The sequence below is a fragment of the Schistocerca gregaria genome, chromosome 4 (assembly GCF_023897955.1).
Source record: "Schistocerca gregaria isolate iqSchGreg1 chromosome 4, iqSchGreg1.2, whole genome shotgun sequence".
NCBI classification, from domain to species: Eukaryota; Metazoa; Arthropoda; class Insecta; order Orthoptera; family Acrididae; genus Schistocerca; species Schistocerca gregaria.
In genome coordinates this window covers 247,417,234-247,561,412 of record NC_064923.1, presented here as the reverse complement: position 1 = coordinate 247,561,412, position 144,179 = coordinate 247,417,234, and the positions used below count along the sequence as shown (strand labels likewise).

Below are 144,179 nucleotides of genomic sequence, written 5' to 3'. Positions count from 1 at the left end.
CCCATCCCTGATACTGAGGCTTGCCCAAACAATCTCACTTACAGCTTCAATTTCCGTCTCAGTGGATTTGAGTTTCTTGCCTTCTGCAACAAATACACCACCTCCATTTCCCATTTGCCTATCTTGTTGATATACAAAGTCTTCCCAAAAATCTCACTGCTGTCAAATTTACTCATACAAGAATTAAGCATGTCATATGTAGACATCATTTTAATTTTTTCTTGGGCCAACATTCTCATCGGAGGATGTCGTCCAGAAATAAATTAATATTCTTCTCTGCTGCTGGACATGAAATGACGAGTAGATGACTAATGATATTGCACCATGCAGGGTGCCATAAAATTTAGTGAACTGGGAATTCTTGTCTGCTGTTATGACATGAAATGATGAGTACATGACTAATAAGACATCCCCACATTGTCAACAATTAATTGATATGAATAATTAGACAAAATCAAACACAAAGGGTACGAAATTAATGGGTTCATGTATAAATGTAAAAGATTACTTATATGATCAATGTCTTCTCAGCCAACTGCAAGGTACCTTTGATACGGCTCTGTATGCTGCAACAGAAATCTCATCAAATATTGGTGCGTGTCTGATTTTCACCTTTCACACTAGAGTCATTATATTTAACATCACACATGATAATAAAATAAAAACATGCATCCATCACATCGCATTACAATTAAGTATATAGAACAACAACAAAATTCAAATGCATGGAAATGGCAATGCGCTTGCGTGAGCTGCATGATAATCCTGTGCTACAGGAAGTATCACGCTGTTGAATGCAGGCGGCTCTTCTCAGCCTTGCGCTGCGTGACGTGACGGCGCATGAAACCCAAGCACACGCGCATGTAACCGCCATTTCACCTCCTCACATTCACACCATGTGTCTCAGAGTCCATTCACACACAAAAAATGAGTGTCCAAGCACAATAAATACGTAATAGTTACTACAACAGAAAATTCATTCATAAAATACAGCATGCTCTTAAGAGACATAGACAACTTTCGATACCACTACTGCCTTACAGTACTTTATTGAGTCACATAAGTTCTCAGACTGTGGGCATTCGCACTCGCCATCATAAATTGTGTAGGCATTCAGTGCCACTACCTGTCGGACTGAGTATGGGCCCTCTTACAAGTGGTACAACTTTGCTATCCTTTTCTTTTCGGCATATGACGGCCTATGCATTCTTATGAGTACTTGGGCCCCGATCTTATAAGTCTTCGTCCTTTTTCCTTGCTCCCTTTCAATATTTTTCGTCGCCATCTCCGTCATGAACTCTCAGGCGTTGGTGGTAGTAGCAGTGAGATAGGATTACTAGAGCAATTCTGATATCACATTTATATTCAAATTAATTAAATTGATCAATTAATCCTCCTTCCTGACAAAGCAAAACCCCACCCCCGACCGTGCCCGCCCCTTGTGTTTTTCTCAGCCCACACATGGGTCCCAGATCCCCCTCCCCATGTACGGTATTGACGAGATTTTCGGATTGTGGCGGGAAATTTGAATTTTGGTGGGAATTTCTTTATCTCAGGACTGTGCTTACATCTCATTCCACCCCCCCCCCCCCCCCCCCACCTGGGAACTGATGGGAAATTAAAATTGGCGGTGTTGGAAAGAGAGAAGTTTAATACCTGTATTACCTGTAAGCAAACAGCTGAGGACAGTATCTATCATTGTTTGATGTTAGAGTTAGCTACAGATGCCTGCTCAAAAACCACCCTACAGCCCAGGTAATCAAAGCCAATACCCGCAACCACAACTGATGGAAAAAATACATCACAATTCTAATTACACTTCAAATTTGTTCATGAAAAAACCAGCACTTGTAATGCGTGGGTCATCATACAACACGGGTACTGGGGAAAATCTTCGTCCCAAAAGACTGCAGAGGGTGCAGTAGTTGAGCGTGCATTCTCCTTGATAAGTGTTCACAAACTGCCGAAATTCAAAGCCCTCTTACCTCCCCTCATCCCTCCCTTTATCCATTCACATGCACAGGGGACACAAGGTTTTTCAAATGGTCAGCTGCACTTTCATGCTTTGCGTCCTACCGCCCTTCTGCCCTCGCTGCAGTCACTAACCGCCTTCAGACGACGCGGCTTCGTCAACACAATAGCACGTTTAGTCAACTAAACAGTAGGAGATAAAAAGATGGCTGCCCCAAGCGCAACTTGCTCGTCTAAAAATAGCGAAACAGCCCCACCCCCACATGTTGCCCCTAATGGTTAGAGGGCACAACTGCAGCGGCGACCACACACATACTAGGCACTCTCCCGACACCGCTAATGCTTGTCATTCTGTGATGGAAAACACTTTTATTTAACGTCAATGTAACTATTTCTTACAATCTGTTAAACGTATTTCTATGAAAGACTGGACCCCTCTAGAACAACAACGAAATTCTGGAGAATTCTCCAGATCGCTTTTTCAAAAGGCTAACTGCTCCACCGAATGCTTCGCTCTTTTTCTGCGGCCCCACTGCCATCCCTGTGCAGCCGGTGGCCTCACCAAGCCTTCCGCCACCCTCTGCGGCCGCATGCAGTGAGTGGCTTGACTTGAGGCAAAGGCCCTTTGTCAACACAAAAGGGAAATTTAGCAGTACCACGCCAGCCCTAGTTGGAGCTCGGCTATGTCTGGCGGCCTCCCACAGTAGACTCACCTCCCCTGCCCCCAGCAGTCCGCCATTTTGCTGTGCACAAAATTGCGTTTAACATCAATGTATTTCTTACAATTGGACATGTATTAAAAAAGATGAACACAACTGCGATGATAATAAATGTCCTCTTTCCACGGAAATAGGCATAGTTCATTTTCTTTTAGCTTTGCCATCAAAATCAGTATAGTTTACTTTCTACTGCAGGATACAATTCGCATCTCATTATTTTGTAACATCCAATGAAGTGCACCACCACTGATCATAAACGATCATCAGAGACATGTCCACTCTGCATAAAACCAAGGGAAAAAACTTTTACTATTTTGCTGGAAAAATTACTAATCTTCGCAGAATATCCTTGTTATCCTGAAACTGCCATAAGAGTAAAGAAAAAACGAGAATTTAAACTCCAAAGAACAAAACATTTATATTAAGCAATTTCTTTCAACTTCATGAACAAATTACAGGACCGGAAAGCGTCTCTCATGCTCAGTGTCTGTGAGTAAACTGCCATGCTCATGTGTATTAGAAACATTTCAGACACATGAAATAATATTAGAGAATATAATCTTTCACACCATTGACTCACGTGCCAGAAAAAACACATTCATTTTACGTTCGACAACAAAAAGCTATAATCCAAGAGAATGCAATGCTACATCATACTAGCATTTACGAAGCAAATCGTGAAAGCCTGTCTCGCCCTGTGTAGGTGGGAGATTGAAATTTCATCAAAAGAAATTTCCGTAGGAAAAAAAAAAAAACTGTCAAGAATCATTCCGTGGTACCCTAGCCGTCTCCTCCACCCACCAGGCGGCATATTAATATTATAGGCTAAGCAATTAAATGGATGTTGAGAATCAGTTTGCCTGGCGTCTATTTTTTTGTTCACCAGTCGGATTCCACTCACCAGGTAGGTCAAATGAGAATCCATGGAACGAAGACGATGTTCTTTTCTAGGAACCGTATTGACAAGCAATAGCTGACAACAGAGGGATTTTAAGTCCTAAGGCTGACGGCTTTGCATTTAAAACACACTGTATTGGTAGAGCGGCACAACTTCTGACCTTTTAGTCGTGTGGAATACAACGCTGTTAATATCACAAAGTAAAAAATATATTTTGAGAAAGTAAAAAATATATTTCGAGCACATGGCATACTTTCTCCCTGCAAGTTCTCTACGATAACCTATGGTGACAAACTGTAAAGTATAAAGCTACCATCTTGCACAACAAAGACAACATCAATTGTTCATAACAAAAACACCACATAGGTTTCTGGAGGTGTATGACACCTGTCGTTTACGAAGTTCAAGCCTGTATTAATTGATGGGAAAAACACCAAACTTCGGGGGGAGGGGGGGGGGGGGGGGGAATTGAGAGGAATGAGTGTGTACATGCATGTTTTCTGCTTGGTGTAGGCAGGTTCTTGTGCATGGAAATGAGTAAGTGATACCAAGAGGAATGCGAAAAAAATCATGTGTGAGCGTCTGGAACCATGCATCAACAGCGAACAGCGATAAGACGGTTGGGATAGAATGTTTAACATGGATGACCGTCAAATGTAGAGTAATAAATTTGTATATATCAGGTCAAGCCCATGTGTGAACCCAAAGTTATCGGCAGCCACCTTATAAATTTTTATAAAGTGTCCTTAGTTATAGAGCATTGTATTACCAGTTGGGGTGACTGCAATACACAAATACAGAATGGATTGCGCGTTTGACTCTGTGCATTTACTTGTTTTAAACTCTAACAAATTGTATTTACAGTGCGCCTCTCTGTGTTCTCCATCAATCATAGTCATGCAGTGTTAGCTAACAAAAACATTACAAACAGTTGCTGTGTAGCTTTTTTATTAGCAACGTTCTACTGTATTCCTATTGAGGTAACAGTGAAACATGGAAGCTGACTACTTGCTTTGATGTTTTCCTGAAAAAAAAAAGAGCGATCTGCCTGTAAACTGACGTGGATCTGCATTCAAGTATTATACAAAGTGGATGGACTGATCATTTGAAAGTGGTAGTAGCGAGTTATGATTTAATGGTAGATTGATGATGCATACTAGGGATGTAGGGAGAGGGGGATGTTGCTGCATGTCATTAATCACGCATTTAACCTTCTTTTTTCGTCGTTCTCTCGGGGCGTATCAGTTGTGCGGTGTAACATGTGAGCAACTAGTATACAATTGCGTGTTCTTTGTGTGTGACTTGACATGCACAGTCATGAGGGGACTTCCAACACATGTGTGATGATGAAACATATCCATCAATGGAAAACCTGTCTCGGTACCCTCGTCTAGATGAACTAAGATGTATGCAATGTATTCCATTTTTCTGTCACATCTTGGACATAAATCAAGTCTTCAGTTTCATATAGGTACAAAGCTCCTGTTACTATACTTTTCATGTTCGTCCTATCCAAAGGGGGACAAGACTTTTTAGCATGTTGTTATATAACATGCGCAAATATTCTCATAGAAATTCAAACACAACTCGAGTGTGTCAACACTATGACCATATACTTATAGAAAACTGTGGAAAAATATGGAAAATGATATAAAATCGGTAAAATTCAAGGAAAACCTGGTATGATCACGAAACATTGATGCGAGATACGTAAAAATTGAGAGAAATAACATGAAATATGTAAAATTGCGAAAACCTAGTAAAATTATGGAAACTGAGAATACATAAAATTAGAGACAAATACCATGGAAAGAGTACTGAGCACAGTCAATGAAATTGCATGTTCTGGAGGAGGAGAGTAGACTGATGTTACATATATACACCTTAATAGTGGAGAGAGGAGGCATTCTAGAGATGTGGCGTCAAGGTGAACGGCAATATTATCCTGCACATGAGCAACACAACCCAAGATCGCGCCATCACTTCTGTGTGTAAGGAGAAGGTTGCCAGCATGTGTCGACAGATGTGAAAATTACCGAACTATCAGTTTAATAAGGCACAGCTGCAAAATACTAAAGCGAATTCTTTACAGATGAGTTTGGATTCCGTAGAAATTTTGGAACACGTGAGGCAATACTGACCTTACAACTTACCGTAGAAGAAAGATTAAGGAAAGGCAAACCTACGTTTCTAGCATTTGTAGACTTAGAGAAAGCTTTTGACAATGTTGATTGGAATACTCTCTTTCAAATTCTGAAGGTGGTAGAGATAAAATACAGGGAGCGAACGGCTATTTACAATTTGTACAGAAACCAGATGGCAGTTATAAGAGTCGAGGGGTCTGAAAGGGAAGCAGTAGTTGGGAAGGGAGTGAGACAGGGTTGTAGCCTATCCCCGATGTTATTCAATCTGTATATTGATCAAGCAATAACAGGGTGTATACGCAGACAAGGAAAAAAAATTCCTGGTTAAAAATTCACTTTCTCCCGGGTGAAAACACGCTTTTTCCATGTTTAGAGACAGTATATTTTCCCTTATCAATCCTTTAAATCATTGTGATTTTATACCGGGTGTAGAATTTCCTGGCACTTTAGAAAACGAAACTCAGGGAAAAAGACACGTCTTGGAAATATCTTTGATGTGCGGCAATATGTACGCTGTGTACTTTCATATTACGAAAGCATACATTGGAATTCCACCAAATACCGCATGTTACTTTCCGAACCATTGTAATCGAGATTGCGATGGGCTTTTGTTAGCCAGTCATAGCTCATGTAACGTGATCTCGCCAGCTGATGACAGCGGATATTCAGAGGATAGGACACGTGATGCAGTCAGCCAACAGCAACATCACTGTTACGTAGCAAGAACACACAAACAGGGAAAGTTAATAGTTTAAATTAATATACGTAGTGTTGCTACAAGAAAAGAAAAGCATTCACATATAATACTGACCTCAAGCTGCAAGTGAAGCAAAGGTTTCGCATATAATGTTGGTCTTTTTTTTGCGCGTGTTACGATTCAACTTACGTAAAAGGATATATACTTTGAAAGTAACGCTTTTCAAAACACTATTCGCAATATTTTCCCGCGACCTGTTAGAAACAGGTTCGTGTCCGCAGTTGCCAGAGAGCGCAGATAACAGGCGACACCGCGCTTGCGCAGCTAACGTGACGTAGGAAGCCCGTACGTGCGTACGTGTAAAACATTAAAAGATCACACATTATGTCATAAAAGAAACAACACGTCAGAGATTACTGCAAGAGCATCGGAATTTCGTGAACCACATTAAAATGTGCAGATTTAAAGTGCATACTTAAAAGTGCACATTCTTTTGTCCAGATTCCCAATGAAGTAGCCCTCGACCTGATATTAAGCTTTCCAGTGTGGTTTTCGGGCTGAAAATTTCCTAGGAGCACCAGTACTGTATTATATCATGTTTGATTCTTTATTATGGCATAATGCCATACGTGCTGCCGGCCGCGGTGGTCTCGCGGTTAAGGCGCTCAGTCCGGAACCGCGTGACTGCTACGGTCGCAGGTTCGAATCCTGCCTCGGGCATGGATGTGTGTGATGTCCTTAGGTTAGTTAGATTTAAGTAGTTCTAAGTTCTAGGGGACTAATGAGCACAGATGTTAAGTCCCATAGTGGTCAGAGCCATTTGAACCATTTGAACCATACGTGCTAGAAAATGAAAACGTGCACTTGATATGTAGTGAACAGTTGAAACTAGCCAGTACTGTGGAATTAAACATTTCGATTTAAATACATTCACTGCCTCTGCGGAAAAGGTTAATAAAAGTCAAATTTCTTTAGCACAGACAAAAATAACTTCACTGTTCCGCAAGGCGATTAATGCTTGACTGTCAGAAAGCCAAAAAAAAGAAAAAAAATCTGTAGCTAATGATATATTTTAGCTTTCCGTTATTACGTGAATGTATTTTAATTCACTTGATAGCTCAAGGCCACAGATTTTTTTGTTTTCATTTGACGTGAGAGTAAACACAGGGGAAACCAAAATCACTAAATGTAAGCACGGGTCACGTGGATACTACCCACTATAGCTCAGACTGCTCTGCGAATCAGCCCCGGATCTACGATACTTGCGAACTGGGTCAATACTAAAAAAAAAAATCGAATTTTCAAAAATATGTTCATCTTGTAGCGCACACCTTTCTGAAAAGTCTTGAACATAAGTGTTCGAGGAAATGTAAGACATATTATTTGGTTTTAAGTATGCCAAAGTGCGGTGCCACGCCATTTCATACAGCATTCTTCTGCCGCACGTCACTATATTTCGCTCTGTGGAACTGAAAAATGTATATCTTGTTATGGATGCCATCAATCTATATTCAGGACAGTGGAAATTGAAATAACCTATGGTGCAAATCATGCTCACAGTCGGCCGGTAAAAAAAAAAAAAAAAAACTCGCTGTTAATAGCAGATGGAATTATTTGTAATCGAGAGAACAAGAACTCTTCATAAATTCTGAACTGTTTATTGCCTATTAGCTAATATCTTGCTGTTTCGTGTGACATAAAATTAAATGTAGGATACATAAAACCAATACAGACAAGAGATAAGCAAGAAATTACACACTTCTTCAATCCTTAGCTCCTAGCATTTTTATTTCTCTCTAATCTTGTTACAGCTTTACATGGAGTGCTTCCTTTTCTGCGAAAGAATCTACGTATTACCTCTTCAAAGTTCGTCAAAAGTTTTGCTACGTGAAAAATTGAAATGTTATCTAATACTGAAAAAGCTGTTAACACAAATAATACCCAAGACTGGTGTGGTTTCTCGATCTGATTACGTCTATTTTGTCACTGTCTGCTAGAAAAACAAAATAGGCCTTTCTAATATGACAGCAATTTTGTAACACACAGCAAATAAACGAGACTGTTTTGGCACAAATGGTCATTTTTATAACACGACAATATAATTCACGAAGAACCAATCCCAAATGCCTATTAGGCCTACTACAAGCAAAAAGCTTTACGTTAGGAAATAGTTTCACATTGAATTCATACGCACTAGTTTCTCAAGCATGAGATCGGAAAAGTATTAAGAAATTTTTAAATAAATTGGAAATCGTCTTATTCCTCCAAAATTTGTGTGATGTGCCCGTTTCCTCTCCTTCCACGTTCTAACAAATAATCTTGTCATCGCCAATTCTGTAGCTATTCCTGCCATTGTCAAAATTTGTTCGCCGATTAACTTCACTAAACCTGCCAGAATCACAGGTTTAGTTATCCGCGATTATTTTCCGGTTAGCCGTTATTACGTGTTCGTACAACACGTTTTCCGCGTTACTTCCAGAATAGAACTTGAGCGGCTGCTAGCCGGGGACTGTACTGCTGGCCCTTACTACTGTAGAGATCTGGCCAGAAATTTTCTGACATAATTTAATTTTCTTGGATACACCGAGAAGCTAATACGTAATCTTTCTCACCTGTTATTCCTGATGGTCGTTTATTTCCACTCTGGTTGTCTGACCCTGTGGATTTCCCTAGTAATTATAACAACGCTGATCATTCGCAAACCCACTCAACAACATAATCAGACAGCGACTGGCATTCATCCGTTAGGCTTTACTCCGCTCAGCTCGTACAGCCCCGTCCCCTTTTGTCTGCGGAAAGTTCATTTCTAGATGCGGCGAGGATTCTCCTGACAGAGACATCACGTACACTATGCATGCATTCAAAAATCAACTAATGATTCATTCAGAAATAAACTTAAAAATGGGTTCAAAGATGTTCAAAAATTAACGATAAGGCGTTTCAAAATCATATGAATAATTGATAGACAAATGTGCGCTGGATGCTAGGCACTTTGTAAAACAAGTTTTTTTCCTCAAGAATATGAATTTGGCGCCCCTATTCCCGGTAGCATCTAGTTGCTTGCTGCGACTGCTTGCAAAGCCAACAGCCACATTCCTGTAGCCAGAAGCGGGAGAATCTACTGCTCGAACGCGACTCAACTGCGCATGCGCATGAGCCCGCTCGTAACTGCTGAAACGAATCTAATGTAAACAGTTGTGACTTCACGCTCATTGGAGGCAATTTGTTGTTACGAAGCATTGCATAGTCTTCCTACAGCCTTTGATACATTCTGCAGTTGGCGGACGCATGCATGAGCACTGGGTGGCGTTGTTGTATATGGCGCATTTCCTTTGCAATTTAAGTTATTTTCGTTTTTTTTTCTCTAGTTTATGTTTTATTGTTGAAGTATTATTCTGCAGTAGCGGGGTGCAGTAGAATCCTTTGTTAGAATATCGGTTCTTACCAGTCAAAATTACAAAAAATTAACTGAAAACTAAAACAATGAAAAATTTCCGGAATTCTAAAAAAGTCCCGGGTTTTTCCCGGTTCTCTCTAGGATGAAAAAATTCCAGGGTTTTTCCCGGATCACCCGGTTGTTCCGGGTCGTATGCACCCTGAATAAAGGAAACAAAAGAAAAGTTCGGAGTTGGAATTAAAATCCATGGAGAAGAAACAAAAACTTTGAGGTTCGCCGATGACACTGTAATTCTGTCAGAGACAGCAAAGGACTTGGAAGAGCAGTTGAATGGAATGGACAGTGTCTTGAAAGGAGGATATAAGATGAACATCAACAAAAACAAAACGAGGATAATGAAATGTAGTCGAATTAAGTCGAGTGATGCTGAGGGAATTAGATTAGGAAATGAGATACTTAAAGTAATAAAGGAGTTTTGCCATTTGGGGAGCAAAATAACTGATGATGGTCGAAGTAGAGAGGATATAAAACGTAGACTGGCAATGGCAAGGAAAGTGTTTCTGAAGAAGAAAAATTTGTTAACATCGAGTATAGATTTAAATATCAGGAAGTCGTTTCTGAAAGTATTTGTGTGGAGTGTAGCCATGTATGGAAGTGAAACGTGGACGATAAATAGTTTAGACAAGAAGAGAATAGAAGCTTTCGAAATGTGGTGCTACAGAAGAATGCTGAAGATTAGATGGGTAGATCACATAACTGATGAGGAAACATTGAATAGAATTGGGGAGAAGAGGAGCTTGTGGCACAACTTGACTAGAAGAAGGGATCGGTTGGTAGGACATGTTCTGAGACAACGAGGGATCACCAATTTAGTATTGGAGGGCAGTGTGGAGGGTAAAAATCGTAGAGGGAGACCAAGAGATGAATACACTAAGCAAATTAAGAAGGATGTAGGCTGCAGTAGGTACTGGGAGATGAAGAAACTTCCACAGGATAGATTAGCATGGAGAGCTGCATCAAACCAGTCTCAGGACTGAAGGCCATAACAACAACAACAACGTCCATTTGGAGCTCCATCATTCATAAACCACACGATTCTTCTTCATAACCATCTGTTATATAATCACAACACTCTCATATCAGCTGTACACCAATAAAGGGTGTTAACCTCTTCGACATACGTGCATCTGGAGAAATGTTGTACATTTGGGTGGGCACTGTGAGTAAGATTAGCCAATGGCCTTGCTGCAGTGGTAACACTGGTTCCCATCAGATCACCGAAGTTAAGCGCTGTCGGGCTGGGCTAGTACTTGGATGGGTGGCCATTCGGTCTGCCGAGCACTGTTGGCAATCGGGGTGCACTCAGCCCTTGTGAGGCAAACTGAGGAGCTACTTGACTGAGAAGTAGCGGCTCCGGTCTCGGAAATTGACCTACGGCTGGGAGAGCGATGTGCTGACTACATGTCCCTCCATATCCCCATCCAATGATGCCTGTGGGCTGAGGATGACACGGCGGCCAGTCAGTACCTTTGGGCCTTCATGGCCTGTGTGGAAGGAGTTAATTAGTTGCGAGTAAGATTAGGGCGGAACACTCTTCGTTGAACAGCAGTTACAGGTTCAGTTCACTCTGTTGCATAGTATGCATATACACTCCTGGAAATTGAAATAAGAACACCGTGAATTCATTGTCCCAGGAAGGGGAAACTTTATTGACACATTCTTGGGGTCAGATACATCACATGATCACACTGACAGAACCACATGCACATAGACACAGGCAACAGAGCATGCACATTGTCGGCACTAGTACAGTGTATATCCACCTTTCGCAGCAATGCAGTCTGCTATTCTCCCATGGAGACGATCGTAGAGATGCTGGATGTAGTCCTGTGGAACGGCTTGCCATGCCATTTCCACCTGGCGCCTCAGTTGGACCAGCGTTCGTGCTGGACGTGCAGACCGCGTGAGACGACGCTTCATCCAATCCCAAACAAGCTCAATGGGGGACAGATCCGGCGATCTTGCTGGCCAGGGTAGTTGACTTACACCTTCTAGAGCACGTTGGGTGGCACGGGATACATGCTGACGTGCATTGTCCTGTTGGAACAGCAAGTTCCCTTGCCGGTCTAGGAATGGTAGAACGATGGGTTCGATGACGGTTTGGATGTACCGTGCACTATTCAGTGTCCCCTCGACGATCACCAGAGGTGTACGGCCAGTGTAGGAGATGGCTCCCCACACCATGATGCCGGGTGTTGGCCCTGTGTGCCTCGGTCATATGCAGTCCTGATTGTGGCGCTCACCTGCACGGCGCCAAACACGCATACGACCATCATTGGCACCAAGGCAGAAACGACTCTAATCGCTGAAGACGACACGTCTCCATTCGTCCCTCCATTCACGCCTGTCGCGACACCACTGGAGGCGGGCTGCACGATGTTGGGGCGTGAGCGGAAGACGGCCTAACGGTGAGCAGGACCGTAGCCCAGCTTCATGGAGACGGTTGCGAATGGTCCTCGCCCCAGGAGAAACAGTGTCCCTAATTTGCTGGGAAGTGGCGGTGCGGTCCCCTACGGCACTGCGTAGGATCCTACGGTCTTGGCGTTCATCCGTGCGTCGCTGCGGTCCGGTCCCAGGTCGACGGGCACGTGCACCTTCCGCCGACCACTGGCGACAACATCGATGTACTGTGGAGACCTCACGCCCCACGTGTTGAGCAATTCGGCGGTACGTCCACCCGGCCTCCCGCATGCCCACTATACGCCCTCGCTCAAAGTCCGTCAACTGCACATACGGTTCACGTCCACGCGGTCGCGGCATGCTACCAGTGTTAAAGACTGCGATGGAGCTCCGTATGCCACGGCAAACTGGCTGACACTGACGGCGGCGGTGCACAAATGCTGCGCAGCTAGCGCCATTCGACGGCCAACACCGCGGTTCCTGGTGTGTCCGCCGTGCCGTGCGTGTGATCATTGCTTGTACAGCCCTCTCGCAGTGTCCGGAGCAAGTATGGTGGGTCTGACACACCGGTGTCAATGTGTTCTTTTTTCCATTTCCAGGAGTGTAGTAGCCTCCTACTTATGGACACCCACAAGTTAAATCAGTGACAGAGTTTCAGGGAGGGTTGGCCGAAGACAGTGCAGGGATATCTCTCAAGCTACAACTTTATCCTAAGAATGCGAGATGCTCTGTGACTGCCAACCGCATAGGGAAAAATGGGCAATGCGTATGCGCAAATAACAGATTATGATGAAAGTACTAAAAATATGTAGATCAATATAGGACTCTGTCTGGTATACTCTGGTACATAAATGTGAGAAAATTAACAATGAATGGACATACTGCAGCTGTGCGGGATGAGTCGAACAGTCTGAGGCGCTGCAGTCATGGACAGTGCAGCTGGTCTCGGCGGAGGTTCGAGTCGTCCCACGGGCATGGGTGTGTGTGTGTTTGTCCTTAGGATAACTAAGGTTAAGTAGTGTGTCAGCTTAGTGACTGATGACCTTAGCAGTTAAGTCCCATAAGATTTCACACCCATTTGAACATTTTGTTGACATATTGCACAGTCATCTATCTACATTCACAATATTCTATAGGGTATTCGTAAAGTAGTGGAGGGGTGGTCTAGTAATGATACAGAAACTGGGAAGCACACTGCCGCCTCATTACTCGGTTTTGAAATTACAGAAAAAATGTATAAAATTTCTAAAATTGATCGCATTATCAACTGTGATTCTTATGACAGTAAATCGACCGCATCTTTTCCAGCTCATACGTACATTGGTACACTGTTGATCAACACAAGATGATTGACTGACATCACTAGTTTAAGATGGAGAGAGTGTCTCAGTGGGAGCAACAACCTCTGCAGGTGGCCTGCACCGAAACAGTGATCGCGTACGTGACTGTGATGAGAATGATCAATTGAAATGGGACATCTGCTGCCATGTAACTGAGAAAGACGGCTTTAAATGTAGGGGTCATCAATCACCCTCAAACAGCTATTTGGAAATGCCCCACAACGCCACAAAACTGTATCAGTTTCCATATGTCTTGACGTCTTCCACATTTTTTTTCTTTTTTTGTCAATAAGAACCATCACCTCTGTGTTTTATTTCAATTACCCTGCACGTATCTTGGAAGTGGCAGCTGCATAATTTATGCCATGTGATGTCCAGCTTCCTGTGAGAAGCAGTGGATCAAGCATGTTAACGTCAGTTTAGCACTTGATGCATACCTTGAAGTCATGGTGGACAAAACAAAATCATGGCTATGTATATAACTGTATTCATGCACTGCTTAGATGTGTTTAGGCAGAAAAAAACCCTGTATCAGACAACAACACAGGAACCTTCTCTTGTAATTGATAGCCTATGGGGTATGGTCCTCCTACAGTACAGGTGATGAAACTTAACACTGGTCTGTGGAAGCAACTGTGATCATGAACCACCTGCTCCAATGAACCAATATCTGTATATTTAATAGGATCGCCACATATGGTCAATGCTGGCCCACAGACAGTATTTGTTTCTGATTTATTGGAAGACAGGCGAGCAGTAACACCTTACTGAGTTCTCTAAAAGATGAGGTTAGCAGAGTTTTTATAGTGCATAGTTTTTCTCTGTTGGGTGGTACAAAATACCAAGGTGGGAGGGAACATTTGAGTGACAGACAAGAATGCACCCTGAGAGACGCAGATCTCCTTCAGACTGTGGTACCTGTACGTAATCTGGAGATGTACCTCAATGCAATATCAATATCCTCGTTCTTCTTCCATGCCCTGTATGATGTGGAGTTTTCCTAATTTTCCCAACAAGAAACACAACAGTAACTGCTTGTAATATCTTTTCTACTGTTTGATGTTGCAGGGGATACCTTCGTTTGGCGCTGGCCTTACACATTGTACACGGTCGGTAGAGCTACAACATGTTCTCCACCGAGTGGTCAAAACGCGCTCCTGTCGCGTTAACTCAGCTCGTCCTGTTTCTTCATGAGCTGCAGAAGGTATCAGATACAGCGCTCTCCGACTTCCGTTCAGGTCTGACTTAAACTGGGATGATCACATGGACAAAGCTGCAGGAAGGGCAGGCTAGAGACTGAGGAGCAAGCGTTTCTTTTTCTTTTTGGCGCGGCGATATGTTTTAACGAAATTTCAGTCTCCCACCTACATAGGGAAAGACAGGCTCTCACGATTTGTTTTGTAAATGTTATTATGATATAGCATCGCATTGGTAAAACGGAACCTGCCATAGTGTACTAAACAGCTTTTTCCTCTTGATTTTTAACTTGTTATTGTCGAACGTAAAATGAATGTGTTTGTTTTCCGAGATGTGAGTCAGTGGTGTGAAAGTTTATATTCTCTAATGATAGCGGTATTTCACATGTCTGTAATATATACAGGGTGGCCGGGCCAGATATATCACGAAATAAGTGTCAAACGAAAAAACTACAGAGAACGAAACTCGTCTAGCTTGAAGGGGCAAACCAAATGGCGCTATGGTTGGCCCACTAGATGGTGCGCCATAGGTCAAACGGATATCAACTGAGTTTTTAAAAAATAGGAACCCCCATTTTTATTACATATTCGTGTAGTATGTAAAGAAATATGAATGTTTTAGTTGAACTACTGTTTTCGCATTGTGATAGAGGGCGCTGTAATAGTCACAAACATATGGCTCACAATTTTAGACGTACAGTTGGTAACAGGTAAATTTCTTAAATTAAAATGCAGAACGTAGGTACATTTGAACATTTTATTTGTCATGTACCTTTGTGAACTTATCATTTCTGAGAACGCGTGATTACCTGTAAATACCACATTAATGCTATAAATATTCAAAATGATGTCAGTCTGCCTCAAGGCATTTATTGCATTAATGTGGTATCTACAGGTAATCACGCTGTAACAGCATGCGTTCTCAGAAATGATAAGCTCACAAAGGTACATATATCATATTGCAGCAACCGAAATAAAATGTTCAAATGTACCTATGTTCTGTATACCTACCTGTTACCAACTATTCATCTAAAATTGTGACCCATATGTTTGTGACTATTGCAGCACCATCTATCACAAAGCGAAAAAAGTGATCCAACTAAAACACTCATATTTCTTTTTGTACTACACTAATATTTAATAAAAAAGGAAGTTCATATTTTTAAAAAAACGTAGTTGATATCCGTTTGACCTATGGCGCACCATCTAGCGGGCCAATCATAGCACCATCTGGTTTTCACCTTCAAGCTAGGCAAGTTTCGTTCTTTGTAGTTTTTTTTTTCCTTTGGCGCTTATTTCGTGAGATATTTGTACTAGTCATGATCACAGGATCACCCTGTATATATATATATACAGGGTGTTACAAAAAGGTACGGCCAAACTTTCAGGAAGCATTCCTCACACACAAATAAAGAAAAGATGTTATGTGGACATGTGTCCGAAAACGCTTATTTTCCATGTTAAAGCTCATTTTAGTTTCATCAGTATGTACTGTACTTCCTCGATTCACCGCCAGTTGGCCCAATTGAAGGAAGGTAATGTTGATTACGGTGCTTGTGTTGACATGCGACTCATTGCTCTACAGTACTAGCATCAAGCACATCAGTACGTAGCATCAACAGATTAGTGTTCATCACGAACGTGGTTTTGCAGTCAGTCCAATGTTTACAAATGCAGAGTTGGCAGATGCCCATTTGATGTATGGATTAGCACGGGACAATAGCCATTGCGCGGTACGTTTGTATCGAGACAGATTAAAAAAAAAAAAAAAAAAAAAAATTGTTCAAATGGCTCTGAGCACTATGGGACTTAACATCTATGGTCATCAGTCCCCTGGAACTTAGAACTACTTAAACCTAACTAACCTAAGGACAGCACACAACACCCAGTCATCACGAGGCAGAGAAAATCCCTGACCCCGCCGGGAATCGAACCCGGGCGCGGGAAGCGAGAACGTTACCGCACGACCACGAGAGAGACAGATTTCCAGAACGAAGGTGTCCCGACAGGAAGACGTTCGAAGCAATTGATCGGCGTCTTAGGGAGCACGGAACATTCCAGCCTATGACTCGCGACTGGGGAAGACCTAGAACGGCGAGGACACCTGCAATGGACGAGGCAATTCTTCGTGCAATTGACGATAACCCTAATGTCAGCGTCAGAGAAGTTGCTGCTGTACAATGTAACGTTGACCACGTCACTGTATGGAGAGTGCTACGGGAGAACCAGTTGTTTCCGTACCATGTACAGCGTGTGCAGGCACTATCAGCAGCTGAGTGTCCTCCACGAGTACACTTCTGCGAATGGTTCATCCAACAATGTGTCAATCCTCATTTCAGTGCAAATGTTCTCTTTACGGGTGAGGCTTCATTCCAACGTGATCAAATTGTAAATTTTCACAATCAGCATGTGTGGGCTGACGAGAATCCGCACGCAATTGTGCAATCACGTCATCAACGCAGATTTTCTGTGAACTTTTGGGTAAGCATTGTTGGTGATGTCTTGAATGGGCCCCATGTTCTTCCACTTACGCTCAATGGAGCACGCTATCATGATTTCATATGGGATACTTTACCTGTGCTGCTAGAACATGTGCCTTTACAAGTATGACACAGCATGTGGTTCATGCACGATGGAGCTCCTGCACATTTCAGTCGAAGTGTTCGTACGCTTCTCAACAACAGATTCGGTGACCGACGGACTGGTAGAGGCGGACCAATTCCATGGCCTCCACGCTCTCCTGACATCAACATTCTTGACTTTCATTTATCGGGGCATTTGAAAGCTCTTGTCCACACAACCCCGGTACCAAATGTAGAGACTCTTCGTGCTCGTATTGTGGACGGCTGTGATACAATACGCCATTCTCCAGGGCTGCATCAGCGCATCAGGGATTCCATGCGACGGAGGGTGGATGCATGTATCCTCGCTAACGGAGGACATTTTGAACATTTCCTGTAACAAAGTGTTTGAAGTCACGCTGGTACGTTCTGTTGCTGTGTGTTTCCATTCCATGATTAATGTGATTTGAAGAGAAGTAATAAAATGAGCTCTAACATGGAAAGTAAGCATTTCCTTTTATAGACACCTTTTATTAACCTGACACTTTCCACATAATTATGAAGTGTCGTATTCATGACCTATGGAACAAGTACTAATCTGATCTAATCTCTATACACGTGAGTTTATTTAGAGACACTAAATGCAAGAGACGCTTTCAGGTTATGTAATTTGTCCATCAAGTTGAAAGGAATTGCTTCATTTGGATGTTTTTTCTTTGGAGTTTAAATTATCGCGTTTTCCTTACTCCAATCACGGTTTCGAGATAAGGAGGACATTCTGTGGTGATTGGTAATTTGTGCAGCAAAATAGTCAATTTTATTTAGGGTGGACACATCTCTGCCGATCATTTGTGATCCGTGGCGGTGTACTTCGTTGGACATCACAAAATAATGAGATGCGAATTGTATCCTGCAATCGAAAGTAATAAACTGTATCGATTTTGCTGATAAAACTAAAAGTAAATGAACTATACCTATTTCTGTGAAAAGAGGACATTTATTATTGTCGCTATTATGTTCCCTGTTCTCCTTTTCTAGTATGTGATCCATTGTAAGAGATGCATTCATGTTCAATTGCAGAACAGCAGACATGGGAGGCAAGTCTACTGTGGGTAGTCGCCCGACATAGCAGTGCTCCGATTACTGTGCTGTTAAACTTCCCTTTTGTGTTGGCGAAGGACTGTCACTTCAAGGTAGGCCGTGTACTGGAAGCAGCTGCTGGGGATGGCGGGTGGCCTGGTGAGGCCAGCGGCCACAGAGGGGTGGCAGTTGGACCACAGAAAAACAGCGAAGCACTCAGCGGAATAGCTAGCCATTTGAAAAAGCGATCTGGAGCGTTCTCTAGAATTTTGTTGTTGTTCTAGAGGGGTCCAGTCTTTCTAAGAAATACATTTAACAGATGTTAAGAAAGAGTTACATTGGTGTTAAATAAAAGTGTTCTCCATCACAGAACGATAGGCCTATTGGAGACATCAGGAGTGTGCTTAGACTGTGGGAGGTCGCCAACGCAGTTGCGCCCCATAACCATTAGGTGCAACGTGTAGGGGTGGGGCTGTGTTGCTATATTTTAGATGAGGAAGGTGCAGTTGGGGCAGCCGTCCTTTTATCTCCTATTATTTAGTTGACTATACATGCTATTGTGTTAGCATAGGAGCATCACTTCAAGGCAGTGAGCGACTGTGGCAAAGGTGGTAGGACAGTAGAGCGCAAAGCACAGAAGAGCGGCTGATCATTTGAAAAAGCCTGTGTCCCCCTCATAAGTGAATGGATTAAGGGAGGGGAGGGATGAGGGAAGGTAAGAAGGCTTTGAATTTCGGCAGTTTGTGAGCACCTATCGAGGAGAATGCACGTTCAACTACTGCACCCTCTGCAGTCTTTTGGGATGAAGATTTTCCCCAGTACATGTGTTGTATTATGACCCATTCATTCAAAGTGCTGGTTTTTTCATGACAATTTCGAAGTGTAGTTAGAACTGTGATGCATTTTTCCATCAGGTGTGGTAGCATGTATTGGCTTCAGTTACCTGGGCTGTAGGGTGGTTTTCGAGCACGCGTCTGTAGCGAACTCTGACAGCAAACAGTGATGGATACTGTCCTCATTTGTATGCTTATAGGTATTATACTTATTAAACAGCGTCTCGTCAGTTGGACATATTTCCCTCCAAAAACAATAAAGGTAGTACCTTACACCCTAGCCTCTTTCTTGCCAGCTTGTAGGTGAAGCGTAGAGTTTGAGTGTGTCTGTCACTTGTTTCGAGTGGTATTGTGAAATTTTTTTCCAGCATAATAACACCAGTTGTATGGTATTGTCAATTTTTGAACTTTGGTTCGATTGTAGGCAGTACTTGTAAAGGCTATGCATATAGTTGTGTAATTAGGCCCAATATTTATGATTAATTATGTAATTAGGACCGCTCTTTACATCAATTTCCCAAACAAAATAAATAAAGTACACTAACCTAACCTTCCTTTCCTGCATCTGGACAATTTCCATGTGTTGGGGGGAGCACGTGGGCTATCCATCCAGAAGGATCATGGTTCGAGTCCTGGAAAGGGTACCACATTTTTAATTTCCAGCCTATTCCAAGCACCTGCAGTGGTAAAATTATTTTGGAGGGGGGGGGGGGGGGGGCGGGCTGCACTTGGGCTTTCTGTTCAAGAAGAGCAGTGTTTGAGTTCCAGAAAGGGCACCGCCAGTTTTAATTTCCTGCTAATTCTCGGGTTGGGCGTGGGGTGTTATGTCAGCACAGCCCATGGACAAAGAAATTCCCACAAAAATTCGAAATTCCGGTCAAATTCGAAATTCCCGGCAATACGGATGGGTGGGGGAGGTTGGGTAGAGGTCTGTGGCCCACGTGCAGGCTGAGAAAAACACATGATGTCATCTGGGGGTGGGGTGGGCGTGGTCGGGCGGATTAATTGATAAAATTTAATTAATTTGCATATCAATTTGATATAAAAATTATGCTCGTAACCCAATCTCCCTACTTCTGCTGTTTTGTCTCTGCGGCTCCCCCCAACGAAGGTTTGATAATCTTGTCAGCCACTGACTTTTCCATTTTCTGCAACTATAGGTCTATTGGTCTGTACACTGTCCTGAATGCACGGCTTCTTTAAAGTACCTCTCTATTTTCGGTAGGTACTGGATCCAGGCATTGTGTCTCTCAGGAAGCAATATTTTAAAGAACATTCCCAGCCGGTGCATGTATCGTTCTGAGGAATTGGATTGAGGGTTACTAATTGAGGAGAATGTCACTTCGATCCCTTCCTTTTCAAATCCTGCCTTCGATTTTGGAGATGTGAAAAATGTAGCATGCTCTGAGAGAATTTTGTTGGGCCTTTCAAATGTGCGTACATAATCTTCCATAAAAAATTTTACACATCTTTTCGTTGTGGTGTGGTTCGTGGCATAAAGCCTGACATGCTTAGTAAATGATCCCACAACAACGAAAATAAATTGCCACCCGATATGTCCTTTCAACATAGGACTGTAGTGATCAACACACAATATGTCATTCGGTGCTTCTGGTGAAGGCATGCATTTCATCTCGCACAATTGCGTTTGGATGTTCCACACGCTGGTACTTGTTGCATTTCCTCTCTATCTCTGCCACCTTCCGTCTGAGAACGGCACGTTCCCGTTCCTTGGCAATTGTCGAATACAGCTTAGTCACTCTGTGGTGACAAGGTGTTAGTGACAGCGCTCGACTAAATCTTCCAAAAATGCTTGAGGAACCACATTTTCCTTCTTCGTACAGTAGAGGAGTACTTCTAATTCGCACATCCTCGCCACCAATGCCGCACATCCGAAAGTCCTTTACTCTCTGGATTTCTGGCTGTTGGTTTTGTGCTGTGGCTAACTCTGTCCTGTATTGTTGGATGCACGCCTGGTCCCATTGTTGTATCTTTGCTATTGCAACCTCATTATTTTCTCCTGCGACATTTTCTTTGCAGTCCTCCCACAAAGGATTTCTCTTACCAGTCGGCAAATTTGTTGTGTTTACACTGACAAGAACCGATTTCCAGATCGAGTTCCTGAATCGCCAGGACCCAACCCATCACTCTGTTACTTGTGTATCTGACAGTTCTTAGGAACGTAAGAGCATGGTATATAAACGAATTTTCCAGCTGAGCAGGTAACACCTCAACTGTTTTGTCGCATTTGCAGCATTTCTAGTTCTGTAGTGAAATACTGTGCCTCTGTGTCCAGTAGCTTCCGGCTGCATGTGGACATAATGCGCACGGTCCATCCTTGTCTTCCTGTTGTAATTCTCCCTCAATGCCTTGTGCACTTGCGACTGTGAAGAGTTGGAAAGGTGCCGAGAAGTCAGGAGGCGCCAAACAAATACTGTCATGCAATACAATCTTAACCTCCTCGAATGCATTTTCCTGCTCCTCTCCCCAGCTCTACTACTTACCCTTTCTCAACAGCGCATTAAGAGGATTCAACATCTGCGAAAAGTTGACAATGTGCCCCATGTAAAATTAAATCAGCTGCAAGAACTGCCTTAATTCTCGCACGCAGGATGGCCGTTTCATGTTCGTGATTTCTATCACTTACACCTTTCTGGGCGGATACCTTCTGGAGAGATCTCGAACCCGAGACATACCATCCTGTTTGTGCACAGTTTCGCTTTGCAGGCCTGAGCGTTACGCCATATCTCTGGAGTACTGCCAGCAGCTGCTTTATATGGCACATGTGTTCTTCATATGTAGCGAACGCGACAGCTATGTCGTCGATGTGGGCAGCCGAAATTTGCCTCATCTCTGGTGTGATTATTATAGGGCCCTAACAATGCCGAACTTGAGTCCTTAAGCCCGAATGCTACTTGGTTGTACACGCACTGTTCCCCTTTGGATAGGGAGGTACTGTATTTTCGGCAGGATGGATACAGCTCAACTTGATTGAAAAAGATGACGACAAGATTTTTTCCCGGCAATTGGCGCAGTATGTCCTTGATATGTTCCAGTCTTGTTCCGTCTGCCTCAATGTGATCATTTAACACACTCGTGTTGAGGCAACAACGCACCGATCCGTGCTTCTTAGGCACAACTGCCAGCAGATTCACATTTTCCGACGTGGCCCGCGATATGACTCTGGCTGCTTCCATCGCCTGTATCGCTTCCCTGGTAGTTTTCCTGTGCTTCCCTTTCCTCGTCGGCAGACGGTCACACGTTACTGTAAACTTGGGGACCGCTCCGTAAAATCTTCCAGGTAGGAACGAGAATGTATCCCTGAATTCCATGATTGTTTTTGCCACGTCCTGTTTCTGCTGTAGGCTCCACCAGGCATCAGCTTGAATCTCTTTCTAGGTTTACCCATCGGGTCAACCTTTGCGTTATTTCCACTCACTTCTGGCTGATCACCTGTAGACAGGGCGCGATCTATCGTGTCCCTTGTTTCTGAGTGAGACGTGATCGATTTATCTCGCCACTTCGACGCGTGAAAACCCTGCAGTCCTCCGAAAACCGTTGTATCTTTGTAGATTTTGCGACCTCGGAGGGAACAACAAAGCCTTCTACTGCTGGCGAATGGGCGTTAGTACTTTTGCGGCTCACTGCGCAGTGCTCCTCTGCCACTCTGCAATCATTTTCGCACTCGCACTTCTCTGTTGCTGTGGAGACTTGATCTTCAGAGGTTCTCATTTTCTCAGCACTCTTGTCGTCACGGGATTTGACAGTGGTCTCTCTCTGTACACCATTAAGTTCCGTTTTTAGCGTGTCATCTATAGTCGCATGGGCGGTTTGGAGAAGTCATGGGATCGAACTCTTTTACGGCCTTCGCCTCTCTATATGAAGCCGGCCGGTGTGGCCGTGATTTCTAGACGCTTCAGTCTGGAACCGCGCGACCGCTACGGTCGCAAGTTCGAATCCTGCCTCGGGCATGGATGTGTGTGATGTCCTTAGGTTAGCTAGGTTTAAGTAGTTTTAAGTTCTAGGGGACTGATGACCTCAGATGTTAAGTCCCATAGTGCTCAGAGCCATTTGAACCATTTCTAAATGAACAGTACATGTGTGAATGCCTCTAACCCACGACCAGTTGCTTCGTGTTCGTCAGATTCTCTTTCATGGGTTGTGTGCGTGGAGTTCGCATGACAACTTGAGGACGATCCATGATCAGTACTCGAGAGCATGTCATTGCCGATTATAAAAGCGAGCGACAACACATAGGTGACTGCTGCATTCACCTGGAAATTACGTCTTCCGTCACTTAGCGTCATCAGGACGTGTTTTTCTACCATCTTCCTTTTCACCCCAAAAGCAGGAATCATTGAGATTCCTTTTAAGGGCATCTTACCTAATTTACTACCGCTTTGTACCAGTTTTTCGTAAAAAGACTTCGAATTTGCTGTCACTTCAGACCCAGAATCCATACATGCTCTCGTCCTAATTCCCTTCCATGGTTATTTCAATGAGAGGACACATATTGTCGGCTTTTTTCGGCAACTCTGGGTCATCACAGTACTAGTTATTGCCAGAACCACACATTACGTATGTGATGGCCCTTCTCTACTCTGGCGTCCCCTGTAATATCTCATTGTGTTTTGTCATTCACTTGTGTGATCTTATGCTCCTCTGCACGAGGAGGGGCCAGAGGTGGTGAATCTTCATTATTCTCATGATCTCTCCCATAAGCGACGCTTGCATGCAATTCAGTGGCATCTGTGGTTTGGTACTTCATTCCCTGCCCTGCTCTCCCTGCTCTGAACCATGCCTTCTGTCTCGCTCTCGTTTACTCCCTCCTTTCCTTCGTCGGTTATTGCACCAATTCTGCCTGTCATTACGCTGCACAAACTCTTGTGGCGGCCTATTTTCTGTCCTAATTGCGTTGGCATGTGCCGTCCTTTGCTTTTCTTGCTCTTCGATGTCGTCCAAGGACCTTAAAACATCGAGGAACAGTTCTCTCAACAGTGTCCTGACGAGAGCACGTTGTATGTGAGCGCGGAAATGTGAGCACATTGCGCTACACTAACTCTCATCTGTCATTTTGTCGTCCAAGTATCCCGCCAGAACAAGAAAGTGAGCAGCGTATGGCCGGTCGCGGTGGCCGAGCGGTTCTAGCCGCTACAGTCTGGAACCGCGCGACCGCTGCGGTCGCAGGTGCGAATCCTGCCTCGGGCATGGATGTGTGTGATGTCCTTAGGTTTGTTAGGTTTAAATAGTTCTAAGTTCTAGCGGACTGATGACCTCAGAAGTTAAGTCCCATAGTACTCAGAGCCATTTGAACCATTTGAGCAGCGTATGTTGCCAAGGACTGGCATGACTGTGACGTATACCCCTGATACATATTCATCTTTGCATTTGCCTGTGCGGCCAGGTTCCAGTACGTTGCCAGACATTAGTGCAAAAAGCCTTGTAACTACTGTTCTCGCAAATTGTTACGACAAACCGGGCAGCCTCCTCCTGGTCGAGCGTCTGCCGTGCAACGGATAAAGCATTACATTCTGCCACTCCTTCCACACGCAGAGACACATCTAAATTCTGTAGGTATGCCTCGGGTAGGTACTGTGCGGTCGCCTGTACTTGGGCAGTGGTATGTTCGCCCCGTCCATCGTGAACGCGGCCTGCAAATTCTATGGCGCGACCCTCGTTACACGGGCATTACCTTGTCGCATTGCAGACACTTGAACTCGCGTTTCTGTTTCCTTGCGTGATTTACTTTCCTCGTCTATTCGCACAGAGATATCAGTCATCTTCGCGTTTACCCGCGTTTCTACGCTGCCAACCTTCGTTTCACACTCTTTTCCCACCTCGTCCACGCTATTGGCGACATCGGTCAGTATCTTTTCTGTTTCGGTCTCCATCTCGCGCCTAATTTCAGAGGTCTGCCGATCAAGCTTCAGACTGAAAAGTTTTAATTCAGTTTCCAGTCTTTCAAACCGTGTTTTATTCTCCTCCCTCATGGCTGTTAAATGTGATGTGTGGTTTTCTAATATAGTGAGAATTCGTTCTAGTGGACTTTGACTTTGCATATCCGCCACTAAAATGCCTCGAGTTTCCTCTCTTGCCCCCGAACTTTCCTTAACTGGCCTGACTGATTCCATGTTTATCAGTCCCCCAGACCTCAGTTGCATAGAAAAACGAATCTGAAACCAAAAAAAAAAAAAAAAAAAAAAAAAAAAAAAAAAAAAAAAAAAAACCCAACAGAACAACCAGACAGACAATTCGATGCTGATAACAACGCTGGTATCAACAAACAGAACTATGAAATCGTGGAACAGAATAATCACAACAACAAACTATACGTTCTAAAACTACATCACAAAATACGGGGAAAGCTGTGGGAACCAAAACTTAATACAATGGCTACCACAATGTTTACTTTATATATTCATTAACACGCCCTCCACAAACAAACACACCAACCAAGCCCCTGATGTCACACACACTAATAACAACGTGAGAATGGAGTCAAGTTGTGCCCCACGTTGGGTGCCATAAAACGTGGTGAACTGTGAATTCTTCTCTGATGTCGGACATGAAATGTCGAGTAGATGGCTAATGAGCTTGCCCCACACTGGGCCCATAAAATATGGTGATCTGGGAATGCTTGTCTGCTGTCAGACATGAAATGATGAGTACATGACAAATGAGATTGCCGCTCGTTGGGAGCCAACAATTAATTGATATCAATGATTCACCGAAATCGAACACAAAAAGCACAAAATTAAGAGGTATATGTATGAATTACAAGATTGCTTATATGATCAAAACATACAAGAAATGTATTATTTCAGTGCCATTAACACAAACCAAAACAAAATTACAAATCTCAGGGCCGATTTGACTGAGCGTGGACGCGCTAAACGATGTCAAAGTTAGCGTAAGGAGGGCTATGCGTGAAGCATTCAGTGAATTCGAAAGTACAATTCTATGTACCGACTTTACAGAAAATCCTAGGAAGTTCTGGTCTTACGTTAAGTCAGTAAGTGGCTCGAAACAGCATATCCAGACACTCCGGGATGATGATGGCATTGAAACAGAGGATGACACGCGTAAAGCTGAAATACTAAACACCTTTTTCCAAAGCTGTTTCACAGAGGAAGACCGCAGTGCAGTTCCTTTCTAAATCCTCGCACAAATGAAAAAATGGCTGACATCGAAATAAGTGTCCAATGAATAGAAAAGCAACTGGAATCACTCAACAGAGGAAAGTCCACTGGACCTGACGGAATACCAATTCGATTCTACACAGAGTACGCGAAATAACTTGCCCCCCTTCTAACAGCCGTGTACCGCAAGTTCTAGAGGAACGGAAGGTTCCAAATGATTGGAAAAGAGCACAGGTAGTCCCTGTCTTCAAGAAGGGTCGTCGAGCAGATGCGCAAAACTATAGACCTATATCTCTGACGTCGATCTGTTGTAGAATTTGAGAACATGTTTTTTGCTCGCGTATCATGTCGTTTCTGGAAATCCAGAATCTACTCTCTAGGAATCAACATGGATTCTGGCAACAGCGATCATGTGAGATCCAACTCGCTTTATTTGTTCATGAGATCCAGAAAATATTAGATACAGTCTCCCAGGTAGATGCCAATTTCCTTGACTTCCGGAGGCGTTCGATACAGTTCCGCACTGTTGCCTGATAAACAAAGTAAGAGCCTACGGAATATGAGACCAGCTGTGTGGCTGGATTGAAGAGTTTTTAGCAAACAGAACACAGCATGTTCTTCTCAATGGAGAGACGTCTAAAGACGTTAAAGTAACCTCTGGCGTGCCACAGGGGAGTGTTGTGAGACCATTGCTGTACACAATACATATAAATGAGCTAGTAGATAGTGTCGGAAGTTCCATGCGGCTTTTCGCGGATGACGCTCTAGTATACAGAGAAGTTGCAGCAGTAGAAAATTGTAGCGAAATGCAGGAAGATCTGCAGCAGACAGGCACTTGGTGCAGGGAGTGGCAACTGACCCTTAACATAGACAAATTTAATGTATTGCGAATACATAGAAAGAAGGATCCTTTATTGTATGATTATATGATAGCGGAACAAATACTGGTAGCAGTTACTTCTGTAAAATACCTGGGAGTATGCGTGCGGAACGATTTGAAGTGAAATGATCATATAAAATTAATTGTTGGTAAGGTGGGTACCAGGTTGAGATTCATTGGGAGAGTCCTTAGAAAATGTGGTCCATCAACAAAGGAGGTGGCTTACAAAACACTCGTTCGACTTTTACTTGAGTATTGCTCATCAGTGTGGGATCCGCACCAGATCGGGTTGACGGAGGAGATAGAGAAGATCCAAAGAAGAGCGGCGCGTTTCGTCACAGGGTTATTTGGTAACCGTGATAGCGTTACGGAAATGTTTAGCAAACTCAAGTGGCAGACTCTGCAAGAGAGGCGCTCTGCATCGCGGTGTAGCTTGCTCGCCAGGTTTCGAGAGGGTGCGTTTCTGGATGAGGCATCGAATATATTGCTTCCCCCTACTTATACCTCCCGAGGAGATCACGAATGTAAAATTAGAGAGATTCGAGGGCGCCCGGAGGCTTTACGGCTGTCGTTCATCCCGCGAACCATATGCGACTGGAACAGAAAAGGGAGGAAATGACTGTGGCACGTAAAGTGCCCTCCGCCACACACCGTTGGGTGGCTTGCGGAGTATAAATGTAGATGTAGATTAAGGGGAAAGAGAGGAGGATGAATCGCCTCACCATTATTCATTACCATTCGTTGTGTGCTGCTGACGGCGGCAGGCGCTGCGTCGGTACTGTGCGTCGTCTCGGAGATGTGCGGCGTGAGTTGACTGCACTCATTAGCAACCGCAGCTTTGCGGCGGGGCCCAGGTACGATCCCCACGTTGACTGCCCTTGTCAGTTACGTGGCCGAAGTTGTGACATTACTGTGTTGGAAGGCAGATGTTAACGGTAAACAAAAGAGAGTTCATGTCCTCTCGTTTCCGCGCCATCTCATCGACTCCTCCGTTTCGCTCCTCATCCATATCTCAGCTCACCTCCTCTCTGAACTTTTATTCCTTTCTGCGTTGTCATTGGGGGGCAAAATTTTCAAAGCAGTCCAATGACAGATCGCCGTTTCATGGCCACACCTCTCCATGCAGGGTGGAAGTTTCCTATCTGGTGTGGGTTGGTGTGTGCCTCGTGAATTGGCATCTTTCTCATAATTTCACCTTCTTATGATTTTTTTCTGCATTCCGACGCTGTTATGAGAGCAGATATACAACACTTCCTTGTAAGCGACCTCTCTCTCTGCGTGAGGCCTGGATAGGCTCATGACTGGGCTTCTGCCGGCCGCTGTGACCGAGTGGTTCTAGGCGCTTCAGTCTGGAACCGCGCGACCGGTATGGTCGCAGGTTCGAATCCTGCCTCGGACATTGATGTGTGTGATGTCCTTAGGTTAGTTAGGTTTAAATAGTTCTAAGTTCTAGGGGACTGATGACCTCAGATGTTAAGTCCCATAGTGCTCAGGGCCATTTGGACCATTTGAAATGGGCTTCTCTAACAAGGGAACCTCCCCATCGCACCCCCCTCAGATTTAGTTATAAGTTGGCACAGTGGATAGGCCTTGAAAAACTGAACACAGATCAATCGAGAAAACGGGAAGAAGTTGTGTGGAACAATGAAAAAAATAAGCAAAATATACAAACTGAGTAGTCCATGAGCAACATAGGCAACATCAAGGATAACGTGAGCTCAGGAGCGCTGTGGTCCTGTGGTTAGCGTAAGCGCCTGCCGAGCGAGAGGTTCCTTCGTTCAAGTCTTCCCTCGAATGAAAAATTTACTTTTTTTATTTTCGCAAAGTTATGATCTGTCCGTTCGTTCATTGACGTCTCTGTTCACTGTAATAAGTTTAGTGTCAGTGTTTTGCGACAGCACCGCAAAACCGCGCGATTAGTAGACGAAAGGACGTGCCTCTCCAATGGGAACCGAAAACATTTGATAGGTCAACCGACTGCTCCACAGGAAAACACGTCTGATATGTTCTATACGACACTGGTGACTGCATTTGCGTCACATGACAGGAATTTGTTGTCGACCCACCAACTTGTACACTTGGCGAATAGGTAAAAAGCTTCTTCTACCTTGCCCGATTTAGGTTTCATTGTGGATGTGATAATCACTCCCAAAAAAGTGATGAAAACGTAAGAGTTTGTCACATAAACTGCAACAAATAACTGCAACAGTTTCACAGTCGCACAGTTTTCCCTGTACTCTGACAAAACATATGTTTTTTAACGTTTTCAAATTTTTCCGTGTGTAGACCGTCAAATCCTGCACATGTCCAAGCAAATCTGAACATGTCCTGGAATTTTGGAGAGCGAAGTTGATTATGTGTGAGTGCCTGAACTTTGATAATTATCTGAAAATAAAAAATTAAACTTTTCACTCAAGGGAAGACTTGAACCAAGGACCTCTCGTTCGGCTGCTGCTCACGCTAACAACGGGGCCACGGCGCTCCGGAGCTCTCATTATCCTTGATGTTGCATATCTTGCTCATGGACTACTCAGTTTGTATATTTTGCTTTTTTTTTTCATAGTTCCACCCAACTTCTTCCTGTTTTCTCGATTGATCTGTGTTCAGTTTTTCAAGGCCTATCCACTGTGCCAACTTATAACTAAATCCGAGGGGGGTGCGATGGGGAGGTTCCCTTGTAAGAGTCGGCTGGCATCCGTGATTTATAAGGAACATCATTACTGTCGAGAAAAACATCGGCTTGAGAATGCTCACCTCTTTCAGAAACCTCCTTGCGCGAATTCTCCGCGCTTTGTGTACGCCTCTGCCTGTAACCGTGGGTTGCTGGAATTGTCGGCACATTCTTGTTTTCTAAGGCAGGTAAAATGACTGCCTCCTGGCCAGAAGAACTCACTTGCTTTCGTGCGTATATTCTTGACATTCCGTCCTAATGGCCGCAGGTGCCCATCAGTTCTCGGCACGCTTCTCATTGTCAGACAAGCCCTTCGCAACGTGTCCCTCCTTTGAGCGAGGCGAGGGCATCCGCCTGGCTACCGACTGTGTGCATCCACAATGGCTACAGTGTCCTATCCTGTCACTGAGTGCAGAGTCCTGTCCCTGAGCATCCAGCTCCCTCCACTTTCTCGGCCACTCTTTGCGAGTTGGCGAAAGTGGCCACAGTCGGAGGTATTACAATATGGCTCCCATCCCCCATTTCCGTCGAAGGTTTTTGGGAGGGTTTCCCTTAGTTGTAAGGCATATGTCGGAACTGGTACGCCTCTTCCATTTATTCCCAATTGGGATCTCCCATCTGCCCCAGTATCAGCTTGTCTGATACTTGTCTGAAGAAACAGTGACTCTCCAATGGACCGGATATCGAACAGCCTTCTCCACTCCTAGGAGTGGATAGAGAGAGAGAGAGAGGGAGGGAGAAACTCCCTTCCTTTCATCTTGTTCCCTGAATAATTGCCGGCCAGAGTGGCCAAGTGGTTCTAGTCTGGAACCACGCAACCGCTACAGTCGCAGGTTCGAATCCTGCCTCGGGCATGGATGTGTGTGATGTCTTTAGGTTAGTTAGGTTTAAGTAGTTCTAAGTTCTAGGGGACTGATGACCTTAGAAGTTAAGTCCCATAGTGCTCAGAGCCATTTGAACCATTTTGAACCTGAATATTTGTCAGTTGGCATATTTCGATTGCTGTCGCAGCTTCAACGATTTCAAGGTGATGGTACATTGCCATTTAGTTGTTTTTTTCTCTTTGATGTTTTTTTTATGATACGTTAAATTTCTCATTTTGATTGAACTAGGCTGCATTAGTTTACCTTTGCTCCTGATTTCCAAAATAGGGCCCTCTACATCTGCACAAAAAATGGTTTAAATGGTTCTAAGCACTATGGGACTTAACATCTGAGGTCATCAGTCACCTAGAACTTAGAACTACTTGAACCTTACTAACCTAAGGACATCACACACATCCATGCCCGAGGCAGGATTCGAACCTGCGTCCATAGCAGTAGTGTGGTTCCGGACTGAAGCACCTAGAACCACTCGGCTACTGCTACATCTTCACATTACAAACTTCTGTAAAGGAAATAACAGGTTATATGTTTCATTATACAATGTAAAGCGTGCTTTTCCCAAGTCGCTCATGAATGGGCTGCAAGAAAAATAACTGTAATTCAGGTTCGAGGGTCGCCTTGATACTTTCAATAGGGTCATATCTAATTTCTTCTTATGTATGACACTCATTCACTCAGGTTTAATGTTTCGTCTGTAATTGGTATTGATTCATGGAGTCCTTACAAGGAAATACACTACAAACAGTGCATTCATATATCTGTGAGTGAAAGTTCAAGAATGAGTCGGCTAGTAAAGTATGAGGTTTAACATGCAATATGGTGTTACAATAGTACCATACTCGAACTTACAATCAGGAGTTTTCAGCCCTAATTCTGCTGCAGCGAACTTCGGGAAAGCCGGCCGATGTGGCCGAGCGGTTCTAGGCGCTTCAGTCTGGAACCGAGCGACCGCTACGTCGCAGGTTCGAATCCTGCCTCGGGCATGGATGTGTGTGATGTCCTTATGTCAGTTAGGTTTAAGTAGTTATACGTTCTAGGGGACTGATGACCTCAGATGTTAAGTCCCATAGTGCTCAGAGCCATTGGAACTTCGGGAAACGGCTCAGACTAAATTCATTTTCTGAAAACGCAGATTCATATCCTGGGCAGGTCATCCAACTTCAGGCTTTCCGATGTTTCCCTAAATCAATTTAAGCGAATCTTAGGTGAGTTATTAAACAATGGCGTGGTCAATTTTTTTTCCCCCAGTATTCTCCATTTCGAACTTACGCGCAATCTGGAGGTAAACTCACGTCAATTCTTAATCCTCGTTGAGCGTAGTGTAACCAGAGAAGAAATTTTGTAATGTATTATTAAACTCGATAAATCATTTCGAACTGTTTGGTAAAATATCGCATATTATACTGTAGGCCTATGATACTGCACCGGTATATGAAAGGCATACCAAACAACGTTAAAGTTTGGTTTTACTGGTGTGCACATGCAGTAGATTGGTAAAACTGTCTGCTAGTAGTTATGCAGTTGAACAATACGTAAATGCTGGGAATACAAAATCATTATGAACAAGCAATCTGTACTCGTGAGCTTTCTGAGCAAAGGAGAAATAAATACTAGCATAGCTTTGCAGGGGACGTCATTGATCTAATCTTGCCTTAACACCCTCAAAGTACCTAAGTCAGTGAAAAATTTTCTCCTAAAAGTGACCAGTCGGCCGCTCTGTAAATGACGGGAAAATACACGCAAATACGTTACTGACAAACGGTGTTCTGAGGGCGGGAGAAATGAATAGGGTCTATATGTACGGCTACAGATGATGCCGTTGATCTTGCCTTACCGATTGCCAAATTATATAGATCAGTGTAAAGTACTTTCCGGTTTCTCTTTCAGACTTCTCAAACAGCTGCCTATTTACTTAAAAGTAAGTCTTTTATCTTTGAAGGTCTTGCAGATTTCTCAGGAATAAGTTTTGCGTACGGAAATTAAGTATAGTGATTTACGCAGAAGTCCTGTTATCTTTTCGACGGAATGGTATTTTAACTGAAATGACGAAGCTGAATGCCACAAGAAACCTCACAGCCCGCCAGGGCTTGCCGCATTTTTTGTTTTTCCTCTCTCTCGCTTCGAGTTGGCGATCACCTTGAAGAAACTTGTTCTCAGTGGGCGTGACCGCTCCGTGTCGAAGAGAAAAACAAGCAAGTATGTTCGTAGCTGCTGCGAGAAATGTGTTTTCACGATCGCCTCCTGTAGTCGCGTGAAAGACCAGAAAAAAAAAAGTAGCAGAACTTCACGAATCAGATGGCTCTCTGCTTTCCATACCATTGTGATTTCAGTGATACGTCCACAGTTGTATCGGTGTCATCGTATGTTTTTGAAGAGTTTATATACTGCGTGACTGCACCCCAGGAGCCCTGTTCCACTGCGCTCGGACAACAATAATTCCGTTGCAGAACCTCGGAGCGTGCTACTCATATGTAGCCCTACTGTCGTCCTGAAGACGATAGAATGACGGTTCTGGCGGCAGCTAAGTCTTTTAAATGCTGTAAGTGCTGATTTTTTGTCCAACAAAAGTAATTTGAACTGGAGCTTCTCTTATATTTCCAGACAGTAGTGAAGTCAGTAGGGATGTCCATAGTTCTCAACGATGATGAAAACAACACTGAATTTTTCCCTGTTTATAATAAGGCATTGAAGACTTAACAAAAACTCCTCAATACGAACTTATGTTTCACTACGCTAGATTCCTCACTCATCGTCGTAGTGCGCCTTTCTTTTTTTTAGGATTAGATCCTAATAATGGTCTGACTATTTTGATGGGTATGCTGCAGTTATTATCACTACACATTTCAGGATTGTCTTTATAACTAAAAATAAACTTTCAGTTTTTAACAAATTTGTTTAGACGATGTCAGTTGATGGCGTGACAGCCGCCTGTTCGAGTTCAGGGTGCCGTGCAGTTTTTAATGACCTTAAGTCGCTGACTTAGTTGTTTAAACCCTAGCAGATTGTCCTGGATCACCCATAACGGGTCTTTGAAATTCCAGGTAACATATACATAATGCAAGCGAATTTCGGATTTCCCAAGAAGTTTGACGAGTCAAAAATACCAGTCCGCACTTCTCTTAAATAACAATTACACAATTGTGATATTATATTATATTTTATTTACATTTTTTTCGGGGCGGGCTTGTAGAAAGTATCCATTCTCATAACCCAAAGACGGGAATACTTTGCTATTACAAGAGACATTGGCGAATCCTTTTTCCAATTAGCCTAACTGTCATTATCATTGTCATTCTGTTACCAGCTTTCTCTTTTGTTGGAAATTACATTTGTTGAAACACACAGTCAACATATACTTTCTTTCCGCAATAGAATGAACTGCCCGATGTTTGAATAGTTTAGGGTGTTCTGTGACACATCTGTACAGTTCATATTAAAACTACACTAGTTTAACTTTTATTCAGGTCCGTTCCTCATTCTCTCATCTGTAAGTCCAAATTAGAGAAATAACTAGAAGCAATCAGTAAAGAATATGTTCAAATGTATTAAAGAAAATAAAAGTCCAGATTCAGTGTTAACTTCGGCTGCTACTCCCACCTGACTGATCTTTGTTTCACAAATAACTTTAGCAGTGAGAAATCCAACAGAAACAAATAATTTGCAACATGAATGCAGGATCCAATATTATACATAATACGGACAAACCAAGTAGCAGCTTTGAGAGATGAAATTGTAAAGGCAGCATATTATCAAATAGACAAAATGACAAGGCTGAGCAGATAGCTTGGATAACACACAAGATGCTGAATTTAATTGATGAAAGAAGAAAATATAAAAATGAAGCAAATAAAGTTATCAAAATAGAATAAAGATGTCTAAAAAATGAGATTGTCAGAAATTTCAAAAATGACTAAGATGTTATGGCCAGAGAGCAAATGCAAGGCTGTATGTAGAATATGAATGACCAGGGGAATGATACATGCCACCTACTGGAAAACTGAAGAGATCTGTATGAATATCAAAAGCTCAGATGCCAAGCCAGTACTAAGCTAAGAAGGGAAATCTGAAAGGTGGAAGGAATATATTGAAGGACTACAAGGTAAATGAACTTTAATACAACCAGAAAAAGAAACAGGTGAATATCAGATGGGAAATTAGGTACTGTGAGTAGAATGTGACAGAGCACTGAAAGACCTAAGCCTAAAAATAAGCAACTTTTATAAGTGGATGTTGCTGCTGGTACTGCACACTTCATTCTGTCAGGAAATAAACCTTGACCCATCCACTGTTACAAAGGTAACTCAATGGTGGCACTACCAACTCAACAAAAGATTTAATACTCTGGCTAAGATACTGTCATACCCAAAATATATGCACCTTGTTAGTGACATAACAATTTTTGTGATCTCTGACAGAATAGTGAATAGTGTTTTATACATCTCATAACATACAATTTCTAATCATATGATTAGTGTACAGGAGACACGAAAAAAAAAAAAAAAAATATAACACAACTTAGGCCTACTTGGTACAAAGAATTTTAACATTAAGATAAACTTTTATTTTTCTTTCCTCCCATTTGTGAAGGACAGCTAAATTTTCACAAAAGACTATATGTAAATTTATCCTGCTCAAATGTTCAGTTCGTCCTTCATGAACTCCTCAACAGTGTAGTAGCAGCATTTGACAAGTATAGCTTTTTTTTCAGTATCTCTAGGTTCATACTCAGAACATTCTTTCCTTTTAGCTTGTTATGAATTTTCATTGCCATATACTGAGAAGACTGCACATATAGGCTTAAGCGATTAGTGGAAAGCATAAAATTGTCTTTGTTTCTCGTGTTATACGTGTGATTGAAACAGATTTTCTCGACTAACTTTATATTGCTGTAAAGAAAGATGATAATATCATAGATGTATAAGGAGGGAACTCTTAATAACTGTTGTTTTTCAAATAGTGGGTGACATGATGTCCTTGGATCGGCAGTACACATGTTCCTTATTATTCTTTTCTGTAACTTTAGTATGCACAATATACTGCTTGAATTTTCCCAAAAAACAATACCATACCTTATAAATGATTGAAAGTAGCTGTGGTATGCAATTTTCCTTGTGTTCATGTCTGTTGCACCAGCTAATATTAGTATAGAAAATGCAAAGCTACATAATTTGTTTAACAGGTAGTCAACATGTTTATTCCAATTTAGATTTTTACTTAGGTTTAACCCTAAAAACTTCACAGAATCCTCTTCTTCTATATCCTGATTATTATGAGTTACTGTAATTTCTTGGGGCTTTGACTGTTTTGCCCTGAATTGGACTATGTGGGTTTTGGGGATGTTCAATCTTAATCCATTCAGTTGCAACCATGTTTCTAATTTGTTCATTGTGTTTATTATGTAGAGGAATGTTTTCTGGCTCCTGGTTTTCAATTAATACAGATGTGTCGTCTGCAAATAAAACCAATGGAACATTTATATTGTTTGGTAAATCAATAACATAGAACAAGAACAAAATAGGTCCTAGAATCGAGCCTTGAGGGACACCTTGGGCTACTGTTTTCAATTTTGAATAGTAATTTGCTGCATTTGATGAGACAAATCACTCTATGTTTCCTATTTGATATGCTTTGGCAAAATTAATCTCTGATAGTGAAGTCTGCAATTCCTATTTGTCTAAGTGAAACTAGTAGATACATCTTTGATGGGCCATTTATTGTCCCTGCGTTTTTAGTTAGTAAGAATTCAGTAAATTTTATAGCCAGTAATTTGAATTTTATATCACCTCAGTTTCACTGCTACTATCTTCTGGGAGTCCAATATTATTTACCTTGCAGAATTTATAAGTTTCATGCCTAATAAAGTTCCAAATTGTTCCCAACTGTTTGCCGCCAACTCGAAGGAAGAGAGAGGAAAAACAAAAAATGAGGCAAGCACTGGATGAAGCGAGAGAGAGGAAAAACAAAAAATTCGCCAAGCACTGGAGGGCTGTGAAGTTTCTTGTGACATTCAGCTTCATCATTTCAGTTAAAGTGCCATTCTGTCTAAAAGAGAACAGGAATATTGCATAAATCACTGAACTTCATTACCATAAGCAAAACTTAGTCATGAGAAATCTGCAATATCCTCAAAGATAAAAGAATTGACAGCTGTTTAAGAAGTCTAAAAGAGAAACCAGAAACTACTTTACACTGACTTACATAATTTGGCAAGATCAATGGCATCACCTACAGTCATACATGTAGACCCTATTCATTTCTCCCCTCAGAACACCATTTGTCAGTAAGGTATTTGCTTGTATTTTCCCATAATTTAAATAGCGGCCAACTGGTCACTTTCAGGAGAAAATTTTTCACTGACTTAGGTATTTTGGTTATGTTAAGGCAAGGTTAGATCAATGACGTCACCTGCAAAGCTATGCTAGGATTTATTTCTCCTTTGCTCAGAAAGCTGATGAGTACAGATTGCTTGTGCATAATAATTTTGTATTCCCAGCATTTACATATTGTTCAACTGCATAACTACTAGCAGACAGTTATATTTTGGGAAATTTGATTATTTTTATGCATAATACACTATTTTTGCCTTTGCAGGGACACAGTGAAGAATTTTTCAATATTGCTCATAGTGCACTTTAAGTCTTTATTAGAGATAGTGCTTTGTATTAAATATAGCTCTCTCTTCTTAGTTCAACGTATATGGATCTCAGATGTTAGACACCCCTTGCCTTGGCTTTAACTGTAATTTTTCCTTACCCATTGTAAAGGAAACCTGGATTGATAATGGTGTAAGAATGTTTTAGGTAAGTATTAAATTTCTCGTCAATTGTGTGCTCCAGATAAACTTCTTCCCATTTTCATCTCGTAAATTCTCAGTAAACAGTGTATCTGAGTCAGCATTTAAATTTCTGTTACATTTTACTTTTACCCTCTTATGAGTACATGAACCTGACTGGTGGGGATGCTTTACAGCTGCCAATTGATCATCATGTTCAGGTAAACAATATATTATTGAGCTCACATTTTTTTCATAACAGGCATTTAAATATAGACAAGTTATCTGTCGCTATTGAATCAAAACTGGACATCAGTAATTCAAGGTGCTCCAGATCAGAACTATCCCAAATAAAATCAGTATTCTAATCCACACATACAGTCACTTTTTCCATTACCCCATCAACTGCTTAATTTGGTCAAAAGCTTTTCGTGCCAAAACCTTGGATGTTTCTATGTCTATTACTGATTACAACACTCAGCAATAAATATAAAAGAATATACAGTAAGTGAGAGACAGAATAACAGTAGAAGAAAAAATTATTGCCAAGTTACATAAATTTAATATTTGATGTAAATGATGACACTTTAGTGTTTTCTTGTAGAATCAACAACTGTTTATGGCATTTGTGTCAAGTAATCACTCATGTTAGAGAAGTAATATATCAACACAAATAATCGATTTTAGAAAACTGGTATACACTACTGGCCATTAAAATTGCTACACCACAAAGACGACAGGAAGAAGATGCTGTGATATGGAAATGATTAGCTTTTCAGAGCACAAGGTTAGCACCGGTGGTGACATCTACAATGTGCTGACATGAGGAAAGTTTCCAACCGATTTCTCATACATACACAGCAGGTGACCGGCATTGCCTGGTGAAACGTTGTTGTGATGCCTTGTGATGCGTACCATCACATTTCCGACTTTGATAAATGTCAGATTATAGCCTATCGCGATTGCAGTTTATCATATTGTGACACTGCTGCTCGCGTTGGTCAAGATCCAATCACTGTTAGCAGAATATGGAATCGGTGGGTAGGGGGGTAATACGAAATGTTGTGCTGGATCCCAATTGCCTCGTATCACTAGCAGTTGAGATGACAAGCATCTTATCTGCATGGCTGTAACGGATTGTGCAGCCATGTCTCGATTCCTGAGTTAACAGATGGGGATGTTTGCAAGACAACAACCATCTGCACGAACAGTTCAATGACATTTGCAGCAGCATGGACTATCAGCTCGGAGACAATGGCTGCGGTTACCGTTGATGCTGCATCACAGACAGGATTGCCTGTGATGGTGTACTCAATGATGAACCTGGGTGCAAGAGTAGCAGAACATCATTTTTTCGGATGAATCCAGGTTCTGTTTACAGCATCATGATGTTACCATCTATGTTTGGCGACATCACGGTGAACGCACATTGGAAGCGTGTATTCGTCATCGCCATACTGGCGTATCACCCGGCGTGATGGTATGGGGTGCCATTGGTTACACATCTCGGTCACCTCTTGTTCGCATTGATGGCACTTCGATCATTGGAAGTTACATTTCAGATGTGTTACGACCCGTGGCTCTAACCTTCATTTAGTCCCTGTGAAACACTACATTTGAGCAGGATAATGCACGACCGCATGTTGCAGGTCCTGTATGGGACTTTCTGGATACAGGAAATCTTCGACTGCTCCCCTGGCCAGCACATTCTCCAGATCGCTCATAAATTGAAAACGTCTGGTCAATGGTGGCCGAGCAACTGGCTCATCACAATACATCAGTCACTACTCTTGATGAACTGTGGTATCGTGATGAAGCTGAATGGGCAGCTGTACCTGTACACACCATCCAAGCTCTGTTTGACTCAATGCCCAGGCGTATCAAGGCTGTTATTACAGCCAGAGGTGGTTGTTCTGGGTACTGATTTCTCAGGATTTATGCATCCAAATTGCATGAAAATGTAATCACATGTCAGATCTAGTATAATATATTTGTCCAATGAATACCCGTTTATCATCTGCATTTTTTCTTGGTGTAGTAATTTTAATGGACAGTAGTGCAATTGGATAAATAAAAAAAAATTTACTCACCAAGCAGCAGCAGGAGAAAACATATAAAAGTTAGGGAAATTTGCAAGCTTGTGACAGAATGGCTGAAGGGAACAAAACTGGGAGTGAAGAAAAGGACTGGCATGGCATTGGAAATGAGAAGAATTTTGGAAAAATTGATTGTAGCCCTAGGTCAGGGGAGACTTACAGGACAGGACAAGAAGAAAAGATTGCTTGTTGCAGACTGCACTGGTGCAGTCTCCAAGAGTCAGTATTTCCATCTCATCCCATTCAGTAAGATGGGATTCTGGGTGACTTTTCTGAAACTCTCTCCATTTCCTAAACCTTTCCAGTCCTTTTCTTTCATTCCTCTTCCTTCCCCCTCAACCTTTCTGTCAGGAAAAGGAGCCACTGGCTCCAAAAGCTTGCACACTTCCTTAATTTATGTATGTGTTGTTCCCTGCCACCACATGATGAGTAGATTTTTTTATCTATCCAATTCCTGTAGAGTCATAGAAGCAGTTTGACATGAGATATTTGAAATCTCTGTCATTCAATACAAATATTTTTCTCAATTGCTTTTATAAAATTGGGGCCTTTGCTGTACAGTCTAATACTTGAGATATCGGTGATCCCATTATGCCCTTTGTAAAAATTCCCAATAAGATCTTAGCACTGCTCACTAGAACTGTATCCTGTTGACAACAGTGTTTCATCACCACGCAGGCTCTGAAGTACTTGTTCACTGCCATTGGTTTCATCACCACACAGGCTCTGAAGCACTTGTTCACTACCATTGGTGTGCATCAGCACATGCAGTGCCTGTTGTCCATGTCATCTTTTTACGTGTTTCAAGAATCCACTTGTGTGGTTGCCTGTACCTGAATATACAATTTATGTAGGTTTTATATTAAAAACAAAGATTCCAAGATTTACCAAGCGGGAAAGCGCCGGTAGGTTAAATACAGTTGTTTGCAACTGTAATATTTTCCCCATCCAGTTTGGTGTCAGATGGACAGTGCTATACATGAAGGCATAAGATTCATTACGAATCTATGTTTTCAATTTACAGAAGTAACAGTAAGGTGGTAGCTATATTTAATTGACTTTTCCCTATAATGTACATTTCTGCTGTAACTTAGACATTTTACTCTCTTGGGTTGATTATCACAGTTTCTTGAAAGCATAGTTTTAACCCTCATGTAGATCGAATTTACCTAGTCTTCGTTTTCCTTTGTGATACTCAATGCACCAGGTCCAGTTTGTTTGAGAATTCTGGACATAATGTCTCTGAGATACAAGTTGAATATTATATGAAAAAAATGCTATGAATAGTGTGTTGGTGTAATTAATTCTGATTCGTTTGGTTTGTACACTGAATATTACTTTGAATGACAAATTCAGATGTAGCTACCCTTGAATTTTACACAATGGAGCAATGGTACTGAAAATATACACAATTTACCAAATATAGCTCAACCTAGTGAACCAAGAAAATTTATCAATTAATAATAATAGTTTTACTTTCATTTAATCATTAAAGGAATAGAAAATATCAAAGTGTATTGTACAATAATTCCTCTTCAGGGGACACCATCTTGTCGGAGGCACCTTACATGCCAGATGGGGAGGGTTGTGAGCTCTGAAGAAGCTGGGGCTATACCAGAAGTAGCATAGCTGCTTGCAGGGTCACGAAAGCTGAATTGGCCCCAGCAGAGGAGCCAGATGAAACGTGTCCCTCACAACATGGTAAGGGGGCCCAAAAGACTAAGTTGTCTGACTGTCTCAAATGAAAACCTGGTTCCCCAAGTTGGGGCTGAGTGCAGGCTCAATACACCTGACTTGTAAAAAGCATATAATCATGAATAATTTAACAAGAAATGCCAGACTGCCCTTATTAAGGAACAGGACTATGGATATACCAATGCTTAAGTTTGGAACATGGAATGTTCATACACTGTTGCAGATAGGAGCTATAAATAATATTGTGGAATAGAAGGTATGGAATGGGTATTGTTGCACTTCAGGAAGTCAGATGGAAGAGGTGAGATTCATAACCATAAATTCTGCCTATATTATTCAGGGAAATAAGAAAGACAACAGGAGCTGGAGTTGGGTTTTTAGTATCCAAGAACATGTGTGGATCTGTTATTGCTTTCACTTCACATAGTGAAAGAATATGTACCCTCCTTACCAAAGGCAAATTTCACAATGTGAACTTTGTGAACATATGTGCACCTACAGATAAATGAGATGAAGATATGGTTTCACTGATAAGTTACATGTGATTTGTTATAGAATAATAGACATGACTCCAAAATAGTCTATGGTGACTACTATGCCAAACTGAATGGAGAACATGCTTTCAGAAGTGTGTCTGGTAAGGAATGTCTGCACAATGAAACTAGTAATAACAGTACTAAGGGTTGTCCAGTTTGTTCTGTGAACAAGTTAAAGACAGTTAGTAACTGTGTCCCAAGGAAAAATATCCACAAAGGAAATTGCAAAATACCAGGAAAAAATGAAGCAAACCTTACAGACTATATATTGGTATTGAAAAGGTGGGCATCTGATTTGGAAAACAGTGAGCTTCTATCAGTTTTTCCATTCTTCTGTAAATAATTTGTGACTGTATTTTGCAACCAAGAGTCATTGAAGTGACTGTTCACTAATAGCTGTTGGTTTCTTTTCGTTAATATTCAACTTTTCGTTACACTGGGACAAAAGATGTCCAGTCTTCTGCTATCTGAAACATTTTATTGGCTTCTTCTTCTTCTTGTATTTAGAGGGTTAAGCCAGTCCTGTTCTGTCTTTGAAGCATAAGCATCTGACTCATTTTTCACCTTCTGTAGAATCTTTACCTTCACGCTATCTGTGTAATGGGTATTCCCGAATTTTCCAAACCCATAATCATAAGTGAATATTTCTCTGGTAGTCCAGCTAAGAATAAAGTGCCAATCCATTCTGATGCAATTTCAAAACTGATATCCCTTAGAATATTTGAGATTGAAATTATTTTATTCTCACATTCATCCATCCATCCACTTGTTCAATCTTGTATTTATCAGCTTACAAAGTAATCCTACTTTTCTAGCAAAACCTCAATCTTCTAATGCATTCAGTTTGTCCAATAGCTCCTTTGCTGACATAGCCTTTTTCCATTTGAACAGATTTTACTGGATCAATCAAAAGGATTAGTTTTGATTTCGCATTCCAATCCTTAGCAGAAAAACTTGATTCTGTAGATTTCAATGTACCTTTTATGACGTCCTGCGGGTCATCCAAGTGCAAATACATCTCAGTGGCAAATTTTCAAGTTGCATAATTCTTGCAACCTGCAAGCCATGCAATTTGTGGTACCTGTGCTGTACTCATATTAACAGTCACATTTATTTACCATACGCACAATGAAGCTAAAACTTCTGCACACTTTTGCATGAAAACTCATCACCAGGAAATTTATTATATTACTTTAATTCAATGATGGGCCGATAACTTGTTCAATTCTTTAGTTTAGCACGGCACAATGATGGGAAAAATTGTTTAGCGACAACATTAAAACTTATATTTTATTAACACATAGCTCATTTTACATATAGGTTATGCACAAGATCTCACTGCCACTCAATAGCCGTAGAATACCATTTCACAGAGGCCTAATGCACTCAGCAAAATGTATCCTATACACAACTATATATAATGAAAAATATGTGGGTCATATATCTCCAACAATATCCACACCTGTCACCAACTGCCATGTTTGAAAATGGGATTATTAAATTCTTCTTGAAGTCTGAGGGTATTTTACCTGTCTCACATATTTTAGAGAACTGGTAGAATAGTTTTTTATGGGTGGCTCTCCCATGAATCTCAATAATTCGGAGGAAATGTCATCTATTCCGGGGCTTTGTTTTGACTTAGGTCCTTCAGTGCTCTGTCAAATTCATCTCATAGTATCATATCCCCCATATCATCTTCATATAATTTCTCTTCTCTTTCTATGATATTGCTTTCAAGTTCACTTCCATTATTCAGCCCTTCCTTTTACACCTTCCACCTTCCAGTTTTCCCTTATTTGATCAGTACTGGGTTACCATCTGAGCTCATGATATACACACAGCTGCCACTTACTTCTCCAAAAATCTCTTTAATCTTCCTATAAGCAGCATCTGAATTCATCCCAGTTATGCATGCTTCTACAGTCTTGCATTAGTCCTTTAGCCTTTTCTGCTTAGCTGTTTTGCATTTTCTGTCAATCTCATTTTTTAGCTCATTGCATTCCCTTTCATCTGTTCCATTTGTTCGAAATGGTTTTTTTTTTCATTTTGTTAAGGAAATTCAGTTATCTCATGTCATACAAGAATTTGTGTGAGGCTTTGTTTTTTCAATTTTTTGTCTGTAAACCAACACAGTTTTTGCAAAGGCATGGGTACAGAATCAGCTATTACCCAGTTCATTGAAAATATTGTAATGGGTCTCAACAGAAACAATAGTACAATAGTAGCATTCAATACAGTCAAACAGCAAAAGAAGATAGTCAGACCAATCATGTTCAAAAAACAAAGAGACAATTGTAAACCATTATTTAAGAAACTAAATATTTTGCCTCTCCCATGCCAATACATACTAGAATTATTATTCTTTACCCAAAAAAAGGATCAACAACAATTAGCAAAAATATGGATAACCACAATTATGACACAAGATCAAAAACCTCTCTAAGAATACTTCCCCACTCAACAAAACTGTACAGTGATGGTGTCAAGTGCATGGGAATAAAATTATATAACCATCTTCCAACTTTTATACAAGAAATCAAAGAAATAAATAAATCCAAACAGACGGTGAAATCTCTTTTTAATAAAAGACTGCTTTTATACCATCCAGGTATATTTGGAATCAAAATTGTCTTAGTGCATGATCATGTATCAAAGCTGAATGTTATTAAGTCAATTTTGTCACATCATGTAACAATTCTCTGTAAAGCTGTAACTTTAAGTAACATAATTTGTAGATAATGTAAAATAATCATACTTCTGTGTTCTTGTTTACTGTTTTAGACTCCTGTAAACTGTACATTTGTATTGATTTATCCCACATCGATTGTATAAGCCATTGTACTGATTTGATCTATGGGACAAATAAGTAATAAATAAATAAATGATATCTTGCTAGACAAATTAGAAGCAATTAGTATACAAGGAGGTGGGGGGGGGGGGGAGGGGGGGGAGAAAAAGATATCAGTTATATATCTGTAATAAGAAATAAGTAGTAGAAGTTTCCTCAGCAAACATTACTAACCAATGTATTGTCTACGGACCTGATATTCAGACCGTACCAAATGGGGTACCACAGGGCAGTGTTCTAAGACCTCTCTTATTTTTTATTTGTGTAAACTTTGTCAAGACTCCAATCAATGGTATTCACATAACCCTGTTTGCTGATGACAAAAATGTCATCATAACTGATATAAACCAGGTATTTCCAACATCTGCAAACAGAGTTTTGGAATTGATGTGAAATGAACAAGTTAAGATTAAATATGAGGTCTGTTCAAAACATTCCGGAGTTTTGTCCACAAATTTTTTCTGTGCTTACCTTTTACTTATTGTGCATGATCTCCTTCAAAATACTATCTCCACATTTGATGCACTGTTTCCAGTGCTGTTTCCACTCCCAGAAGCAGTGTAGGTACACCTTTTGCTGTATTGCATGAATTGTGAATTGTGAAATTTATTGAACACACCTTGTACACTGATGGAGAAAGATTGCATCACCAAGAAGGACCTGTGCAACATAAACAAAAGTTGGTAGGCATGTTTCTACATCTGAAAGATGATGTCTGTGCAAATTCCACACAAGTTACATAAGAGTGGTGCTATTAGTGCTATTGCAAGGATGCAAATCAGGTTTGCTTTAATGAACACTGTAATGGTCATGAGTGTTAGTTATCTTTGAGGTTGGACATGGTGAGGTGGTGTTAGTCAACAAAACCTTTAAAACGACATTATCAAAACCTCACTGTGTTTGAATGAGGGTGTGTAAGAGGGCTTCAAGAAGCTGGGTGTACTTTCTGTGATATTGCAGGAAGACTTGGCAGGAATGTAGCCACTGTACATGATTGCAGGCAGTGGTGGTCACAAAAATGTGTGGCTGCAAGAAGACAGGGGCCTAGACAGCCATGTGGCACTACTAAGAGGACAATCATCCTTTCAGTGTATGGCCCTGGTACATTGTACTGTGTGTGCAACACCAATTTGACAGCAGTTGGTGCCACAGTGACACATCAAACTGTTACAAATCAGTTACTCTGAGCCAGATGCCCAGTAGAATACTTTCTGCTGACCCCAAACCATCGCCATTTGCGGCTGCAGTGATGTCAAGGAGGAGCATTGGAGGCAGGTTGTAAGGCCATTGTGTTTCGTGATGTAAGCTGGTTCTGCCTCAGTGCCAGTGATGGCACGTGTTGGTCAGAAGGAGGCCAGGTGAGGCCCTGAAACCACTCTGGTTGTGTACTTGACACATCAGACCTACTCCTAGAGTTATTTTCTGGAGTGTGATTTCAATGACAGCAGGAGCACTGCCATGGTTATCCCACACACCCTGACTGCAAATTTGTACATCAGTCTGATGCTTCAACCTGTTGTGCTGCCATTCAATAACAATATACTAGGAACTGTTTTCCAACAGGATAATGTTTGCCCACATACATCTACAGAGTTGCCTTGGCCTGCTCAATCACCAGATCTGTCTCCAATTGAGCACATATTGGACATTGTCAGATGACATCTCCAGCATCATGCATCAACCAGCATTAACAATCCCTGTATTGATTGACCAAGTGCAACAGGCATGGAATTCCATCCTACAAACTGACATCAGCCACCTGTACAATAAAATGCATGCACGTTTGCATGCTTGCATTCAATGTTCTAATGGTTACAGTGGTTATTAATGTATCAGCATTTCATATTTCCAATGGCTTATCTCACATTTACATTAATTGTGATCTTACAATGTTAATCAATTACATATGTTATCTAGACTAATGCATTCCCAAAGTTCATTACTCTATATTAATTATTTTTTGGTGGAGCAATTTTTTCCTTCAGTGTATTTTTAAAAAATTATATCCATTACAGGAAATAAAGCCACATTATGAGCTGGACCTCAGAATACATAATAAAGAAACTGAGATGGTAACTGTCACAAAATTTTTAGGTGTGCACATAAATGACAATTTAGACTGGGTATCCCACCTCCTCTGTCTCACTAACAATTTAAGCTCTCCTTACTTTGCATTATCTGTAATCAGTATTGTGTGCAGTAAACAGTCTAGTAGAATTGTCTACTTTGAGTACATCCATTCTGCTATTACCTATGGCCTCACCTCCTTGGAACAAACTTCACTCTACAAAAACAATTTATAAGAATAATTACCAACAATTCAAGGCTAACACCCTCCTAGTAGATATTTCAACAGCTAAATACTCCATCCTTACTGTGCCTCTGTATAGAAAAACTGTAATTGATATAAAAAGGTAAATCGACAATTCGAAAATTAACTCAGATATTCACTCTTACAATACAGAGTAAACATGGCTTTAGCACAAAAGCAAAGAAACGTTCAAGGTAGTAGATTGCATAACAAACTTCCAGCCCAGATAAAAGAAATAAAAAATTGTCTTCATTTAAGAAAGCAGAGTTCAAATATTTAACGACCATCTGTTACTACAATGTAAATGAATACCTGTAATAATCTTTTAGCAAATAATAATATTCATATACTGTCTCAACAGTATTTTTAATCCTGTAGCAGCTACGGCGTGAAATAAGATTTGAACAAAAGTGTTAGAACTATTATGTGTTTGTATGAAAATGTCAGTTATGTATTCAGTATAAAATATCTTTACATATGTTTAAGTAACTAACCAAATCTGTGTTATACTTTTTTATGTTATGTACTTTCTGACAAAATCCATGCAATATACATTGTCTCTGGATGAATAAACTGCTTTTGCTGCTACTACTGCTACTACTACCACTATTTGATCCTCTGCACTTTCACTATTTCATCTCTCTTCTGTATTCCTTTCATCTCTATTCTGTTGTATTCCTTTCTGCTGTTTCAGTCAATAATTGCCTAATACTCCTTCTGAAATTCTCAATAACCTCTGGTCCCTTTATTTTAAGTAGGTCCCATATCCATGATTTTCTAACTTTTTACAATTTCTTGAGTTATAATTTGCAGTGCATAATAAGTAACAAATTAATATCACACTTCTCATTTGCCTCAGGAAATATCTTAGAGTTTAAAACTTGTTTTGACATCTGTGTCTCACCCAATTTAAAACCTCCAGATATCTTCCATGTATAACATTTTCCTAGTGGATTCTTAAACTAGGTGATAGTGATGATTAAATTATGGTCTGTACAAATTTCTAGCAGGCGGCTTCCTCTTTCATTCATTTCCCCAGTTGTTGTTCTCATATCTTTCCTTCTCTTCCTTTCCATACTATTGAATCCCACTCTCCAATTAGAATTAAATTTTTGTCTGCCTTAACTATCTTAATAATTTGTTTTATCTCTTCAGACATTATTTCATTCTCTTGATCATCTGAAGAGCTAGTTGGCATATAAACTTCCACTAATGCATAGGGTGTTGGCTTGATGTTTATTTTGTCTCAACGATGTTTTCACAATGCTACTCTTAGTGACTTACCTACATTCCTTTTTTCTTTTAGTCATTATAAAATCTATTCCTACATTACACTTATTTGATTTTTTATTTATTTGTTGGTACCCATCTGACCAGAAGTCTGGTGTTCCTGCTACCACTCTTGAGTCATTCCAGCTGCACCTAACTTCAGTCTATCCATTTCCCTTTTCAAATTCTCTAACCCACCTACACAATTAAAGAATCTAATATTCCATGCTCTGGCACATAAACACCATTTTGTTTCTCCTGCAGACAATATCCTCGTAAGTAGTTCTCATATGCCGATCTGAAAGGGGGACTGCTTTACCTCCATAATATTTTACTCAAGAGCTGCATGCCTCCAGAAAAACAACAGCTATAGTTTTCTCTTGCTTTCAGCAGTTCACAGTACTGGCAAAGCAAGGCCATTCTAGCTGATGTTAGAAGATCCAATCAGTCAATAATCCCTTTTCTGTAGGTATCCCTCTGTTGTGGTTGCACCTACAGTACATTTATTTATGTTGTTGAGGATAGCAAGTTGCCCCACACTGACAAGCTCATGGTTCATGAAATACATTACCAGCTCACTCAACATGCCAATGCTGACATCCTGTTATGTATACTGATGTTTCCTAATCATGATTCTGATAATAAAGAAGCACTCTGTTTCTGACATCATTAGGAACACACTGCATGAATTTCTCATGATGACCTGGGAGGTGGCTATACTCACAGATTAGGACCTAATGCACAGAAAGGTTATGTACATTTATACTGACTGAAGCATCCAGAAAAACTAAGGATCAGCACTATGGACCTATTTTTTGAGACTCCACATGCTCAATGTTAATCAGGGGGCACTCCTGTTGGCCCAGAAGAGTCCAGGTACCATGTTGTAGTCCCAGCTACAGTCTATCCTCACATCCTCAAGTTGTTACACAAAGCACTCAGGGGGATATCAAGGATGAAGGTGTTGTCAGGGTGTTACTTTATTGGTGGTGACTTAGAAGGTGCAGTCCAGGCTTTCAAAACTTTTGCTTGAAACCCATTGTACTCACTCATTGTAAAATTTGTCTCTGGAGACAACTCTCACCATAGGACTGATGCATGCCGACCTGAACAGCTTTTTCAGAGGAGCTATTTGCTTTCTTGTAGTGGGTGCTGTCTCTAACTTACCTATGTTGCTCAGAAATTGTCAGTGGCTTCACCTGCTACAATCTGAGTACTGATGAAAATATGTGCCGTGTTGTTGTTGTTGTTGTTGTTGTTGCTGTTGTCTTCAGTGTGAAGAATGGTTTAGTGCAGTTCTCCCCACTCCTCCATGCTGAGCGAAGCTCTTCAGCTTTGAATAACAGTTGTAACCCACATGCTTATGAATATACTTACTGTATATCTCTTGGTCTGCCTTTATGATTTTTGCTCCCCACCCCCTACACTTCCCTCCAATACTAAATTGATGATCTCTTGATATTTCATAATGTGTTCCATCAACTATTCCTTTCTTTTGGTCAAGTTGTGACACAAATTTCTTGTCTCCCTATTTCTATTCAGTATCATCTCATTATTTATATGATCTAACCTTTTGATCTTCAAAATATTTGTCTCTAGCATCACATTTGTCTAAACTGTTTATCATCCATATTTCACTTCCATACATTGCTACACTCCAGACAAATACCTTCAGCAATGACTTCCTAATACTTAACTCTATTTTTGATGTTAAAAAAGTCTCTTCTTCAGAAATACTTTTACATCTTCTCTAGTTCAACCATCATCAGTTATTTTGCTGCCCAAAGAGCAAAACTCATCTACTTCAAGTGTCTCATTTCCTGATCTAATTCCCTTAGCATCACTTGATTTAATTCGACTACATTCCATTATTCTTGTTTCGCTTTTGTTGATGTTCATCTTATATCTTCCTTTCAAGACACTGTCCATTATGTCCAACTGCTCTTCCAAGTCCTTTACTGTATCTGACATAATTACAGTGTCATTGGCAAACAGAGTATTTATTTCTTCTACCTGAACTTTAATTCGTACTCCAAACTTTTCTTTGGTTCTCTATACTGCTTGTTCAATGTACAGATTGAATGACATCAGAGACAGGCTACAATCCTGTCTCACTCCCTTCTCAACCACTGCTTGCCTTTCATGCCCACTGACTCATAACTGCCATCTGGTTTCTGTACAAGTGGTAAATAGTCTTTTGCTCTGTGTATTTTACCCCCACACCTCCAAAATTTCAAAGAGAGTATTCCCATCAACATTGTCAAAAGCTGTTTCTAAGTCTACAAATGCTATGAACACAGGTTTACCATTCCTTAAACTATCTTCTAAGATAAGTCATAGGGCCAGTATTACATTGCATGTTCCTACATTTCTCTGAAATCCAAACAAATCTTCTCCAAAGTCAGCTCCTAACAGTTTTTCCATTTGTCTGTAAAAAATTCATATTAGCACACACATCAGAAAAAGTATTGCATCACCACAGTTCCCAGATGTTGACTGTGGATATTTTATCACAGACACAGTCCCTATGACTGTTCAGAGATGTCACTAAACCTGCCCAAAGATGTAAACAACCATGCATGAGCAGCACCTATTAGACAGAGGGAGTCTGACAGCTGATCAGTTCCAGTCATTGCACCAGGAGGTACACAGCTCATGTTATTTGTAGTTCAAACAAGCCTAGACAGTCAATACCATGGTTCAATTATGTCCACATTGTTACTTTGTGCCAGGAAGGGCTCTCAACAAGGTGTCCAGGCGTCTCGGACTGAACCAAAGCAATGTTGTCCGGACATGGAGGAGATACAGAGACAGATGACATGCCTTTCTCAGGCTGCCCAAGGGCTACTACTGCAGTGGATGACCATATGGCTTGGAGGAACCCTGACAGCAATACCACCATGTCAAATAATCCTTTTCGTGCAGCCATAGGATATCATGTTACGACTCAAACTGTGTGCAATAGGCTGCATGATGCACAACTTCACTCTCAACATCCATGGCAAGGTCCATCCTTGCAACCATGACACCATGCAGTGCAGTACAGATGGGCCCAAGAACTGCTGAATGGACCGCTCAGGATTGGTATCATGTTATTTTCAGTGATGAGTGTCGCATATGCCTTCAACCAGACAATTTTCAGAGATGTGTGTGGAGAGAATCTGGTCAGCCTGAACGCCTTAGAGACAGTGTCCAGTGAATGCAGCAAGGTGGAGGTTCCCTGCTGTTTTGGGGTGACTTTATGTGGGGCCGGCATACGCCACTGGTGGCACCTTAATAGCTGTACGATATGTGAATTCCATTCCCCAACTGATAGTGCAACCATATCAGGAGCATATTGTCGAAGCATTCGTCTTCATGGATGACAATTTTATCACAGACACAGTCCCTTTTACTGTTCAGATATGTTACTAAACCTGCCCAAAGATGTAAACAACCATGCATGAGCAGCACCTATTAGACAGAGGGAGTCTGACACATCTTGTGAATGACTTCTTTCAGGATAATGACACCACTCGACTTGAGTGACCAGCATGTTCTCCAGACATGAACCCTATTGAACATGCCTGTTATAGAATGAAAAGGGCTGTTTATGGATGACGTGTCCCACCAATCACTCTGAGGGATCTACATAGAATTGCCATTGAGGAGTGAAACAATCTGGACCAACAGTGCCTTGATGAAATTGTGGATAGTATACCATGACAAATACAGGCATGCATCAATGCAAGAGGATGTGCTACTGGGTATTAGAGGTACCAGAGTGTACAGCAGGCTGGCCCACCACCTCTGAAGGTCTCACTGTATGATGGTACAACATGCAATGTGTGGTTTTCATGAGCAATAAAAAGATGGAAATGTTGTTAATATTGATCTTTGTTCCAATTTTCTGTACAGGTTCCAAAACTCTCAGAACTGAGATGATGCAAAACTATTTTTGATTTGTGTATTTTGTAACCGTGATAGTTCAATAATTTTCAGACCTCTCAGCACAGCTTTCTTTGGACTTGGAATTATTATATTCTTTTTGAATTCTGAAGATACTTTGCCTGTCTCATATGTCTTGTAAACCAGGTGAATGAGTTTTGTCATGGCTGCCTGGCTCTCCCAAGGCTATCAGTGCTTCTGATGGAATATCATCTACGTCCAGGGCCTTGTTTTGTCTTAGATTTTTCAGAGATCTGTCAAGTTCTCACACTTTCAGAGCTGTGTCAAATTCTTATCACATTATCATATCTTTCACCTCATCTTCATCTATGTCCTCTTCCCTTTCTCTGATATTGCCTTCATGTTCATCTCCCTGGTATGGACCCTTTATATATTCCTTCCATCTTTTAGCTTTTGCTCTTTTGCTCAGGATTGGTTTTTCATCTGAGCTCTTGATATTCATATAGCTGCTTCTCTTTTTCCCCAAAGGCATCCTTAATTTTCATATAGGTGGTATCTCTTTCACCTAATGAAATAAGCTTCTGAAGCTTTACGTTTGTCTGCTAACGATTCCTGCTTACCCATCTCACACTTCCTGTCAATCTCATTTTTTAAAAGTTTGAATTCCATTTCTCCTGCTTCATTTGCTGCATTTTTGTATTTTCTCCTTTCATCAGTTAATTTCAATATCCCTTGTGTTATCCAAGGATTTTTATTAGGCCTTGTATTTTTACCTATTTGTCCTCTGCTGCCTTCACTATTTCATCTCTTAAAGCTGCCCATTCATCTGCTACTGTATTCCTTCTCCTCTTCTAGTCAACTGTTCTGTAATGCTCCATCTGAAAGCCTCAGCAACCTCTGATTCTTCCAACTTAACCAGGTCACATCTCCTTAATTTCTTACCTTCTTGTAGTTTCTGTAGTTTTAATCTACAGTTTATAATCAATAAATTGTGGTCATAGCCCACATCTGCCCCTGAAAATGTCTTAGAGCTAAAAATCTGATTCCAAAATCTCTGTCTCATGATTATATAATCAATCTATTACCTTCCAGCTTCTCCAGGTCTGTTCTGCATATACAGCCTTCTTCCAGATTGTTAAACCAAATTTTAGTGATTATTAAATTATGCTCTGTGCAAAATTCTATCAGGTGGCTTCCTCTTTTGTTCCTTTCCCCCAGCCCTTATTCACCTACTAATTTTCCTCATCTAAAATGCCATGCTTCAAACTGCAGAATGGATATTCATCATAAAGGGCCACATACTATTGTATCTGCAATGGCCTACATTTCGTATCAGATGAGTTCCGTTCTTTTTGTCATAAGAAAAGTAGAGTGGTTGATCTAAATGTCCAAGACTCAAAGTAACACAATGATGATGATAGTGACTTCTGATGTATTCATGACATGCCTTCTTGCTTTGTATAGATCCATCACTGTACAGAACCATACACCAACACAGGCACCATAGCCATTTGACCTTCTGCCCCTATAAAGCAATCCCATTCCTTGCAACCATGGCGGTACTACTGTATTGGTTCTCTAGTTTGGGGCTATTCTGGGTTGAACTCAAGGGGTTGTCACTGGCCACATGTTAAATGAAGTAGCAGCCAAACAAGAACATTTCCTGGGTCATAAGAATCATCTCCACCCATGAGAACTAAATGATATTACATCCCCAAATACGATCCTGTCAGGCCAAAGTAACTTCTCAAGACTACCACCAGTGCCAGTTTTGCCGTGCATCTGGTCCAGATGCATACTGTCACTTTATCTATCTGCCGAAGTTTCTTGTATCCATCCCCTGTGTGTCATGGGTGAGGCCTCCATCCATGCCATGGGCCCATTAAGTCGAGATCATAGGAGATGGACTATGAGGAGCCTAAGGAGATAAAGCCACTACCACCAGTTGTGGAACTTTCATCTCTACTGGACGAAAAATTCCCTGAGGCTCTTCGCATGCAGCCAGTTACGATTAATGGAGCCACTGGCAGCAATTCTGACCTCCCCTGTGCTCCTTGTATCACCAGCTCCAGTCCTACCATGGGCAATACCATTCTTAAGGTCTGTTTAAAAGGTGGAAGTGATCAAATATCCTGCCACTCCAGCAATATCTTGGCAAACTCATAGAGATATTATTTGTATGGCTAAAAGATACGATTTTGGTAGTCATGACTCATGAGATCTGGCAGACGTGCCACTTGTGGATGTCTGTTAGTCTTTGACAGCAAATAAATATCCAGCACAGCAGGTGAATCAACAATCAAATAAACTGTTCTGGCCTTGTTAAATGGTACCAGTTTGAGTTCATGTTGTTTGCAGTCACATCATTCACTCTCTACTACATTTACAGCCATAGTGTTAGCATGAACTTTGGTTTCCACTTGTTATGAAGATTTTGAACTAGATTACAGCACAAAAGGACATTGTCCTTACATCACATTCATCAATCCAGCAACACTCCTAGCCTCAATCTGCACTAGCCCCTATCTTGACCTCACAGTCCATGTGTGCCTGGATCTTGCAATGAAGTTCAGACCAGCTTTTATCCTTACACTTCATTCATTTCACACTTGTTCTTTTCAATGGTCAGGATCAATGTCTCAATGATTCAATGGTCTGTAAGAGTAACCTTTCTTTGTGTGAGCACAGTGAGCTATATCATCTTGGAATTGCCTGCTGAGGTTCTCTCCCCCCCCCCCCCCCCCCCTCAACCATCCCCCCCTCTTCCCACCCTCTCCCCTAGCCAACCACATCTTCAGAGTTTTATTCAGTTGACTTAGTAGGTAGAACTGCAGTGGGCCCCCTCATCTTGGCTGTGTCTATTCACTGTCATTTGCATTCAGGAGGATGATGGTTCAAACCTGCATCTGGCAATCCTAGTTTAGGTTTTCCGTGATTCCCCTAAATCACTTATGACAAATGTTGGGAGAGTTCCTTCGAAAGTGCATGCATGATTTTCTTCTCCATCCTTCCCTAATTTGAGCATATGCCTCTCTCTAATGACCTTATCATCAACAGAATGTTAAACACTATTCTCCTACTCCTCCTATTCTCTGTCAAGCTGCATTTTAACAATGAAAATTTTGCTTTTGCTGTTAAAACAGCAAGCATGAAAATTGTTGAGGGCACACAGAAGACACCAAATTGCTCTGTGCTCTTCAGGTGAAATAATGATGCCAGGGGGATAAATTATATCCCTAAAATACCCCCACCGGAAAGTGCTGATGGACTGATTTCAGAAGACTGGACCAGCCATTCAATCAGAGTGTGTTGTCTGTACCACTTTCTGAGAATTTCTGGTGCAACTAATTCCATACTGTCCCAGTGTTGAGGGGGTGATCCATCCTGCTGCTGCCACAACAGATCAGAGTAACTTCACTCTTGGAGTAAAGGTTGACAGTGTCCCTTATGTGGTTCAGGTAATGCTCACTGTTGACACTATCTCCAAAGATTAGAAGGCCAATGACACTTAGGTATATGACATTTCACCAGAACTTTTCTTGCCATATTCAGTAACCATCTTTGGAATCAACTCTGCCAGCAAACACAGTATTATGTTGGTTCATATAACCAGACAGGTAAAATTTTACTTTATCAGTCCTCTCAACACCATATTCTAACCATGGATCCTATTGGCAAGCCAGTCTTAAGAAAACTGCAGGAAATGATAAGGATCATATTCATTCAACCTGTTGACATCTGTCAGGTGATGTAATTTCAATTTAGTATATCTGAGCATTCATTGTATTGATTAACGGAAAATTTCATATAAAGATGTGAAACAAATACTAACAAAGAGATAGAGGGGCTGGCCAGTACTTACCTCAGCTCAGTACAGCCGATAGTTACACAAAACAGAACAGAAAATTTACATTCCTAGCTTTCGGAACTTTGTTCCTTCATTAGGGAGGAGAGATGGGAAAAAAGGGAAGAAGGGAAAGTGGATTCAATTACTCACAACCCAGGTTATGAAGCAACAGGGAAAGGTAAACAGGGAGAGTAGCAAGGATGGAGGCATGGTCGTCAGAGGAAAGCCAAAGATATTCTACTGTTAAGTACTGTGCCAGCTACAAACCAAAGAGGATGCATACAGAAGTAAAGAGGTATATAATATTAAGATAAACACAACTATGTAGGATGAAAAGATTCATGAATGGCTAAAGAGGAGAGGGAAAAAGGAGAAGACTGAAGAGTAAATGTGAGTGAGGTTGGTTAACTTAGGTTCAGTCCAAGGGGATGGCAGGAGGAAAGGATGTGTTGGAGTGCAAGTTCCCATTTCCGCAATTCTGAGGGACTGGTGTTGGGTGGGAGAAGCCAAATGGCACGTACGTTGTAGCAGGTTCCTAGGTCCCTAGAATTATGCTGGATGTCATGCTCTGCTACTGTACCTGTACCCACCCACATCTACAGCTAATTTTTCGCTGTGATTGCTACCACCAAGGAACTACAATCTAATTTATGGCCAAGTATGTCACAAGTCTGTTTCCAAATTTTGGTTTGCTGTCTGTCAGATGTTTTGCATCACTGGGTAAGTGATAAAAAGCTTGTTATAGCAATGTACGCCCATTTTTGTGCTAAAGACAATCTTAATGTGGAGTAATGAATGTCACTTTTCATTCAACACACACATGACTGCCAACTACAGCATCTTGGGCTGGCATTCTGGCTCATGATACTGGAGCTGGCAGTCATGCGTGCATGAGGTGTGCTTGCTTGTATTTATGAATGGTGTGTGTCTTTCTTTTCCTGATGAAGGTTGTGGCCAAAAGCTTTATGTAAGAGTCTTTTAATTGTGCATGTCTGCAATTTAATGTGTCTTCTTTACGGTAAGTCGCGATCTGTCTTTTCCTTCATTAGTGATATTCCTACCTGGAGTTTCCATTGTTTGATTTCATTTTTCCTTTTGTTATTGTAGTTACTTACTGCAATGTTCCTTTTGAACTGTAGTGGATTATTTACAACAAATTTCATGAGGAAATAAATATAATGTGAAACAGCAATCAGAATGCCCAACTCCTTCAACACATGTCTACAAGATGATCATGGGTGGCCATCACATATTATCCTTACAGCATATTTTTGTACAATGAAGATTTTCTTTCTTAAAGATGAGTTGTATTTGTGGGGATGGCAATACTAACACTTGCTTCACAGCAGCTCCTTGTTCTTGGACATGTTCACAGTTTATTACCTCCCCAAATATGGTGTGCCCAGTAAAGTGGCAGTCACATCTAAATTTGTGTTTAAACACAGAGTGGTCTTCATCTTTGGTCCATGCAATGCATTTTCATGGTACGCTACTGGCCATTAAAATTGCTACACCAAGAAGAAATGCAGATGATAAACGGGTATTCATTTGACAAATATATTATAGTAGAACTGACATGTGATTAAATTTTCACGCAATTTGGGTGCATAGATCCTGAGAAATCAGTACCCAGAACAACCATCTCTGGCCGTAATAATGGCCTTGATACACCTGGGCATTGAGTCAAACAGAGCTTGGATGGCGTGTAAAGACTCAACACAATACCACAGTTCATCAAGAGTAGTGACTGGCGTATTGTGACGAGCCAGTTGCTCGGCCACCATTGACCAGACGTTTTCAATTGGTGAGAGATCTGGAGAATAATCTGGCCAGGGCAGCAGTCAAACATTTTCTGTATCCAGAAACTCCCTTACAGGACCTGCAACATGCGGTCATGCATTATCCTGCTGAAATGTTGGGTTTTGCAGGGATTAAATGAAGGGTAGAGCCATGGGTCATAACACGTCTGAAATCTAACATCCACTGTTCAAAGTGCCCTCAAGGTGAACAAGAGGTGACCAAGACGTGTACTCAATGGCACCCCATAGCATCACGCCAGGTGATACACCAGTATGGCGACGATGAATACACGCTTCCAATGTGCGTTCCCTGCGATGTCGCCAAACATGGATGTGACCATCATGATGCTGTAAACAGAACCTGGATTCATCCAAAAAAATGATGTTTTGCCATTCGTGCACCCAGGTTCGTCGTTGAGTACACCATCACAGGCACTCCTGTCTGTGATGCAGCATCAAGGGTAACCGCAGCCTTGGTCTCCGAGCTGATAGTCCATGCTGCTGCAAACGTCGTCGAACTGTTCGTGCAGATGGTTATTGTCTTACAAACAACCCCATCTATTGACTCAGGGAACGAAACGTAGCTGCATGATCCCCTACAGCCATGTGGATAAGATGCCTGTCATCTCAACTGCTAGTGATACGAGAACAATGGGATCCAGCCCGGCATTCCGTATTACTCTCCTGAACCCACCAATTCCATATTCTGCTAATAGTCATTGGATCTTGACCAACGCGAGCAGCAATGTCGCGATACGATAAACTGCAATTGCAAAAGGCTACAATTCAACCTTTGTCAAAGTCGGAAACTTGATGGTACACATTTCTCCTCCTAACACAAGGCATCACAACAACGTTTCACCAGTCAACTGGTGTTTGTGTGTGAGAAATCGGTTGGAAACTTTCCTCATGTCAGCACATTGTAGGTGTTGCCACCGGCTCCAACCTTGTGTGAATGCTCTGAAAAGCTTATCATTTGCATATCACAGCATCTTCTTCCTGTCAGTTAAATTTCGTGTCTGTAGCACATCATCTTCATGGTGTAGCAATTTTAATGGCCAGTAGTGTATATATGGTGATGAACTTCCCACAAGTTTTCAGTTGTTGATCACAGGCATACACGATACACATTGTGCCAGAGGAATACTGCTAGTTGCGATTTCAGAAGTTCTATCTGCAACCTTTAAGAAATGAGCACTTTAGAAGATTATAATATGACATCTCTGCTAGGTGTTCAAAGTAAAGCTAGTCACAAATGTTCTGCTACACATTATTATGATTCAACCTTCAGTCCACTACTTATGGGACAATGGTATGTTACAGCAAATGAAAATTACTATCAAACTTCGACTCAAACCTGGATCTCTTGCTTGTCATGATCCATATCTAAGTCCAAGTTGTACATAAAGTTTAATTTGCTAAGACAAATTTTTTATACTTTCTCTCCAGTGCATTTACTCCTTGGTGGCGATTGTTGCTAATAATAGAAATCAGTTTCACTTAAATTATACTTTAGACAACCAAAATACAAGACAAAAAGGTATACCCATGTGCAGTAGGCCTATGCCTTGTCCCTCTTGAGTTCATAGTGGGTTCTTGTACTTCACTTTGAAATTCTTCAACAAACTCCCTTCTGATGTAAAGCAAGATATTGAAAATTCTAATAAATTCGAAAGAAAACTAAAAAATATATTTATAGTCAGTTCTTGTATAACTTTGAGGGTTGAAGATTTCTTGTAGCCAAATGACTTACAGAAATATTGTTTCTACATAGCCCTTTATCTATAGTGTGTCAATAACTGTTGGTCAATGATAAATATTAATATTGACATTTAGATATTAAACTAGTAACAGAAGATAAACAGCAGGTTTTTAATACAAGATCGAGTAGAATGAATAGTATGATCTGAGTCACACGGTATGGTGCCCGTCTTGCAGCTGCATGAACCATACATCCACGCTGCATATTGAGGAAGGATGGCCATTTGTAATTATGACCCCAAGGGGTTCAGAGCATCAGATCAGATTAGATTAGATTAATACTTGTTCCATAGATCATGAATACGACACTTCGTAATGATGTGGAACGTGTCAGGTTAAAGAAAGATGTCTGTACAAGCTATTACATTACACAAAATATTGCATGACACTAATGCTTAAGTTAGTTTTTTTTCCCTCCCTTAATTTATATCTAAAAATTCAGCCAATGAGTAGAAGGAGTTGTCATCTAGAAATTCTTTTAATTTATTTTTAAATGTTGGTTGACTATCTGTCAGGCTTTTGATGCTGTTTGGTAGCTGACCAAAGACTTTTGTGGCAGAAAAATTTACCCCCTTCTGTGCCAAAGTCAGATTTAACCCTGCATAGTGAAGATCATCCTTTCTCCTTGTATTATAGCTATGCACACTGCATTTACCTTGAGCGTATATCAAAATTAATGAGTCTCCATTCACAGCTTAGTGACTCTTTTGTCACTGTGCAAGTTGAAACAACATGATAAGGTCGTGGATCTTTCAATAACTGTACAATTGGTGCAACAATTCAAGACTACAGCAGCTTGAGCAAAGAAGGAAAGTCCAGGGAACTGGAAGACAGTGGACTGAAGAGTGAGCGAAGGAGGCCCATCAAGCACTCATCTAAAATCCTCACCCTTCTGCTGCCAGATATGCTTTGGCACTAACAACAGCAGTGTAATGTTACCTGCCATCATCCATGATAACCTGCACATTTACCCATAAAAATTGTAGGTCATACAGAAACTAAATAAACAAAATAAAAGTGCCTGGTAGATTTCAGCTTGCATTTCCTTGAATTTGTAGCAGAAAACCAGCAGATATGAAAATATAAATTGATGTTAGGTGACACCCATTTTTATCTAGATTGTGGTGGAAGTAAACAGCATTACAGATACTGGGTACCACATAGGTGAGATAAATCTCCTCAGCTGTGAGAGAAGCCCCTGCACTGTGAACATGTGACTGTGTAGTGCAACATGGTTTTGTGTGGCATCATTGGTCCATATTCTTTTGAGGATCTTTATTTATGTTCAGTAACAGTTACTAGGGATCACTACATCTTAATGTTAAATGGCTTCCTCCTTCCAAAGTTGAACAGTGACATATGGTTCCAACAGGATTGTGGAAGATCTCATACAGCCCATCAGTTGATGTATATCTTGGGGCATCATTTTCCTGGTTGATTTTTTTCCAGATTTGAAGACATTGATAGGCCAGAACAATCACCCAATTTTACTGTCCTGACTTGTTCTTGTGGGTGTGTCTGAAGAGTCAAATGTTTGCTACACATCATAATATCATGGTTGAAAACCAGGAAAGGACTCACACGGCTGTGGAGTAGATCTCATTGAACTGAGTGAGTGCTTTACTTTATTTATGTGTATATTGATGAGTTCCCAAGGAACAGGGCAGTGCAGCAGCCAGCACACTGCACTAAAATTAAGCAGGAGCAATGTTCTCTCCCTTTTTAATCCATTCCACATCTTTGCAATTTCCATTTCATCACATCTTTGCAGTTTTTCCTTCATAGTGGATTCTACAGGTTACGATGAATGAATAAATGAATAAAACAGTCTGTACCAAAGGATTTGAGTTCAGTCTTTCTCATACAAATATCTGTCCTATCTGAGTTTTGCAGCAGACACTATATAGGGAAGGAAAAATAAAACTGGCCCAGAAAATTATATGTAATTGACCCTTTATAATGAACAGAAGAACTGCACTCCCAGAAAATGCTGAAGACCATGATTTCAGTGCACCAACTGGTTGTTGCTGCATGTATGCTCATACACATCTCTCACATACTCTATTCTGAGTACTTGGTTGTGTCATTATTTTTGAGTTTGTGAGAGGAGCAGATGTGGCTGATGACTAGTTGAACATAACACAAAATGGTGCTGATGATAAAACAGTGTCTGGTCATTGCTGAGTGTTATACAAAGTACAATTAGTGGAAAATGTGTTTCGAACTGTTTATGCAATAGCTTAAAACTGGAAGTGTTTTGGCAAAACCTCCAACAAAGTCTGATGTGCAAAACTTAATGGCAAAAGGCACAAAACAGACCCTGTAGTGAATAAAAACCACAAGTTAAGTAACATGGGTTATCCCTGCATCAGTCTTACTGTAAGTATAAATACTTTGCAGGCCAGTTTTATTTGGCCACTCTGACCTACCAAGGCATTGTACTCTAATGACCCGTATAAAATCACAAACTTTGTATGTAATAAAAGAAACAGTCAATTGCCAATGTTCTACTAAGCACAAAATTAAGTACAGCTAACATGAAACAAACAGTTTCAAGGCACTGGACAACTGCAAAGGGAAGCAAAATGACCAAAATATAGCAAGCATGGTTTTGATGGGGTAACATATTGTTTGTAGAGATGAGAGTTTCTTTTTGGGCGCAGGAGTATGAGAGAGAACATGAGCAAAAAGACAAATGCTAAAGCTGATGGCTCTTAGAAAACACTGTATGCTGTGAAATGCAATGTACATTTAATTAAAAATCATTGAACTTCTTTGATAAAATTTCTTGTTTTAAGGGAGCACTTGTCTTTGTGAATGAAGTGCTCTTCATACATACATACACACACACACACACACACACACACACACACACACACACACACACACACACACACATGCAAGCATGCACAGAAGCATGTAACAGAAGGAGAAAATGCTAGTCTTAGTGTTTTAATAATTTGTGTTTTCCATGCCCACAGTGACATCACGTTTTCTGATACAGTCCAAGGATGCAGCACTGTATCGGAGTGTGCATTCAAATGCAAGTGAACACCTTAAAAGCATTTTACGTGAGGAAATAAATAACATAAAAGCAGCTGGTATATGGAGGGAGGAAAGGATTATCACATCGAGCCAAAGCACTTTGATCAGTGTCGCTGGTCAAAACACGAAGATACTGAATTTCTGTGCCAATAATTATCTTGGTTTATCGGTAAGTATAGTGCAGTTGCATACAAATTATCTATGGATATTATAGCTATGCAATCTATGCTTTCATATTTTTATTTTATTATTTCAGCTGTAACTTTACACTCATTAATAATAGTCATTTTTTACTTATTCTTGTATAGTAGTTCTGTCATACAGCAATACTTCAGGTATGTTCAAACTAAACAAAATCAGCTTCACAGTTAGCAGTGATTCATGGTTTCCTGAGAGGTACCACAAAATTATAAATATTGTTGTTGTTGTGCTATTCTGTCCAAAGACTGGTTTGATGCAGCTCTCCATGCTATTCTATCCTATGCAAGCCTCTTCATCTCTGAGTAACTACGTCCTTCAGAATCTGCTTCATGTACTCATCTCCGGGTCTCTCTATACAATTTTTACCCTTCACGCTTCCCTCCAGTACTAAATTGGTGATCCCTTGATGACTCAGATTGTATCCTACCACCGATCCCTTCTTCTAGTCAAGCTGTTCCACAATTCCTCTTCTCCTCAATTCTATTCAGTACCTCCTCATTAGTTATGTGATCTATCTTTCTAATTTTCAGCATTCTTCTGTAGCACCACATTTGAAAAGCTTCTATTCTCTTCTTGTCTCAACTGTTTATCATCCGTGTTTCACACCCATATATAGCTACACTCCATACAAATACTTTCAGGAAAGACTTTCTGACACTTAAATCTATACTTGATGTTATCAAATTTCTCTTCTTCAGAACCTCATTCCTTGCCATCACCAGTCTACATTTTATATCCTCTTTGCTATGACCATCCTTAGTTATTTTGCTGCCCAAATAGCAAAACTCATCTACTACTTTAAGTATCTCATTTCCTAATCTAATTCCTTCAGCATCACCTGAATTAATTTGACTACATCAAATTATCCTTGTTTTGCTTTTGTTGATGTTATCTTGTAGCCTCCTTTCAGGACACTGCTCTTTCTGTTCAGCTGTTCTTCCAAGCCCTCTGCTGTCTCTGACAGAATTACAATATCATTGGCGAACCTCAAGGTTTTTATTTCTTCTCCCTGAATTTTAATTCCTACTACAATTTTTTCCTGGTTCCTTTACTGCTCATTCAATGTACAGATTGAATAACACAGGGGGGGGGGGGGGGGGGGTAGGTTACAACTCTGTCTCACTCCCTTCTCAACCATTGCTTCCCTCTCATGGCCTTCGACTCTTACAAGTGCCTTGAAAAAGAGTATTCCAAACAAATTTTCAAAATTTCTTTAAGTCTACTAATGATAGAAACGTTGTTTTGCCTTTCCTTAACCTAGCTTCTAAGATAAGTCATATGTCAATATTAACTCACATGTTCCTACATTTCTAAGGAATCCAAATTGATCTTTCCTAAGGTCGGCTTCTACCAGTTTTTCCATTCATCTGTAAACAATTTGTGTTAGTATTTTGCAACAATGACTTATTAAACTGATAGTTCAGTAATTTTCACACCTCTCAGCACCTGCTTTCTTTGGAGTTGGGATTATTATATTCTTCTTGAAGTTTGAGAGTATTTCCCCTGTCTTATACATCGTCCCCACCAGTTTGATCTTTGATCATGGCTGGCTCTCCCAAGGCTGTCAGTAGTTCTAACATAATGTCGTCTACTCCTGGGGCCTTGTATCTACTTAGGTCTTTCAGTGCTCTGTCAAAATCTTCACTCATAATTATATCTCCCATCTCATCTTCATCTACATCCTTGTCCATTTCCGTAATAGTGCCCTCAAGTAAATCGTGCTTATATAGACCCTCTATATACTCCTTCCACCTTTCAGCTTTCCCTTCTTTGCTTAGGACTAGTTTACCATCTGAGCTCTTGATATTCATACAGTATGTTCTTTTATGCTTCAAAGCTCTATTTTATTATGTTGTAGGTGGCATCTACCATATCACTAGTGATGTATGCTTCTACATCCTTACATTTGTCCTCTAGCCATTCCTGCTTAGCCATTTTGCACTTTCTGTTGATCTCATTTTTGAGACATTTGTATTCCTTTTTGCCTATTTCATTTACTGAATTTTTATGTTTTCTCCTTTCATCAATTAAATTCAGTATTTCTTATGTTACCCAAGGATTTCTACTAGCTCTCATCTTTTTACCTACTTGATCCAGTATTTCACCATTCAGAGTTACACAGTCTTCTTCTACTATATTCCTTTTCCCTGTTCTCGTCACTTGTTCCCTAATGTTCCCTCTGAAACTCTTTACAACCTCTAGTTCCTTCAGTTTATCCAGGTCCCATCTTCTTAAATTCCCACTGTTTTGCAGTTTTTTTTAGTTTTAATCTACAGTTTATAACCAATACATTGTGGTCAGAGCCCATATCTGCCCTTCAAAATGTCTTACAATTTAAAATCTGGTTCCTAAATCTCTGTCTTACCATTATATAATCAATCTGAAACCTTCTGGCATCTCCAGATCCCTTCCACATATACAACCTTGTTTCATGATTCTTAAACCAAGTGTTAGTGATGATTAAATTATGCTCTGTGCAAAATTCTTCCAGGCGGCTTCCTATTTCATTCCTTTCCCCCATTCCATATTCACCTACTACTTTTCCTTCTCTGACTTCAAATTCCAGTTCCCCATAACTGTTAAATTTTCATCTCCCTTAACTATTTGAATAATTTATTTTGTCTCATCATACATTTCTTTCCCTTTCCTACTATCGAATTCCAGGCCACCATAACTATTAAATTTTTGTCTCCCTTAACTATTTGAATAATTTCTTTTACGTCATCATACATTTATTTCCTTTTCCTACTATCCAATTCCAGATCTGACTATTAAATTTTTGTCTCCCTTAACTATTTGAATAATTTGTATTGTCTCTTCATACATTTCTTCAATCTCTTCATCATCTGCAGAGCCAGTTGGCAAATAAACTTGTACTACTGTGGTAGGGGTGGGCTTTGTGTCTGTCTTGGCTTCAATAATGTGTTCACTAGGCTGTTTGTGGTAGCTTATCCATGTTCCTATTTTTTTTTATTCATTGTTATACATACTCCTGCATTGATTTTCTATTTATAATCCTGTATTCACCTGACCAGAAGTACTGTTCCTCCTGCCACCAAACTTCACTAATTCCCAATGTACCTAACTTTAACTTATACATTTCACTTTTTAAATTTTCTATCCTACGTGTCCAATTAAGGGATCTGACATTCCACACTTTGATCTGTAGAACACTAGTTTTGTTTCTCCTGATAATGGCATCCTTCTGAATAGTCCCCACCCAGAGATCCAAATGGGGGACTATTTTATCTCAGGAATATTTTACCCAAGAGGACGCCATCATCAAATAACCATACAGTAAAGCTGCATACCCTCAGGAAAAGTTATGGCTTTAGTTTCCCCTTGCTTTCAGCTGTTTGCAGTACCAGTGCAGCAATGGCAGTACCAGTGCAGCAATGCTGTTTTGGCTGATACTAGAAGGCCAGTTCAATCAATCATCCAGACTGTTGCCCTTGCAACTACTGAATAGGCTGCTGCTCCTGTTTAGGAATTACACATTTGTCTGGCCTCTCAACAGATACCCCTCCATTGTGGTTGCACCTATGGTACGACTATCTGTATCACTGAGGCATATAAGCCTCCCCACCACCGGCAAGGTCAATGGTTCATGGGGAGGGGGTGGAGGATAAATATTACACATTCATTATATGATAACAAGTACACTTAATTTAATAGATATAATGTAATTTGTTTTCTTTCAGAATCATCCAGAAGTAGTCCATGCAGCAAAAGCAGCTCTTGAAAAATATGGTGCTGGATTGAGTTCAGTTCGTTTCATTTGTGGAACACAAAGTATACATAAGGTAAAAAATTAATATTGTTATTATCATCAAATAATCATTATTATAGTCCAACTTATTTAAACAAGACTGGAGTTTTGTTTCTTCATTGCTAAATTAATGTCTAAGATGTGATATGTGAATTATGCTACATACTAAGGAAATTTTCAAATCTTGCAGGAACTAGAAAAGAAAATTGCAGACTTCCATTGTAAGGAAGACACTATATTGTATCCCAGTTGTTTTGATGCAAATGGTGGCTTTTTTGAGTCAGTGCTTACACCAAAAGATGCAGTTCTTTCTGATGAACTGAACCATGCTTCCATCATTGATGGTATACGTCTCTGCAAGGCACAGAAGTTCAGATACAAACACAGAGATATGGCAGGTACTCGGGTGCAATATGTGTAATCAACCAGTTTGTAACAAGTGAAATTTATTGAATCTGATGATGCCTTTTCACAGCACTTGTTAGAATATTTCAGACATTAGAGAAAACTGGCTCTCAGGCAACAGTGTACTGAATCCATGTTCACACTTGATGAATCAAATTACAATCAGTTATATATCTTACCACACTGTAAGTAAGAAAGAGATTGTTATTTGTATTTATAGTAATAGAGAGGTATCACAAATACTGAAGCACACTGGAAAAAAATTAACAGGCTGCCAAAGTATGAGTCATGGTTTTAGAATCCCAGGTAAATTTAAAAAAAATAAATTGTAGTGCCTCTTCCATCCAAACTGCTCACTTGTGAAATCCTTGAATCTGGAGCTGAAAATGTCTGAGAGCTTTCTCTTATGTAGTGTACCTTAAGTAGTATATTTATGTAGATTTATAAATAAATGTCAATTTTATTCTTTTACTTTGTCATCTGGATATACACATGATTGTATAGCAGCTTACTTTGGTGGATAACAAATAGCTTGAAGGAAACAAATGCTTCTGTGTTTGCAGGAGGGTTCATTTGTTTATATCCCTGCAAATAGAAAAGCTTGTTTATTGTTTCACATGAATGAAACAGCTGAAATCAGCAGTATTTGTTATCCTAGATATATAAATATTATTAAATAATGGAGAGAGATCAGCCATCCAGCCTGAACTTCAGTAGACAATGTGGCTCAAAAGAAGACAGTCCAAAAAAGAGCTGACAAATCATTGTAGATTATAAAGATCCAGGAGAAGGGTTTGAGAACTCTAGACCTTAAATAGTAAAAAAAATTAAATAATAAACAAGATCATAACAGAAATCTGGTAAACTAAACAAATACCGTTTGAATGGCGATGACCACTCATCCATCCACTTCACAAGCAGGGGTACAAAACAGACCCAAATAATTACGGAAGAGTATCTCTCCTGCTTATCACCTACAAAGTTCTGTCAAAATTACTCTTAAAAAGATTTGTAAAACAGCCAGACCCAAAGATAGACGATTTGTTGTAGAATCTTAGAAAATATTCTGAGCTCAAACATAATGAAGTATCTTGAACAGAATGACCTCCTCAATGCCAGTCAGCAAATATTCCAAAAACATCTACCATGTGAAACCCAACTCACACTTTTCTAACAAGACATACTGAAAGCTTTGGATCAAGTCCATCAGGTAGCTGCACCTATGCTTATTATCAAAAGTATTATCATAGGGGCTATTGAGTGAAATTTGTGATTGGACTGAGGACTTTCTAGTAGGGCAGATACAGCATGTTATTTTGGATGGAGTGTCATTGTCAGATGCCGAAATAATTTCAGATGTGCCCCGGGGAAGTGTGTTGGGACCCTTGCTGTGCATGTTGTATATTAATGATGTTGCAGACAATATTAATAGTAATCTCAGGCTTTCTGCAGATGATGCAGTTGTCTATGATGAAGTACTGTCTGAAAGAAGCCGCATAAATATTCAGTCAGGTCTTTATAAGATTTCAGCATGGTGCAAAGATTGGCAACTTGCTTTAAATGTTCAGAAATATAAAACTGTGCACTTCACAAAATGAAAAAATGTAGTATTGTATGACTATAATACCAATGAGTGACTGTTGGAATTGGCCAACTCATACAAATACCTGGGTGTAACACCTTGGAGGGGTGTGAAATGGAATGATCACAAAGGTTCAGAAGTGGGTAAAGGAGGGTATAGACTTCAGTTTACTGGTAGAATATTTGGGAAGTGCAATCAGCCTACAAAGGAGATTGCTTAGAACAAGATGTTGGCCAGGTCGATAAGCAGCCAGGCATGGGGCCTGTTTCAGCATAGTCTTCAATTTCTAGAAAGCCACATCGCATGATGCGGACCAGTGAAAAGGCATGTTTTTATGCGACAGGCTGCGCAACAGCTGAGCCACTGAAGCAGCAAAGAGTAAAAACTTGTGATAGTATACTATTTTCCCCAAGAACGCCTGCAGTTCTTTAACAAATGTAGGGTGAGGAAGGGCATCGATCACAGTGACAATTTGCTGAAGCGGACAAATACCATCCTGAGACAGTTGAAACCCCAAGTACGTGATAGATGCCTGAAAAAAATTTTGATTTCTGAAGATTACACTTAAGACCGGCAGTCTGTAAGACATGAAAAAGTGTGTGAAGATTTTGAAGATGTTTGTCAGTGGTGGAGCCCGTGACAACAATGTCATCCTGATAATTTATACACCCAGGAACACTGAGCAATAATTGTTCCAAGAATCGCTGAAAGAGAGCAGGGGTGCTGGCAACCTCGAATGGCAATCATTGGTATTGATAGAGATGAGATTTGTAAGATACCTCAGCATCAAATTGTCCCAAGAGAGAAATCTTCTGTTTATTGTAAGTCTGTTATTGCCTAGTGACAGGTGACAGGATTGGAGAACCCAACTGAAGATACGTCTGAGAATTGTTGATAGTGGCAGCAGAACCAGTATCCACCTGCTTGCAAACAGCTCGACCAAGTATTTGGACAGTGAGGAACAACTTCCCTGAAAGGGAAGAAGTACAGTTGACAGACAACACAAAATTAGAATCAGTGTCTTGTTCGTGAACATCATGTATGCGGTCGGATTTGCAAACGGATGACACATGACCTTTTTTTTGCATTTGTGTCACACAGCCCAACGTTGTGGACAATCTTTTCATGAATGTTTCATAAAACACCGTTGACATGAAGAAAGTTGCCATGGGTTTTGCTGCAGTTTCTTAGAGGTTTGTTTGCGGTTAGGCCTAGGCTGCACTTGGGAGCACTTTCTATTGAGGCTGTGAAGTTCAACAGCCCAAGCGTGATAGGATTGATTCGGTTGTTTTTGAGAACGATAAAAGGCAACACGAGAGGCTACCACATGCATTTGCTTTTGAAAATACAAGGACAGACGTGAGCACATTTCAGCAAAGGACAAAGATGCAGGATCTTTCAAAGGAGCCAATTGTGACAACAACCAATACAATAGAGGTGAAATCCATGAAAGGAACAGTTCGTCCGCAACATGAAATGCCAAGAAGTGCTGTCGAAGACGTTTTTCGTAATCAGACCAGTCTTCCACTATCTCATCGTAAGGCAGTGCCATTATGCAATGTAGAGACAATGGCGAGAGACGCCCTGCATTTGATCCCGCGACAAAATCATGAATTGCATTTGTGAGAAGCGTTTGCTGCTCTATGAGACCTTGCAATAGTTGCTGTAAAGTAGCCATGGAAATACGTGGGTCCACAATGGAAAAGGAAAATCCCATCCTCGTCACCAATTGTTATAACTTCAAGTTGAACAAATATATTTCAAGAAAGACGCAATACATGAAAGTCACAGATCAAGAAAACAGAGTAAGACGTGTGTATACTTTAACAGTCAAATCATAACTGACTCCAAGTCTAGCGGCTGCTGGCTGGCTGGCCGCTTAGGTGGTGCTGCTGCTGTATGGCTGGCAGACAGCGCCGCATGTAGAGGACATGCGTAACTGCGCAGTGGCACTTTGAGAGATCGGCGAGTCACAACAATAAGTCAACTCCATCCTGGGTGGCCTTGCCACATCCTAAGGTGGGATGCGCAAAGTGCTGGCATTTAAAACAGGACATTGGGTTGGGAACATATGGTCATATGCTTAGGCAAAGGAAACCTGTCTTGATATGTTCTGGGAGTTTCATTCTATTGAAGATAAAGACGAATGAGTCAGATTTTATGAGCTCCCCTTCCACCATTTTCAGTATTTTTACACATTAATAATCCCTTGCTGAGCCCATTCTTCATTTCCTCCTTGGGAATGTCAACCAGATCTCTACATGACACAATACCTTTGATAAAGTTCAGGGTGTTATGGAGCTTCATTTCTATGGCATATTCCCCAAGGCACTTAGCTTTCTGGAAGTTGGTAACTAATTGGGTACTAGCAGTTTCAGCCGGCAGTGCCATTATGCAATCAGTTGACTGATTTCAGTGTACCTGGGATGCCATCTAAAATTTCCCGAATGTAAAAAAGTGAAACCTTGTCATAGCTGTCCTCTTTTTGCATCACAGTCAAAAACACCTTCTGACCGGCAGCATGCAATTCGTTACTATTCAATGACAAATTCTGTGTAACCCCTGAATCCAGATGACTGGCTACACAAGCCCTCATATTTGATTTGGTGTTAGTACCTACCAGTGGCCCACCCTTTCTGATGGAAGGAGAAGGAGATTATTTTGAAAGCTCCATTTTGGTCCCACAAGCAGCTGGGGTAAATAAAAAGTCCACCTAGACAGAGCCCTGCATACCTAGGTAAGCCTTATACAGCTGAGGTGCAGCAGAATCCCCAGAGACTGCCTGCTAATGACTGTTCCACCTCAAGAGTCAAGAATCTTATCAACATAAAGCACACCTTGAAATTGAGGGTTTTGTTTATAGAGATTTTTACCATCCTTGGTATGTTAACACAAGAAGAATGTCATCTGAATATTAATGAATAACTATGTGCATTGATGCTTTTCATACAGAGCCAGAATGTGGTAGAACCATTTTACAATATAATTTATATAAATAGTATTTTAGCAACTGTAAATTGTTGCAGCTATTATTTGAGAGTGGCACAATACCCAAAAATTATAATCATAAACAATTAAATTTAATAATAAACTAAGCGGAATGCATTATTGTTTCAAAAAAGTGATTTTTTCTTTGCATATGTTCTAATAGAGAGAATGTTGCTGAAAAAGCAATGTCTAATAATAATTTTAAAAAAAACAGTTGAAAGAATCAGAAGTTTGTGAAGAGAAACCTTTGTGGCAGTATGGCATTCCACTTTGAAATGTCTTGATGTGGTTGACACTAATGCTTTTCTAAGCCTTTATAATGCTTGAAATTTTGATGATGAAATTGAGATGACAAATACATTTGCAACTGTTCAACAAGAGTAAGAGTTAGTATATAAAAATTGGATTTTTTAGCTTGTATCAGATCATACAAAATTCATCATGTTTTTTGACACATCACACCAAAAAATATTTTCTACATTTCTGACATTGTTCCAGATGATTTAATTGAAACATCTATTCCAGCTTGTAGAATACTAAATATCTAACAAGGAGCTCAGAAAACTTTCACACAAGTATGAAGAATGCATTCTTTATCTGGTTATTCTACACCTACATTTACATCTGCACCCTGCAAACCACTGTGAGGTGCATGACAGAGGGTATATACATTCCATTGTACCACTTATTATGGTTTCTCCCTATTCCATTCACATATGAGGCACATGAAGAATGATTATTTTAATGCCTCTGCACATGCAGTGATTATTCTAATCTTATCTTCATGATCCCTATGTGTGTGATATGTAGGGGATTGTAGTATACTCCTAGAGTCATCATGTACAGCTGGTTCTTGAAACTTTGTAAATAGACTTTCTCAGGATAGTCTTTCAATTCAGATTCTTCAGTATCTCTGGGACACTCTCCTACAGATCAAACAAACCTGTGACCATTTGTGCTGTCCTTCTCTATATAAATTTAATATCCCCTGGTCCCACACACTGGAGCAGTATTCTAGATCCAATTGCACAAGAGATTTGTAAGCAATCACCTTTGTAGGCTGATTGCACTTCCCAAATATTTTACCAATAAACTGAAGTAAACCACCTGCATTATCCACGATTGAACCTATGTGATCATTCCATTTAAAAAGTGTTACAACCAGGTATTTGTATCAGCTGGGCAATTCCAACAGTGTCTCATTGATATTACAGTCAAAAGATACTACAACTTTCATTTTTTTGATGTGCACAGTTTTACATTTCTGAACACTTAAAGCAAGTTGCCAGTCTTTGCACCATGCTGAATGTTATCGAAATCTGAATGAATATTTATGCAGCTTCTTTCAGAAAGTACTTCAGCATAAATAACTGTACCATCTGCAAAAAGTCTGAGGTTACTATTAATATTGTCTGCAGTGTCATTATTATATACAACATGCACAGCAAGAGCACCAACACACTTCCCTGGGGCACATCTGAAGTTATTTCTAAATCCAACGATGACTCTCTATCCATGATAACATGCTGCATTCTTCCTACAAAAAAGTCCCCAGTCCAGTTGCAAATTGCACGTGATACCCCATATGAGCAAACTTTTGACAATAAACATAAATGTGGTACTGAGTCAAATGCCTTTTGGAACTCCAGAAGTACTGCATATACCTGATTGCCTTGATTCAAAACTTTCAGTATGCCATGTGATAAAAGTGCGGGTTTGGTATCACATGATCAATGTTTTCGAAATCCATGCTGGTTGGAATCAAGGAGGTCATTCTGTTCAAGACATTTCATTATATTTAAGCTCGGAATATGTTCTAAGAGTCTACAATAAACTGAAGTCAAGAATATTAGATGGTAGTTTTGTGGATCAGTTCTACTACCCTTCTTGTTGATGGTTGTGACCTGTGCCTTTTTCCAAGAAATGGGCATGGTTCTTTTGTTTGAGGGATCTACAATAGAGTATAGTTAGAAGAGGGGCTAACTCAGCCACAAATTCAGTATAGAATCTGACATGGATTCCATCAGGGCCTGGAGCTTCATTTGGTTTAACAATTTCAGCTGTTTCTCAGCACCAGTGGCATTAATACTTATTTCACTCATCTTTTTGGTGGTACAAGAATTAAATTGGGGCATTTCTCCTGGGTTTTCCTTTGTAAAGGAATTTTTGAAAATTGAGTTAAGTGTTGTGGTTGGCAGGAGAGCCAACCGAGTTTTTCTAAAGGAGGCCGAAATGCACGTGTTTAGCTCACGCAGGCTGCCGTGAGGTCTGGAACATGACAAGGGAATTAGAATTGAGAAAAACGGACATAGCTGGTGGAATACTTAACTTTAATCCATTAATGACGAACGTCGCTCTTTATGGTACATGATTCACAATATCAAAAGTACGGATACTGGCGCCTTGCTAGGTCGTAGCAAATAAAGTAGCTGAAGGCTATGCTAACTATCATCTCGGCAAATGAGAACGTAGAAGTCAGTGAACCATCGCTAGCAAAGTCGGCTGTACAACTGGGGCGAGTGCTAGGAAGTCTCTCTGGACCTGCCGTGTGGCGGCGCTCGGTCTGCAATCACTGATAGTGGCGACACGAGGGTCCGACGTATACTACCGGACCGCGGCCGATTTAAAGGCTACCACCTAGCAAGTGTGGTGTCTGGCAGTGACACCACATTAAGCATTTCGGCTTTTGCTTTGCTATCATCAATTTCAGTTCCTGTCTCACTGCCTAGGGACTGGACATTAACTTTGGTGTCAATAACAGCTTTTAAATATGACCAGAGTTTCTTTGGGTCCTGTGAAAGCTCATTTGGCAGTATTCTGCTATGGTAATCATTAAAGGCATCATGCATTGCTCCCTTGATGGCCAAATGTGTTTCATTCAGCATCTCTCTGTCTATTGCCCTACATTTTGTTTAACACCTATTATGCAGTTGTCTCTGTTTCTTTAGAAGTCGCTTTACTCTAATTGTATACAGTGGATTGTTCTACTGGGTACATATCTATCCAGTATATGATCAACTATTCTTTTAAACTTCAGCCATAGTTCCTCTAGATGCTCCTGCTCTGTGCTGAAATTCTCAAGTTCCTCATTGAGATATGATACTACAGGTTTTTTTTTCTAGTTGACTGAACATATATATCTTTTACTTTAATAATCATTGTCGCCACAACTGTGTCATGGTCACTGATACCAGTTTCGAGGTGGACATTCTCAAAGAGGCCAGGACAATTTTTCCCATTATATCCAATACTTTCCATCATAAGTGGTTTCCTAACTATCTGCTATATGAAGCTTTCAGAGAAAGCATTTAGTAAAGTTTCACAGGATGTCTTATCATGCTCACCACTAACAAAACTGTAACTTTCCCAATTAATTGTTGGATGCTTAAAGTCTCCTTTGAGGGTTAGAATATAACAAGAGAACTGAGGTTTTGTCTAAAGTTTTCAGTTATATCAGGAGATGAGTCTGGTGGGTGATAGAAGGATCCAGTTATCATTTTATACCCACCCCCGCTACTGAGTTTTGTCCAAACAATCTCACATGCAGTTTCAATTTCCATCTTGATGGATTTGGGTTTGTGTCCTGCAACAAACACACCACCTCGATTTTCCATTTGCCTAGACTTTCAATATACACTTAAATTTCTTAAATTCTCACCAAAACTCTCACTGTTGTCAATTTTGGGTTTCACTTAGCTCTCTGTACCAAGTATTAAGTGAGCTTCACTGCTTTTCATTAGCACATAGAACTCCAGCACTTTGTTGCAAATGCTTTGGCAGTTTACCTTTAGGTTTTTAATACTTTTGCCTGTGGGAGACATTTCTTTTGATCTTACACAGATACTTATGGTTTTCCTACAGTTATTGTTATCTGGATTGGATGGAGAGCCACCGAATCTAGAAACCCTTGTGTGCATACCACACACAGTCAGCTAACTGAGCAGCAGCCTCTCATATGTAGTGCACATCTGACCTATTTAGGAAGACCCTAAGGTTCTCAACACTATGGCACAAGTCCAGGAAGTCGCAGCCTATCTTGTCTCAGATCTTTCGAAGTCTCTGATGGAGTCATTCCACTCGACTCATAACCAGACCCATTATATGCCATGTTCATGCTTTGCACCACATTTTACAGCACTATTTGGTATGAGTCTTATTTCATGAGTTACAGATGCTCATCGTGACAAATTTATTTAATTTTATTGTATTAATTTATATTTTTCCCTCTCATACTCTTGCACAATACTGTAAGACGTGCCACTAATATAGGAAACAATGACAGTATTGCCAACAGCAGGCACTGTGGAGATATGGAACAATCTGAAGCTGTTATAGCATGAATAAATTAAGTTAATCATGAAGGAATTTAGGAGTACCTAATGAACATTGTTATTTATGTGCTACTGTTAAATTACAATGGTTTTGGGAAGGGTTAATAGGAATAAACTACTAGGTTTAAATTGGTAAATATCACAAATACTTCTTGCAGTCTCAAAGTATTTCTTTATGCCAGATTTGGAAGAACATCTGAAGAAAGTCAGTGATGCAAGACTGAAAGTGATTGCCACTGATGGTGTATTTTCAATGGATGGCAATGTTGCTCCTTTGCCAGATATATGCAAACTGGCACATAAGTATGGGGCTCTCACATTTGTGGATGAGTGTCATGCAACAGGATTTTTTGGGAAAACAGGAAGGTATTTACTACATTTTAAACTGTACTGTCTTGTATTAACATTAATGGTAATTATCTTTTTTGTCTACTTCTAAAAATGCAAATCTTCAATAGGAAAGCTTTTTGATCATAGTATCATTTTGTTGTTTCCACTTTAGCTTATTATCCATGTGAACAATGACAACATTTATCCACTGGATTTCTCTTAGTGTGTGACAATTAATGTCTGCTTATGATTCCTGAAGATCCTTGATATTTTTTTTAGGATTCCATAATATGTATTAAATGATTTGTCATTGGATAGGTTATAGTCCTGTTCCATTAACATTTTGGTTTAGTTAACTGAGTTGGGCCCTGATTAATACTCTACTGTTAATAGCTAGCATTGAAGGTGGTTCAGTGAACACTCTGGCAGGCACTTAATTGTATACTACAGAATAATCATTTATCAAGATCATGAATAATAGCATATCAAATAACAAGTTGTAAGTTTTGTTTTCCTAGTGCAGTCTATTAATATGCTCCTGCGCATTCTGCAAGGAAAAAACATGAGATTAACACCCTCCCATAAAAAAGTGTGATGTTATTCTAACAAAGACCACTTAAAAAAATACTGGGTTCACATAAGTAACAATTCCAGTCTTATTTTAAATTATGTCACAGTTGGTATCATTATTGTTGTTGTGGTCTTCAGTCCTGAGACTGGTTTGAAGTAGCTCTCCATGCTACTCTATCCTGTGCAAGCTTCTTCATCTCCCAGTACTTACTGCAACCTACATCCTTCTGAATCTGCTTGGTGTATTCATCTCTTGGTCTCCCTCTATGATTTTTACCCTCCACACTGCCCGCCAATGCTAAATTTGTGATCCCTTCATGCCTCAGAACATGTCCTACCAACCGGTCCTTCTTCTTGCAACAAACTCCTGTTCTCCCCAATAATATTCAATATCTCCTCATTAGTTATGTGATCCATCCATCTAATCTTCGGCATTCTTCTGTAGCACCACATTTCGAAAGCTTCTATTCTCCTCTTGTCCAAACTATTTATCGTCCATGTTCACTTCCATACATGGCTACACTCCATACAAATACTTTCAGAAACGACTTCCTGACACTTAAATCTATACTCGATGTTAACAAATTTCTCTTCTTCAGAAACGCTTTCCTTGCCATTGCCAGTCTACATTTTATATCCTCTCTACTTCGAACATCATCAGTTATTTTGCTCCCCAAATATCAAAACTCCTTTATTACTTTAAGTGTCTCATTTCCTAATCTAATTCCCTCAGCAGCACCCGACTTAATTCAACTACATTCCATTACCCTCATTTTGTTTTTGTTGATGTTCACCTTATATCCTCCTTTCAAGACGCTATCCATTCCATTCAACTGCTCTTCCAAGTCCTTTGCTGTCTCTGACAGAATTACAATGTCATCAGCGAACCTCAAAGTTTTTATTTCTTCTCCATAGATTTTAATACCCACTCCAAATTTTTCTTTTGTTTCCTTTATTGCTTGCTCAATATACAGATTGAATAACAGTGGGGAGAGGCTGCAACCCTGTCTCACTCCCTTCCCAACCACTGCTTCCCTTTCATGCCCCTCAACTCTTGTAACTGCCATCTGGTTTCTGTACAAATTGTAAATAGCCGTTTGCTCCCTGTATTACACCTTCAGAATTTGTAAGAAAGTATTCCAGTCAGCATTGTCAAAAGCTTTCTCTTAGTCTACAAATGCTACAAATGTAGGTTTGCCTTTCCTTAATCTTCCTTCTAAGATATGTTTTAAGATCAGTATTGCCTCACGTGTTCCAACATTTCTACTGAATCCAAACTGATCTTCCCCGAGGTCAGCTTCTATCAGTTTTCCATTCATCTGTATAGAATTCGCATGAATATTTTGCAGCTGTGACTTATTAAACTCGTAGTACGGTAATTTTCACATCTGTCAACACCTGCTTTCTTTGGGATTGGAATTATTATATTCTTCTTGAAGTCTGAGGGTATAACGCCTGTCTCATACATCTTGCTCACCAGATGGTAGAGTTGTGTCAGGACTGGCTCTCCCAAGGCTGTCAGTAGTTCCAATGATATGTTGTCTACTCCGGGGGCCTTGTTTCGACTCAGGTCTTTCAGTGCTCTGTCAAACTCTTCACGCAGTATCGTGTCTCCCATATCATCTTCATCTACATCCTCTTCCATTTCCATATTATTGTCCTCAAGTACATCACCCTTGTATAGACCCTCTATATACTCCTTCCACCTTTCTGCTGTCCCTTCTTTGCTTAGAACTGGGTTTCCATCCGAGCTCTTGATATTCATGCAAGTGGTTCTCTTTTTCCCAAAGGTCTCTTTAATTTTCCTGTAGGCAATATCTATTTTACCCCTAGTGATATGCGCCTTTACATCCTTACATTTGTCCTCTAGCCATGCCTGCTTAGCCATTTTGCACTTTCTGTTGATCTCATTTTTGAGACGTTTGTATTCCTTTTTCCCTGCTTCATTTACTGCATTTTTATATTTTCTCCTTTCATCAATTAAATTCAATATTTCTTCTGTTACCCAAGGATTTCTACTAGCCCTTGTCTTTTTACCTACTTGATCCTCTGCTAACTTCACTACTTCATCCCTCAAAGCTACCCATTCTTCTTTTACTGTATTTATTTCCCCCATTCCTGTCAATTGTTCCCTTATGCTCTCCGTGAAACTCTGTACTGCCTCTGGTTCTTTCAGTTTATCCAGGTCCCATCTCCTTAAATTCTCACCTTTTTGCAGTTTCTTCACTTTTAATCTACAGGTCATAACCAATAGATTGTGGTCAGAGTCCACATCTAACCCCTGGAAATTTCTTACAATTTAAAACCTGGTTCCTGAATCTCTGTCTTACCATTATATAATCTATCTGATACCTTCTAGTATCTCCAGAATTCTTCCATGTATACAACCTTCTTTTATGATTCTTGAACCAAGTGTTAACTATGATTAACTTATGCTCTGTGCAAAATTCTATCAGACAGCTTCCTCTTTCATTTCTTACCCCTAATCCATATTCACCTACTATGTTTCCTTCTCTCCCTTTTCCTACTCTTGAATTCCAGTCACCCGTGACTATTAAATTTTCATCTCCCTTCACTACCTGAATAATTACTTTTATCTCATCATACATTTCATCAATGTCTTCACCATCTGCAGAGCGAGTTGGCATATAAACTTGTACTACTGTAGTAGGCATGGGCTCCTGTCTATCTTGGCCACAATAATGTGTTCACTATGCTGTTTGTAATAGCTTACCCACACACCTTTTTGTAACTTTAACCTATCCATTTCAATTTTTAAATTTTCTAACCTACCTGCCCCATTAAGGGATCTGACATTCCACGCTCCGATCCATAGAACGCCAGTTTTCTTTCTCCTGATAACGACATCCTCTTGAGTAGTCCCCGCCTGGAGATCCGAATGGGGGACTATTTTACCTCTGGAATATTTTACCCAAGAGGATGCCATCATCATTTAACCATATGTTACAGCTTCATGCCCTCGGGAAAAATTACGGCTGTAGTTTCCCCTTGCTTTCAGCCGTTCGCAGTACCAGCACAGCAAGGCCATTTGGGTTAGTGTTACAAGACCAGATCAGTCAGTCATCCAGCTTATTTGTTAGGAAAAAGAATTAAGTGATTGCAAGAAGTGAAGGAGTTGTTCTTCATCATGAATTCAGAACACAGAGTCATCATCAATCAATATGTACCACACCAGAGGTCCTAGTTTCTGGCTGTTGAGGAACATCTCTTCCATGTGACCCATGAAATATGACACAGACATAACTATCCTTGTTTGTTCATATGTTTGCCCCTCTAAAGTGAAGCAGTTATGGGAAGAATGAAGTTGACTAGAGTGACAATTATAATTTTTTTGGGAGACTTTCAGGTGGGCTTTGGGAGAGGTTTATACTTTTAAATGTCCCTACTGGAAGCATTTGGGATTTTACTTCTCTCAAGTAAGTTCTGGTCAGGGATTTTTTTCCCTTTCTAATTCTAAAGATATCCACTGTTTGTCCTACAAACCAGATCAAAGTGAATTGTTTGCTTGGATGCCTTGGAATTTGAGCAATGTTTGCCTAGTGTTCAAATGAGGGTTCTAGTTTTTGTTATAATGCTATTTAACAAGTTACAGACAGATATATATGAAGAAACTGAAAATTTTTACTGTTCCAAGGGAAAATTAAAAAATATATTATCACACACTTCTTTTGTAAGTGATCACACTGTCTAGATCCAAGAATTGCCGTTTACTATTAGCTGTGTGATAGGTAACAATGTCAACTGTAAGCTGGTCTTTATTTTCATAACATGTAGGAAACTGGTGTTTTGAGTTTAGCCACATAAACATTAAGCATGCAGTAGTTGCTATTACTTAATGTAGCTAAGTAAGAATTAACTTATTTCCCTGTTAGTTTGACTCTGTTCAATGAAGCCTGGGTAAGCACAAAGTGTATAAAATAGATTGGTGATGATTAATTGTTAATATAGTATTTATACGGTTATAGTTGGTGGGGACTTCAACCTACCCTCGGCATGTTGGCAAAAATACTTGATCAAAACCGGTGGTAGGCAGCAAACATCTTCCGAGATTGTCCTAAATGCTTTCTCCGAAAATTATTTTGAGCAGTTAGTCCACAAACCCACGCGAATTGTAAATGGTTGCGAAAACACACTTGACCTCTTAGCCACAAACAATCCAGAGCTGATAGACAGCATCATGACTGATACAGGTTTTAGTGATCACAAGGTCATTGTAGCTAGGCTCAATACCATTTCTTCCAAATCCATCAGAAACAAACGCAAAATAATTTTATTTAAAAAAGCGGATAAAGTGTCACTAGAAGCCTTCCTAAAAGACAATTCCTTCCGAACTGACTATGCGAATGTAGACGAGATGTGGCTCAAATTCAAAGATATAGTAGCAACAGCAATTGAGACATTCATACCTCATAAATTGGTAAGAGATGGAACGGATCCCCCGTGGTACACAAAAAAGGTCCGAACACTGTTGCAGAGGCAATGGAAAAAGCATGCGAAGTTCAGAAGAACGCGAAATCCCGAAGATGGGCTAAAATTTACAGACGCGCGAAATTTGGCACGTACTTCGATGCGAGATGCCTTTAATAGGTTCCACAACGAAACATTGTCTCGAAATTTGGTAGAAAATCCAAATAAATTCTGGTCGTATGTAAAGTACACAAGCGGCAAGACGCAGTCAATACCTTCGCTTCGCAGTGCCGATGGTACTGTTATCGACGACTGTGCCGTTAAAGCGGAGTTATTGAATGCAGTTTTCCGAAATTCCTTCACCAGGGAAGATGAATGGAATATTCCAGAATTTGAAATACGAACATCTGCTAGCATGAGTTTCTTAGAAGTAGATACCTTAGGGGTTGCGAAGCAACTCAAATCGCTTGATACGGGCAAGTCTTCAGGTCCAGATTATATACCGATTAGGTTCCTTTCAGATTACGCTGATACTATAGCTCCCTACTTAGCACTCATATACAACCGCTCGCTCACCGATAGATCTGTTCCCACAGATTGGAAAATTGCGCAGGTCGCACCAGTGTTCAAGAAGGGTAGTAGGAGTAATCCATTTAACTACAGACCTATATCGTTGACGTCGGTTTGCAGTAGGGTTTTGGAGCATATACTGTATTCAGACATTATGAATCACCTCGAAGGGAACGATCTATTGACACGTAATCAGCATGGCTTCAGAAAACATCGCTCTTGTGCAACGCAGCTAGCTCTTTATTCGCACGAAGTAATGGCCGCTATCGACAGGGGATCTCAAGTTGATTCCGTATTTCTAGATTTCCGGAAAGCTTTTGACACCGTTCCTCACAAGCGACTTCTAATCAAGCTGCGGAGCTATGGGGTATCTTCTCAGTTGTGTGACTGGATTCATGATTTCCTGTCAGGAAGGTCACAGTTCGTAGTAATAGACGGCAAATCATCGAGTAAAACTGAAGTGATATCAGGTGTTCCCCAGGGAAGCGTCCTGGGACCTCTGCTGTTCCTGATCTATATAAATGACATGGGTGACAATCTGAGCTGTTCTCTTAGGTTGTTCGCAGATGATGCTGTAATTTACCGTCTAGTAAGGTCATCCGAAGACCAGTATCAGTTGCAAAGTGATTTAGAAAAGATTTCTGTATGGTGTGTCAGGTGGCAGTTGACGCTAAATAACGAAAAGTGTGAGATGATCCACATGAGTTCCAAAAGAAATCCGTTGGAATTCGATTACTCGATAAATAGTACAATTCTCAAGGCTGTCAATTCAACTAAGTACCTGGGTGTTAAAATTACGAACAACTTCAGTTGGAAGGACCACATAGATAATATTGCTGGGAAGGCGAGAAAAAGGTTGCGTTTCATTGGCAGGACACTTAGAAGATGCAACAAGTCCACTAAAGAGACAGCTTACACTACACTCGTTCGTCCTCTGTTAGAATATTGCTGCGCGGTGTGGGATCCTTACCAGGTGGGATTGACGGAGGACATCGAAAGGGTGCAAAAAAAGGGCAGCTCGTTTTGTATTATCACGTTATAGGGGAGAGAGTGTGGCAGATATGATACACGAGTTGGGATGGAAGTCATTACAGCACAGAGGTTTTTTGTCGCGGCGAGACCTTTTTACGAAATTTCAGTCACCAACTTTCTCTTCCGAATGCGAAAATATTTTGTTGAGCCCAACCTACATAGGTAGGAATGATCATCAAAATAAAATAAGAGAAATCAGAGCTCGAACAGAAAGGTTTAGGTGTTCATTTTTCCTGCTCGCTGTTCGGGAGTGGAATAGTAGAGAGATAATATGATTGTGGTTCGATGAACCCTCTGCCAAGCACTTAAATGTGAACTGCAGAGTAGTCATGTAGATGTAGATGTATCTGCAATATTTTTTCTTCTAATGGTCAATCTGTTCCTGGCCTCTTTCCTCTTCATGAAGGATCTGCTTCATGTTGGATTACACAAAACACAGATAAATAAATAAAAGAATAAAAGATCCACTTTTGAAAAGATCTAATAGTCAGTCTGTTCCTGGCCTCTTACCTCTTTGGGAAGGATCTTCTTCATGTTGGGTTATACAAAACACAAATAAATAAATAAAAGGACGAAAGGCCCACTTCTGAAAAGATCTACAGAAGCAGTTGGAGTACCAGATGCAGCAACATTCAGCTGATGTGTAAACTCATTTATAAGCAACCTTCTTCCTTCATTGATGGGTCTCCCATGACTGTTCTTATGGAATGATACAGTTGATTAAATCTGATTGTTTCTGCCAAAGAATTAGTGATACAGCAGAAGTGTCTTGCAGGACTATAACTCGCAGTTGTGGTTACAAGAATTTTGTACAAGTGGAAGTTATGAGTGTGAAAACATAAGACAGAGGTAAACAGAAGTGAGTTTTAGGAGTCTCTAAAATAGTGGGTAATATTTTAGTTTGTAAACACCATGATGATGGCAAGTCAAGTCTTAAATATGTAAAGTTACTGACCTTGTTATACTGTGCTGTTCTTCAGTAATGCTGAAATTTTGAAGTCTCATTATCTGAAACCGGTTGGAGTTGTAACTCAATACTTTAACAATGGATGTACCACTTCTGATTTAAAATTGAGATTATTTCACATTTATTAGTGCAAAAATGCATAATGATGATGGTCAGCTTCTTCTATCAGCTATTTTTATAGTTCAAACGAACCAAGTTATTAACTACCCTGGATGAACTCTAAACAGTGGTAGATTCATTAGTACACATTCCCACAGCGAAGTCATTACTCTTATCGCTATAAATGATAGAGTTTCACAAAATGCCATCTGAAAGAAAACTGAGTCTAAAACAGCTCTCAGAGTGAACCACTGGAGTTTTACTGACACATTAGCACATAGAAGTTATATAGACATTAATAGCTGGACTATTGAAATAAGTTCTTAGAACATTTACATTTACTGACTATAACATAAAGGTCTCCACATATTAGTGATCTTGACATTAAAATGTTGATTGATGAGTGCAAACCATCAATTTTTACACTGATACACTAACATAAAGATTGCTAATACTGGACTTTGACACAGGGATTTTAGGAGGATTATTGTTAGGTGCAGACTGCCAGACTTATTACCCAGTTGTTGTACTTACAGACAAGTGCATCAAATTTAGTGAAATCTGTAAAAACATAGTTCTATAAAGAGAATATGTCAAAATTAGTGGCAATGACATTACAGATAACAAAGTAATAATTTGTTTTATCCATATGATAGATGAGTGGACAATTTACAAAGTGATTATACAATTTTATTCATACCTTGTGCAGTACTGCAGGGATTTATTGAGCTTCATGTAATTTTTCAGGTTTGTAATTCTCTTAATTTGCATAATTTTTTAAATCAACCATTATTTTCATAACCAAAGATATTTTCTAGTTCAGAAAAATGAGGGAAACAAAATTATAACATCAGTTCTCAGAATTAAACATGCCCAGAGGTCTAATTAACAAAAATATTTTGTGCATGTTGGAAACTTAATTACGAATAACTTTTTAACAAATGACTTTTCATATAAAGAAGAATGTTTACTGAAAGAGTGGAATCAGGGCTTTCAAATAAGCTATGTCCTTTTGAAAACAAATAATTATTAGCTCATAATATTTTTTTGAGCACATGATTTCTGAACATGTTAAGCTAAAGATTTCTTTTAAAAGAATATATTTGCTCTAAAACTAATTATACTACTTTCATTAGCAGAATTCAAATAACCTCATGAATAATGAACTTTACTGCAATATTAACTAGACTAGACATTTGATACTAATTTATGTAAATGTTGTACATACACTACAAGTATAAAATTTTGTTCTCTTCTTAGGTCTTCAACCATCAGGTTGATTAGCCACAGCTCACCATGCTTTTCAATCTTCTGCATGCCTCATGTGTATGGTATAGGTGATGTAGCTGGTCTCTCCGTGATATCATTGAATTATTCCTCTTTCTTGTGTTCTGCCCTTCAGTAACACTTTTAATGACACCATCATATCTCAGCAGATGGCTTACCCTTGCATTCCCTCTGTATTGGATGAGCTTCAAGAGACATGGGATCTCTTTGTCTACCCTAGCATTCTGTGGCAGAAGAACATCTTGAAAGCTATTATTTTGAATTTCTCGGCTTCTCCAAGCATCCATGTTCCACTTTAATGCAGCAACACACTCCAAATGAGCATCTTTATAAGGTTTATCCTGAGATGTTTGTCTGTGCAGTTAGACATATAAAGATTTCTTATCTTGTTAAAAGCAGATATTTCCTGGTGGATCAGGCTAATTATGTCCTTCTTCGACCATCCACGTGACATATATTGTCCAGTTACATTAATGTGACCGACTGTCTAAATGCTGATCAACAATCTTTGGCAGCATGAGACATGCTGCAAGAGAGTCAGTAAGGTTCTGGAAGGTATTGACAGGAATGTGGAGTGCCATGAAAAGTTGTATTACATTTCTCGGATGAGCATCCATGGTGGGAACAGCCTGATTGAAGAGTTCTCACAGATTCTTGTTTGGGTCTAAAGCTGGGGAGTATGGTGGCTAGGGGAGTACAGTAAACTTCTCCTAGAAGTCTTGAAACCATGCACATACACTGCAGGCTGTGTGATGTATTACACTGTCCTGCTGGTAGTTGCAATTGTGCTGAGTAAAAAAAAACTGCATGGAGGGGTGGAAATGGTCCCCAAGATAGATGTAAACTGGTATTGATCCACTGTGCTTTCCTGAATGATGAGATCGCCCATCAATCCCATGAAAGCAAATTTCCAGACAATAAAACTCCTTCCTCTGTGTCATTCAAGCCAACACCCATGCATCCAGTGGAGCATAACGTGGTTGATCGGAAAAGGCTGCCTGTCGCCACTCTTTGGATATCCAGTTATGGTATGCAATTTGAGCCTTCATCCCCAATGAACAGTAGGCAATAAATGGGCACAAACCAGGCATATGCTGTGAAGGGCCACATGTAGCAATGCTCACTGAATGGTCATTGAGGAGACACTGTTGGTAGCTGCTTGGTTCATCTAGGCAGTCAGTTGCTCAACAGTTGCACATCTATTTGCCCATGCACATCCCTGCAGCCATAGTTCATCCTTGTCATCTGTGGCCCATGGTACACCACAGTTGCCTCAGTTTTTGTTTACTACACACTAAGATTTTTGTTATAAATTTATTGATTTTCTTGCTATAGGAAGATTTGAAGGTCGTTAACCACCATCTCTTCCAAATTCTTCTGTATCTTCACTTAAAACTGCTATATCATCAGCAAATCTCAGCATGTCTATTTTCTTACCATGGATTTTAGTTCCTCCTATGTCTCCTAGCTCTCTCTGATTTCATATATTGCCCTCTGAATGCATTTACTGAACAAGACAGGAGAGAGTGTGAAGCTCTGTCTTACAACCTGCTCAATAGTAGCTTCTTATTTATGTTCTCCACATCTTACTATAGGCACTTCTTCTCTATACAGTCTCTGCATTAGTCGTGTGTCTTTATACTTTATGCCACTGTCTCTCAGCATATCAAAAAGCTGTCACCAGTCTACTCTTTCAAATGTTTTTCTAAATCAACTAAGTTAATGTGTATTTCCTGGGCCTTCTTTTGTCTTTTCTCAAGTATCAGTCATAAACTGAGAATTGTCTATCATGTGCCAACACATTGCTTAAATCCAAATTCATTGCCCATGATTATCACTTCCGTCCCACCTTCAGTCCTTCTTAGAATGGTAAAGGCCATGATCTTGGAGGCATATGTTACCAAACTGAGAGTCCTATATCATTCACATATGTTTGCAGATGCTTTCTCTGGTATTGGTACTGTTACAAATCTTTTAAAATCTGTAGGGAGCTCCTCATTTTCATATATAACCTATATTAGAGGGAAGAGTTCTTCCTGTAGCTGTTCAAGAATAATACCAGTATAGAATAGAAAAGAAAAAAATAGTTGTCTGAGGAGTAAAATTAAAGCAAATAATTTTATTACACTCTGCTGTGTTTCAAGTCCCAGTGTGAATGTGGAGCTTAGATTTGGTAGAATGAAAATTTGAGAAGTTGCTGGAGAGAGTATTTCATATGTGTGTGACTAATTCTCTATAGATATACCAAATTGCTGATTTGTTTTAGGGGGAAGTGAGTGAAAGGATTCTTATAAAACAAATTTAATGTTCATTTCAGAATTTTCAGAGGGAAAAAAGGTACTCAAATGTTTTCACAGTAATTACATCCTAAATTTTGCAATTGTCAGTTGGGACAATAGTCTGACCTGGCATATTTTAGTGTGGTGTTTTTCTCATAAATTTTTGCAACTGTAGGTCTTTTTCAGCTTTTGTTGGGGCTGCAAAATAGTGTTAGTATTGAAAACCTTAGTTTGATCTGCTGGTTGATCTAAATGTCTGATCAAATGTGATACCTGAAAATTTTCCCTCAAATCAGAGAAGTCGCATCTCGGCTTAAAAGTTGCAGAAAGAGGGAATGTGAGTGCATAACAATTATTTTATTTTAACTTTATCTGTAGTGTTCGTTTTGTTTCAATATTGGTTACTGGGAGATTTGCCTCATTATTGTTGCCTGTTTAAAATTTTTTGGCCTTTTATTTTTTTTATATGCCTATTTGACAGAGAGAAAGGAAATAAAGAAGCAAAAACCTCATGTCTGTAAAAATGTATGGTTAGTATGGTTTATTTTACAACAGCAAATCTTAAGCACTATTTAACTTGAGCAGTAAAAGCTCTTCTTCAAGAAACATTGCATTAATCCTCATATAATGTCATAATTATCAATCATATTTTCAATTTTATCTGAAATTAAATAAAAAGTCTTCCTTTCAGGGGAACTGAGGAATTCTACGGCATGATGGGAGCAATAGACATTATCACATCTACACTGGGAAAGGCAGTAGGTGGAGCTGCAGGAGGATACACAACAGGTCCTAAGGAGTTGATTGATCTCCTAAGACGGCGTAGCCGGCCATACCTTTTTTCCAACTCAATGCCGCCAGCTGTTGTTGGAGCTGCAATTAAGGTAATTAATTTTTCTGTATACACATTAGATGACTACAGGACTGATTCTTGTTAATGTGATAGACATACCAGGTAATAACATACACGACTATGATAATATCAAATAGGTGGGGGAGAGAGAGGTCATTATGGGTTGCTCACAACTGTATCATTCAATAAGCTATGTGTGTCTCGCAATCTCTGCTACATTGTGAGCTTCTCAGGAAACTTATCCAGCATTAGTCGGGTAAGGGATTAGTGAACCTGGGGTTCTTAAGCTGAGTCCGTTGTGATTGTCAGCTCTGTGCATAATTCATTGACCACAGTTGCGCATCATGTTGGAAGAACAGAAAATAGAAGCCCTCAATTTCAAAGTATGCTATGAGCCTATGGAGTGGGTCGTACATGTTTGGGTAATGTGTGAATCACCATCTGGCCTTCCATTGTACAAGGTGGTGCACAAAAAGCCAGCCCTGAGTACTATACTGCTCATTGTCACCTGCCAATTGTCTTCTATTGTTTAGAAGCTGTTACTTGCATTAACTTACTTGTTATTTTTTTTATCTGTTTGCTGTTGTATCTCCTTTTGGTGGGCAACAATTTATGTGTAATTGATGAGCAGTTTCTACTGAGAGGGAGTTGTTCAGTTCTGTAAGATTTTATCTAAGTCAACTTTTCATTCCATAGTTGCTTGTGGGAATGCAATATTTTCCAATACAGCAAATAAAAGCACTTCTAACATCATTGCTGTTCTGTATGAGAGAAACACTATTCTCTCAACAAGTTCACAAAGAGCATCTGTCCAAAGGTGTATTATTAACAGTAACAGAAAACCAAGAGTATACTAAAGTGCATATGAAATTGTAAAAACAGTAGAGGACTTATTTCAAAAAGTATTTTTAGTCCATATGCAAAAAGATATCCAATGTACATTATGTAACTTGCTATTGGGAAAGCATTTCAGAAATGTGATACTGTTATTTGAGAGAGCTATTTCCCATCAGGCTACACAAATCCCAAATGCAAAAGCTCTGCCCAAGAAATACAACTTCATCAGACCCTCAAGTTCAGTAAATATATTGCCTTGTGCAGAGACTTAGTGCCCATTGACATTTAAGAAGTAAAAGAATAATAACAAAGTGGTAGAATGTTGTAAAGAAAATGAAAGGGTAACTGGTGAACTTAAAAAAACTTTTACATTGACACTTAATTCAGCAAATTTGTTTGAATACATAACATTTCATTTACCTCAAGGCGACTGTGCCAATATAATGCTTTTAGAGGATTTGCTAAGATACTTGTAAATCAGAAAATAGTTTATGAAATGAACTGTGTTTCATGTTCCTATTCTGCCATCATTCTGCAAAAATATAAATAAAGTCTGGAGTATTTCTACTTATAACTGAGACATTTGTAATAACAAGAAATATGGAAATTATGTGGGTAGTAATTAGTAACTGAATATTTTCTAATCTTGCCTCAATCAATCCTCCTCAATTTTCCTGGAGACATGTGAGTCTCAACTTTATGGTGGTGGTACGTAGTGGCTAGCGCATCTGCCTAGTAAGCAGGAGGCCCAGGCTGAAGTCCCAGCCATGGCACAAATTTTAATTCATTGCTTCAGCTTCTATCCTTATTGAAGATGAAGTTGATGAGACTCATATGTCTCCAGGAAAATGTAATTTTATCAGATCAATAGATCATCTATACTGAAGAGCTGAAGAAACTGGTACACCTGTCTAAAATCGCGTAGGGTCCCCGTGAGCATGCAGAAGTGTTACAATATGACGTCGAATGGACTCAATTAATGTCTGAAGCAGTGTTGGAGGGAATTGACACCACAAATCCTGCAGCGCTGTCCATAAATCCATAAGAGTATGAGGAGGTGAAGATTTATTCTGAAGAGCGCATTGCATGGCTTCCCAAATATGCCCCATAATGTTCATGTCCGGGGAGTTTGGTGGCCAGCAGAAGTGTTTAAATTCAGAAGAGTGCTTGAGGAGCCACTCTGTACCACTTCTGGTATGTGAGATGTCGCATTGTCCTGTTGTAATTGCCCTAGTCCGTCGGAATGCACAATGGTCATGAAATGACGCAGGTGATCAGACAGGATGCTTATGTACATGTCACCTATCAGAGTCATATCTAGACATATCAGGGGGCCCGTATCACTCCTACTGCATATGCTCCACACCATTACAGAGCCTGCATAAGCTTTAACATTCCACTGCTGACATGCATGGATTCATGGGGTTGGCTACATACCCGTACATGTCCATCCACTTGATACAAGTTGAAACAAGACTCATCCGACCTGGCAATATGGTTTCAATCATCAACAGTCCAATGTCAGTGTTGACGGGAACAGGCAAGGCTTAAAGCTATAACACCACGTTAAAACTCACTTAAATCTTGATAACCTGCCACTGTAGCTGCAGTAACTGATCTAACAGCTGCGCCAGCACCTGTTGTCTTATATAGCTGCCTCTGACCACAACCGTATTCTCCCTGTTTACATATCTCTGTATTTGAATACGTAAACTTATACCAGTTTCTTTGGTGTTTCAGTGTTTGCCTGATGTAGAGGCAATATTTCACCATTACATACAAAGCGGGGTACTATTCCAGTGTCAGAGAGCCTCAGCAATACTAGTGATTTAAAGAATGGGGAAATGGGCTCAAGGTGTGAATTGGAGTTTGTGTTCGGGAGGGCAATGGACTAGGGTAGTCTTTACAGGTGTGGTGGCCATAATGCTACAGTGGTGCAGTTATCAGCAAATCTATCTAGTAAGCAAGAGATCTGGGTCAAGTCCCAGTTGCTGCACAAATTTTAATTCACTGCTTCAGCTTTCACCCAATTATCTATTGTCAGTTATAATTTCCTTCTTTCGTTTCTGACTTTATCTGGTGCCTTCATATATTCCATAAATTTCAGATTATCAACAAGAGAACATTATGTAGAACACTCATAAGGAATGACTAATACATTCATAATTTGATAGCAGTTTAACGAAAAAGTACTTTTTGCATGATCTGATTCAATGTTCTCAATGAGCTTTTGTAACACAGGCCAACGAAAAAATTTCTTTGAAATACTTTTTTTACTTTGATAGCTGATGTTTATAGATTTTTATAAGCTGAATCCAAATCTAGCCTTAGTTTCTTTGTATCACCCATAGTTTTCAGGCAATATGCTTTTTATTATATTGTGTAAAAATCCTATGCTGTACAGTAAGTGGGGAAATTAATGAAATGCTTTGTTACAACATAAGCATAGTTTGTATTTACAGAAAGCTACATAAAACAATGATATGTGTTAATAGAGGTTTCACTTGTCAGCTGAAATTGGTTTGTATTTTCTTTCTGTTTTTTTCTTTGAAGCTTCTTTTTCTATGATGAGTCACTTTCTGAACTTGTTGGTGAAGTGATCAACAGTAGTCTCCCATCACATTGGTATTCCAACGGCCTTGGTAGCATTTTTCCATCACTTTAATGTCCTGGTGAAAACGCTCTCCTTGCTCCTCACTAACATCTCCCATATTGCCCATGCATTAATCAAGGTGGCTGTTTAAAAAGTGAACTTCCAGGCTCATTAAACATCCTAAAGTTTGAAACTTCTTTAACATTGTAGCTATAATAGAAACATATTCTGGGTCTTATTCATGTCCTAAGAACTTTGTAATGTCTTGCTTGAATGATACCCATGCTTCTTTCTCATTTAAGGTCATTGTGAATTCAGAGTTAATGCCAAACATCAATTTTCTAATGTCAGGTCTGACAAAGATGCCTTCTTTTAGTTTATCTTCTGAAAAGTGTGGAAACTTTTGGCAGAGGTACTTAAAGCATGGTCCATCTTTAGGCGAAGCCTTTACAAACTGTTTCATTAGGCCTGACTTTATATGTAGAGGTGGTAGGAGTATGTTTTTTGGATCTACAAGGTTTTTGCATAGGATATTCTTCTCACCAGGTTTTAAAGACTCCCTCACAGGCCAGTTCTTTCTGCACCAGTGTTGATCCCTAGCCCCACTGTCCCATTCACACAAGAAACATGGAAATTTGCAGAAGCCACCTTGCTGGCCAAGGAGCATTCATGTTACTTTTAGATCGCCACATATCATCCAATCATGAGCCTTTTTTATTTAGCACTATTTATAGGTTTCCATAGCTTTCTTTCATATGTACAGAATTTCCAACAGGTATAGATACATACATGTTACTATTGTGTAATAAAATAGCCTTTAAACTAGTTTAGGATGAATCAATAAACAGCCTTCAGTCTTCCTTTTTTGTATTCAATACCAAACTCATTCATCAGACCGGGAATGTCTGAGCAGTTCACTAAATCACCTTCTTGTTGAAAAAACTTTGAAAATTGCTGCACTCTCTTTCTATACATGTATTGCTGGTTCCAACTGCCAGTAAGTTCTTTTCTTTTAATCTAGAGCCAAGCAATTCAGCTTTTTCTTTCGTTAAGCCCAGATCCCTAACCAAATCATTAAGCTTGGTCTGAGTAAACAATTTGGGCTCTAGACTTCCTGTATTACAATGGAATGCATCATCATCTAGATCTACATCTACATACATACTCCACAATGCACCATACGGTGCATGGCGGAGGGTACCTCGTACCACAACTAGCATCATCTCTCCCTGTTCCACTCCCAAACAGAACGAGGGAAAAATGACTGCCTATATGCCTCTGTACGAGCCCTATTCTCTCTTATCTTATCTTATCTTTGTGGTCTTTCCGCGAAATGTAAGTTGGCGGCAGTAAAATTGTACTGTAGTCAGCCTCAAATGCTGGTTCTCTAAATTTCCTCAGTAGCGATTCACGAAAAGAACGCCTCATTTCCTCTAGAGACTCCCACCTGAGTTCCTGAAGCATTTCCGTAACACTCGCATGACGATCAAACCTTCCAGTAACAAATCTAGCAGCCCGCCTCTGAATTGCTTGTATGTCCTACCTCAATTCGACCTGATAGGGATCCCAAACGCTCGAGCAGTATTCAAGAATAGGTCGTATTAGTGTCTTACAAGCAGTCTCCCTTACAGATGAACCACATCCTCCCAAAATTCGACCAATGAATCGAAGACATTCGCCTTCCCCACAACTGCCATTACATGCTTGTCCCACTTCACGTCGCTCTGCAATGTTACACCCAAATATTTAATGGACGAGACGGTGTCAAGCGCAACACTACTAATGGAGTATTCAAATGTTACAGGATTCTTTTTCCTATTCATCTGAATTAATTTACATTTATCTATATTTAGAATTAACTGCCATTCTTTACACCAATCACAAATCCTGTCCAAGTCATCTTTTATCCTCCTACAGACACTGAACGACAACACCTTCCCATACACCACACCATCATCAGCAAACAGCCATGTGTTGCTATCCACCCTATCCAAAAGATCATTTATGTAGATAGAAAACAACAGCGGACCTACCACATTTCCCTGGGGTACTCCAGGTGATACCCTCACCTCCAATGAACACTCACCATCGAGGACAGCATACTGGGTTCAATTACTTAAGAAGTCAAAGTCTGGTTCATCTAATTCACATTGTACATCAAAAAACACTTCTGTTGGAATAGAATTTAAAAATCATCTGGTGGTTCAGGAACGGGCAAATCTACATCATGCCCTACTGGTCGGATGATGGATAGAATAGCTTATTACTTTCTTGTTTTTCAAATTATGACCAGTAATATCAACACTGCAAAAGTAGCAATCATCAGAATGATTTCTTGGCTCCCTCCATATCATAGGAAAAGCCAATCTAAAGGATTTTTTCTCCTTTTTGGATCATTTTTTCAGATCTTCAATGCACACATAACATACCTTATGCGGCGCCCAAGATTTATCTTGATCGCCAATTTTATATCAAAAGTATGATACATAAGCCTCACAAAGTCTGTGATGTTTCCTTGGTGTTTTTAAATCACAAATTCACCACAAATATAACAATAACTGTCAGCAGAGTTTTTACAACAATTATTAAACATTGTACTGAGCAAATGTACAGGAAATGGGAAAGTGAGGTTAGGGTGACAGTAAACAAAACACTATCTGTTAACAAAAAAATAGAATCGACCTGTGTTTTTGCCAGCAAATGTTTTTCAGCAGTGCTACCAACGTTATCTACATTCATTAGAACTTCATTTTAAAATTATTTTAACTATATAAAAGCCATTAAATTCTTTAAAACTCGCTTAATTTAATAAATTGAACTGTAAAATGTGAAGAAATGGTGGGTGATACAGTTTATTAAGTATCATATTTGGATTTTCCACCCTAAAAAACATAAGAATAAGGTATTTTCAGCAAAAAAGTTGTTCGATCATTGGGCTGTGTAATCCACAGATATCCACAAAGTACTGCATGGTTATGTGTTTCCTGCATGTGGATGCATGTCTTTTCGTAAGAGTTAAAAACAAATAAAACAATGTTTTATGCAAGGTGAACCATTTCAACAACACTTTGTTACTGAAAATAACACAAATCACCAGAAGGCTCTTATGTAATACAAGTTGAACAGTTTTTCTGGCTACACAAAAGTAACTACACAGTGAAGGAATGCCAACCACTCACCTAGAGCAGATTCATGCATGGGACATAGAAACACATAACAGAAAACAGTGTTCACACTAGCTTTCAAGAACTAGCTTTTTTTCCTAGGAAAAGTGTATATTTGCATACACAACCATACAGACACCCAAAGGCATACTTCTATTTCTGCAAGTGAGTGGTTACCTATTTCTTATTTTACATACTGCTCCATCTAGGACTTTCCATTATTGTTGTTTCAGCTTCTTTTCTTCCTAAATTTTCTATTATGTTTGTATTAATTTCCTTCTGACAACAATTAATAGCAATACACGTATAATTTATTGTGTGCTGAATTATCTCACAGTTCATAGAACTCTACGATGTAGCTGAAAATTAAATTCATTAGTTATCAATAATAATTGTAACACAGCAAAACCATCACTATGTTACTCAAATGTCAATGAGTCTGTGGCAATTTGTCATATGTGAAACTGAACAAAACCTTTATTTCATAATAATATTAAGCTTTGAACGACAGCAGAAATAATCAAGGGCTTTTTATGTTTCAGGCACTGGATTTGCTTATAAATGACAGCTCATTTACTGAACGTATTCAGAAGAATACAGAGAGATTCCGTTCTGCAATGACTAAAGCAGGATTCACTATTGCTGGGGAGAATCATCCTATCTGCCCTGTCATGTTAGGTGATGCTAAACTTGCAACTATTTTTGCAGAACAAATGTTGTGTACGTATTTTTATTATAAATAACACAATATATGCATATTTCCACAAATTCGCTTTTGAAGCGAAACATTCTCGAAAATAAGCAGTACATCTAAAAGTGCAGCATATATAAATTGTTTTTTCACCTTTTCAATTAGTCTATGTGAGGATCTTTCAAACCTACCTTCAATTTTTTTGCTGAAAGATTTGATTTCTTTTATGCTTAAGAGCTTAAAATCAGAAGGTAAAGTCATAAGTAAGACAGAGATATACTGAAAAACATTGTGCAGTAGCTAACAAGTGTGGAAAGCTAAGTGCATTATAGTTGTTAGAAGTGGGGCAAGGGGGAAATGAAACATGTTAGAAGATAAAAGATATTTTTTTTTTTGGTCATCAGTCTACTGACTGGTTTGATGTGGCCGGCCATGAATTCCTTTCCTGTGCTAACCTCTTCATCTCAGAGTAGCACTTGCAACCTACGTCCTCAATTATTTGCTTGACTTATTCCAATCTCTGTCTTCCTCTACAGTTTTTGCCCTTTACAGCTCCCTCTAGTACCATGGAAGTCATTCCCTCATGTCTTAGCAGATGTCCTATCATCCTGTCCCTTCTCCTTATCAGTGTTTTCCACATATTCCTTTCCTCTCCGATTCTGCGTAGAACCTTCTCATTCCTTACCTTATCAGTCCACCTAATTTTCAACATTCGTCTATAGCACCAAATCTCAAATGCTTCGATTCTCTTCTGTTACGGTTTTCCCACAGTCCATGTTTCACTACCATACAATGCTGTACTCCAGACGTACATCCTCAGAAATTTCTTCCTCAAATTAAGGCTGGTATTTGATATTAGTAGACTTCTCTTGGCCAGAAATGCCTTTTTTGCCAAAGCGAGTCTGCTTATGATGTCCTCCTTGCTCCGTCCGTCATAGGTTATTTCACTGCCTAGGTAGCAGAATTCCTTAACTTCATTGACTTGGTGACCATCAATCCTGATGTTAAGTTTCTCGCTGTTCTCATTTCTACTACTTCTCATTACCTTCGTCTTTCTCCGATTTACTCTCAAACCATACTGTGTACTCATTAGACTGTTCATTCCGTTCAGCAGATCATTTAATTCTTCTTCACTTTCACTCAGGATAGCAATGTCATCAGTGAATCGAATCATTTATATCCTTTCACCGTGTATTTTAATTCCACTCCTGAACCTTTCTTTTATTTCCATCATTGCTTTCTCAATGTACAGATTGAAGAGTAGGGGCGAAAGGCTACAGCCTTGTCTTACTCCCTTCTTAATACGAGCACTTCGTTCTTGATTGTCCATTCTTATTATTCCCTCTTGGTTGTTGTACATATTGTATATGACCCGTCTCTCCCTATAGCTTACCCCTACTTTTTTCAGAATCTTGAACAGCTTGCACCATTTTATATTGTCGAACGCTTTTTCCAGGTCGACAAATCCTATGAATGTGTCTCGATTTTTCTTTAGCCTTGCTTCCATTATTAGCTGTAACGTCAGAATTGCCTCTCTCGTGCCTTTACTTTTCCTAAAGCCAAACTGGTCGTCACCTAGCGCATTCTCAATTTTCTTTTCCATTCTTCTCTATATTATTCTTGTAAGCAGCTTCGATGCATGAGCTGTTAAGCTGATTATGCAATAATTCTTGCACTTGTCAGCTCTTGCCGTCTTCGGAATTGTGTGGATGATGCTTTTCCGAAAGTCAGATGGTATGTCGCCAGACTCATATATTCTACACACCAACATGAATAGTCGTTTTGTTGCCACTTCCCCTAATGATTTTAGAAATTCTGATGGAATGTTATCTATCCCTTCTGCCTTATTTGACTGTAAGTCCTCCAAAGCTCTTTTAAATTCCGATTCTAATACTGGATCCCCTATCTCTTCTAAATCGACCCCTGTTTCTTCTTCTATCACATCAGACAAATCTTGACCCTCATAGTGGCTTTCAATGTATTCTTTCCACCTATCTGCTCTCCTGTGCATTTAACAGTGGAATTCCCGTTGCACTCTTAATGTTACCACTGTTGCTTTTAATGTCACCAAAGGTTGTTTTGACTTTCCTGTATGTTGAGTCTGTCCATCCGACAATCATATCTTTTTCGATGTCTTCACATTTTTCCTGTAGCTTCCCTGCACTTCCTATTTATTTCATTCCTCAGCGACTTGTATTTCTGTATTCCTGATTTTCCTGGAACATGTTTGTACTTCCTCCTTTCATCAATCAACTGAAGTATTTCTTCTGTTACCCATGGTTTCTTCACAGCTACCTTCTATGTACCTATGTTTTCCTTCCCAACTTCTGTGATGGCCCTTTTTAGAGATGTCCATTCCTCTTGAACTGTATTGCCTACTGCGCTATTCCTTATTACTGTATCTATAGCGCTAGAGAACTTCAAACATATCTCGTCATTCCTTAGAACTTCCGTATCCCACTTCTTAGCGTATTGATTCTTCCTGACTAATGTCTTGAACTTCAGCCTATTCTTCATCACTACTATATTGTGATCTGAGTCTATATCTGCTCCTGGGTACGCCTTACAATCCAATATCTGATTTCAGAATCTCTGTCTGACCATGATGTAATCTAATTGAAATCTTCCAGTATCTCCCGGCCTTTTCCAAGTATACCTCTTCCTCTTGTGATTCTTGAACAGGGTATTCGCTATTGCTAGCTGAAACTTGTTACAGAACTCAATTAGTCTTTCTCCTCTTTCATTCCTTGTCCCAAGCCCATATTCTCCTGTAACGTTTTCTTCTACTCCTTCCCCTACAACTGCATTCCAGTCACCCACGACTATTAGATTTTCGTCCCCCTTTACATACTGCATTACCCTTTCAATATCCTCATACACTTTCTCTATCTGTTCATCTTCAGCTTGCGACGTCGGCATGTATACCTGAACTATCGTTGTCAGTGATGGTCTGCTGTCGATTCTGATTAGAACAACCTGGTCACTGAACTGTTCACAGTAACAGACCCTCTGCCCTACCTTCCTATTCAAAACGAATCCTACACCTGTTATACCATTTTCTGCTGCTGTTGATATTACCTGATACTCATCTGACCAGAAATCCTTGACTTCCTTCCACTTCACTTCACTGACCCCTACTATATCTAGATTGAGCCTTTGCATTTCCCTTGTCAGATTTTCTTGTTTCCCTATCACGTTCAAGCTTCTAACATTCCACGTCCCGACTCGTAGAACATTATCCTTTCATTGATTATTCAATCTTTTCCTCATGGTAACCTCCCCCTTGGCAGTCCCCTCCCGGAGATCCGAATGGGGAACTATTCCGGAATCTTTTGCCAATGGAGAGATCATCATGACACTTCTTCAACTACAGGCCACATGTCCTGTGGATACACGTTACGTGTCTTTAATGCAGTGGTTTCCATTGCCTTCTACATCCTCATGTCGTTGATCATTGCTGATTCTTCCACCTTTAGGGGCAATTTCCCACCCCTAGGACAAGAGAGTGCCCTGAACCTCTATCCGCTCCTCCGCCCTCTTTGACAAGGCCGTTGGCAGAATGAGGCTGACTTCTTATGCCAGAAGTCTTCGGCTGCCAATGCTGATTATTTATCAAAATTTAGGCAGTGGCGAGGACAGAACCCGGGACCGAAGACGATTTGATTATGAATCAAAGACGCTACCCCTAGACCACAAGTACAGATATAGAAAACTAAAAAAAGAAGTGGTTACTAAGAATAAATGCTGGGACCAAAGAATTTAAAGAACATTATTAACATATATTAACGCCAGGGGCAGTGAGAAACAAGGACATGCTGAAACACCTGTTCCCACTTGTGGAGTTCTTTAAAAACTGTAATCTGGGGGAAGAATCCAGATGGCACATGTGGTGAGGTAGGCACTGAGGTCATCACTGTCATGTTGTAGACCATGCTCAATAACAAGATGTGCATTCCCAGTATACACCTTCTGTCTGTGTCTGTTCATCCTAGTTATTCTTTAATCTCTACTTCTCACCCCCCCCCCCCTCCTCACAACAACCACACACACACCCCTCCCCCCCCTCTCTCTCTCTCTCATTCACTCTGTATAAGGGGGGGAGGGAGAGAGAGGGAGGGAGGGAGGGAGGGAGGGAGGGAGGGAGAGGGAGAGAGGGAGAGAGAGAGAGAGAGAGAGAGAGAGAGAGAGAGAGGGAGTAGGAGATTTCCTTAAAATAAGCCAGGAAAGTGTGTTTTGAGTGAAAGGCTTTACAAATTGTAATAAAGGACATTTTTTTATATGATGAAAATAGGAATATCTCCTATTTATGGTTGAGTATATACAAAAAGGAAAATGCACAAAGTAATAAAGCAGTGAAACTGCAGTCAGCTCTGTACTTTCACATGTTGCACAACACTTAGTTAGCTAGTAATTGCTAAATGTGGGGGCTACTTTTGGATAACAGGTGATAAAGTATCTTTGCTAAATTGCCAAAGTTTAAACATGATAGTAAGACTGTGAGATAAATACTTACTCACAGTGTGCTAGTCATTAAAATTTACAAGAATGGCAAATTTTGCTGTTTATGTTTCATCACATACACATAAAACTAATACTATAAAATGTGACAAAGTGTTAACTATTTATGTCATCTATTCATCTAGATTCTTTCAGTTGTGTATGATAAACAGCTTTTGCCAAACGGCACTTCGAAGTACCAGTTTCTTATTTTTTGTGTATGGGTTTTGTCCACTATTTCTGCTGAGAAGGAACAGATTTTTTTACGTAAAACAATAGTAAACATATGAGAGGAAGAAGACGAAGAACATGACTGGAAATTAACTTTCATTTATCTTCTGTATAGAAATGGAAATACTACAGAGGTGAATAATCATTGTGGTATCTCTCTATTCTCAGCAACATACATAAATTCTAACATGTCTATGAAAACAAGACAGGCATAAACAGGGAAAAATTAAAGAAAAATTTTGAGCAGGATGATCAACAATGAACACATATTGAATGTGGAAACAACATTATTTAGACTGAGAGAAGACAATATGCATTTATAAAGAATGAATTTTATTTCTGCAGTGGATTGTACACAGTCTGAAAGTTACAGGCAGATTAAAAGTGTGTTCTGGACAGAGACTGGAACCTGAGACCTCTGCCTTTCACAAACAAGTGCTCTTCTGACTGAGCTATCCAAGCACATCTTACAATCATCCATCAAAGCCCTACTTAAAGCAGGAGATGGATATTGGAGGACTGGAGGAAGTAGGACGGTGAGAGTGGCTTGCAAGTTGTGCTTGGATAGCTCAGTCAGTAGAACACTTGTCTTATAGGCAAAGGTCCCAGGTTTGAGTACCAGTCTGGCACACAGTTTTAATCTGCCGGCAAGTTTCAATATGTATTTGTATTTGAAAATTTTAAAAGGGCATATGACTCCATTGAATATGATTTACTACTTTCAACATAATGGAAGAAAACGGGAGACAAGTAACTATGACAGTATATGAGGGTAACATTGACTAACATCAAGTCCAAGATTAAAGTTTTTTTCTAGTCCCTTTGAAATTAAAAGATGAGTTTGTTGCAGATACAGAATCTTGGCACTTTTGCTCAACCATGTACTGGAAAAAATAAGACATGAGTACCAAAAGGAACAGGACTAAGGAGGATGGTGTGGAAACAGATTGTTTACTTTTGCAGATTATATAGCCATAATGACAGCAGCTTTAAATACCTAATAAAATGGTTTATAGCAAATGGGCTAGATAAAGGAGCATTGACAATAAGAGTCATAACATTGGAGGTAGTTTTGCACCCCACACAAAACATTTACAGTAAGAAGTTCTTTTCCATGAAAACTATAATTTATTATTACAATTCTGTCACAAAAACCAGCTTGTCTATTTGTAGTTGTGTCCCTTAGCCTCTTGATAGATGTTTATTAGAGACATTTTAATGAAAGGCAATGGAAGATCTTGTACAATAGACTATGCCAAAATAATAAAAAAGGTACCTACACAAAAAATATCAAAAATAATAATATTAAAAAATAAAAAGAATTATGAACACTATGTGTTAATGCAGACTTTGATTTTACAGCCACTCACAAAAAATGGATGACCACAAATGTGTGGAATACTTCTTCAATGTCTCTGACTCACAACTGAAAACAAGAATTGGTGATTCCCCTAACTTAAAAACATCCACACACAGAGGAATTGGACATACACCCACAAGACATCAAAACTAAAACATATTCAGAACAGCAATATAGTTTTTCTTCACCACGTAGACCAGTGGTACCCATCTGATCATCTTCAGTCTGAATGAAACTTTCCATAGATATTCCTTTTGATGAATTAAAACTAATTTGTGCAAAATTTGAGCTCAAGATAGAAAAAAATTCGAGGTTTTAGGATGATTCTAGAATGAAACTTTCATGCTGCAGTGGAGTATGCCTTGATATGAAACTTCCTGGCAGATTAAAACTGTCTGTCAGACTGAGATTCAAACTTGGGATCTTTGCCTTTCGCAGGCAAGTCCTCTACCAACTTGCCCACAAAAGGCAAAGGTCCCGAGTTCAAGTCTCGGTCCGGCACACAGTTTTAATCTGCCAGGAAGTTTTAAGATGATTTCAGTCACGAGCTGCAATAGGTCTTGCAAGTTTCGTGACAGGTTAGGCCAAATTTACGATGGCTTACAATTGAAACTAGTAGTAACTTATTCAAGATTTTTTGGTAAGAAGCACAACTTTTGATGCTATTCACACTGCTAAAATTTCAAAGCTGAGTCATTCACAATTTTCTTACTACTTGATGTAAATGTTTGGAGAAATCAATCACGAGAATTTTTCAATCATTCTTGAACAAGCAAAGAATTCTCAGTGCTTTTAAGCAGTTCTCCAGAAAATTAGTTGCTATCACTTCTGTCAAACTGTAGCAGTTATCTGTAAATATTTGAAATTTTTTGTTTTTTTTTGTTTACAACCGAAAGACTGGTTTGATGCACCTCCCCATGTTAGTCCATCATGTGCAAGCCTCTTCATCTCTGCATAAGTACTACAATGTACATCCATTTGAGTTTGCTTACTTTATTCAAGTCTTGGTCTCTCTCTACAATTTTTACTCCTTACACTTCCTTCCATCATCAAATTGACATTTCCATGATGATGACACAGGATGTGTCCTTTCAACTGATCATGTCATTTAGCCAAACTGTGCCATAAATTTCATTTTTCCTTAGTCCGATTCAGTACCTCTGCATTTTTACTCAATTACTCGTCAGTTATTTTGCTGCCCAAATAGCACAATGCATCAACTACTTTTAGTGTTTCATTTCCTAACTCAAGCCCCTCAGCACTGGCTGGTTGAATTCAACTACATTCCAGATCCTAATTTTACTTTTGTTGATGTTCTGCTATTTTCCCTTCCTGTGCTATCCAATTCCAGCCCCCATCACAATTAGATTTTCAACTGCCTTAACTCTCTCAATAACTTCTTTTATCTCTTCACACATTATTTCAATCGCTTCATTATCTGTGCTGGGTATTGGTTTTGTGTATTTGCTGTGATAATGCATTCACTATGCTGTTCATAGTAGCTTAACTGCATTCATTAATTATTATTAGACCTACTCCTTCAGTTCTCATATTTGATTTTGTATTTGTAAATCAGTGCTCGCCTGACTAGAAGTCTTGTCCTTCCAGCCAACACATTTCAGTAATTCTCATTGTATCTAACTTCAGTCATTCCATGTCCCCTTTTTAAATTCTTTATCCTATCTACCCAAATAACATACATAATATTCCATGCTCTGACCTGAAGAAAGCCAGATTTGTTTCTTCTGATGAGGTAGCCTCCTGAGTAGTTCGTACCCAGAAATCTGCATGGGTACTATTTTAACTGTAGAATATTTTATCCAAGAGGATGCTCTCATCATTTATCTATATAGTAGATCTGCTTGCCCTTGGAAAATTTCCCTTTTTCTTTCAGCTGTTAGCAGTACCAACATAGTAAAGTCATGCTAGCTGATATAACAAGTCCAAATCAGTGAAACATCCAGACTGTTGCCCCTTCAACTACTGAGAAGGCTGATGTCCCTCTCCAGTACCCATGGGTTAGTCTGGCCTTTCCATACAGGTTGCACATGTCATTAAGATACCTGTATCATTGAGTAATGAGAGTCACTTCAACCTTGGCAAGGTCCACGGTCCATGGGGGAATAAGTAAAAATGCCATCAAAATTTTTTCATCAAATTTGAGCATAGTTTATGTCCTATTGCTAAATGTTATCACCTCCCATTCTGTTTACTTTTATTCAGTACAAAGAACACCTGTTTTGTACTATATGTTTATTTATTTGTTTGTTTGTTTTGGAGATCCTCTGAGTAAGATTTAAACAGTGCATTTGAAAGGCCTCAAAACCTTCTGGATCAGACAGCAGGTCTTCAGAGAAATTCTACTAACCACTGATAAATTACCTTTGAATCTGCACTGCAACATTGTTACAATAACATTATGAATTTCTATATCTCTTAATGTAAAGGTACACAATTTGTTTTCAGGGATTAATTATTAGCACAAAAGAAAGCTTTCATTTTACTGTTTATAATGAGACTGTAGAGTCCTGGTAGGAGCAAATTTTAACAGAGTACATGGAAATAAACTGTAGATTAGTACGTATGTGGCATGTATTAAGTTTTAGAAGTTGAAAATTGGTCAAGTATGCCATACATCACTAAAAGCAACAAGGCTCATAAGTTAATGGTCACATTAAATTTTTAGGGAAAAAATTTTGGTGTTTGAGCACAAAATTTTAAAATTTGATCCAGACTAACATACAAAGATCACTGTATCTTAAGCTATTGCAGCTTCATGTTATATTAACATCATTCCTGTAAGATCTGGATCACTAGCTACAAATCTAGGACACTGTTTTAGTGTCAGCAAGTGTTCTCAGAGCTAGGTAGCAAGACACGACTTCAATTATTTCTGAAAGTAGAAATTTTTAATTATTTTATGTTTGTAAGCTGTAGCTGGATTACTTATCTATAATTTCTAATCACTATGCTTGTTTGCAGGTAGAGGCATTTATGTGATTGGCTTCAGTTATCCTGTGGTGCCCAAAGACAAAGCCAGGATTCGGGTGCAGATATCTGCAGCACATACAAATGATGAAATTGACAAAGCTGTGAATGCATTTGTTGACATTGGCAAGAAGCTGAATGTGATACAATAAAATACTTCTCATAACATGATAAATACTAAATATGTATAACAGACACGCCTCATATATAAATTTGCAACACTGTGCGAACAATGATCTGTTTTCATTTATAGCACAGCCAGTCATTTTACAATTCACACTCTTAACAAACTTTGTTTCCATGAGATTATGCAGTTTTATAGTGGAATAAACATAATACATATCAGCACTCACTATTGCAGTTATTGTATTTGGCCATGAGTGGAAACTGTGGAAGTGATTATAAACATGTCTTGGAGACATAAACATTTTGAAGTCTTTGTGCATGGCACAAATGGTAAACACAACAAAAAAACACACACAAGGTAAACATCAGTCTTAGACCATGTACTTACAGATACAGTCAGGGAAAATTGTAATGTGTTTATAAAAGGCTAGTGAAACAGGCAACGCTTCACAACTGCTGAATATGTATGGGAATTGGATATACATCTTAATCTCCTTCTGTCCCATCTCTCTGTACATTTTCTCCTCCCCTTGTCTTTGACCATCCCTTCCTGCCCCCCTTCTTTCTGCCCATAACCTCCTTACCCTATCTCTCCATTTCCACCTCTCTTTCTCTGTGTCCATCTCCTATTCCACTCTCTTTCTCTGACCTTGAGTCTTGTTTATTGTTATTGCAAACTGAACAATGATTGGGAAATGAAGCCGCTTAAAATTAATGTGAAAATGGTTGGTGTCATTGGTATACAGAATATAAGAGAGACCGTACTAGCTGCTGGATATGTGTGGGTAGTAGCTTCAGTGATAGTATTTTGCATTGCTTTAATCTGCACATAGGTATGTAACGTTACAAGCAGCTGGTTTGCCTGCCACGAGGTGGACTTTATCTGACAGGTTGGCTGTGGGCTGGTGTGAATGTTTGTTGGGGCAGCCAGCTGTCAGACAAGTGTGACAGGTGAGCTGAACAGAAGGAAGACATGAGGCCCTGTGGTCATCAGGATTTTTCCAGGCAGGATTAGGGTTGTGTACCAGTGACATTGCCATGGAGCGATCTAATATGGAAGGACCTGTGACTAGAAATGTTTTCACTAATATGATTTTAGTGTAAATACATTAAAATTCATTATGAGTAGGGTAAAGAAAAACCAATGACTGTGTTGGAACTGTGACGGTGGGATGAGATCTTAGAACAGAAATCTGTGTCTAAAGCTTTAATAGTTGAAATGTTATTGACATTATTACCAACACTGTTATAGTAAATTGTAACAACTGAATCCATCTCAAAAGTCACACTTGTGATATACCATTGGTAAGAGAATAATGCCTGCAATGTAATGAACACATGTGTAAATGATCACGTTAAAAGTTTGGAAAATTACTTCAAAGATTTTCATACATTTTATTATAAGTAATTATATGAAATTGTTCTGGAAATTGTGAATGGTGTTTGGGATGAAAGAATTTGCATTAAATGAGGATGCAAGGCAGAGCTTGTGGCATTTCACCTGCAGTTTGTGTGTGGAGTGTTGGTGAGGTATTTCATCTGGAGCTAGTAATGCTATGGGTGGTATGTATGCCGTGAATAAAATTTTTGTGCACTGTGACTTGCGTGTTGGGATTTAACACATGTTGCTGGGTATAATGCTACATCTGCACAAAGTAGTACCAAAATTTGCACTGGCAATAGACACTGCTCAGTTATTCAATGAGTTACTAATTTGTGGCCATCATTAACATACATTGTACTTCTCTAAAAAATAATTAAAAGGATTTATATAAAACTTAAAATCATTCTGTTTCAAACAATGTCATTATCCTTCTTCGAGATTTCGATCAACAGATTGAACCTCATTACATCTTTTATTAAATTATTTGTTAATGTCTTACTGCTAATGTAAGGCTTTGGTATTAACATTATGATGTTGTGTTGAGATAATGAGTGACGGTGTTGGCTACCTCCTATTGATGTTAGCCTGCCATGCTCCAAGTTAATGGCCATACATTTCCTGCACCATGGAGAACAGGAGAAACACCATGGAGAACAGGAGAAAGCATCATAATTGGATTGGCTCATCCTGGAATTGACTGTATTTTCATTCTGTTGATATTTTAGATTGGTTGTCCCAGTATCCCAGCTATAGTAATGAGCAGTTAGCGTACAGGCTTTTAAGTTTCTGTATAGTCCGGCAGTGGTGAAAGCAGCAGCAGCAATAATAGAGCACTTAGTGCAGACAATATGCATAATAGCATGTGTTAGTAACAACAGCGGTAGACAACAGCAACATAGGTGGCATCGCATCGACACTGAGTTGCAGATGCAGCATCTTCACATTGCATCACACATGAGCAACATCACATCACCACCAAGCAGCAGAAGTGGTGTCACATGTGGTTGGCATCGCATCAGCACCAAACAGTAGAAGCAGTGGCTTCACACAGCATCACATGAGACAAACGGTGGTCTGCGTTGTAGGATATATTGTGTTGTGGTTGGCAGGAGAGCCAACACCGTTACTACAGGAGGCCGAAATGCACGGGTTTTAGCTCACGCATGCTGGCGTGAGGTCTGGAACATGACAAGGGAATTAGAACTGAGAAAGATGGACGTAGCTGTTGGAATACTTAACTTTAATCCATTAATGACGAACGTTGCTCTGGACGGTACATGATGCACAATATCAATGGTAACTGAGTATGGCGCCTAGCTAGGTTGTAGCAAATAACGTAGCTGAAGGCTATGCTAACTATCGTCTCGGCAAATGAGAGCGTAGAAGTCAGTGAACCATCGCTAGCAAAGTCGGCTGTACAACTGGGGCGAGTGCTAGGAAGTCTCTCTAGACCTGCCTTGTGGCGGCGCTCGGTCTGCAATTATTGATAGTGGCGACACGCAGGTCCGACGTATACTAATGGACCGCGGCTGATTTAAAGGCTACCACCTAGCAAGTGTGGTGTCTGGCGGTGACACCACATTCCTCCCCCGCAAATCAGCGTACGGTTGTGGCATAAGGCTTCCGCCTGCCATGGGGAGGAGCACATGTTGACGTATGTGATGAGGTGGGGAGCCTAACAACAGGCGAGGCTATGCCACCCGCACCCTGCCATTCAGACTGCGGGGAGCTTGGAAACGTCTGAAAACCTGCTCCAGGGTGCACGCCAACATACGGTGTATGCGCCCGCTGAGAGAGAGGAGGGGCCGAAGGGTCGACCTCCATCGGACCGGGGCACCCGACGGGCGAAGACGACATATGGTCCGGAGCGGGCAAGAGTTCCATGTCGGAGGACAACTGATCACGGTAAGCGCCCAGGGAGGCGCCCGGCGGTTGCATCGACGTGCCCACTGCAGGCGTCGTCGGTGGGAGAACAGACAGTGGCGGCAGCACGTCACCATGGGGCTAAATGGAAGGCAGTGTCGGTAACACCTGGGGCTGAGGCGAGCCAGTAGATGGGTCCCCAGGGCACTGACCAGACGGCACCGTCGCTGAAAACAGACGGCGAGCGACAGATCCTGTGCGACGACAGAGGCGCAGCTGATTGAGATGCCGACGCACCTCACCAGAGGCCCCCAAAACCAGATACATAGCGCATCCGAGGCAGCGAAGAATAGCCCTTTGAGCCAACGCTGTGAACCTCGATAGTGACGATAGTAGACAATGTCGCCTGGAGCAAAAGCCGGTGTCTGCCACTGCACAGGAACCTCATGCAGCGGATGTAGCAAAGACATCAAAGTTCGATGATGACGACCGTGGAGCAACTTAGCCGGTGAGCGACCATCTCGGGGCTGAGAGCGATACAAGTACAAAAAGAGCAATAACGCTTCCTCCTGAGAATGCGACTCTTTCAACTTCAACATCTGTGACTTAAAAGTCCTGACCAATCATTCAGAGGCACCGTTTGACTGTAGCGAAAACGGCGCGGTCGTCAGATGTTGAATACCATTGGCCTTGCAGAATGACTGAAATTCTGTGGACATGAATTGTGGGCCATTGTCGGGAACAATAGTCTGTGGAAGACCCTCAATGCAAAAGATAGCGGATAACGCTTGGATGGTGGCAGATAACGTCGTGGAAGACATCCAGACAACAAAAGGAAAATTACTGAATGAATCTACCACAACCAACCATCGAGCATTCCAGAATGGACCAGCAAAATTGATGTGTAAGCATTGCCAAGGAGCAGTGGCTTTTGGCCATGGAAAGAATTTCTGCGGTGGTGCTGATTGTTGTTCGGCACACACCATGCAAGAAGAGCACATATTCGTAATCGCGGCATCGATTCCGAACCAAGTACAGTGCTGACGAGCAAGTTGTTTCGTTCTCACTATACCCCAATGTTCTTGGTGGAGAAGCTGTAAGACAGAGGACTGTAACGAACGTGGTACCACGACCCTGGACTGATCATTATCAGAACGCAACAGCAAAACACCACGTCGTACAAAATGTCTCTCCTTGTGAGCAAAAAATCGGCGAACCAACGGGTCCCCGATCTGTGACTTTGACAAGGGCCATTGCGTAGCAACAAAACGCAGAACGGGAGCAAGGACAGGGTCGGCAGCTGTGGCTGTAGGTACATGACAAAAATCAATTGGAAACGATTCAACCACGTCATCGGTTTCCGCATCAATGAACATGCAAGCAAGTTCAGAGGAATCAAATGCCCTATCCTCAGCAACAGGCAAGCGGGACAACGCATCGGCGTTTCTGTGCTTAGCAGTGGACCGATACAAGATATTGTATCAGTACTGCGAGAGGAAAATAGACCAGCGAATGAATTTCAGCGCTGTACATGGAGGTACAGGCTTGGTCGGATGAAAAAGTGATGTCAAAGGTTTGTGGTCTGTGATTATGGTAAAGTGACAACCATACAAGAAATCATGAAACTTTGTAACACCAAATACGAGAGCCAATGCTTCTTTCTCAATCTGTGAATAATTTCTTTGAGCAGATGAGAGCAATTTGGATGCAAAGGCAATAGGGTGATAGTGCGATCCATCTTTGTGGGCAAGCACAGCTCCGATCCCGAAATCCGATGCATCCACCATCAACAAGAGGGGCTTCTGGGGATCGAATAGCATAAGGCAAGTATTGGAAAGCAACGCTGATTTCAACTGGTGAAAGGCGCATTCGCATTCCATCGTCCAGACAAACGGAACACCCTTACGGCGTAAGCAATGAAGCGGAGCTGAAATGGAAGAGGCATGCGGGACATAGCGATGGTAATAATTGATTTTTCCCAGCACACTCTGTAGCCGCCTCAAAGTCCCCGGAGACGGCAAGTCTAGGATGGCACGAAGGTGCAAGGGACTGGGATGTATGCCTTGGGCATTGAGTGCATGGCCCAAGTATGGCAAGTCCCGAGCAAAAAACACACATTTGTCCTTCCGTAAGCGAAGACGATTTTGTCACAAGACCTGAAATAATGTTCTGAGATTGCTCAAACGTTCTTCTTCTGTCTTTCCAGAGATAACAATATCGTCCAGATAATTTGCTACAGTAGGGACCAACGCACAAACAGTTTGTAGATATTGCTGAAACAATGCAGGGGCGGATGCACACCCGAATGGCAGTTGTTTGAATTGATACAAACCAAGATGCGTGTTAACCACCAAAACACGCTGGGATTCTTCGTCCACCAGTATTTCCAAGTACACATCTGCCAGGTCCAACTTCGAAAAATATTTACCCGGGCACAGTTTGTCAAAAAGATCTTCCGGGCGGGGTAAAGGAAAAGTTGCAATCACTAGTTGTGGATTCACTGTTGCCTTGAAGTCCACACAAGGTCTCAATTGGCCGGAAGGTTTTGGCAAAATTACTAAGGGTGATGCCCAGAGAGAAGCCTGCACACATTCAATTACACCTTGTGATTCCAAATCGTGTAATGTTTTTGCGACCTCATCACGCAATGCGTGGGGAACATTGCTCGCTCTGAAAAATTTTGGTTGCACGTTGACTTTCAGTTCCAAATGTGCTTTATAGTTCTTAGCGCAACTGAGGCCCGGTGCAAAAATGTCTGCAAATTCTTCACATAGACGAGAAACACTATCTGAAGGCACAGTCTGGTTCACTGATAGGACCTGATTTACTATAGACAAGTTAAACAACTGAAATAAATCGAAACCAAACAAGTTCACTGCAGAAGAAGAACGAAGGACGTAAAATGACACAAGTTTTGTTTGTCCTTTGTATGTTGCAAGAAGGCTGCACTGTCCTAACACAGGGATGTTTTGTCCTGAATAACTACTTAATCTAACATTTGCGGCACACAACTGAGGTGTTCCCAGCAGTTTGTAAGTGTCTTGATTGATGAGTGAAACAGCAGCTCCGGTATCGAACTGGAATGGCATCACTTTGCCGTTAATGTCCAAGTCTACAAAAAGTTTATTGTCCTGCTGATGACAAGAGCGACTGTCTCATGCAACGTGAACTGACACTGGTTCATAATCACTTGTGACTTGACGGAAGTTCCGGCAACATCGACGCACACTAATTTTGGGATGAACACAGTCCCTGTTAGAGATAGTGGCACTGGGCTGAGTGCAATGAACTACATGAATTTCCATGGGCGAAGTTTCGCGAGCCTGAGTATGCCTGGTTCGATTCCGATTCCGGTGCGAAGCAAAGGGCCTGGAACGGTTTTGAGCTTCCGATCTGAACTTTTTCTGGCAAACACACTGAACATGTCCTTTTTTATTACAATAAAAACAAATAGCTTGGCGTGACGGGCAATTCTCACGCGAATGTTTAGTAGCACACCTCGGGCATGATTTGATCACCGCATTTGCTTGCCAGCACGGTACACGTGGCTGAGAGCCTGGCAGCAGCGGCGCACCCGGGCGCGAGGGCTGTTTACTGCTCCGTGCAGCTCACCCTGCGGGCCGGTTAATCTGACACACTGCCGGCGAAGTTTCAAATGATTCCTGAGCAAAGTCAAGTGTGTCCTGTCGATCCAATATGTCCAGCACTTGTTGAAGGGAGGGATTGACTAGTTTCAAAATCTGTTCCCTTATACAAACATCAGAAACATTCTGTGCAATTGCATCACGTACCATAGTATCTGAATAAGGGAGTTCACATTGACACTCAAATCACAATCCCTAGTAAGGCCTTGCAAGGTTGCAACCCACTGCCGATTAGTCTGACCTGCCGTACGTTTTGTACGAAAGAAGATATACCGTTTGGCAACTACATTGACTGATTCTTTGAAATATGCATCTAATGCAGACAAAATTTCTTCGTAGGACAGAGTTGCTACGTCGTTGGGGAAATAATTTGACTGTCACACGGTACATGGTCACCCCTACTGAAGAAAGGAGAAAAGGCTGCCGCTCGTTACCTTGAATTCTGTAGTCGGCGAGATAGAATCCAAATTGGCGTGACCACTCCGTCCAGCATTCCAGTGCAGCATTAAAAGGGCAAAAAGTGGGTGCAACAGCGTGTTGTGGCTGCGTTAGTGGTGAAGCGGCTGCTGCCACATCGTTTTGCATCGCACGTTGACCCTGGACGAGCTGTCAAAAGGCATCCAGTAAGGCCTGCGTCTGCTGATTCTGTAAGCGATAAAATTCGGACAGTACATCTGGAGATTGTGGCGAAGTCATTACACAAGGAAATCAGGGCAATATCGATAAGAACACTTTTATTCTCATCGCCAATGTTGTGGTTGGCAGGAGAGCCAACACCGTAACTACAGGAGGGCGAAATGCACGGGTTTTAGCTCACGCATGCTGGCGTGAGGTCTGGAATATGACAAGGGAATTAGAATTGAGAAAAACGGACGTAGCTGGTGGAATACTTAACTTTAATCCATTAATGACGAATGACGCTCTGGACGGTACATGATGCACAATATCAATGGTAACTGAGTATGGCGCCTTGCTAGGTCGTAGCAAATAACATAGCTGAAGGCTATGCTAACTATCGTCTCGGCAAATGAGAGCGTAGAAGTCAGTGAACCATCGCTAGCAAAGTCGACTGTACAACTGGGGCAAGTGCTAGGAAGTCTCTCTAGACCTGCCGTGTGGCGGCGCACGGTCTGCAATCATTGACAGTGGCGACACGCAGGTCCAACGTATACTAACGGACCATGGCCGATTTAAAGGCTACCACCTAGCAAGTGTGGTGTCTGGCGGGGACACCACATATTGCATCAATGTCAGACAAAACAAAGGGCACCAGTGGCTGCCTATGTCGGCAGAGAAATGCAAGTTAAGTACAGTCATCAGCCATATTGAAATTTTTTCTTGTAGGCAGTCATAGTCAATGTTGCAAAGTGATTGCAGGTCAGAGTATGCAGGAAGTGGTATTAGTAGTGACAGCATGAAAGGGAGAAGGGAAGAACTAGTTTGGATGCCAGGAAGTGATCTGAATGCGTCATTTGAAACATTGAGAAAGGAATTGGAAAAAATAGATTTACAAATGGGGAGTATAAAATCTGAAATATTTGAAGATATAGATTCAAAAATGGAGAGTAAAACTGGGAGTATAAAAACTGTAGTTGGGTATATAGATCTGAAACTGGAGGAAATAGAATCAAAGCTCGGTGATAAGTGAGGTGAGTGGAAAATTTGCTCATCTGGATAGTAAATTCTCTGAGATTACAAATAAAATTGAAAATACTGTTAAAATGGTCAAGCGTGTTATTCTTAGAGTTGATGAGATAGTTAAGGGATTGGTAGATCTGTGGAAGATCATCTTGTGAAACAAACTGAGGCACAAGGAAAGGAATGAAATACAAAAAAATGCGTAGTTTAAATCAGTGAATGGGGCAGTGCCGATTGTTATAAAAGTATGGGTAAAAAGCTGGAAGGGGAAGTTAGCAAAGAGAGAAACAGATTAATGAATTCAAGGAATCAATAAGTAATGTAGCAGTAGGCCAAGGGAATTTAATGATGGGGCATCCCATGGGGCAAGTATTGTGTACAAAATCATTCAGTGGAGAGGTTAAGTACCACGCAGTGGGCTTCTTGGCTGTATGTAAAGATAATTTTGTTGATGGCTTGAGTAAGAGGACTAAAACTAAAATTGTAAAGAGGCAGTTAGGAGGGGGTGGGGGGCTCAGACATGGGGTAATGAGCATGCAGAGCAATTTGTTGACTTTGAGACTTTTGAAGTGGTGTTCTGAAATAAATACTGTGGTGAGGGGGGGGGGGGGGGGGGGGGAGGCAGGGGGAGGCAAACTAAACAATTAAGATTACAAAATTAATTTTTGAATGGGCAAGGATATAAGAGTGGTAAAAACAGAACAATGGAATTTTGTGCAAGAGAATTAAATAAATTAATACATTTGGATAGGCCATTAGGGGTACTTACAGAAATTTATACATTAAAGAGGAGCCTTTGAATAGGGGCAGGGGGACTAAAATGTAATATATATATGTTGGAAACTGAATAAAATTTGATGCTTATTAATTAAAAGGAAAATTTTGAAAGAATGATTGAAAAACAAATTGGAAGGTACAACTATCCTGAGTGAACTTTAACTGGCTCTAATATAAACAGACCTTCAATATTCAATACATATATTCAGCATTTAACATTTGTAAATTTATGTACTTCATTTTTTTGTTACCGCTATTGTGCATGAAGACTGGTATGACAATGCTGGTTCTGGATCACCCCTCCTCTGCTCACGCAAATTCCTCTTGTTAGCTTCAGTCCTCTTGATGCAGCATTCTCGGCACGTCGCAGAACGATGAACAGACGGGTATCATTGCCGTGAAAATATGAATAAACTCTACTATCTTGATAGCACTTTTTAATATACAATTGGAATACAGACATTTTAACAATATTAACACGCTCTTTTGACTGTCACAGTGACCCTTAATGATGCCATTTGTTGGATTGGTCATTGAGAGCCCAGGTATGGTTAAAGTTATGGTGATTCTCATGTACAACTGGGATGGTGTTATCCTAAAGCATTACATTCCTCCATGGCAGACCGTCAGTGCACAGAATTACTGTTCATTTTTGAAGCATTACCTGCGACCAGCTTTGCGGATGAAGTGGCAACACTTTCTGCACAACCCACCCATCATTTTGCATGACAATGCATGGGCGCATACAGCGCAAGGTGTGGCTGCTCTGTTTGGTCGATGGGACTAGGAAGTACTGTACCATCTACCATACTCTGCGGACTTAAATCCTTGTGACTTTGATTTGATTCTGAAGATGAAGGAACCACTTCATGGCATTCACTTCAGAACTGTTCCAGAGATTCCAGAATCACTATGCAGTGGGAACTCACCCACATCCCAACTGTTTCTGTAGAAAAGTTTCTGGATTTCATAGCAAACATGGATAGAGCTCTGTGTTACAGAGCAAACTTTGTTGAGCAGAGGGATAGTAACGGAAGTCATGGCAGAGGTAATTACAATAATAATTTCAATGTAAATCATAGGAAAGGGAGGAGAGGTTATAGGAGTGTACATAATAATCACAGTAGGAATTGAAGAGAGAGACAGCAGGGAGATAATGGGTATTACAATGAAAGAAGAGAGAATTTTGAACAAAGGAGACAGGAAGTAAGGTGATGGCCAAGACATGAGAGTGCACAGGGTGCAAGGTTTCAGGTCAGACGACCAGAAAACTAATGAGAGCATCACTCAAGATCCACTGGGGGGCTAATGGATTTGCAAAGAATAGGACAAGACAAGGTTACAATAGGGAAGAGAATTGTAGTGAGAAACAAAGCAGAGAGATTTCTGTATGCAAGGATGCAATAACAGGTAATGAAAAGATGTGGGAATGGTTTAATAACTACAGTAATTGGAACAGGAGGAAGAATACTAATAATATAATATGAATAAATGGAACAATGATGATTCCAGCTATTATTTTTGGGAATTGTTTGCCAGAAATAAAATGGTTGGACTGGAAGATAATTAAGGTTACAGAGAATTTTCAAACAGAGGCAGTCACTCTGCTGGAAGTAGAAACAGGTGTTGATGTGACAATGAGGGGCAATGCAAAAAATAAAGAAGTTATTTGTAGGCTGATTGTGCACATGAACATGGATATGAGGAATGAGGGAAGTTTTTCAGATGTGAATGTCTGTGAGCCTGATCAGAGTGGAGCATGTTCTGTTAGGGTCAATATTGATATTGTGCCTTTACCAGTGGGTGCACATGGTGCAACAGTAGCTAATGATGTATATGAAAATGCAGTGACTTTAGCAATGGGTGCACTTGATAGTACTGTAGGTGGTAATCAAGGTTTAGTGAGTGAAGTGAGGTCGATTTCAGTAATGAAGACGTTGAGTTTTGTCCTGAGAAAGAAGTTGAGACACATGTTTTTATGCAAGGTAGTCAGATGGTTCTGAATAAGAATATTAGCACTGATTAAATGGGAAAAGAGGAAGCTGAGTATGATGTTAATGACTGGGTATCTTATGGTAAGATCCACAAAATGTTAATACCTGAGGAAGAGAATCTGAGGAAAGCAATATGCAAAGATATGGGCTGTATCCAAACTGAGGATCCAACCTTGAAATTCATTGAAGTTAATTTTGGGTGTAAAGGATATGAAAATATTAAACAGTATCATAAGATTTATAGGGCATACTATTTTGGCAAAAACATTTAGATAGGGAAGAATGGAAGCTGTGTTTTCCAGATCAACAGGTAAAACATGAAATTAATTACATTTATCACAGCCATGGGCACTATGGATTACAGAAGTGTTTCATAATACAGGAGTATGTCATCTTTAATGATGTAGCTACAAGAATAAGGAAACAGCTATCTGCTTGTAATCAATGTCAAAGGCTGAAGTTTAGCACAGTAGCTATATAGAGAGAAATGCAGAACATCACCCCCAGTAGAACAGGTGAGTTACTGGCTATTGTTTGTTGAACCCTTGCCAGTAAGCTGTGGTGAACAGAAATATATGCTATTAGCAGTTGATGTATTCTCTAAACATGTCAAACTGTACCCTCTAAAACCCATCACAAGTAAGAGTGTAGTTAATAAACAAGAAAAGGACTACATAGTGAATGTCAAATTGCCTGAAAAGATCCATCAGGCAATGGAGCATAATTTACTTCCAGACTGTGGGACAAATTTGTAGAAAAGGTAGACATTTAGACTCATAAGGATATCAGTGTACCACCTGACAACCAATCCTACTGAGAGGTACATGCAGATGTTGGTTAGGTTGTGCAGGACCTACTGCAGCAAAAACCACACTACACGGGTAGAGCATGGGTATTTCAAGATCTTATGAATACTGTTAAACGTAGTGTTACTGGTTTCTCTCCATATGATAGGAGGAAAACCTGATAATTTGATAGCAGAGAATATCGAGTTTCCTTCAGCTAACCTTGAAACTAAAGAAGAGAGGGAGTCATTAGTTAACCAACATTTGCTAAGGAAGGGTTCTGAAAGAAAGAAGAGAGATGATGGAAAATATAGGATAGTTAAATTTAAATAGGGAGACAAAGTATTAGTCAGAAATAAAGAAATGTCCAGTGTAATTGATGGGTAAACCAAAAAATTATTTGAATTGCATCATGGCCACTTGAAGTAACAGAGTACCCACATCCCAGACCCTACAGACTGGTGTACCCAAAATCAAAGAAACCTTTGTGTCTGTATAATATAACTGAGCTGTGGAGGTATATTGAAAAGTGAATGAAGAGAATACAATGTGCTCAAATGTATATAAAGTGTATATTTATTACTGTGTTATATAGTTATAAGTAATTTTGGGGGTTTCTCATTGTTAAGTGTTTCTGGATGGTATATATGTGCTGTGTAACATGATTTGTGCAGCCAATACTGGTGGAACTATTGGCAAAAGTTTCATTTAAATGAGGATTACAGGCATTTTGCCATTCGTGAAACAATATGCATGGATGTTTTAAGTGATATGTATTTGGTATATGTGTTGACATATAGGGAAATTTAAGTCTGTATAATGGCGTGATTACTGTCAGAAGTAAAGGGAGGGTTATGAAAGATTTATATATGTGCAGAAACATTAGATAAAGCAACTGTGGTATGAGAAATAACTCATGGTGGTTAAGTCTGGTGTATTGGGGTGAGATGAATAATGGGATGTACAGTACATTGTTTGATTTTCTCTCTTGTGTCAGTATGTAGGTATAATGTTCAGATTTAGAACCATGGAAATCAATGGATTTGGGATTAGAATAATCGAGTTTGGTGGGTATTTGTTCGGATGTGAGACCAGAATGTTTATTTTGTCAATTAGTGTCATGGGTAACTTGTGGAATGCAAAAAAATACTCAAAATTTAATTTTTTGTTTATTATCAATTAATAAGTGGAAATATCCAGCTGTTTTAATGTATATTTAACCATTTGTACTGTTGCCTTGCTAAGCATCACTTGAAATCTAGACATAGTTGACACATGGTGAATCAGGGAAGGGTTTCTATAGCCTGATCACTCGGAAGTCATGGGTAAAAAATATTGGGCACTCACTCAGCGGGACTTTTGTTTAACATTTTGATAGGATATGGCTGGGTTGGTGATGGGTGGCACAGCACTGCTGGCTGTGTAGTGATGAGTGTGGATGGTGTACATTTGTGCCAAGAACGTCTTGAACACAAGAATCTAGTTGCACTGATACAAATACAGGAATAACGGTGTGTGTGTGTGTGTGTTTGTGTGCATGTGTGTGTGTGTGTGTGTGTGTGTGTGTGTGTGTGTGTGTCTGAAAAAGTGAAAGTGATAACGTATTCTAATCTCAAATGCTGTGTGTATAAAGATTAGATGTAAATCATTTTGCTTGCAAAGACTTGATTATCAAATTATTAACAGCTTGTTTATGTAAGATACATCAGTTATGTTTAAGTTAATATGCGTACATATATGCTGGAGATAATGATCAAGCTGACTGATTCAGCACTCACACAATTATTATATGAGTTTTGGCATGGTTAAATATCTGAAAAAACTGGTATTACTTGAGATGATGTGAATGGTGGGATGTGGTGCTACTCCCTATACCACTCAGCATGTGATTGATATATGAAGTAGGGTGATGTGACGTTACAAGTGCCTGATTTGACTGATGCAGGATGGACTTAATCTGACACGTTGGTTGTGAGCTAGTGTGAATGTTTGTTGGGACAGCCAGCTGTCAGATGGCTGTAACAGGTGAGATGAGTGGAAGTAAAGATGGCTAGCAAGCCATGAGACCCTGTGGTCACTGCGGTTTTTACAGGCAGGAAGAGGGGTGTGCCTCAGTGGTATGGTCACACAACGACCTAATATGGAGGGACTTGTGATTTGAAATGCCTTCACTAATACGATTTTAATGTGAATACATTGAAACTAATTACAAACATGCTAGAGAAAAACCAATGATAGTTTTTGAACCGTGGCAGTGGGACAAGCTCATTAAATACAAATCCGCACCTGAAGCTTTAATAGTTACAAAGTTATTGACATTGTTACCATTATTGTTTATAGTGATATGTAACAGCTGAATCCATCACAAAAGTCACATTCATGATACACCAGATGAAAGAAGATAATGCCTGCAACACAATGAACAGGTTGTTTTTCTAATTAAACAACTACAAAAAATGTTATAAACAGTTTAGTTTATTTACATAAATAGGCCATAACTATGAAGTCCTCCACAAACCCAAATTATCTTATGAGTTTTTTTCCTTAATATTCCAGTAACTTTTGATGTCTGATGAATTTTGAATTGTAGTTGTAAGCCAAGTTCATGTTTTGTTTTGATCAGAGTTTCAAATGTGGCGATTTATGTGTTTGAGGTTGTTTGAAATTGTTAAAATAATGTATAAAAGAGCTTGTTAAGAGATTGGAAAATGACTGCAAAGATTTTCATATGTTTTTCATAAGTCATTACATGAAATTGTTTTGAAAATTTTGAATAGTGGTTGGGATGAAGGTATTTGCATTGAATCAAGGGGTGGTCATGTGACTATAGTCTTAAACAAGCATCTGGAACAGAGCTTGTGGTCTATCACGTGTCATCTTGTGTCTGGAAAGTTCGTGAGGTATATTGCCTGGAGCCAGCGATGCTATGGGTGGTATGTATGCTACGAATGTTATTTTTGTGTACCAGGACTTGTACATTGTGATTTAGCACATGCTGCTGGGTGTAAGGCTACATCTGCACACAGGAATACCAACCTTTGCACTGCTGAGAGACACTGTTCACTTATTCAATGAGTTATTTGTTTGTGGCCACCATTTGCAAACATTGTACTTCTCTAAAAAAAATTAAAAAGAGACATGTTAAGTTGAAGACAGGCACTATGACACTTAATTGTGCCTGTCTGCAACCTAACATGTCTTCTTTAAGGTAAGTAGCAATCTATCTTTTCCTAAATTATTGAAATTCCTACTTGCAGTTCCCATTGCTTAAATAAGGTAAAAGGAATTTTTATAAACTTAAAATCCATCTGTTTCAAGCATGTTATTATGCTTCGGGATTTCGACCAATAGATGCAGCCTCAGGGTATATTTTATTAAACTATTTACTAATATCTCTCTGCTAATGTAAGGCTTTGCTATTAACATAATGATTTTGTGTTCATTATGTTATTGGGGTAAAGAGCGGTGGTGTATGGCCACCCCTTAGTGGTGTTAGCAAGCCATGCTAATGTCGTACATTGCCTTAGCGTAGGGAACAGAAGGAAACATTGTTGTAGGATTACAACATTTTGGATGACTCATGTTCTGCTGTAGTACTCCAATCACAAGGCAATAAGCCATAAAAGATATGTTCCAGTTTTCTGTGAGAACCAATGGTGAGCGGAGGGGGGGAGCATATCCTTGTGTTTACAATTTTTGTTTAAAATTACATATGAAGAGGAAGAATGTATCTGAGAGAAACAATTTGTTTGCTGGTTTAAATGATTTGCTATCAAATTTAAAAATGACTTGAAAAGTTAATAAGACCACACATTTTCGCAGCATAGCAGAACACAGCAAAGCATTTACATTTCACAGTTAGTTTTAACAGAAAACCTGCAAATTATTGTTTAAAACTCTATGCAGCTTGTGTCAGTATGAATCTTTATTAGAGCATCATGAAAATTTGATGTAAATTGGTCAAGAACTTTTTAAAATTTCTGCTAACAATATTTCCACTTTCCCCTTTTTGAGATTTTTGGTAATTGTTAAATAATGAATTGTTTTATATTATTATTATTACATATGTATTTATAGTAAAATGATATATATGCTATGTCCATCTGAACAGTTATCTGAAGTAAATCAGTCAAGAACTTTTCGAGGGTTTTGTAACAAAGTTAAACGGTAGTACAGATTATTGTATACATTTGTATTCCAAATATGTTAAAAAGATATGTAGTCTATGTCTATCCAAATGTTTAAAAATATATCTAAAATAATATCTAAAAAATATAACTAAAATAATATGTCTGCTTTTGTCTGTATATGTATGGATGGATGTGTGTGTGTGTGTGTGTGTGTGTGTGTGTGTGTGTGTGAGAGAGAGAGAGAGAGAGAGAGAGAGAGAGAGAGAGAGAGAGAGAGAGAGAGAGAGAAAGAGAGAGAGTATATACCTATCCTTTTTTTCCCCTTAAGGTAAGAGGGTTCTATAAAAATCTGAACTACATGGGTCAAGAACTTTTCAAAATTTTTGCTAACAATGTTTCCCCTTCTGAGATTTTGCTAATAACATTTTCCCTTTTTTATATGTACATGCATATTAAAAAATATATATAGCCTATGTTCATCTAAATATTATACTATCACATGAACATTTGAGTGAATTGGTCAAAAACTTTTTCTGATATTTGCTAATAACTTCCCCCTTTTTATAAGTGTGTATATATTTATATACCATATATGTTTAAATAATTATATAGCCTATGTCTGCCCAAATGTTTATTAGGGGATTGTGTATAAATTTGAAGTAAATAGTAAATCACTCAAGAATTTTTTGAGATTTCTGCTAACATAAAATCGGTCAAGACCTTTTTGACATTTTTGGTAACAACAATTTAGTAGTATAAATCTTGGCCTCTCATCATTACTGTCAGATAACAGCTTTAAACACACACTTGATACAATACACAAAACTGCATGCCTGAAAATGGATCTTAAATACACACTTTTTCTATACTGTTGGCAAGTCAACCCAGGATAAACTTTATACATAAAACAATGTAGATGACAAGTTCTCAAAATTTTGAACATTGTTTAAATTAAGTTTTGAGGAGACATTTCTAAAAGTAAACATTTAAACATTTCAAGAGCAGCAACCAAGTAAACAGATGAACAACATTGGCTACAAGAAAGACCTCCCAGACATTTAAATTTCCCATTTATTTACAAAAGCACCACACTAACTCACAGTTACTTCATTACAATCACAATACAGGGGGGTATTGTTTGCTGACAAAGAATGAAAAAATAATATATAATACAGATATTAAAAGCAAAGTACTGGGATGTCATAAAACACGAAAGTGAAGAAGGCAGAAGTGAGCATGATAACTAATGAATTGAAAATGACAGTAATCAGAATCAGAATCAGAATTTTTATTATCCCATAACGTACAAAGTCAAATCACAGATCTGATGTACTGGGGACTCGTCAACATTACATTTACATTACAATTTCAATTTGTATAAACAGTTTTACAAAAACAACATATCAACACTCCAGTTTACATGTATCACAAAGTAATATAGAACAGCAGTGTTTACGTAGTAAACATATTTTTAAAATCATTTAGTTTACACAAAACTGCTAAGCTTAATTTACAGGTGATGTTTCCTTGCTCAGACTGCCACATCCCACATCATCATTCATAAATTCTTCTATGGAGTAATAACATTTCTCCACTATTAACTTGTGCAGGTTTGGTTTCAGTTGCCCTAGCTCCATGCTGTTTATTTGTTTCTTTTTTAGCATGTTGTAGATTTTCATGCCCATATATTCTGGGGTTTGTGCATATAACTTTAATCTATGAGTAGGAAGCATGAAGTTTGTCTTATTTCTAGTGCTGTATTGATGCTTAAAATTGTTGTCTGTGAATAACGTAGGGTTACTGTACACAAAAATAATCAGTTCATAGATGTACAAACAGGGGGCACTTAATATTTTTAGATTTCTTAATAGTGGGCGGCAAGATTCTTTTGGTCTTGCATTACACATATTTCTAACAATTGATTTTTGTAATTTTAATATTCTAATGATTTTGCTTGTATTACCCCAAAAGATAATGCCATACCTTATAACAGCTTCAAAATAGCTGTGATAAACTACTTTTCTTATCTCCATGCTAGTTGAGTATGACAAAATCTTCATAGCAAAGGTCAGGCTAGAAAATCCTCATGAACTGGCAAATTATGTAAAGACCTATTTCTCTGGTACTGTGTAGAAGTTGCAACAAAATCTTCCAAAAACATATGTAGCACCATTACACAGCTAGGACAATGATGATGTTTCCCACAACAGAGCTAGATGAAAGGAAGAGAATACAAAAATTAAAAAATGAGAAGTCAGTAGCAGGTGTGGATGAGGTTACAGTCTCTGTTCTGAGGGCATCCATAGACAGTATATAAATCCAGTTAATACAAATAATAAATGAGTCCTTCAGTTTAGATTTTTCCAGAGTACCTATAGCATGCTTGAGTTGTGCCCTTACTAAAGAAAAATAATGCAAAAAGTACTGAAATCTAAAGGCCAGTTTCACTGCTGCTAGCATTCTCAAAAATAATCGACTCAACCATGAAAGATAGACTAATGAGTTACCTGAAAAATACAATCTTCTCATAGAAGTGCAGTTTGGTTTCCAAAATAGAAGTAGCACAATATTGGCTATTACAGTTCAGTAAAGTGGGACTTGAAGCTACTGGTAAGCATGACTGTGTTAAAAGCTTTTTCTTTCACATGACCATGGTTTTTGAGTCTGTTGACCATAAAACACTACTAAACAAATCAAAAGCATTAGGTGGAATATGTATAGCAAATGACTGGTTCCAGTCTTACCTGGAAAACAGGGTGCAAAAGATAGATATAGTTCACACAACTGTTGCTGATAAATTTTTGGTAGAACAATTGTCAGACAAGAAACATGTAAAGGAGGAGGAGATTAGTGTTTAACGTCCCGTCGACAACTAGGTCATTAGAGACGGAGCGCAAGCTCGGGTGAGGGAAGGATGGGGAAGGAAATCGGCCGTGCCGTTTCAAAGGAACCATCCCGGCATTTGCCTGAAGCGATTTTGGGAAATCACGGAAAACCTAAATCATGATGGCTGGAGACAGGATTGAACCGTCGTCCTCCCGAATGCGAGTCCAGTGTGCTAACCACTGTGCCACCTCCCTCGGTGAAACATGTAAACATAGATATTCTCAAGGGTAGTAAATTGTGTCAATTTCCATTCTTAATGTATATCAATGACTTTCTGGGCAGTATAAGACATGGAGGAAAGTTCTCTTTCCTGATGATAGCAACAACATAGACATTGATAAAAGACTAGGACTTCTAATAGAGAAGGCAAATAAAACCCTAAAAGATGTTAACAAATGAGCAGTACGTGATAAATTAACACTGGACAAGCAGTATACCCTTAACACAAAGAGAAAAAGCAATTCTGTAACATTGAGCATAGATGAGAAACTTACAGATAGTTCAATGAACGTAACAGTTTTTTGAGATGAATGAACATGGAATGAACCATCTGCTACATAGTTTATATGTGCAGTGTGAGTTCTTTCATTCTCCATACTGCCTCTGAGCTAAAAACGGACAGTTTTAAAATTACAGTTACTCATTGTCATTAACTGTTATATTGAGTGCATATATAAATTGTATTTTCACATGACATTTGGTGACCCCAAGTATCTAAATCACACGCTGGAATGATTGCATTGCATGTCGGAAAAATTGAATCACAAGCCAGAATAATAAAATGCATTATATGTAAGTTTTCATACAGACTGCACGGCACAGAATCAGTCATGAGTGACCATGTTGTGTAATTAACATCTTCCATGAAAAGCACAGATTTACCATCTGAATGGAGAGAAACCCCTGCCACTCTGGTCAGAAAATCCAGTACTGTGGCTTGCCCAACTCAAGACCAAATTTATCTAGGCTCACATCACTCTGGATGAAACTAAATACAGGTATACGGTGGCTGCAATTAATGAGCAAATGGCTATGAAAGTACATGTCTTCCTATCTTAACTGCCACACACTGCAAAATATGTGCCTATCAAGCATGTGCTTTTAATGTGTTTGTCTCAGTCTGGAGCTAAGTGACTTGGAAAATTGCTAAGCACTGAAGAACTTGGTGACTGTATAACATCTCAGTGACTTTTTCATCTTGATATGCTGGCAGGTAATGCAATTAACAACAATATTCTGTGGAATATTTGTCTTTCATGCTCTCCTACAGATGCACAGAAGATGCTCACAGTTTGCACTGGTGACCTTGACGTTCTCCTCCAACTGCTGACAGAATGGTTGAGGTGTATCCATTGATAAGCACCACAACTGTATCTGCCAAAACAGAGCTATCTCTGAAATCATGGCAAGCAAAAGTAGCTGAACAGTCTAAGCAATGGCAGCTCTACATATACGGCACTCCACACATGCATCACGATGACGACGTTCTTCTAGCACAAATAAGCATTCACCCACCACAGAGAATATCTGATGGTATCACAACAAAACTGGAGCTGTAACTCACCAGTGTCAACCACCCTATGACAAGGGAAATGAGAGCAAAGATCAGTAGCTATGGTGACTGATTTCAAACCGTACAGTCATCGACTGTTTATAACAAAGCACTCTAATAAGCTGCAATTTCTCATTGATCTATGTTTACCCTTCTTTTTTGTCTCCCACAGCAGAATATCAATTGCAATCATCTGTATATTGTGAATTGGTCTTCCGTTAACATTTATGGTTACATTAACTTACATCTAAACTCCTAAACTTCAGCCTTCAACAAGAATTCATATGGAGATTCATTGTAGTTGATATGCTGTATCTCATTGCATGAGAGACTTCTTATATTTTTACAGTCTCCTTCCAGATCTTTGCAATTGACACCTGCTTGATTCTACAACACAGTTGTCTAGTCATAGGCTTCTATACCATACCAGTCATGCTGGCATCAAAGTGATTGCCAAGGTCATTCACCATACAACGACTTTCTTCATCAGTTCCCTGAAGCCACCTGTCCATTCTACTCCAACACCAGCAAGACACCCAATGGTACATTACATTGTCACTACACCAGAGTTGCCAGTTTATGTGTAGCTTCTTTGTTTGCATGTGAAAAAACTAAAAACTGCAAAACAAGAGTTCTTTTTATGTTAGCACAAGAGATCTGTCTTTCTTCAGATAGTAGCTGCACCTCTCCAGCCATACAGTTCCCAAGAAGAATAACAGGTAGCATCCATGTGGTGACTATCATCAGCATAATGCCAGAAAAATACCTAATCATTATCCTGTGCCACATATCAAAGACTGCTATGCACATTCATGATAAGACTCTTTTCTCCATGGTCGACCTCATCCGTGCTATTTATCATATACAAACTGTGCTGGAAGACATACCCAAAACCACAATTTGCACTCCATTCAGACTTTACAAATTTGTGTGAATGCTATTCAGACTGTGCAATGCCACCCAGACATTTCAGAACTTTGTAGATGAAGTAACTAGCGATTTAGAGTTTGTTGCACCTACATTGATGACCTGCTTGTAATGTTTTTCTAGCAAGACAGAGCATCTAGCACATGTATTCACTAACTACAAGAAAATGGCTTGTATATTAATGTGCAAAAATGTGCCTTCAGAGCTACAGAAGTAAAATTCTTAGGGTACCTTATCAACGCACAAATAATACTGCCATGTCAAGACAGAGTGGAAGCTAGTTCTCAGTTTCCCCGGCCCACTACATTACAAGAATTACATTGTTTCTTGGGATTAACAAACTTTTATAGACATTTATGTGCAATTATGCTTTGTTGGAAGCACTTCTCGATGAAGTGCTAAAAGGTTTGCCTAAAACTGGAGACACGCTACAGTGGACTGACAAAAAGGTAACACCCTTGGTCAAAGTAAGAGATGTTATTGAAGAGGTTGCATTTTTAGCTCATTTTTCTGCCTTACACAGTTCTCTCAGTTGAGACAGATGCACCATAGACTACAACTGGAGCTATATTACAACAATGTGTGCAAAATGACTGGCAATCTCTAGCTTTCTTCAGCAAGAAATTATCACCTTCACAAACAAACTGATCAACTTATGACCATCAGCTCTATGCAGTGTATGCTTCAATCGAAAAGTTTAGGCACGTGCTTGAAGGTACACATTTTATGCGTCTCACAGACCATAAGCCAGTTGTGTTCACTCTCCGTCAGAATCCAGACAAGACATCACTGTACCAGTTACAACATCTGGACTTCATTACACAATATGTTATGGATATTCAACATGTTGATGGTGAGCAGAATAGACCATCAGATGCACTATCTCACACTGATGCCAGCGTGAAGGAACCTGACTTTGTACTGCTTGCCAACACCCAGAAAGGAAGCAGCGAGCTGAAGGCAGGCCTTGTCAGGCTTACAGCTCCAACACATCCCAATACCGAGCTTGAACATAGCACTTTACTGTTACTTATCTACAACACAAACATGACTGTTTGCTATGGCTGATTTTTGCAACCAAACAATTTCATCTCTTCACAGCTTCTCATCCGAGATTAAGGGCAACTGAATAACTAGTTAAGAAAGCGTTTATTTGGCCAAATATAGAAAATAATTATAAGGCATTTGTTCACCAATGCTACGCTTGTAAGTGCAACAAAATAACATGGCAGCTAAGAGGTCTGCTCAGTGCCTTTGCTCTGCTGAGTCAAGACTCTAAATACGTCCACATCGAAATCACTGGACCTTTGCCGCCGTTCAGAAAGCTATCAATATAGCCTTACAGCAATTCAATGTTTCTCTTATTGGCTTGAAGTTTATCCTATGAAATACACAATGGCAGAAACTATAGCCATGACCTCCTTCTGTGACTGGATGCCATGCTTCAACATTCCTCTCTGCGTCATTGCTGATCAGGGCATCCAGTTCAAGTCATATTTCTTTAACATCATCAGTATCGCTCAGCATGAACTTTGTTCTAACCTGTGACTACCAGCCTGCAGCTAATGGTCTTGTGGAATGGCTTCATCAGCAGTTAACATCCTTGATCAGGTGTCACGCCACAGAGTGCTGGGCTGACAGCCTACCTACTGTTCTACTAGGCTTCCAGATAGCTTACAAACAAGATCTCAATCCAGCAACAGCTGAATTGTGTGGCAGATACTTCAACTACTGGGAGAGTTCTTTACTGACACAACAAACATTATTATTGAAGCCTCAGATTTTGCACAACATTTTTGCTTGCAGATCTGCAAGCTCCGGTCCAGTGATTTCCAAAGGACATTATACCCAGCAATTGTTCATTTTCTGTAACTTAAAATCATACAGATAGGGTTCTGTCCAACTGATACTATTCAAAAGCCTCTCAAACCACCATACAACACCAGTGTCACCGCCCATGCCTCCACATGATGTACATTTCAACCTTAAATACCATAGCACTTGGGGAGGAGGGACAGGAGGGGAGGGGGGGGGGGGATGTGGACAGTTATGTGAACAGTGATTTGTCTGCTAAATAGTTCATGTGTACAGTGTAAACTCTTCATTCTTCATGCTGCCTCTGAACTAAAACCAAAGTATTGATATAAGACAGTCTTGCCAGTCTTACAATTTAAGCATTCAGAATGAGAAGTTGTCATGTCATGTTTAACAATTTTAGAGGAGAGTTCATTCAAGTTTTGAAAAGTGGTCTGAAATATTAAAATATCAGTACAAATGAATGAAATATATTTAGTAGGTCAGTTTGGAAGTACACAATATTATATTGAATATTTCTCACATTTTTGACATGTAGCATTCATGAGAACTTCTCTCTCTCTCTCTCTCTCTCTCTCTCTCTCTCTCTCCCTCTCCCTGTCTCTCTCTCTCTCTCTCTCTCTCTCTCTTTTTTTTGGGGGGGGGGGGGGGGGGGAGGAGGGGCGTTTCATTGGCAGACAAAATGTTACATGAAGTTACCACATATTATGATCATATTTTCACCATTCTAGTCTCTACTAATGATTTTACCAATACCGTTGTATACTAAAGAGATTCGATACATTATATATAATTTTAGTTTCATTGAAATAATACCATTTCATCTCTACTACATCATCTTTCACATTACTTCCATGCATCATTGTGCCATAAAATGTGGTATCTTCTTGCAGAGTAACATATTATTCCTTTTTAATCTTCTTAAACCTGTCTGGTGATTTTGAACATTATTATATGACTCTTGTTATGTTGGTAACCTCCTTCCTCTCTACAAAATTCACAGGCGATGGTAAATTGTTGACAACTTGTCTGACAAACTTAAACTACAAATCTTCTGAAACACACACCACACATTGAAGAAAATTCGGGAATACTTCTTACCAGAACATCATCAGAGGCAACTTTGAAGTTAGAAACTTCAACAACTGGAGTGCCATCAATCTCCCCATTATCAGTGAGCAGTTATTTGACACAAACAATAAACAGCATCAATGGGATTCTTTTGCGGTGAATCTCCGGTCATTTTGATCACATGGAAGGAACTAAGACTTTATCGATTGCTGATTTTTTTCTTCTCAATGTTGCCAAAAATTCAGTCAGTGAGCATGAAAGAGTGGCCTGGTGTGTGTGTGTGTGTGTGTGTGAGGAGGGAGGAAGGGGGGGGGGGGGTTAGTGTGGGTAAACCTTCTGAAACATAACTGAGAAAGATGCAATCAGAATGCAAATACACAAAATACATATGAAATATATGCACAGTTGTGGAAAGGAACAACCGTCAGCTCTATAATGGAATGACAACAAAGAAAATATGTGCTGGGTCAGGACTCGAATCCGGATTTCCTGCTTATCACGAGCTGTCGACTTACCATTTGGCTATCCAAACATGATTCATGGACAGACCCAAACTTCCATATGTCATCAATCATGTATATACAACCTGTACTCGTACTTTCATTATGTATATTCTCATACTGGACAGACATTTTACCTGAAAATCACTTGCCCGGTGTTGGTGGATGAATATGATATTGCAGTGCCTGTATTATTCCAAATTACAATGCAATGTTCTTCTGACAAGCGCTGCAGCGACTGCAGCCAATATGAAATACATTAAATGTATTCACAATTGTGAATATAGACAACCATCAGCTGTAGTATGGAAAGACAATAATGAAAATTTGTGCCAGACTGGGACTCGAACTCGGATGTCCCGCTTATTGCAAGTGGTTGCCTACCATTTGGCTATCCGTGCATAACCCACAGCCAGACTCAAACTTCTCTATGTAGTTAACCAATGTGTTTATAACCTGTACTCATACAGTCATTATGTATATTCCTGTATAGGGGAGAAATTTTACTTGGAAGTCACTTGCCTGATGTTGGCAGATAAATATGATATTGCAGTAACTCCACTATTTGTTCCTTCAGACATGCATGCATAAGACTCGCAATTAAAATGTCTCCCTTGTATGGGAAAATACATAATAGATGTATGAGTACGAAATATGATATTGCAGTAACTCCACTATTTGTTCCTTCAGACATGCATGCATAAGACTCACAATTAAAATGTCTCCCCTGTATGGGAAAATACATAATAGATGTATGAGTACGTGTTGTAGACACATAGTTGACAACGCATGAAAGTTTGTAGCCAAATGGTAATAGGACCGCTCATGATAAGTGTGAAAGCAGGTCCGCTTGTGTCTGTATATATATGGATGGATGGATGTGTGTGTGTGTGTGTGTGTGTGTGTGTGTGTGCGCGCGCGAGTATATACCTATCCTTTTTTCCCCCTAAGGTAAGTCTTTCCGCTCCTGGGATTGGAATGACTCCTTACCCTCTCCCTTAAAACCCACATCCTTTCGTCTTTCCCTCTCCTTCCCTCTTTCCTGAAGAAGCAACCATTGGTTACGAAAGCTAGAAATTTTGTGTGTGTTATTTTATTGTGCCTGTCTACCGGCACTTTCCCGCTTGGTAAGTCTTGGAATCTTTGTTATTAATATATTTATATGGTTGTCCATATTCAAAACTGTGAATACATTTCACGTATTTCATAATGGCTGCACTCGCCATATGCATGTATGTCTGAAGGAACATTGCATCGTAATTTGGAATAACACAGGCACTGCAATATCGTACATACCTGTGTCTGTTTTTGTGCTATGATGTACAGCTGTCCATGAAAACGTGTAGCTCTTAGATAGACTGATCAACTTTGTCTGCAACATAAGATTTCAGACAGCCAATAATTTTATCAGGCTATTTTCCACAAATTGCTTCAGAGCACATAAATATAGTTGCATCATTGGAAGCCAGGTTACATACACCCAAACTAAGCAGCCTTTGTTATCACAAGAGATAACTTTTTTGGAAAATCAAAACAAATGGTCTGTATTGAAGGATCTTTCTCAGATGCCTTCTTCACTTCCCACAAATACGGGTAGAAGTGTTAAGCTTTCTGATAGTGTAGTTCCCCCACTCCCCCTCTCAACATAACAGCAGGTTTAGCTTGCTCACCAGATTTTGCATTGCACTGTGTCCATTTTAGTGCAATCATTACAAATGTCTCTTTGCGGCTGACCAAATTTCAAATGAAAATCTTTTTAAAATACATCATTAAACAACCAATATTTTACATCTTTCTGCAAGTCAGTATATTCATCAATAAAGTCTCTATGTAACTGAGACACTGGTAATTAGCAACAGGTATTACACATTTGTATATTTGGAGAAAGGATAATGACTCTCATGAGTGGTAATAGTGGCAAATATCTTCTGGCAAACATAATCAATTCCTTATGTCCAGGAACATAATTTCTTCCGCCATCCTTTGATGAATGGCTCAAACTTCTTTTTGTAAAAAAATCTAATGTTAACAAATTTATATGAAAATATTAAATAATTTATCACATAAATTATAAAATTATTCATGTATGAGAAAACTAATTGCTATAACAATTTTTAACAAAGTAAGAAATTTATTGATTGTTGCAAGATTAAGGGAATGATTGGAGGGGGAGGGGGGTGACTGTATAATTGTGTTACGTTCAGTACATATTTGTTGAACCCAGTATTTTTTTGTTTAAAGTGCAGTATCCCCTGTTATAGTCCAGTTGTCAGTGCTATGAGGAACTGTTGTAATAAAAGTTTGAAATCACATGCGGCAGAAATGTTTTTATTTCCATCTTTAATCATGCACCAGTTCCCAAGACCAAAAGTCATTTACCTAAATGAGATAAATTAACTATGCAATATTTGCTGTGAGTTTACAATGTGCCACTTTGCAGATAATTTTAAAGTACTATAAAGCAGTGGCAATATCACTGGTAAAAAGTGCTCAGTTTTGGAAATTATTTAATAAGAAAAATGTGTAAAGGTAGAATTTGGTGACATAATAAAATGGTGTCATCATCAAATCTCAACATTGATATTCTTTGGCTGTGAATTATTTTCTGCCATTGTTTCTTTAACATACATGTTGAAAAGCAAGCGAGAAAGACTATATCCCTGCTACACTTCCTTTTTAATGGGAGCACTTTTCTCTTAAGTCTTCCATTCTTATTGCTCCCTCTTGTTTCACGTACAGAGTGTATATTACGTCTTTCATTTATACCTTATATCTATTTTTATGAGAATGTCAAACATATTGCACAATTTTACGTTGAACATTTCTTTCCAGGTTGATCAAATTCTGTGAAGGTGTCTTGGCATACCATAAGTTTTACCTCCACTATCAGAAATAGTGTCAGAACTGTCTCTAAGGTGTGTTTACCTGCCCTGAGGCAAACTTTTTGTCTTCTAACAGCTCCTCAATTTTCTTTTACATTCTTCTGTATACTGCCAGCAACTTGGATACATGAGCTATTAAGCAAAAGTTATCCCACTTGTGTACCTTTGATGTACTCAAGATTATGTGGATTACCTTCTTTCAAAAGTCCAATGGTATTCCTCCAGTCTCTTCTATTCTGTGCACTAACTTGAATAATCACTTGGTTGCCATCTTTCCCAAAGATTTCTGAAGGAATTTCTTCCAAACCTCTTTCAAATTCTGGCTTTAATACTGCATCCCTATGACTTCAAGATCAACACCCATTTTGGCTTCTATTGTGTCATCAGACAGTTCCTCCCCCATCTAAAGGCCCTCAATATAGTATTTCAACAAATTGGCTCTATTCTCTGCTTGGAATTCCTCTAGCTTGATACAAACAGGATATGGTAAGTTCCACACAAGTTGTCCCCTAATGACTGTTTTGCACTAATAGCCGTACATCCCAACACCACATACTGGAAGTATGCAAACCCATTCACCTTTGGGAACTAATTCACTGATGATCACTCCTTCTGAGATCCATTAATTTTTATTTGTTCATCATTTCTTTTATTTGACTTGAACAAATGAAAATGAGATTAGACAGGACTCAAGATAATCCAGCTGTCCTTTAATCCATTCAAAGTATTACATACCAGCTGTGGCTCAGAAGCCTAAAAGTGAATATTTTTCAGAGAATTATTTAGATAAACTCATTTAATTTCATTTTAACAATATATTTTTTACCAATTTGTAGAATGCACATATACAAACTTAAACTATGTCATTTTGATACATTTAATTTGTGAACCTTTTTGCAGCTCCAATTAGTTTCTTCTTTCAGTTGAAGTTTGTCCTGATACTGAAAACATTATTTCTGCACTGAACACACAGATGTGCAATGTGTTTTTAGGGTAAGTGAATACAAATATGGGTAAACAAGTTTTCTTTGTTCCCACCACAACAGTAGATCACCACATCTTGGGCAACATTTCGGAAATGTATTTGTTGGTACCAGAGCCTTTGATTATGAAGATTATGTTTTTTCTGCACTTCTTTGTAGAAATCTTCCAGCAAATTAAAATTTATTGTTGCGGAAAAAGATGAAGTTCGCGATGGTGGTGGTGAAACTATGAAGGAGAAGTTACTAACACAAATTAATTACCCTTTTCTTGTACTGACTATTAAGGGTGGACTCTGTGGAAATGAGAAAAGAAAAATAACAGAAGCAGTAAAGATGTGGATATGAAGAGCAGTCACAAAAACAAATAGGATTGAAAATAAAATGTAATGAAAAAATACTAAAAGAAATGGATGAGAACATGACATTGATTAATATGATACAAATAATAAAAACTAAAAAAAATGATTACAAAGTGTTATGTGAGGAATCAACCGCAACCAAATGTTAAAGTAGACGAGGTACAGTGAAAGATAGCTACATCAATATTGTGTTGCTTTCCGTGTCATGAAGATGAACAATTTATGAACTTCCTTCAAAATTCCATAATACACCTGCAAATATTTTGTGCTGCCCACTTTCAACCAGTTTCTTTTTTAACCGTGGATAAAGAAATGTTGCTTCACCAACATTATCCGACCTTTTTAACAAGACTCTCTTTGGTACCTTTTATCGTCCACTCAAACATTCCAGTTATTATCAGGGCAACCCTTCCCAGTTTTTAACAGCAGAAATTGTTTTGGAATATCCGAGTCACAATCTCCATTTTTGGCAATGGCACAGTGTGCTCAACACTCATCTCTGTAGTTATTTCATAAAATATGTGAACTTGGTCAAATATTTAATGATTTGGAAAACCTCTGGTATCAATTTAAGTTCATCATTTCTGAGAGCAGCTAAAGTGGAAAGAGAGCACTTTGTTTTCAAAAACACATACTATTATATTGAAATATCATTTCCAGCAAGTTGGGATTTCTTCTTTTAATTTCAGTACTGGTAAATTCAATTGCACCTGTTCTTTCAGTTTATTAACTGCAAATAAACTTTTCTTGAAATATTGAACAGAGATTTTATTTCTTCCTCCACACTCTTGATTGAGTGTATACCTGATAATAATTAATTTGATATTGTGGGAATAGAGATATTTACAAGATTTGACAGCAGTCACAGAGTTTGCTGTACTTTGTTACAACTGCTACTATTTTGCCATTCATTGTCCAGTTGGTTACTTCTTTTCTTAAAAAAAGGTTAACTATCCTTTCAGCAACCTGCTGTGGCAAAAATTCCAGGCAACTCAAACAAAGCAAAATGTCCCTATCATGACAATGCACAGTAGTAGCGAGAAAACTTTGGTTATTTAGAGGAGTTGTTAAAGATATTAAAGCGAGTGCAGACACTGAGTTCCATTTCTGTTGCAAATTATCTCACAACCTAGTGGGCAGTTGAGGCAGCAAGCATGCTGGAAGTCTTTTCCTACTTGGAAATTGGTGATTAGGGTAGAGCAGGGAAACAAACTTCCTAAATTTCATATTTTCCACAATGCTACAAGGATGGTTTTCTTTACAAACCATTTTAAGCAACTCAAGATCAATTTCTTTGTTTTAGAAATTGGATGGGGCTTAATCATGATGACAAGATTTGACAAAGCGAAGTGCACTGCTTCTCTTGCAACAGGTTCAACTATAGCAGATGCAGGTGCCCAACTTATCAGACTGCTAAATATTTACAAATTAGTTTCAACTATGACAGATTCACTCTTTTCACTTAAAGTTGCTGAAGCAGATACTGAGATGGCAAATGTCAGGGTGAATTGCTGGGAACATTCAATGGAGGAGTCCACTTCTGCAGTGCATGTTGATCATGATATAGATATAGAAATTGGATGGGGCTTAATCATGATGACAAGATTTGACAAAGCGAAGTGCACTGCTTCTCTTGCAACAGGTTCAACTATAGCAGATGCAGGTGCCCAACTTATCAGACTGCTAAATATTTACAAATTAGTTTCAACTATGACAGATTCACTCTTTTCACTTAAAGTTGCTGAAGCAGATACTGAGATGGCAAATGTCAGGGTGAATTGCTGGGAACATTCAATGGAGGAGTCCACTTCTGCAGTGCATGTTGATCATGATCTATATCATGAAACTATCATCTTGGGAGAAACTGTGGGATGTTTCCTTTTCAAATGCCTTTTTAAATTACATATAGAGCCTCCAACAATATTGATAATGACTTTGCAATATTTGCATTCCCCTCAACCCACCTCCCTTTTTTTTTTATTTTTTTTTTTTTACTGTAGTGGTAACAATTTTGGAATATGAAAATTTTTGCATCTGTACCTTTAAAAGTTGCTGGGAATAGTTTTAAAAGGTACTTCCATTCACAGTGAACAATATTACAAATAAACATAGACATGTACAACTGCAAATAATCAAAATAGTTGGACACTGAATTGTGGGAAAGGAGTTAATCAGTTGAATGATCAAAAACTTTGTTTCATTTGGGTAAATCCTCAAAAGGCAATTTTTAAAGGTTCTGTGAAATTATAATGGGCTGTCCTCCTCTTCATTTTACCCACTAGTTTGGTTTAACTTAATATAATAGCATAAGGGAAAGAGGGCCCTGGGCAATCGAAACCAAAAAAAATCCTGAAAAAGGTATCAAATTCACAAAATGTTACTTCAGCAAAATAAATTTATTGATTACCTAAACATAGACAAGATGATTATTTTTATTTCCTTAGCTGTATGCATTCTCAGAATACATTATATTGGTCAGGTGATGGCCATGTCAGGGACCCCAAACTAAGTACAAAGGGAACTGAGCAGACTGAACCAAACCTTTGTTCAAGACTGGGTTGACTGAACAAGAATGGGCACACATGCACAGTGAATGTGAGCATAACAACTCAGTACTGAACTATTAGTGGTGGAATTTGAATGAGTTACAACTTAAAAAAGAATGTAATCGAGACAGGAATGAGGAATGATGGAACTAGAATGAGTTATCAGTCAACAAAGTGAGAGACCAACTGAAAGAGACTGAGGTGGGAACAAGACCAAAGTGGGATTGAGATAGATGTGATGGTTCAAAGGCAGATGTTTTATGTTAGTCATTGCAACAGTAGTCTTCTTACATCTTGACATATCGATGCAAAAGCCAGATTTATGATGATGTGTGTTAAATATTCATCTTTTATTGTTATATATTGCTTGTGTGTGTTGTTGAAAAAAGTGTTATAGAATGCAAATGCAGATGTGATGAATAGCATTCAGATTTTGAGTGGTAGAGATATTACCTACATTGGTGGCATGCAGCATTAGCAGTTCAAGCAGCAAAGATGAAAAAAATAACAGCCAGCCATGAGAAGATGATCTGACATATCTCTGGAATAATGACTTAATTTTTAAAAAGTAAGGGTATCATTTTGTGTTTGTTTGTGTAAACTGTTCCAAAATGGTTTAACGTGGGTTTACAGCCAGTTCACATTGCGTGGTACACAGGAGTCATCGTGGAAGAGTCAAGCTGAACTGGGTTTCTCAGTAAACGTGATGAGGTGACAGTTATAGTAAGCTGTAGTATGAATATTCACAGTGAAATAGTAGAACTCACAGTAACAGCAGAATTTGGTCACACTTGAGTAATTACTGGCTCGAGACAGTTGATTTGTTAGTTCTACGTGTTTGTGTTAGTGGAATAATGGCTCACATTGTGAATAATTGAGTTAATAATACAGAGATCAAACTATCAAACAATGGAAAATCCAGGATGGAATGTAACAATATAAGAGAAGGAAAGTTGCTACTTATCATATAGCGGAGATGCTGAGTCACAACAGGCACAATAAAAAGATTCACACAATCATAGCTTTCGGGCATTAGGGCCTTTGTCAGTGTGTGTGTGTGTGTGTGTGTGTGTGTGCGCGCGCGCACGCGCGCGCGCAGGCGAGTGTACACCTGTCCTTTTTTCCCCCTAAGGTAAGTCTTTTTGCTCCCGGGATTGGAGTGACTCCTTACCCTCTCCCTTAAAACCCACATCCTTTCGTCTTTCCCTCTCCTTCCCTCTTTCCTGAAGAAGGTTGCGAAAGCTAGAATTTTGTGTGTATGTTTGTGTTTGTTTGTGCCTATCGACCTGCCAGCGCTTTTGTTTTGTAAGTCACATCATCTTTGCTTGTGCAAGTTGCACTTGCGTGTGTGTGTGTGTGTGTGTGTGTGTGTGTGTGTGTGTGTGTGTGTGTGTGTGTGTCTACTGCTGACAGAGGCCTTAATGGATGAAAGCTATGAGTGTGTGAATCTTTTTATTGTGCCTGTCGCGACTCACCATCTCTGCTATATGGAGAGATCAAACTATGTAATAATTAACAGTGTGCTTAAATATTTTTCTGGAGGTAGAAGCATTTTATTGTGAGGACTGAAGGGGGGCCAAGTATTTATTGCAGTTGTAATTGAATATGAGATCACATACTGACCTGGATTGTTCTGCAAGTTCTAACTAGTGTTCCTGAGCCACAAACTCGGAAGTAACTGAGTGTTGCAATAGTTGTTTTTGGTGTATGTAGTTAGTGCACTGAATGTTCATCAAGATAGTTTTGTGTTGTTGTCCGAAGAGTGAGATACTGAGGCAAGAAATCACAAGCAAATTACAGTCGCTGCCACACACAATGTCAATGAGAGGCGTTGGCATAGACATGCCGTCAAGAGTTCCATTTGTCACTGCTACAGTAAACTTATGTCAGAGCAGTTCTGCTCAGCCACTCTGAAATCATTGCTGCAGACAACAGCATTGTTCTCACTATAGCCAGCAGTGCAAGAGGGCAGTGAAGTTTATAGTCAATTGCACTTCTGTTGTATCAAGTGACATGTTAATGTTCAGTGACAGTAACAGTAAATATACATGACATCCTGTGGCAACCGAATCTTTAAAAGTTAACTATTTCATCTTTTTCAAGTTATAATAAAGTGATATAATATTTTGTATTTGTTATAGTATCAACTCGATCCCCTCCAGCAGCAATCTAAAAACCCACCATTGTGCCAATGAATGTTATATTATCATATTAACAAATATGTAGGATTTGCAGTCACTGAGAAGATAGTGTAATACATTATTCTTGCAAAGTGGAGTGTTCATTTGCTTTGAGCAATAGTGATTGTATTTGTGACATCTGGTATAGCATTAGTGCTACATACTTTTGGAATGAAAACTATGTATTGGTCATACAGAGTTAATTGCCAAGATCCTTCCCGTAACAATAAATACTAACTGCTCAAACCACTTAGACATGTATGTCATAACACTATCATTACTTTCAATTTTTCAGTGGCTAGTGACCATTAAATTATGTAAAAACAGTGGTCATGATTGGCCAACAGCTAAAAAGTCATAAAATTTGCTTTGCCTAAGTAATTTCAATGCCCAAAGTGGTGATGGCACATAGGTTTTTTTCCTTGTAATTTTTTTAATCACTTTATTGGTGCTGGGGGATAGATTTTGCTGGCACTTATGTATGAGAAAGTCCAAATAAAGCTCCTCTGTGTCTGAATGAAATTCTGACTCATTTATTTAATCCCTAACTAACAAAGGCAGGGAATCACATGAACTTAAATGAATCTTTTAGAAAACTGTTACAGGGAAAAGATATTAATACAAAGATAGGGTTTTTTGCTATTAATTGAGCGAAACAAAGAACTGAAGTTCACTGATGGAATAAGTTAGCATTATGTCTAGTTTGTGATATTAACTGAGCACAGGATCAAATAAAAATATTTAAAGAAAGGACATTTTTCTAATAGGCAATTAATATTGAAAGAGATAAATCATAGTAAAATATTTCAGAAAGAAAAATAAATAAGACATAATATAAAAGAATTTTTCTTTTTTGACTGAAACAAAATGGAGACAAACTGTCAACTAAAACTGCACTGCTGACTTTGCAGTCACTCATCTATCTGATTTATAACTGTCGACATGAAAACAGTTTTATGAGTGATGTGACATTTAAATATTAAAATACAGTGTGAGTAAAAAAATTCCTTGCCCAGTAGGTCTGCTCACAATTAATTAACTGTGTGTAATAGGTGCTTATTGGATTTTAACTTAATTACAGATTTTACTGACTGCCAAAACTTAAGTTTGTTACATGTAAGTCAATGATATACCGAAGGATAAACTGTGCATGGAGACACACTTCCTTATTAAAATTTTGGTTGTGAACATTAATATTAATAAGACTAACTTATGAACAGTTATTTCATTGACATAAATCAATCTTGATAGAAAAGCACAGATATTATTCTGGAGAAATAATTTCAAGTAATATGAAGCACTGAAACACAGCCAACAGACCTTCTTTATTGTAATTCAAATACGCAGAGTACTTGTTAGCTGGTATCGCTATTTATAATATGCATGCAAAAGCAGGACAGCATTACACAGCGAAACTTGCTCAAACTGGAATCACCTGGGACTAAAATAATTTTCCAAATTGGACAAGTTTCCAGATTACACAAAACTCACTGGGCTACTTAAAATTCATCAGGTATTATGCACAAAGTACAGTAAAAATTTTTAATTATGCATATACTGTATTTATATACCTTCACTCCAGCACAGATGTTCATTTACTATATATTGGACAATAGAACAATGGATAAATTGATAAATAACATAGCATTTTTATATTTTTACTCAAAATTTAAATTTGTTTATTATTAAGTACATACATGTTATTCCCATGTTTATTCGCTTTACATTTCACTTTTTTCACCACATATCAAGGAGGGAAACTTGTTCAAAATTTTCTTTTTCTAGGCAATTTTTTGCACCATATAATAGTTTCAACAAGTTGGGAGAATTTGTGTGTGCAGCAAATTACTAACATCATTTATGCATGCAACGGCTTTATCAAGTGTATTCATTTTTATAGGGACATAATTTTGTTGTTGTTGTTGTTGTTCTTCTTCTTTGTTTCTCCTTCTTCATCCTCTGTGTTGCAGATTTCTATTAAATCTGTTGCTGAAGTGAAAGTGGAATGAGTTGATAAAGTCATCACTTCGAATGTAATATTTGCACTACATGAAATGTTTTGCATTTTCATTGATTCAGCAATTACTGCTGCATTTTCTTAAACTTTGATGGCCACAGAAGCGTCCTGTTCTTTCCCCCCAGAGCCCACTTTGTTGAAGCATTTGGTGACAGCTTCGGGTTTTATTTCCTTTACTGCCAAGCCAATCCAATTTACTGCATCCAGGACAGAAACTGGTCGTGCAAGAGCAAATGCACTTTCGGCTTCTTCAACACTAAGAATAAGAGATTGCATCAGTAATCACCTATAATGACACCTGACTGTGTAAATAACCCTCAGGTCCATGGGTTGTGTGAGGCTAGTTGAACCTGGAGGGAACCAAGCCAATTGATAACGCTGCTTTCGGGTGGCAGGTTGCATTGTCTAGGAAAAGGAGAACTTGGCAAAATCCTTTATTTTCATTTTGGCATTGAAAGAGCCCAGCCACTCATCCATAAGACCATTCATCGTCCACAACTTTTTATTGCTTCATCATGTGACTGGAAGCTTAATGACGTCTATGTTTTTTGAAACAATGTGGTTTTACTGCCTTTCATTCACGAGTGCCCCATTTCACCTAACATGTTTCCACACAGCAGTACAGTGGGACCCATTCCATATCAAACGGTCCCTTCCCTACAGCCTAGGCCTTCGTGGCAAACGAATCTGCTCCAGTCCTGAATCCCTCGACCATTACACCAACAACCTGAAAACAGCTCTCGCATCCCGCAACTACCCTCCCGACCTGGTACAGAAGCAGATAACCAGAGCCACTTCCTCATCCCCTCAAACCCAGAACCTCTCACAGAAGAACCCCAAAAGTGCCCCACTTGTGACAGAATACTTCTCGGGACTGGATCAGACCTTGAATGTGGCTCTCCAGCAGGGATACGACTTCCTAAAATCCTGCCCCGAAATGAGATCCATCCTTCATGAAATCCTCCCCACTCCACCAAGAGCGTCTTTCCGCCGTCCACCTAACCTTCGTAACCTCTTGGTTCATCCCTATGAAATCCCCAAACCACCTTCCCTACCCTTGGCTCCTACCCTTGCAACCGCCCCCGGTGTAAAACCTGTCCTATGCACCCTCCCACCACCACCTACTCCAGTCCTGTAACCCGGAAGGTGTACACGATCAAAGGGAGAGCCACGTGTGAAAGCACCCACGTGATTTACCAACTGACCTGCCTGCACTGTGACACTTTCTACGTGGGAATGACCAGCAACAAACTGTCCATTCGCATGAATGGACACAGGTAGACAGTGTTTGTTGGTAATGAGGATCACCCTGTGGCTAAACATGCCTTGGTGCACGGCCAGCACATCTTGGCACTGTGTTACACCGTCCGAGTTATCTGGATACTTCCCACCAACACCAACCTATCCGAACTCCGGAGGTGGGAACTCGCCCTTCAGTATATCCTCTCTTCTCGATATCTGCCAGGCCTCAACCTCCGCTAATTTCAAGTTGCCGCCGCTCATACCTCACCTGTCTTTCAACAACCTCTTTGCCTCTGTACTTCCGCCTCGACTGACATCTCTGCCCTTACTCTTTGCCTTTAAATATGTCTGCTTGTGTCTGTGTATGTGCAGATGGATATGTGTGTGTGTGTGTGTGTGTGTGTGTGTGTGTGTGTGTGTGTGTGTGTGTGTGCGCGAGTGTACACCTGTCCTTTTTTTCCCCCTAAGAGAAGTCTTTCCACTCCCGGGATTGGAATGACTCCTTACCCTCTCCCTTAAATCCCACATCCTTTCGTCTTTCCCTCTCCTTCCTGAAGAAGCAACCATCGGTTGCGAAAGCTAGTAATTCTGTGAGTGTTTGTTTGTGTGTTTTGTTCATTGTGCCTGTCTGCCGTCGCTTTCCCGCTTGGTAAGTCTTGGAATCTTTGTTTTTAATATACCTTACATAGACACTTTTTTTTAACACTGTTTCATGCTTTAGGTTGTGAAGCACCACTCACTACTAAAACTCTCCTTTCTTACATACAGTGCAAGAAGTATTGAACACTGCTAGGATCCCCTTCTCACAATGCAGTGCAAATAGTGGTAATCCTGAGATGAGAATGCACACAGCAATGACTCTTTTCTTACATACAGTGCAAGAAGTATTGAACACTGCTAGGATCCCCTTCTCACAATGCAGTGCAAATAGTGGTAATCCTGAGATGAGAATGCACACAGCAATGACTCTTTGGTACGCAAATACAAAGGTGATTTTCGATCACAGTGCATAAATGAAAGTGAACAGTGAACAACTGCCCTCAAAAGTTGTTGCTCAACTCTTCGATTTAGTTTAGCGAACCATTCGTTTGTACCTATACCTTTGTGGATGATCCACTTCTAGTGCACGTAGATGTTTGTACCACCAGCTACTCAGTTCTTCTGGCTTTTCTGGAATTTTTCTTACAGTCGAGTGGTTGGGTATACTGCTGTTATCGTCATCTTCCTTGCATGATATTGCATTGACTTGAATCAGTACCTTCATCAGGTGTTGCCTGACACTGACTGTCAGATGGAATGTGTCTGTAATTTGCACCACCTCTTTTCTGCTCAGTCTGCACCTGCAGATGGTGCCCTCGAGTGTTCTTTCTTCAGTTGATGCTGACTGGTTGCATTCTGTTTCTGTCTGGCCATACTGGGAGGTTCTGTTGTCACCCAGCAGCTTGCTTAAGTTTTCTGTGATGAGTTCTGCATTGCTGTTCAAGCTTTACTCAGCTGATAGGCCCATGTCCTGATTGCTTAGGCTTGCCATCATTCAAATCTCTATTGACTCCCTCAAAGCTGTCCTAATACATGGGCATTCAGGCTGAGATTCTCTTTTCTTCATAGCTCATGGAATGATCAAATTCCACGCAGAGTTCAGCAATAGCTGACTTGATTTCTTATCACAGACTAATGAGGCCCTGATGTGCTCAGCTTCTGATAGCAACAGCTCTTGTAGTTTGCCCAATATATGATATCCCACTTTGGTAAGGCATCCTATAAATTCCTGGCTTTCACAAACCAATGTTATCTTTCATATGCCTCAAACAATTTGGCATGTCATATATTGGGCAAACTACAAGAATTGTTGACATCAGGTTGCAATACAATCATTCCAACACTCATCTCTGGCAAACAACCAAGTCAGCCATCACTAAACACTGCTTGGAATTTGTTCATTCCAAGAGCTATCAGACAAGAAACTTGGCCCAGACACACAGATATTGCAACAGAATAGTGAGGCAATCAATTGAGATTTGTCTGGCAGAGAAGCTAATCAACTAGGCACTGGGTTTTATCGACTGATGAAAGCTTGAGATTGTGTACT

At 39.7% G+C, this 144,179-nt stretch overlaps 1 protein-coding gene and 1 pseudogene across 1 annotated transcript; both read left to right on the top strand.

Moving 5' to 3' along the window:
* Positions 1-11,058: 11,058 nt before the first annotated feature.
* On the top strand, positions 11,059-11,176 carry LOC126268337 (5S ribosomal RNA; annotated as a pseudogene).
* A 21,623-nt stretch (positions 11,177-32,799) lies between these two features.
* On the top strand, positions 32,800-105,137 carry LOC126365930 (2-amino-3-ketobutyrate coenzyme A ligase, mitochondrial). Its single transcript, XM_050008697.1, has 8 exons — positions 32,800-33,409; positions 62,674-62,906; positions 66,640-66,741; positions 66,898-67,105; positions 76,196-76,379; positions 88,267-88,459; positions 95,565-95,742; positions 104,784-105,137. The coding sequence occupies exons 1-8, from the start codon at positions 33,373-33,375 to the stop codon at positions 104,939-104,941; spliced, it is 1,293 nt and encodes a 430-aa protein (XP_049864654.1). The 5' UTR covers positions 32,800-33,372; the 3' UTR covers positions 104,942-105,137.
* Positions 105,138-144,179: the final 39,042 nt, after the last annotated feature.

What these genes read in the sequence shown, in the direction of transcription:
- LOC126365930 (XM_050008697.1), top strand. Translation starts at nt 33,373, where the DNA reads ATGACGGTTCTGGCGGCAGCTAAGTCTTTTAAATGCT. An exon ending in AGCTAAGTCTTTTAAATGCT is followed by an intron (nt 33,410 to 62,673) that starts GTAAGTGCTGAT and finishes CCATGCCCACAG; the next exon opens with TGACATCACGTTTTCTGATA. An exon ending in TTTTGCAGAACAAATGTTGT is followed by an intron (nt 95,743 to 104,783) that starts GTACGTATTTTT and finishes GCTTGTTTGCAG; the next exon opens with GTAGAGGCATTTATGTGATT.